Source organism: Oncorhynchus masou, chromosome 21, assembly GCF_036934945.1.
Source record: "Oncorhynchus masou masou isolate Uvic2021 chromosome 21, UVic_Omas_1.1, whole genome shotgun sequence".
Classification (NCBI taxonomy): Eukaryota; Metazoa; Chordata; class Actinopteri; order Salmoniformes; family Salmonidae; genus Oncorhynchus; species Oncorhynchus masou.
In genome coordinates, this window is record NC_088232.1 from 8032221 (window position 1) to 8176399 (window position 144179).

Consider the following 144179-nt stretch of genomic DNA (forward strand, 5'->3'; position numbering starts at 1 on the left):
CATCGACTGGTCTGTGGGCACTATCAAGCAGTGGGGTCCTACGTGCCAAGCTACTTGTATTTTCCCGAATTCCCCGAGTTCTACTCCCGAGTCTTTAGAATCCATCGACCTGACCCGAGTTCCCGAGTGTTACCATGACCTCAAACTGGTGTTTAGCAAACAGAGGGCCACCATGCTACCACCCCATAGACCTTATGATTGCCCCATCGACCTGTTTCCGGGCACTTGCCCCCAGGGGTCGGATCTTTTCCCTATCTCCACCCGAACGAGCTGCTATGGATACCTACATCAAGGACGCTCTGGAAGCAGGCCTCATGCGTCCATCCACCTCCCCGGCGGGAGCAGGGTTTTTCTTTGTGGCCAAGAAAGACGGTGGATTACGTCCCTGCATCGACTACCGGGGACTCAATGCCATAACCGTCCGTAACCGTTACCCGCTACCCCTTATGGCCACAGCCTTCGAGCTGCTCCAGGAAGCAGTTGTTTTCACTAAGCTTGACCTGCGGAACGCATACCATCTTGTGCGGATCAGACCTGGTGACGAGTGGAAGACCGCTTTCAACACGCCTACTGGTCACTATGAATACTTGGTGATGCCCTTCGGCCTGACCAACGCCCCAGCGGTGTTCCAAGCGCTCATAAACGATGTGCTTAGGGATATGCTTAACATATTTGTTTTCGTTTACTTGGATGACATCCTCATCTTTTCGAGCTCCCTTCAAGAACACACAAAGCATGTCAGACAAGTACTCAAACGCCTCATAGACAGCCATCTGTACGTTAAGCCGGAAAAATGTGAATTCCATTCATCCCGAGTACAATTCCTGGGATTTGTAGTGGAACCCGGTCGAGTCCAAATGGACCCCAGGAAGGTAGGGGCGGTAGCGGATTGGCCCACTCCCAAATCCATTAAGGAAGTTCAGCATTTCCTGGGCTTCACAAACTTTTACCGCAAGTTCATCAAGAACTTCAGCTTGGTGGCAGCCCCTCTCTCAGCTTTAACCAAGGGTGGCAATGCAAGGTTTTTGTGGGGAAGAGAAGCTGAGACGGCCTTCCAAGGACTCAAGCAGCGCGTCCTCTGCTCCCATCCTGATACTACCGACTACGGATGAACCGTTTGTGGTGGAGGTAGACGCATCAGAGGTTGGTGTTGGAGCTGTCCTGTCTCAGAGGGGTGAAGACAAGAAGCTTCATCCGTGCGCTTTCTTCTCACACCGGCTTACCCCGGCTGAGAGGAACTACGATGTGGGTGATCGTGAACTCCTAGCGGTTAAGATGGCATTGAAGGAATGGAGACACTGGCTCGAGGGGGCTTCTCACCCGTTTCAAGTGCTTACGGACCACAAAAATCTGGAGTATATCCAGCAGGCGAAGCGGTTGAACTCTAGACAAGCTAGATGGTCTCTCTTCTTCAGTCGATTCCAGTTTATCCTCACCTATCGGCCCGGGTCGAAGAATCTCAAACCGGATGCCCTGTCCCGAGTCTACGCTCCTGCCATTCGAGATGACACGGACATGCCTGTCCTTCCTGCTGCTAAGATCGTCGCTCCGATCTCGTGGCAAGTTGAGGATACCGTGAGACGAGCTCAAGCTATCGAGCCGGACCCGAAAGGAGGTCCTGCCAATCGGTTGTTTGTCCCCAAGGCAGTGAGGACTCAGGTCCTTCTGTGGGGGCACTCCTCTCGCCTCACCTGTCACCCGGGCGTAGGTCGCACCTTGGAGTTCATCCAGCGTAAGTTCTGGTGGCCTACCATAAGAGAAGACGTTGCCACTTTCGTCAATGCCTGCCCCATGTGCTGCCAGGGCAAATCTTCTCACCTCCGCCCTCAAGGACTCCTTCACCCTTTACCTGTTCCCCACAGACCCTGGTCCCATATCTCATTGGACTTTATTACTGGCCTTCCTCCATCCCATGGCAATACTACTATCCTAGTCATAATCGACAGGTTTTCAAAGGCGGCCAGGTTCGTCCCTCTGACTAAGTTACCTTCTGCCAAGGAAACGGCTGAGTTGGTAATTAATCATGTGTTTCGAGTCTTCGGCATTCCTCAAGATATGGTTTCTGACAGAGGTCCCCAGTTCGCCTCAAGGTTTTGGAAGGCCTTCTGCCAACTCATGGGAGCTTCTGCCAGTCTATCTTCAGGGTACCATCCGGAGTCCAACGGCCAAACAGAGAGGATGAATCAAGAGCTGGAAACCACCCTCCGATGTATGACTCGTAACAACCCGTCCACATGGTCGTCCTTTATTGTTTGGGCCGAATACGCGCACAACACCTTGCGCTCCTCCTCCACTGGTATGTCCCCGCACGAGTGTCAGTTTGGCTATGCCCCTCCATTGTTCCCGGACCAGTAGGCAGAAGTCAGAGTGCCTTCAGCCTTGAAGTTCGTCAGACGCTGTCGGCTTATGTGGAGGAAGACCCGTCTTAATCTTATGCGTTCCTCACAGAGGTACCAACAACAAGCCAACAGACGTCGCCGTCCCGGGCCTACCCTGCGCCCCGGCCAGAGAGTCTGGCTCTCCACAAGAGACTTACCACTACGGGTGGAGTCTCGCAAGCTGTCCCAAAGATACATCGGTCCCTTTAAGGTTGCCAGGAGAGTTAACCCAGTTGCCAGGAGAGTTAACCCTTATCGCCTACACTTACCCAGATCCCTTAAGATTAATCCCACGTTTCACATTTCCTTATTAAAACCTGTTGTTTTTTCCTCCCCTTGTCCCGGCAGACAGACCTCCCCCTCCGCCTCGTGTCATTGGAGGCCAGCCGGCTTATACCGTCCATCGGATACTGGATTCCCGCCGGGTGCAGCGGTCCTGGCAGTATCTGGTGGACTGGGAAGGCTACGGTCCCGAGGAGCGCTCCTGGGTTCCTGCCAAAGACATACTGGACCCTGACCTCATTTGTCAGTTCAGGGCCCTCCACCCTGAGAGAGCTGGTAGGAACGTCAGGAGCCGTTCCTAGGGGGGGGATTCTGTCAGGATTTGGCCAGGGTTGTTCCGGTTTTTGGTCACTAGATGCCCCCATTGTGCTTTTTGACCTTTTGCTTTCCCTTGATCCCCATTATTATTTGCACCTGTGCCTCGTTTCCCCTGATTGTATTTAAACCCTTAGTTTCCCTCAGTTCTTTGCTCTGTGTTTGTATGTTAGCACCCAGCCCTAGTATTCTGTGTACTCTTGTTGATCCCGGTGGAGGCTCTTGTGGAATTCTGTTTTTTGTTCTTGTTTATTTATTTTTGAGTATCTTTTGAGGCTTTTTATGCTTTACCTACCACCTTGTGGATTTACCTTTTTGTCTTGGAGGATTACCTTGTGGATTACCTTGTTCTTGTGGAATTCCTTTTGAGGTTGTGGAGTTACATGTTTTCCTGAAGGACTTCACTTTTTACTTTATTAAATACACCGTCTCAAGTACTGCTGTGTCTGCCTCATCTTCTGGGTTCTGCTGACTATTCGTGGCTCAGTTGGTTAAGTGACTGTTACTCACTCCGGAGACCCGGGTCCTGACAGGGGAGGAGGAGCCAGTGCTGATGGGCGGGCTAGACGGCAACCACCAAATACTGTTTGTTTTGTTGTTGTTTTCTGTGTGTGTGTGTGTGTATTGACATGAGATTTATATTATGGATGGACAATGGACCCTAATTTTGGTAAATTGTGTTGTCAACAACAGTGATATTTCAAACGTGACACCGGGATAAGACATCAGATCTTCCATATTCTCCCGTGGTAAACTGGCAGACGCTTCAGTATTGGTTCTAATACAAGGTAACAGGTGCTGTGACCAATTAAAAGGCACAAATACCATAACTACTCTCCTGGGAAGTGGGTATCACTACCTTGGAAAATTGTTAAAATTGGCATATGTTAAAGATGTGAGTGAGGACATCGAAACACTCTGGACACCAGAGGTGCAGAAATAACCACCAATGAAATGGCATCCGTGGTTTCTGATACTCCCGTAAAAAGGGGAATAAAAAAGAAACTGTAGCAAAGCCATAGAGGCGCTAAAAGAAGGGCAAGAGCATTCTACCAATTCACACATTCACACAAACATCCAATCGCGGATAGAATTGAGCAGTATTTACCTGCTGACGGAAAATTCCAATCTAATAAAGAATTCAGAGATGGTATTGTGATTGGGAACAAAGACATTAAAGAAGAATCGAGTGATCGACTACTACTAATGTGTCTGACCACAGGACCAGTAATAACACCCAGGTAATGTTACGTGGCGACAGGTGTGGAACCAATTTTGTGGTTGGAAGAATCTATGCGAAATGCCAGGGGAATGGATTCTTAAAAGGTAACAAAGTTAAAAATGATCAGGCAAAACTACCAGGCCAACAAACACCAGCATTGGGGTTGCCAAGCCTAAAATGACTTTTTAACATTTTTGTTCATGAACATGAAGGGTATTGTAGTGTGGTGGAGGAAAAGAGAGACCAGTCATATATGGGAGTGAATGGTTTGACTGGGCGGCAAGATAAATGCCGCCATGTGGAAGTGTAGTACCGGCTACATAAAGGGTACATACATGTTGGGATGGATAAAAAAAACTAAAAAAGATTAATGAGTGGAGGGAGGACAGTGGACTCCGTGCGAACAGAAATTAACATGTTTTGTCTGTAATTTATACATCTGTTCACCTGGTATTATAATGTCAGACGGAAAGACAGAGGTAGAGTATAGTAGAGATTGTAGGAGGGAAAAAGTGATAGTGAAAGAGAAATGTACTGGGTGATGGGGATTGAGAGGGTTTTCTGAGTTGAAGGAAACATATGTAGATACTAATGCTATTACTACTATTACTACTAATACTATTTCCCAAAGACAAGCTCTGGATATGACGCTGAGCACATGCACTCAACTTCTTTGGTCGACCATGGCGAGGCCTGTTCTGAGTGGAACCTGTCCAGTTAAACTGTATGGTCTTGGCCGCCGTGCTGCAGCTCAATTTCAGGGTCTTGGCAATCTTCTTATAGCCCAGGCCATCTTTATGTAGAGCAACAACAACAAAAAAATGTCAGATCCTCAGCGAGTTCTTTGCCATGAGGTGCCATGTTGAACTTCCAGTGACCAGTCAGTATAAGGGAGTGTGAGAGCGATGACATCAAATATAACACACCTGCTCCCCATTCACACCTGAGACCTTGTAACACTAACGAGTCACATGACACCGGGGAGGGAAAATGGCTAATTGGGCCCAATTTGGACATTTTCACTTAGGGGTGTACTCACTTTTGTTGCCAGAGGTTTAGACATTAATGGCTGTGTGTTGAGTTATTTTGAGGGGACAGCAAATTTACACTGTTATACAAGCTGTACACTCACTACTTTACATTGTAGCAAAGTGTCATTTCTTCAGTGTTGTCACATGAAAAGATATACTCAAATATTTACAAAAATGTGAGGGGTGTACTCACTTTTGTGATATACTGTAGTGCCAGGCAAACATTTGGACACCTACTCATTCAAGGGTTTTTCTTAGTTTTTACTATTTCCCACATTGTAAAATAATAGTAAAAACATCAAAGCTATGAAATAACACATATGGAATCATGAGGTAACCAAAAAAGTGTGAAACAAATCAAAATATGTTTTATACACATACAGAGACAGAGGGGCGCTGTTTCGCTCGCTCAGATGCTTTCTCCGATGAGAAACATTCAGCCTCTTATGAATTTAAGGAAAATTATGAAACACTGAAAGAAAAATATATTATTTATATGTATTTTTTTTCTTTGTAATTTGTTGGGGGGTTATACCCGAATACACGACACGGAATATTGCTAGTGATCTCCAGGAACAACCACACAAACGAACGAGACAGGAAATGGAATTATGCAAAACATAAGGAAACGAACACTAAAGTGACAGTTTAAATGTATGTGGGATTAAGTGACGGTGGCTATCGTTAGTGGCTAATATTCAGACCCAGCTTGGCATGGGTCTCCAAATTTCAGCTCTGCAAATTATGAAGCCATAGCTCTACAATTGAAATGTTGAATAAAGACACAGCTATATATACACTTTACTGTGGAAAAGAGGCCGAAGTACCTGTCAAAGAATTTAAAGTGTGGCGGAGGTGTGCCTACATATACGCCGTATTTTGACCTTGATTTAATTCACCCACACAATTCCAACATCTTTACACGCGATGAAATTATGAATAAGGTCGAGCAACCTATAGGTTCCGAGTGGAACAACATCTACTATCTTTTTTTCAATAGAAATCATTTTAAAAATCCATGCACTGTAGTTTACAAATCGATAAGAGCTAGGTACATGAGTAAGCCATTTGGATAAGGAGATTGTAAATATATATATTTTTTTATATATACACGATATCGTTCAAATGTTTGGGAACACTTAGAAATGTCCTTGTTTTTGAAAGAAAAGCACATATTTTGTCCATTAAAATAACATCAAATTGATCCGAAATACAGTGTCGACATTGTTAATGTTGTAAATGACTATTGTAGCTGGAAACGGCAGATTTTTTATGGATTATCTACATAGGCGTACAGAGGCCCAGTATCAGCAACCATCACTCCTGTATTCCAATGGCACGTTGTGTTAGCTAATCCAATGGGTTTGGCGACAGATATGTAGTGAGGGCCAGCCAATGAGAGCATACAGGTCGCAGTGGTGGGTAGTATATTGGGCTTTGGTGATAAAACGGATGGCACTGTGATAGACTATATCCAGTTTGCTGATTAGAGTGTTGGGGGCTATTTTGTAAATGACATCGCTGAAGTTAAGGATCGGTAGGATATTCAGTTTTACAAGGGTATGTTTGGCGGCATGAGTGAAGGAGGCTTTGTTGCGAAATAGGAAGGCAATTCTATATTTAATTTTGGATTGGAGATGTTTAATGTGAGTCTGGAAGGAGAGTTTACAGTCTAACCAGACACCTAGTTATTTGTAGTTGTCCACATATTCTAGGTCAGAACCGTCCAGAGTAGTGATGCTAGTTGGGCGGGAGGGTGCAGGCAGCAATCAGTTGAAAAGCATGCACTTGGTTTTACTAGCATTTAAAAGCAGTTGGAGGCCATGGAAGAGTGTTGTATGCCGTTGAAGCTCGTTTGGAGGTTTGTTAGTACAGTGTCCAAAGAAGGGCCAGAAGTATACAGAATGGTGTTGTCTGCGTGGAGGTGGATCAGAGGTGGATCAGAGAATCATACAGAGAAGAGAGTCGGCCCGAGAATTGAACCCACGACATATTTTTCAGAGGAGTATGATTTCAAAGAAGGAAAAACATTATTTGAACAGGTTATATAAAGGGTATATCAACTTCAAATGACAAGAAATAGAAAAATAGTTCAAATTAACATGTAAAATAACATTTTGAACTTTTACTTCGGAACAATAGTTAGTGTTGTGAAATGTGACATTGAAATATGGGTGAGTATTAAGATTATACACCTCACCTCTTATACAGGTTGTTTCATTCTTCCTTCCTTTCTGTTATGCCCTGACCTGAGACAGCCTTTTTATCTCTATTTTGGTTTGGTCAGGGTGTGATTTGGGTGGTTATTCTATGTTCTTTTTTCTATGTTTCGTGTTTCTATGTTTTGGCCGGGTATGGTTCTCAATCAGGGACAGCTGTCTATCGTTGTCTCTGATTGGGAATCATACTTAGGCAGCCTTTTCCCACCTGTGTTTCATGAGTAGTTGTTTTGTCTTTACCAGACAGAACTGTTTTGTTTTGCGCCACTTTGTTAGTTTGTTTCAGTGTTCAGTTCAAATAAATATCATGAACACGTACCACGCTGCGCTTTGGTCCTCTTCTTCAGACGAGCGTTACATTTTCCCACTTCATCTTCAGTGCATTCTCGCCAAAGCTCCACTGAAGAACCTGCCAGCAGAGGTCTCTGTTATGCCATAATTACTCTTCTATATGAACGTACTCTGTAAGGTATCAGAATAATGTTTCTTTGGAATTTCCAAACACAAACAGGGAAGAAACCATCTGTTTCTTCTGATAACTATCACAGTTGACCAATTGGTGGCAGCATTGGGCTTGCAGTGTTTCACAATCTCAAAGCAGAGGTAAACATGTACACTGAACAACAGTGATTTGATACAAGGCAGCATAGCCTATGCTGAAACTGGTGCATAAGGCTACACCGGGGTTAGGCAACCCTGGTCCTGGAGTGCCGCAGGCCGCGTCATGATTTTGATTTAACCAACCTGGAAGACCAGGTGTTTTGGATTTAGGCAATCACTGAACTGATTAATTAGCTCAGTTGGTCTGGTGTGGCGTGTAGTTGGGAACAAAATCCTGCAGTACATGCAAACCCCTGGAACAGGATTGCCTACCCTTGAGCTCAGTGGCGATTTTAGCATGTCAATCTTTTTTTTTTAGATGCATGCCAGCGAAGTCACTACGCAATTCTTAACAATACATTAAATGCACTATAACTGTGACAAATGGTGCCCACAAACATTTAGGGTCTACATAAAGCTGTCCCAACAGGGAGCTTATGGCTGATTTGCTTAAATATGGTTTCTACTGACTCCTTGTGGATTTGTGTAACTGGATAAGAACCACATTCTCAATCAATAATAATGATTGTCGACATGAGTTTGGACTTTTGAACCATACACAAACATTATTGCATTTATATTCAGTAAATTCACAATGTTTGTTATTTTATAATTAGCACTTAACTCGAAGCATAAGCAAGTGCAAGCAAATGAGCTGCGATGAGGTAGACCTATCCGTTCAACAATTTCGAAATGGACAGCGACAGAAATTCAAATAGATGTTAGTTCAGATAAATTCAGCAAGATGTTGAGGCCTTAACTTTACTCTTTAAGTCACCACAGAGAGAGAGAAAGACCCAGACTCAGCGGTTAGCCTATCATTCAATGTATTTTATTAGGCCTTTGTTGTTGTCACGTTCGTATGAATCGGACCAAGGCGCAGCATGGTATGCGTACATTCTTTATTAATATAAGAATGAACACTTAACAAAACGCTATACAAAAGAGTGCTGACAGGCAACGACACATAGACAAGAACCCACAAAAGGGAAAATGGCTACCTAAATATGATCCCCAATCAGAGACAACGATAAACAGCTGCCTCTGATTGGGAACCATATCAGGCCACCATAAACATACAAATTACCTAGACCTACAAAACCCCGAGCTAATTATAACACACAAAGTAAGAAAAACAATTAAATTCCTCATTCTAAAACTGCCTAAAACTATTAATAAGATGCTTATGTGATAGACCTATACAGTATAAGCAATATAACAATGCAGATGTACAAACTATGGCAATGGCATATATATAATCCATTAAGAGGCAAGGAGTAATTTTGATTTAGACATGAGCGAGCTGAGACAAATGTAACCTATATGCCGCCTATTTGTTCAGCACTTTTGAAATTGAGAGAGACATAATTCAGAACATGGGCCGCTCTTACAGTATTCTCTCTGTACACCAAGTCAGAATCGTAGGATAAAGAACGGGGGCACATACGCAGACAATGAAACCTCTTAGAATATTAGATCATTACATTTCTCTAAAACAGGCTATAGGCTACATGTGCACCACCACGTGGAGCTGTTCTTGAGCTGTTCATGTCTATTAATGTTCTGTATTATGTCATGTTTCATGTTTTTTGTGGACCTCAGGAAGAGTAGCTGCTGCTTTAGCAACAGCTAATGGGGATCCTAATAAAATACCAAAAACACCAAGGCCAAGTCAGAACAGTAGGATAAGTTTGAAGAGGGAAAGGGACCACATTCTTAGGGTGAGACACATAGGCTATTAACTGCTTACTATACAACATACACTTAGTATTAATTTCGTAGCTACAGTAACATATCTCCCTGGCATATTATATCACTTATGCAGCAGCATACTAGACATATTTATGGACTCACCATTATTGTGTTGTGCTCACTTGGACAGAAAGTTGGCGCAACGGTCCTTCTTGTGGGCAAACTTCTCATTTACTTTGTTATCAAAGCCTGGCATTCTGGCATTAACCTTTACTGGCCCCTGGAGTTGTGTGTGATGTCAGAGTGGTGATGATGATTTTGAGAAGAGAGACCGTCTCAGACAAGGCCTCCTGCAGGTTGTTCTCATAGAGTTAATACCATAAAGAAAATGCTGTCTTTCCAGTGTCCAGCTCATGATGCTGGTAGAGAGTGGACAGCTCTGTTTTCGGCTTCTCCTGGTTGCCCACAGGCCATAGCTTGGTGACACGCTGGAGTTCTGCGGTTGGAAAGGAATGTACATACTGGAGGGGAATTGAGCTGTCCACCAACTTTAGTTTGCTTGCAAATGTTTTGAATTTTCACCTTGAAGTTGTTGACTGCTCCGGCGATTCCTGCTGCATCAGTGGTTCTTTTCTGCATTATGTTGTACAAAACATCCACCTCTGGCATGACCAAGGAAAAGAACTTGAGCAGTTGCAGAAATGCTTCCTTCCAAACCACCCATTGTTGAATTTGCGACTTCCGACTTGTTGTGTAATATATTTATGTCCAATGGCTGATGAGCACCGAGACATTTTATCTCTAATTTCTCTTCATATGACAAGGATTGAAAAGGATTTGCCAGTAGATTGTCAACTTGATTCATGATAATGACTGCTAACTTGCTAGCTAAGATTTTGAAGTATGATGTTGAGTCCAATCAGTTCAATCAAAGCTATTATAGATATAACGTGATTTTATATCAATCTATCTGCGGCCAATGACCTTGAGCCTTCTTGGATGGGCACTTCTAATGTAACTCTACGGCAGAACTCATGGGGCTAAAATTTTAGAGCTCTACCCATATGACTTGGTGGTGACGTAGTGTCCCCATGAGTGACAGAACACTGAGCCAATCACGGCGCAACACTCCATATTTTCTGCTGGCTTGCCCCATCACAGAAAGCACTAAGCTAGGCTGAAACACCTGCATTTTGGAGCTGCCTTGCTTGAAAATGCAAAAATGTAGCCATTTCCGTATGCACCTTTTATTAACATTGTTTGCAAACTGATATGTGACACGTATTAATGCCAAAATAACAAGCAAAAAAAATGTTTTTTTGTTTAGTTATTTCTTTAAACCTAAAATTGTGGGGCTTTGCAGGTGTGGATCCCTTGCTCGCACTACATACATTTAATTCAACCCCTGAAAACCCTCCCACTTGCTGGCCAACAGATTTTCTCTGGGATTTTACATTCAATAGTGTTTCCACTGCATCTATCTAAAGCCATGCCTATACATTTGGTGTACCTTTAATTAGAATTTTCTCAACAGACTCATTAGAATATATGGAGAGAACGGTTCAGAATATTAGGGCTCAAAGAAAGAAAGCCATGTAAATACATGCATGCTTGTCTCATTTTCAGCACCAATTGGTAGATTTAAAAGATACTCTGATCAGTATATTATTTAGGGTTAGGAAAGTATTAATGAATAATACATTTAAAAAACAGAATTTGGAGAGCCTTTACGCACTAAATGTATTGGTGTATCAAAAATACAGTGGTTGGATTCCTCCTGAAAGTTGCCATATTCAATTGTTCAGGTGAGAAAAGTGTACAATGGGGTTGAACAGAAGTCTTATAAATCTACCCTAATAATCCTCACTATTCATGGACTGTGATGACAACGGTCCAGTCCAGTCGTTCTGAACTGTGCACCAGGCTCCAGGTTTAAACTGCTATGCATGGACTGCGCTCCATGATGATTAAAATAGGCTACATGACCCAACTTATTAAACATCTTAGAATATGTTATATGAGCCGTAGCCGTGTGTCGGTAAAATCACTGGGGAAGCAAAGCCCCCTCAAAAAAAGCCATATTACCAAATGTTTCTGGACATCTGCTTGTCAAACATCTCATTCCAAAATCATGGGCATTAATATGGCGTTGGTCCCCCCTTTGCTGCTATAACAGCCTCCACTCTTCTGGGAAGACTTTCCTCCAGTGGTACTTAAGTAACTTAAGTTAAGTACTTAAGTAAAAATACTTGAAAGTACTACCTAAGTAGTTTTTTAGAGTATCTGTATTTTACTTTACTATTTATATTTTTGATAACTTTTACTTTTACTTCACTACATTCCTGAAGAAAATATTGTAATTTTTACTCCATACATTTTCCCTGGCAACCAAAAGTACTCGATACATGTTGAATGCTTAGAAGGACAGGGAAATTGTCAAATTCATGCACTTTCAAGAGAACACATTGTCATCCCTACTGCGTCTAGCCTGGCGGACTCACTAAACACAAATGCATCTTTTGTTAATAATCTGTTGGAGTGTGACCAGCTGTCAGAGCAGCTCACAGATCACTGCATCTGTACAGAGCCCATCTGTAACTAGCTCATCCAATGACCTCATCCCCATACTGTTATTTATTTAATTTATTTTGCTCCTTTGCACCCCAGTATCTCTACTTGCACATTCATCTTCTGCACATCTATCACTCCAGTGTTTAATTGCTATATTGTAATTATTTCGCCACTATGGCCTGTTTATTGCCTTACCTCCCTTATCCTACGTCATTTGCGCACACTATATATAGACTTTTTCTATTCTATTATTGACTGTATGTTTGTTTATTCCATGCGTAACTCTGTGTTGTTGTTTGTGTCACACTGCTTTGCTTTACTTAGGCCGGGTCGCAGATGTTAAATGAGAACTTGTTCTCTACTAGCCTACCTGGTTAATAAATTTAAAAATAAATAAAATGGTGTCCTCTGCTTTGCTTAAGATAAGACATTTAAAATTATTTATACTTTTACTTTTGATACTTAAGTATATTTCAGCAATTACATTTGCTTTTGATACTTAAGATTATTTAAAAACAAATACACTTAGACTTTTACTCAAGTAGCATTTTACTGGCTGACTTTTACTTGAGTAACTTTCTATTAAGGTATCAATACTTTTACTCAAGTATGACTTTGGGTAGTTTTCCCACCACTGGGGGAGTCAGTAGGCAGTCGCCTCCACTGTCGGCTGTAGGGTTGAACAAGCCCTGTACGTACAAAGTATTTCCAAAAAGGCAATTTTTTCCCCATATGAAGAAACGGGAGGAGCCTGGTCTTTCATTAGTCCTTCCTCTTTTGCAAAATGTATACCAATCATCGTTCCTTTGATTTTTTTCAACTGGCCAATCACCAGCATTTCACAAAGGAGGCGGGACCATTTCCAAGGATTCGTCCGCAGTGACCTCCGCACCATCCTTCCTCCCCTTTAATTTGCATTGGCCGACTGGAAATCTATCCTGCGAGTCGCATCACGACGAGTTTCGCATTGCTCCAGGCGGCCTCATCTTCTCCGGCTATTTTATTTGTATATCTAAATTAGAAAATGGCGTTGCTAACACCACTCCTCGCATTCCTCTACCACTTGCCGCAGGTGTACAAGTGGCTGCTAAAGCCATACTATGTCGCGTCTCTGTTCATGTCAATCGGGTTTCTCATGATCCGTAAGACGCCAGGCATCTGCGAACATCTTTCGACACAACGAGAGGATGGCAATCCCTGCGATTTTGACTGGGTCAGTATTGGATGGTGTAACAAATTGGGATTGAAAAATATAGAGATACGTTAGATTGACAACGAGCTAGTTAACGTAGCCATCCTATGCTAAATGTGATGACAGAGTGGGGTGTTCCGTTAGCTATCTGACGCTAGCTACATAAATGGCCATTGCAATCCGATGGGAGTTGGCCTGGGTTCGACATTGAAAAGTGATATAGACTGTAACCCGAACCGAGATCGGAAAGTAGCAGGCAGGTGATGAGACAGAACCGCGCAAAGGGTGAATATACTGGGGAGTTAGCAGGTGCGAACCTCCTCTGATACTAGGCTACTAGGGCCTTGATTTTTTTTTTCGGGCAGAAAGTGCCATTGCCACCATGAGTGCATGCACCAAAACCACCCCAAAAACAACAGGATGACACCGGCAATGCTGGAGTTAGTGGCAGGCCTTGTTTAGCCTCCTAGCTAGTACTGGAGCCGCAGGTAGCCTAGTGGTTACAGCGTTGGGCCAGTAACCGGAAGGTTGCTGGATCGAATCCCGAGCTCACAAGGTGGATGCATTCAGACTGCATTCACCCTTTGCGCGGTTCTGTCTCATCTCCTGCCTGCTACTTACCTTTTATAAACTGTATGTTTACTCTGTTATCATGTTCCACAGAGAGAAGTGGAGATTCTTATGTTCCTCAGTGCCATCGTCATGATGAAAAACAGAAGAGCTAGTAAGTATCAGCCCTGAACCAGGTTAATCATTAGCAGAGTTGTACCCACCTGTGTTTAACCATTAGAAAACTGCCCCCTCTCCCATCACTAGCCACATAGGGTTTTAGAGTTTATTAGTCACATGCACAGGGTCACATTCAGCAGCCTGATGGTCTGGGGGTAGATGCTATTGGTCGTCAGTTTTTTTGCCATGATGGAAGTGGGGAGAACAGAGTGTGGCTTGGGTGGCTGAGGTCATAAACCCTGCATATTTCTACAATTTATCTTCTTAAAATCTGATTTTAACCTTAACCACGTTGCCAACCTTATGCCTATCCCTAAACTTAAATGAAGAACAAAAAAAAGCTAATTTTAATGTTTATGATATAGACAATTTTGAAGCTGTTGTATCTATTGGAAACAGCTCCTCAGTTGGAGCTATGGGTCTCCTTCAGCAGGCAGACATTTTTGTTTTACATGATGGTTACCATTTCAGTAAAACAAGAAGTACCCACACACATTGCTAGCGAAGTTTCACCTTTGTATCCACAAGGATAACATTTCAGACCAACTTTGTCTGAACAACTCTTTTAGTGTAAAGCTAACGTTTTTTCGTTTGTTCTGGGTTACTGCTGTATATTGATGTTATTGTTGTAGGTATTCAACCAATCTGCTATGGCAAATGTCTTGTCCACACAGCCCTATTTAAATGAATAGTTTAGTGTTGTAAACGGACTGTTTTAATAGATCGTTCATAGGAAGAAATGTCTGTTGACCTTGTGATGTTTACGTTACGTTAGCCCTGTTGTTGGCACTCCCTTGGTCTTTCATCTGCCTGTCTCTCCCTCCTCCCTAAAGTGAATCCCTCACTTGTTAGGCCTCAACTACAAACTGTCCCTCTGTCTCAGACTCCAAATAGTTTCTACACTAATCACTTTTTTTTCACATCACTCCTTTATCACTCTATGGTTTTACAAAACTGTTTGTTCTAGTCTTCTATTCCCATCTGTTCTCTCTCAATGTTATTGCTCTTTGTCAATGTTATCATCTTTGTTTCCTCTTCCCCACGTGCACTATTGTCCTCAACCTTCAAATTGTCCGTATTCTATGCAATAGAATTGCATAGAACTGTTGTTTTACTCGATTTAACCCCACCTCTCCATCTCTCGTTGTCTCAGTAACGGTGGAACAGCATGTGGGGAACATCATTCTGTTCAGTAAGGTGGCCAACGTTATCCTCTTCTTCAGACTGGACATCCGCATGGGCCTGCTCTACCTCACCCTCTGCATCGGTCAGTACACACACTTGTACTACACAAGGTGTGCATACATACACACTTTGTTTATACATACACACACATACAGTTGAAGTCTGAAGTTTAACATACCCTTAGGTTGGAGTCATTAAAACTCGTTTTTCTACCACTCCACAAATTTCTTGTTAACAAACTATAGTTTTGGCAAGTCGACTTTGTTCATGACACAAGTAATTTTTCCAACAATTGGTTACAGACAGATTATTTCACTTATAATTCACTGTATCACAATTCCAGTGTGTCAGATGTTTACATACATTAAGTTGACTGTACCTTTAAACAGCTTGGAAAATTCCAGGAAATTATGTCATGGTTTTAGAAGCTTCTGATAGGCTAATTGACATCATCTGAGTCAATTGGAGGTGTAGCTGATGTATTTCAAGGCCTACCTTCAAACTCAGTGCCTCTTTGCTTGACATCATAGGAAAATCAAAAGAAATCAGCCAAGACCTCAGAAAAAAAATTGTTGACCTCCACAAGTCTGGTTCATCCTTGGGAGCAATTTCCAAACATGTGAAGGTACCACGTTTATCTGTACAAACAATAGTATGCAAGTATAAACACCATGGGACCATGCAGCTGTCATACCGCTCAGGAAGGAGACACGTTCTGTCTCCTAGAGATTAAAGTATAAATCAATCCCGGGAACAACAGCAAAGGACCTTCTGAAGATGCTGGAGGAAACGGGTACAAAGTATTTGTAAGTCGCTCTGGATAAGAGCGTCTGCTAAATGACTTAAATGTAAATGTATCTGTATCCACAGTAAAACGAGTCCTATAGCAACATAACCTGAAAGGCTGCTCAGCTAGGAAGAATCCACTGCTCCAAAACCACCATAAAAAAACAGACTACGGTTTGCAACTGCACATGGGGACAAAGATTGTACTTTTTTTGTCCTCTTGTCTGATGAAGCAAAAATATAACTGTTTGGCCATAATGACCATTATGTTTAGAGGAAAAAGGGGGAGGCTTCCAAGCCAAAGAATACCATCCCAACTGTGAATGAAGCACAGGGGTGGCAGCATCATGTTGTGGGGGTGCTTTGCTGCAGGAGGGACTGGTGGACTTCACAAAATAGATGGCATCATGAGGAATGGAAATTATGTGGACTTATTGAAGCAACATCTCAAGACATCAAGTTAAAGCTTGGTTACATAATGGGTCTTCCAAATAGACAATGGCCCCAAGCATACTTCCAAAGTTGTGGCAAAATGGCTTAAGGGCAACAAAGTCAAGGTATTGGAGTGGCCATCACAAAGCCCTGACCTCAATCCTATAGAACATTTGTGGGCAGAACTGAAAAGCAAGGAGGCCTATAAACCTGACTCCGTTACACCAGCTCTGTCAGGAGGAATGGGCCAAAATTCACCCAATTTATTGTGGGAAGCTTGTGGAAGGCTAGCCAAAATGTTTGACCCAAGTTAATGAAACAATTTAAAGGCAATGCTACCAAATACTAATTGAGTGTATGTGAACTTCTGACCCCCTGGGAATGTGATGAAAGAAATAAAAGCTGAAATAATTAATTCTCTCTACTATTATTCTGACATTTCACATTCTTAAAATAACGTGGTGATCCTAACTGACCTAAGACAGGGATTTTTTTACAAGGATTAAATTGTCAGGAATTGTGAAACTGAGTTTAAATGAATTTGGCGAAGGTGTATGTAAACTTCCGACTTCAACTGTACATACATGGATACACACACACACACACACTCCTCTACTGTTGTGGTAATTAATTAAACCGGTAAATGCCTGGTTAGATAACATGACCTATAACCTGATGACCCCTCATTCGGCCCTCTGATTGGCTCGTTACCCATCCTTCTGCTCACTGACTGGCTGATTTTGTGTTCCAGTGTTCCTGATGACCTGTAAGCCTCCTCTCTACATGGGCCCAGAGTACATCAAGTACTTCAGTGACAAGACCATAGACGTGAGTACCATAGAGTACCTCTTAAGGCTCTACTGTAACGGACCATATTACCATTGCCATAGTAATGATGTGTTATAGAGAGAAAATAGCACAGATGGGTGTATCACAAATCATACTTTCACATGATCGCAGAAGATGACACCAGTTAGATTGTTATTGACATTTCAGTTGAAAGTGTGTTTTTATCATGTCATTTCAAAATGGACACACGGAGCACATTTTCTATCGATTGAAATGTAACGTTTAGTGAAATCGATGGCTGACTTGTGGCCCCGGGGTTTGCAGGACGAGTTGGAGAGGGACAATAGAGTGACGTGGATCGTCGAGTTCTTCGCGAACTGGTCCCCAGAGTGTCAGTCCTTTGCCGCCGTCTACGCAGACCTCTCCCTCAAGTAAGACGACAACTAATCTTCACTCTACACGACAAAAGCTGCCATTTTAATGCATTGCGTCATAAATCCTTGGCTTCAATCTACTATCCTCTCCTGAATTGTGTCACAACAGACCATCTCATATGTCCCTATTAGGCCAGACAAAATTGATTCACTGTTTAATGGATCCCCCCCCTCAGAAAAGTGAGGCGAGCGAGCAGAATAAAATAATTAAATGACATTAAGTGGTTATAAGCAATAACAATACTTTGCCACCGTGTCCTAGGCACTTTGTGCAGGCTCTAGGCTTCAAGAGTTAGATTATTCCATGGGAAAACCTACACTATTGTTTTTCTTTCAAATAATGCAGATAGTGTCATAACCATGAGAAATGAAACGCGATGGGAGGTATTGCTTGTGACAGTTTCATTATTCCTGATTTAAAAAAAAAAGTGCAATCCAATCTTGTAATTTAATGTGATGAATAGGGTAATAGAGTGGACTATTTAAAAAAATGTTGACATGTAATAATGAGTTCATTACCTGAATGCATCTCTATAGCCTATAGGCGCTAACAAAATATCCATACTAATATGAGTAGGCCTTGTAGAAAGAGGGTCTGCCTAATGAACGTAGCATTGGAAACAAATACATAAGTCCAGCCATAGACTATAGCCTATCATCATCAAAATGGAAAAAATGTCATTTATAACATGCCCAATTAGATGCATCTAAATCTATGTCGATCAAGCTTGGTCAAATTTGAGCCCAGTAACTTCGCTCACCGCATCCTCCTTCGACTGTCTCGTCTGGCGGCCACGAAAACCCCCGACACGATGTGTGTGCGTGCCACTGGCGAGATACTTTGCTCAGCGTCCTAGCTGTTCCTCGGTGGCGCGTCATCGCTTCAAACGTATTCCGTCTCGGTTGGCCTACTACTACTGGTGGTACCCGGATAAAATATAAGTTATGAATTGCATGTCAACATACAGCCGAGTTCAATGACGTTTCGTCTATTAAATCGCTACGAAATAGATGTGAAAGTGGTGCGTTAACCATGAATTTAACCAACTGTTTGTTTATAATGAGGGACGTCCCACGTTTTAACCTGGACACATGAATTGGATGAATTGGCACTGGCTTCAGCCATGACGGAATGAGAGAGAAATGAAACATCTGCACGTCGCCTGCAGGTGCCAGCGTGTGCGTTTCACTGTCCAACCCGAGGCTCGAACATAATCTGAACGTTTGTTCTCTTGCGCATCAACTTGGGAGAACAAACAAAGCTCCCACATGTCAGTGGTAATGGTGGTAATGCTATTGCTGTGTTTGTTGGGAAATTGATGGGTTTTCTCTCATGGTTACAGGTATAACTGTGCTGGGCTCAAGTTTGGGAAGGTGGACATCGGGCGGTATGGAGACGTGTCTAAGAAGTAGGTCCCTTTTCTCATTCGCCCTCTTTCCTCCTCCTCTGCGGGTAGATTATATTTTTTTTAGTGAAGTAGCGTTCTGATTGGACGGCTATGATTTGAAACACTGTTTTTCTTAATAGCTTCCCTTCCTCCATCCCTCTTATCCAGGTACAAGGTGAGTACCTCTCCCCTCTCCAAGCAGCTGCCCTCGCTGGTGCTGTTCCAGGGGGGCAAGGAGGTGATGAGACGCCCCCAGGTGGACAAGAAGTGTAGGGCCGTGTCCTGGAGCTTCACTGAGGTGAGACGAGTGGCTTCAGAGCAGAACACACACACACCAGGGTCTCCGTTAGCTGATAATGGCAGTGTTTTAGCCAATAAAAAAAAAAAAAAGGTAAATGAATAGAAAAGCAGATTAATAAAATTGTCACCAGAGGGAAAAATCCCATTGCGAAATAATTATTTTTAGCCTATTCATTGATGGAAATACCAGTAGACTGGGCATACTTCTAAGTTAATTTGCATAACTTGGTGTACAGTATATTCATTGTGTATTTTATCACATGCGTATAGGATGCAGAGCCTTTGAGTTGAAAAATCTGTCGGACACGGCGAGAGCTGCTGCCACAGCATCTCAAACAGCGAATGCATAAATGGGCAATGGAAGGTCGTGCTTTTAAGTGCGTCGCACACCACTTTGCAATAAGCTGGAGGCAGTATGCATTTTTTTGAAAACGTATGCTTAATCGAAACCTGAACACTTTAATGCATATTGAGGCATGTCTGACCTTGCTTCAAAAGTAGCCTAGTCAAAGTCAGACCATATTTGTGGAGGCAATTATTTTATATCAACATTCTTTCATTGACCAGTAGCCAAAGGCAAAATCCTGGTCGTGTTAGCAACCCAAAGCTAGTTGTTGGATATTAGATCCCCCTCCCCCCTTTCTACATTTTTCCATCTCCGTCACATGAAACGGTGCGGTGCCCTTTTGACGACTGTGTTTTCCCCTCTAATTGCATTGTGGAACAAGCATTTGTGTGGAAATGCCTCGTGTGCATCGCTGCGCTTCAAATGTAAAGAAATATAATAGTTGATCAACGTTTTGTGCCAAACGTTCTGATCAGTTGCATCGGACTCATTGCTTAAACTTAGCCTAGGCTTACTGGTTGTATGAATTTGGGATCTTACTGTCCCCGAGTCTGTTTTGGAATAGGTTAATTCTTTCTCGACAAGGTGATTTTTAATAGAATAGGTCAACTTTTCTGCTATGCGGGACAGTAGCTTGACGTAGGCTAGTGATTCTGCTGTTCGTTACCCGTCTCTCTGTCGTTCTAACATCCTCAGTGCCCATCAGAATTCGGGTAAGAAGGACCTCTCGTGGCGTCTTCAACTTGCATGTTCTGTTAATATGAACGACCATATTCAAAATGTGATTTCTGTCTTTTCTGAGCGCCGCGTGTGGACGGTGAAGCACCCAATGGATATACGTCCCGTCAATTTCTCAAATGTCCTGTAAATGGAAATAATGCTGCCGGTTTAAATGTCCGGGAACTCTGACATGCACACGCTCTCTTTCTCTCTCGCTCTCAACAGGAGAACATCATCCGGGAGTTCAACCTGAACGAGCTCTACCAGAAGTCCAAGAAACTCAACAAATCCAAGGGAGAACGGGGCGACAAGATCAACGAATCCCAGTTCCCACCCGTGCCCGAAGAGGAGGAGCCCGAGGTCGACGCCCAGGAGGAGGAGACGGAGACCAAGAAGGACAAATAGAATTGTCGGGGTTCGCGGCCTCTGAAGAACGGCGTGGCGTCTCAATGGGACTAGGTGGCGTTATGCTGATGCCGGAGGGGGTGTGCTGTTTGATCGAGGGAACAAACATGATTGTTATGAGTCCTTTTTATTGTTTTGCTATATACTGTATGCAACAAGATTTGAGTTGCAAAATAATTGTATTATGATGATTAACTCAATATTAACTCATTTAAATCTACACTGTACGGTTCGATTTTTTACGTCTCTCCATCGCACTTATGACAGTTATGTTGATCTTTCCACCAGTTCCCTGGAGGACCTCTATGCTCATCATTGGGTGCGTCCCAAATGGCATTCTATTATCTAATACAGTGCAATACTACAAAGTAGTGCACTAATATAGGGAAAAGGGTGTACTTTATGACTTAAACAATTTTAGTGCATTTGATTTGGGCTTAATCTTGGCAAACTACAACGATACACTCCGTTCATAGTGTTTCACTCGATTTAGAACTTTGTCCCATTTGGGATATGAGAGTGAATTTACACTCTGTCCAGGCCATGCTTGGTGTGGCCAAATTGCGTGCACCCATTGAACGGAAGTTACTTTGGCTTTTGTTCGGAAGTGGCAACCGATTCCCTTTTGTAGTGCACTAGTCAAGTAGTGATATGGTGCCATTGATCTGGCAATGTTTCATATTGGACCAACGCGCCAGGCATTGGCTCAAATGTCTCCTTCATTAGCAAATTGCTGTCAAAGGCTCTTTGCTGCATGTCTACTCTATTGGCTAAGCCATGGTCAAACATTTCACGCCATCTACCTACCTCCAACTGGGTCCATAATGATAAGGTAGGGGGTGTGTGTGTATATATGAACCACGGCCTCTGTCCCAAAATGCTGTCTTTGAGAGGGAATTTAGAAAAAGATATTAGCAAGTGTTTTTGTTTGTTTTTTTCCTTCCATAAGTGGTTTGTGAGTTATTTTGTCACCTCATCATAGTTTTCAGTTCAAGATGATGCTGAAGGGAAAGATGAGGATGGAGAGCGTTTGGCTATTAATGCTAATTCCATGTGAGAACTGGACCAGTGTTTTTTTGTTGTCCTGGCAATAGGTAGAATTACATTTTTACTTTCAAAAGATCCCATTTCAGGGCTGGCTTCTGTCTAAACACTTTTTTTTAACTCAGTTGTCATTTTGTGAATTGTTGACTAAACACATTTTTACACCAGTGCAGAGAGAATTGTGTAAATTGAGGTGAAGTAGCAGAACATTTGACCCGTTTGACATTCCCTTGGTTACTGTAGAATCCTGCTGTCTCCACGTTGCGTTCAGAATGTGTCGATTGATTCTGTGTAAGTGTGAATCTGCCTCCTGCTTGATATGGAAACCCCTAGGGGCGTCTGACTTTTTTTTAATGCAATAAAAGTACATTATTAAATTCAGTCTAATTTACATTTTAAATCGCGCAACAGTAATATAATCACATAAGCGTCTTTGTAACATGAACGTTATGGTGCCACCGGGTGGCTTAAATCACAACCTGCATTTTGGCACCACCTGATACATTGTGGTAGTGACGGCATTTAAGAGTTACGGAGAGACATGAAGCTTTGAGCTCCATCAGTGGCGGTTTCCTCTCAACCCCACACTCAATCTCTGCCCCCACTATATATTGTGTGGAAGAAATGTTGTGAGGTGCATGAAAATCTACTGTAACTGACCGATTTAAGTAACCTTACATTATCTATTCATAACCGCTGTGGAAACCTGCGGTCCAGCTCAAAGTTCTACTCTGAATGTGTCGTAAGTAGCCTGTGTTCTGCATTACCAGACAAACTTCAACTACAAGCAGAACAAAGCACACTGCCTTTGGATTTAAATACTTTATTATCAATGCTCAAACACACACTCACAGACGCACACGCCCACACACAGCTATATAGTACATATCTTTTCATTTATTTTTATTTCAAAACTCCCGGGCTCGTACTTGTCTAAACATCGTCTGCAAGGGCATTGGCTGTTCCTGATGGCAGTCAAACGTCTTTACCTTATTGGGCGACGTGCTCATTTAGTCATTCTACGCTCCTGACTGGTCAAACAAATTGTCGGTTTATAGCAATGCCCTGTAAATTGTCCTAAAAATCTTGCAAAGGAAAGTAAAAAATAAATATAAAAAGGATGTTACTGACTTTTTTTTCAGCTGTTCATCTCATTGGTTTAACCGTTAACGAATAAAAGAGTAGGCTGAAATGAATCTCTTGCTCTCTACGGATTGGTCACGGCAAAGCATGTGACCCTCGCTAGTTTCCAGATAGGTCAGCTAGTGGCAACCGGAGACGTCATTATCTCGATCAATAAAACGAAACATTGGTTGTGTGTGTTTTGGCTCCCTATTCCTTATAGGTCCTGGTCAAAAGTGGTGCACTATATAGTGAATAGGGTGCCATTTCAGACAAATTATTACAAAGCTCAGAAGGTACAACGATAACTTGTCTCTGAAATATGCCCCACGAGAAGTCGAGTGGTTTACTGTGTATCAAAGGACTTTAAAATGCTACATCGCCTTTTATCATATACATTGGTTCCCATTAGCTGAACCATATAACATTGTCCAGCTACTCTCTTTGGCTGAAGACTCAAAACTCAGCCTCAGATTGGCTGGTGCAGCCATCAATACAACTGAGCCGCGCTCGAGCGCTAATTCGGGAACTAGGAAACTGACATTTTCGACTTGCTAACTGGTTAAACGCGGCACTTGTTAGCCAGTTAGAAATGTCCAAGTTGTCCAAATGTCCAACAGTTTTCCCCTGTTTTGGTTACAATTCTGAAATTAACAAAAACCAGAAAAACCCTATCAGGCCATTCAAAAAAATCTTGATCTTATCAACATATATATATATATATATATATGAGAAATTCATATAAAATAACATTTTGAAATTAAATATGTAAAATAAAAAACACTTCTCGCCTTGATTTTCAAGGCCATTGCTCCAAGGTTTGTTTAGAAAAGGCCGCTCCATCTTTAAAAGTACAGACCCAGCGATATATATATTTTTTAACCATTCCATTGGTCCTTAAGTGAAATCTCCACCCACCCGGGGCACTGAGCCGGGCAAAACAAACTCCACCAATGACCCTGCCGTCTACTACAGTTTAGCATCTCCATTTCGGATTGGTCGAGAGAGAATGGCAGCGAGATCACTAGCCAATCACAGTGGTCAATAGTGGCCAGAGCGTGCCGCTGTAACCTTTAAATGCCACTGATTGGAGGAAATCACCATAAATTCCAAACCATATAATTCTGTACAGATAATTAATCATTACACATTTATGAATGAAAGTACATTTCTTTTCTTTAAAAAAAGGACTGGACAGGCAGCCCAATTAAGATATATTTTGCTCAATCAGATCCTTTTACATCAGCTCTTTTTCAGAGCTGATCTGATTGGTAAAAAAAAGAAGATCAGAATCCAGCTGCCTGTGTAAACGCAGCCATATTGATCTTCCTTGTTTTATCCAATAAAAGGCAAACCTAGTCATAACTGTCACTCAATCATTCCCACAGAGTTCAACCCGCCCAGAAATTGGTGGATTGTCAAAGAGTCCCGCCTCTTAAGGGGTATAATTGGATCCCTTGGCCCATACGCCCACCATGTCATAATGGTGCATTGTGTTCTTGAATGTGACTGGTTAAACAACTTCCTCCTGATTAGTTCTGTAGTTCCTTGACTGGAGGTCTCTGAACGAGAGAGGAAGTCCGGAGTCCATCGCATTTGGAAGAAGAGCAACTTTTAAAACGTCTGTTCATTAAAAGCTTTCCTCTCTCCTGAAGGGTCCGAGAGGCAGAAATATCATCAGTCCATCTCTGACCCCTCCAACGCCTGACACCATTAGTCGGAGTGGCCGCCCGTCAAACTCAGACTGAAATCTCATAGGTGGTCCCGCCGACGCCCGTCACCTTCTTCACCCCGCCCCCCAGCTTGTGGGCGGGGCTCTGGGTGTTTCCAGGGCTGGGATAGGCCTGTCCGGGGCGAGTGGACATGCTGATTGGGTGAGAGGGGGAGGAAGGGGTGGAGCCTGAGGAGGAAAGGGAGGACCTGGGCTGCCCGTTCGTCCGGCTGAGCAACTTCATCTGAATCTCGTCCCTGGATAGAGAGAACGAGAGATGGGAGGGAAAGAAGGATTAGTTAAGACGTTGGAGAGAAAGAGCACACACTCGTAGTGTGTGTACTAAATGGCACCCTATCCCCTATATAGTGTACTACTTTTCACCAGGGCCCCCCAAAAAAGCCCCTATTCACTATAGGGAATAGTGTGCCATTGTGGAAGCATTCATAATCAATCAATAGGATATGTCCACATCATGCAGGGGTGACCAAGGGCTGGTACATTACAGGTATCGTCCACTGTAATCCTATAGTCAAACAGAGGGACTTCATGCTGGACAACGGTAACACACACACGGAGGAAGATGAAACACATCCACAACTACATCGATAACACAACCACGATCAACGGAGGACAAAATGCACTTTGAGACGAAAGAAAACATGGACTGCCTGCATCCCTCGGTTCCCTAAATGCTGCGCCTTCGGACCAGAAACTGGTCAACGGTAGTACACCATATAGGGAATAGCAAGTCATTGCATAATATGTCATGTATTGTGACACAGCAACATGTTTCATGGCAGAGACCTGGACAGTCTTTACACCCGTCACATAACAAAGGGAACCAGGACAGGTGATGGGGAGAGGCAGTAAGGGACAGACAACGACTAAATGGAACAACTGCAGTAGCTGGAAACAGACCGTTTCCAAGACAAAACGGGCGCGTACCAAATGGCAACATATTCCCTAGAGTGCACTACTTCTCACCAGAGCCGCGGTCAAAAGTAGTGCACTCCATAGGCAATAAGGTGCCATTTGGAACTGAAAAAGAAAGAAAAGAAAACAGAAGCAGTGAAGAGAAGAAGCACCGACTCTACAGACGAGTGGAAAACAGACAACAGGGGGGGGGAGGTAAAGGAACTCACAGGAGCCTGGGAGGAGGAGGAAGAAGAGGAGGAAGAGAAGGAGGAGAAGAAGGAGGCAGCGGGCTGCAGTCAGTCAGTGAAGAGCAGAGCCGTTACTCACTTAGGTGCCTGGATCCCGCCCCCCCCTCCCCCTCCCCCTCCGGCCGACGCCTTGCGCACCATCCGGTACTGCATCTCCGCCGCCGCCGCCGAAGAGTACGACAGAGACTTCCCCAGCGGCGGGGGGTGGGGGGAGCGCGGGGGGTGTGTGGAGGGGGCCAGGGGGGTGTCCGTGGACCGGGTGCGGTACGGGTAGTGGTGGGGGGCGGCCGAGTCGGACAGGAGCGGGGGCCGGGAGAAGCGGGGGGGTCTGGAGCTGTGGCTGCTGTGGTGGTGGTGGTGTGGGTGGGGGGGTTGGGGGGCCGAGGAGGAGGGAGGGGGCTGAGAGTGGTGGGAGTGGGAGTGCGATTCCTGGAGGAGTCGCTCCCTCTCAGGGGGAGGAGGGGGGGAGGAGGAGGTGCGGAGATAGTGAGCGCGGTGTGGGGAGGAAAGGAGGGCTACGGAAGAGGCGGAGGGCTGGTGGAGCTCTGCGTCTCTCTGCTGGCTGAGTTGGGCCGACAGGTAGGGGGAGGAGTAGCCCAGGACGGGGGGCGGGGCGGGGGTACGGTGGCGCCCAGGCGACATGTCGGGTGCGGCTGACTCAAAGTCGGGGCTCTCGGAGGGCGTGAGCAGACTGTCATACGATAGGCTGCCATTGCGCGGAGGAGGCGTCTGATTGGCCAGGCTCTTATAGCTCGTGGAGGTCGTAGCCTCGGAGATGTGGGCCGCATTGTGGGCGGAGCCAGAACGCACGCTGGAAGAACGGGAAGCCCCTCCCCCTCCACCGGAAGATAGAACCGTTGGGTCTGAAAAGGAGGGGTAGGAACGTCCCCCGAGGGAGTAACCGGGGATACCGCCACCCCCTGACCCTGGTGCCCCCCCTACTGACCCCCCTCCTCCGGGTCTGTCTCCACCTCCTCCCAATCCTCCTCCCAATCCTCCTCCCCCTCTCTCCCCTGGGGCCTCTCTCCCATCCAGGCTGGGTTCAGAGCGGAAGCCAGGCTGCTGGCTGGACTGGAGCAGAGAAGACGACTCCTTTAGACTGTCCCCTCGACTCATCTGGTGGGGAGAGAGAGAGAGAGACACAGAGAAAGAAAGAGAGACACAGAGAAAGAAAGAGAGACACAGAGAGAGAGAGACAGAGAAAGAGAGACAGAAAGAGAGAGAGAAAGAGAGAGACAGAAAGAGAGAGACAGAGAGAGAGATACACAGAGAGAGAGACACAGAGATAGACACACAGAGAGAGACACAGAGAGAGACACACAGAGAGAGAGAGAGAGAGAGAAAGAGACACACAGCGAGAGAGACACACAGCGAGAGAGACACACAGCGAGAGAGACACACAGCGAGAGAGAGAGAGAGAGAGAGAGAGAGAGAGAGAGAGAGAGAGAGAGAAAGAAAGAGACAGAGAGAGAGACAGAGAGAGACACGGAGTGAGAGAGAGACACAGGGAGTGAGAGAGAGAAAGACAGAGTGAGGTGGAGGGAGAGATGAAGAGAAAGAAGAGAGCCAGAGAGGAGGAGGAAGGGGGGGGGAGAGGGAGAGAAGATAAAGCCGTGTTAACTCTTTTCTTGTCATTGAATCCCACACTGGAAAGTGGAATGAGAATTGGATGTCCAAATGTACAGACAGCACTAGGCCACTACCAATAAAACCACAGTGGGAAAAACCAGGTTGAACAAGGGAACAACTCTTTCAGACCAGATGCACAGGCTTCACTATTCACTACACACAAGGGGTCTGCAAGGGGGAAGAATATAGGGACCTAGAGCTTTTAGAATGCCCACGTGGCTTCTGTTACAGTATGTTGTCTTTACAAAACACAGGACAGAAAATTGAACACACACACACAGTACATGTAGCCAGATGGCTGTGGGATGGGGGTTGGGGGGGGGGCGACATGTCTGCCCAGTGAAACAACAAGCTTGTGTCTCAAATGGCACCCTAGTCCACATTTAGTGCACTACTTTTGATCAGGGCTCTGGGGGGGGGGGGGGGGGGGGGGCATTTGTGACTCAGCCCTAAGAGCGAATTAAATGGAATGTGGTTGGGGCCCCGGCTAACAGATAACGCAATCAGAGTTAACAGAGCAAAACAACTATCTCCTCTCCCTGCTCCTGATAAAGAGCTCCTGACACATGGGGGCTGTTTCCCAAATGGCACCCTACCCCCTACATAGTACACTATTTATGACCAGAGCCAATCGGGGACCTGGTCAAAAAGTAGTGCACTTTATAAGGCAGGGATGGTGTTTGCAATTGCAGGTGGGTATGCGCACCTATACAACCCCCAAAACATTATCGTAGCCCCCCTTGGCAGCAGCTAAGCTTGCGCAATTCTACCACAGGTGGTTGGTGGCATCCTTCATTCGGGAGGACGGGCTCATGTTAATGGCCGGAGCGGGAAATCAGTGGAACGGTATCCAATAGATCAAACACATGGTTTGTGATTCCATTGGCTCCGTTCCAGACAGTATTATGAGCTGTCCTCCCCTCAGCAGCCTCCACTGAATTCTACACATTTTGCAATGGGGCGTAGAGGAATGTTTGCAGTTTTTAATATGATATCGAATTCGACCATGATAACAAGTTTAGATAGCTGGCCGCTATACAAACTTAGCAATCTAAAAAAAAAATAAAAAAAAATGACTGACTATCAGTAACTGACACAACAAGAGAAAAACTGCTGATGCACGACCAAATTACGATACTGCACCTTGTGTATTCTACTATTCTAACTCTCAACAGTAAGTTGAGACCCAAACTGAGTTCCACCCCCCAAAAAATAAATAAATATTTGTTTTGCTGGTCCCTTCAAAAGGCCTGCTGCGGCCAGTTGCCCATCCCTGTTATAGGGGATCGGGTGTCATTTGGGATGTAGGCATGGTTGTTGTTGTACTGAGCCGAAAGGAGGCTTGTGAGGCTCTGCCTGTTCGACTGTGCACCTTGATGCCCTCTTGTGGAGAAAACGTCAAAAAGCAGCTGGGCCATTGACAGTCCACTGTGTGATACGGCCGGTTGTGACACAGCCCGGGATCGAACCAGGGTCTGTAGTGACGCCTCCAGCACTGAGATGCAGTGCCTTAAACCGCTGCGCCACCCGGGATTCCAGAATTGATGTAAGTGAATTATGGTCAGATTGTGTGACGTATAGAAAACACACCATACATGGGAAATAGGCCAAATACAATATGTTACAATGTGGAGGACCTGAGCCCTAGGACCATGCCTCAGGACTACCTGGCATGATGACTCAGGACTGACTACCTGGCATGATGACTCAGGACTACCTGGCATGATGACTCAGGACTGACTACCTGGCATGATGACTCAGGACTGACTACCTGGCATGATGACTCAGGACTGACTACCTGGCATGATGACTCAGGACTACCTGGCATGATGACTCAGGACTACCTGGCATGATGACTCAGGACTACCTGGCATGATGACTCAGGACTACCTGGCATGATGACTCAGGACTACCAGGCATGATGACTCAGGACTACCAGGCATGATGACTCAGGACTACCAGGCATGATGACTCAGGACTACCAGGCATGATGACTCAGGACTACCTGGCCTGATGACTCAGGACTACCAGGCATGATGACTCAGGACTACCAGGCATGATGACTCAGGACTACCTGGCATGATGACTCAGGACTACCAGGCATGATGACTCAGGACTACCAGGCATGATGACTCAGGACTACCTGGCATGATGACTCAGGACTACCAGGCATGATGACTCAGGACTACCTGGCATGATGACTCAGGACTACCAGGCATGATGACTCAGGACTACCTGGCATGATGACTCAGGACTACCAGGCATGATGACTCAGGACTACCAGGCATGATGACTCAGGACTACCTGGCATGATGACTCAGGACTACCAGGCATGATGACTCAGGACTACCAGGCATGATGACTCAGGACTACCTGGCATGATGACTCAGGACTACCAGGCATGATGACTCAGGACTACCTGGCATGATGACTCAGGACTACCAGGCATGATGACTCAGGACTACCTGGCATGATGACTCAGGACTACCAGGCATGATGACTCAGGACTACCAGGCATGATGACTCAGGACTACCAGGCATGATGACTCAGGACTACCAGGCATGATGACTCCTTGCTGTCCCCAGTTCACCTGGCAGTGCTGCTGCTCCAGTTTCAACTGGTCTGCCTGCGGTATGGAATCCTGACCTGTTCACCGGACGTGCTACCTGTTCCAGACCTGCTGTTTTCAACTCTCTAGAGACAGCAGGAGCGGTGGAGATACTCTCAATGATCGGCTATGAAAAGCCAACTAACATTTACTCCTGAGGTGCTGACTTGTTGCACCCTCGACAGCTACTGTGATTATTATTACTTGACCATGCTGGTCATTTATGAACATTTGAACATCTTGGCCACGTTCTGTTACAATCTCCACCCAGTACAGCCAGAAGAGGACTGGCCACCTCTCATAGCCTGGTTCCTCTCTAGGTTTCTTCCTTGGTTCTGGCCTTTATAGGGAGTTTTTCCTAGCCACCGTGCCTCTCCACCTGCATTGCTTGCTGTTTGGGGGGTTTTAGGCTGGGTTTATGTACAGCACTTTGAGATATCAGCTGACGTAAGAAGGGCTTTATAAATCAATTTGATTTGATACCACAAAATCTTTCTACAAGGAGAAATTGCTTGGGGAGAATCTCTTCTGCACCGGCGTGGGGAAAGCTACAGGCTAAAAGATGACACACAAGGTTGGGTAACAAGACATAAGAAAAGACACTCAAACTAAAGAAAAAAAGAAATAAAAAAATACTCCTGCATTCACTTACTGATACTGTTCAACTGAAAGCCACTGAGTAACCAATCAAAAGGCGGGAAAAGAAGCCACAAGTAAAAACAGAGACGCATGAACAAATCAGAACAAATCAAAACGATTAAAGACAGACAGGCACGCAGCAAATGAGAACCCTGATATGTGAAATATTAAGCAGAGTCAGAGAGAACAGTGTGTGTGTGTGTGTGTGTTACCGGAGTAGAGAGAACAGTGTGTGTGTGTGTGTTACCAGAGTAGAGAGAACAGTGTGTGTGTGTGTGTTAGTTTGACATGGATCATACCTCACACAGCACGCACATACTCTTTCAGACGCACACACACACACTCTCACACAGAGACACACACACACGTAATCACACAGAGACACACACACACTCACACAGAGACACACACACACACACACGTAATCACACAGAGACACACACACACGTAATCACACAGCGACACACACACACTCACACAGAGACACACACACACTCACACGTAATCACACAGAGACACACACACACTCTCACACGTAATCACACAGAGACACACACACACACACACACACACACACACACACACACACACACACACACACACACACACACACACACACTCTCACACGTAATCACACAGACACACACACACACACACACTCTTACACGTAATCACACAGAGACACACACACACTCTCACACGTAATCACACAGAGACACACACACACACTCTCACACGTAATCACACAGCGACACACACACTCTCACATGTCACACACTCTCACACGTAATCACACAGACGCACACACACGTAATCACAGACGCACACACATGTAATCACAGACGCACACACACTCTCACACAGAGACACACAAGCTAGCTGGTTGGCATTAAGACAGTGGGTGTTTTGTTACCTGGTTGGCGTAGGCATGAGTGAGGGCAGTGTGGTTCTTTCCCGGGCTGCTATAGGTCGGCCTGTACTTATACATGGTGGGTGTGGGCGGGGCTTTGCTCAGAAGACTACTCTCTGTGGAGAGAGGGAGAGGAAAAGAGTGAGAGCCTTAAATAAATTCACTTGGGGTACGTCATTGTTATCGTACGTAAACTTAGCTGGCAAAAATTAAATGTAAGTTGATGATAGCACACCGTCATTCACAGCAACAATCTGGGCCGTGTTCATTAGGCCCCAAACGGAAGAAGACAAACGGAAACAGAGAGGGACAACCTGAACTTGTCCCAACCCGAAAACGCTTGTTTACCTTCTCTGTTGCGAAACGTTTTCCTACACTGAGTAGTAATGAACACAACTCTGGTGAACTGAGCGTGTGTTTGTGTACGTACCCTCTGTGTGTTGTTCCTGGTGGCCTCTGGACAGGCCGGGGTACCTGAGCTCTGGTTTGGGGGGAGGAGGAGGCTCCGCATCACACGACTGACTCTCCATCATCTCCAGACTGCTTTTAGACTGAGTGAGATAGAGGGAGAGAGAGGGGGAGAGAGAGAGGGGGAGGGTGGGAGAGAGAGACGGAGAGAGAGAGGGGGAGGGTGGGAGAGAGAGACGGAGAGAGAGAGGGGGAGGGTGGGAGAAAGAGAGAGAGGGAGGGTGGGAGAGAGATGGAGAGAGAGAGAGAGGGAGGGTGGGAGAGAGACGGAGAGAGAGAGAGGGATGGTGGGAGAGAGAGACGGAGAGAGAGGGAGGGTGGGAGAGAGATGGAGAGTGAGAGAGAGGGAGGGTGGGAGAGAGACGGAGAGAGAGAGGGAGGGTGGGTGAGATGGAGAGAGGGAGGGTGGGAGAGAGACGGAGAGAGAGAGAGGGAGGGTGGGAGAGATGGAGAGAGAGAGGGAGACAGAGAGAGGGAGGGTGGGAGAGATGGAGAGAGAGAGAGAGGGTGGGAGAGAGATGGAGAGAGAGAGAGTGGGAGAGAGATGGAGAGAGAGAGGGTGGGAGAGAGAGATTGGGAGAGAGAGACAGAGAGAGAGAGGGTGGAAGAGTGGGAGAGAGAGATGGTGGAAGAGAGACATAGAGAGATGGTGGGAGGGAGGGTGGGAGAGAGGGAGGGTGGGAGAGAGATGGAGAGAGAGAGGGTGGGAGAGAGAGGTGGGAGAGAGATGGAGAGAGAGAGAGGGTGGGAGAGAGATGGAGAAAGAGAGAGGGTGGGAGAGAGATGGAGAGAGAGAGAGGGTGGGAGAGAGATGGAGAGAGAGAGGGTGGGAGAGAGATGGAGAGAGAGAGAGGGTGGGAGAGAGATGGAGAGAGAGAGAGGGTGGGAGAGAAATGGAGAGAGAGAGGGTGGGAGAGAGACATGGAGAGAGAGGGTGGGAGAGAGATGGAGAGAGAGAGAGGGTGGGAGAGAGATGGAGAGAGAGAGATGGTGGGAGAGAGATGGAGAGAGAGAGAGGGTGGGAGAGAGATGGAGAGAGAGAGAGGGTGGGAGAGAGATGGAGAGAGAGAGAGGGTGGGAGAGAGATGGAGAGAGAGAGAGGGTGGGAGAGAGATGGAGAGAGAGAGGTTGGGAGAGAGATGGAGAGAGAGAGGTTGGGAGAGAGATGGAGAGAGAGAGGTTGGGAGAGAGATGGAGAGAGAGAGGTTGGGAGAGAGATGGAGAGAGAGACATGGAGGGAGAGAGATGGAGATAGAGAGAGGGTGGGAGAGAGATGGAGAGAGAGAGAGGGTGGGAGAGAGATGGAGAGAGGGAGAGAGGGAGGGTGGGAGAGAGGGAGAGAGGGAGGGTGGGAGAGAGGGAGGGTGAGAGAGAGAGGGAGAGCGAGAGACGGAGAGAGAGACATTTAATAGAATAAATGTCAAAGACTATAGAGACCAGTGCCGTGGCAACTGGAGAGCATTAACCATTCTCAATGCTGAGAGCAAGGATGAGCAATGTGTGTGTGTGTGTGTGTGCGTGCGCGCGTATGGGTCTTTGTGCGTCATACCCGGTGGAGGTCTCCATGGATACCGTTGTCGAGGACCTTAGCGGCCAGCTGGGTGTCAGTGAGCTGTGGCCGGAGGAACGGAGGCTGGACAACCACACCGTGAGGCTTCTTCTTCCTCCCCAGGTACCTGATGAAGACCACATCGGATCGTATTATTAAAAGGACAAGGAGGAAGAGGAGGAGAGTGAGAAGAGGGTCCCCGATGGAGAGGGACAGGAGGGAGAAAGGGCAGTAAAGAGAAGGAACGGACGAGGGAGAGCAAAGAAGCACCTGAGGATGAAGAGGACCCATAGAGATAGACAGAGGCCTCATTTTTGTATTTGTGCCAATATGGCGCCTGTGACAGCATCTCCATTTAAAAGTATGTCACTTCTCTTATTTTGTGTGTGAAAAAATATGAAAAAAAAGCGGAAAGAAAATATTGGTGATTTTTCGCCACCTGCAATGTCAGAGTCCTGAACCAACTCGTGTCATTCAGTTAGGGTGGCCACTAGACGGCAGTGTTCTAGCTTAAACCCATATCCAACCAAAGGCAACCCAACTTGAAAAAGACAATGCTCTGGTCATTGGCTGATTGCTCCCGACCCATAGGAAATCCCACCCAGTTGACCACTTTAAAAAGTCGGAAGCCCTCAATGGAGATGTCCACCTAGAGTCCTCTATCCAGCTCTATGAGGAACCCAGTCTCGGGTGTCAATCAAACCCCTAATAGCATGCAGGGATGACTGCAGCTCAACACACTGTTTGAACGGATAGTAATACAACCAGATGTACACTATTAGCATACTGTAAATCCATAGACAACGATGATACAAGAGGGAGAGAGACCTGGGGGCTTGGGAGCTGCAGAGCACGTGAGAAACGTTCTTCCAACAGCCATTAGTGAAAGGGTTCACTCCTCCCCTAAACTTCCCCGTCACCTGGGGGGGGGAGAGAGAGAGAGAGAGAGACAGGGGGGAGAGAGAAAGAGACAGGGGGGAGAGAGAAAGAGACAGGAGGGAGAGATAGAAAGAGACAGGGGGAGAGAGAAAGAGACAGGAGGGAGAGAGAAAGAGACAAGGGGGATAGAGAAAGAGACAGGAGGGAGAGAGAGAAAGAGACAGGAGGGAGAGAGAAAGAGACAGGAGGGAGAGAGAAAGAGACAAGGGGGATATAGAAAGAGACAGGGGGAGAGATAGAAAGAGACGGGGGAGAGATAGAAAGAGACAGGGGAAGAGATAGAAAGAGACAGGGGAAGAGATAGAAAGAGACAGGGGAAGAGAAAGAGACATGAGGGAGAGAGAAAAGAGACAGGAGGGAGAGAGAGAAAGAGACAGGAGGGAGAGAGAGAAAGAGACAGGAGGGAGAGAGAGAAAGAGACAGGAGGGAGAGAGAGAAAGAGACCGGAGGGAGAGAGAGAAAGAGACAAGAGGGAGAGATAGAAAGAGACAGGGGGGAGAGATAGAAAGAGACAGGGGGGAGAGAGAGAGGGGGAAAGACGGAGAAAGGAGAGAGAAAGAGACAGGAGAGAGAGAGAGAAAGACAGGAGAGAGAGAGAGACAGGAGAGAGATAGAAAGAGACAGGAGGGAGAGATAGGAGGGAGAGAGAGAAAGAAGAGACAGGAGGGAGAGAGAAAGAGACAAGGGGGATATAGAAAGAGACAGGGGGGAGAGATAGAAAGAGACGGGGGAGAGATAGAAAGAGACAGGGGAAGAGATAGAAAGAGACAGGGGAAGAGATAGAAAGAGACAGGGGAAGAGAAAGAGACATGAGGGAGAGAGAGAAAGAGACAGGAGGGAGAGAGAGAAAGAGACAGGAGGGAGAGAGAGAAAGAGACAGGAGGGAGAGAGAGAAAGAGACCGGAGGGAGAGAGAGAAAGAGACAAGAGGGAGAGATAGAAAGAGACAGGGGGGAGAGAGAGAGGGGGAAAGACGGAGAAAGGAGAGAGAAAGAGACAGGAGAGAGAGAGAGAAAGACAGGAGAGAGAGAGAGAGAGAGAGAGACAGGAGAGAGATAGAAAGAGACAGGAGGGAGAGATAGGAGGGAGAGAGAGAAAGAAGAGACAGGAGGGAGAGAGAGAAAGAGACAGGAGAGAGAGAGAAAGCGACAGGAGAGAGAGAGAAAGAGACAGGAGGGAGAGAGAGAGGGGGAAAGACGGAGAAAGGCGAGAGAAAGAGACAGGAGAGAGAGAGAGAAAGAGACAGGAGAGAGAGAGAGAGCGAGAGACAGGAGAGAGAGAGAGAGACAGGAGAGAGAGAGAGAGAGACAGGAGAGAGAGAGAGAGAGACAGGAGAGAGAGAGAGACAGGAGAGAGAGAGAGAGAGAGAGACAGGAGAGAGAGAGACAGGAGAGAGAGATAGGAGGGAGAGAGAGAAAGAGACAGGAGGGAGAGAAAGAAAGAGACAAGGGGGAGAGAGAAAGAGACAGGAGGGAGAGAGAAAGAGACAAGAGGGAGAGAGAAAGAGACAAGAGGGAGAGATAGAAAGAGACAAGAGGGAGAGATAGAAAGAGACAAGAGGGAGAGATAGAAAGAGACAGGGGGAGAGAGAGAGGGGGAAAGACGGAGAAAGGAGAGAGAAAGAGACAGGAGAGAGAGAAAGACAGAAGAGAGAGAGAGACAGGAGAGAGAGAGGGGGAAAGACGGAGAAAGGAGAGAGAAAGAGACAGGAGAGAGAGAGAAAGAGACAGGAGAGAGAAAGAGAGAGAGACAGGAGAGAGAGAGAGAGAGACAGGAGAGAGAGAGAGAGAGAGAGACAGGAGAGAGAGAGAGAAAGAGACAGGAGAGAGAGAGAAAGAGACGGGAGAGAGAGGGAGAAAGAGACGGGAGAGAGAGAGAGAAAGAGACGGGAGAGAGAGAGAAAGAGACGGGAGAGAAAGAGACAGGAGGGAGAGAGAAAGAGACAGGAGGGAGAGAGAAAGAGACAGGAGGGAGAGAGAAAGAGACAGGAGGGAGAGAGAAAGAGACAGGAGGGAGAGAGAAAGAGAGGAGGGAGAGAGAAAGAGAGGAGGGAGAGAGAAAGAGACAGGAGGGAGAGAGAAAGAGACAGGAGGGAGAGAGAGAGGGGGAAAGACGGAGAAAGGAGAGAGAAAGCGACAGGGGGAGAAAGAGACAGGAGGGAGGGAGAGAGAAAGAGACAGGAGGGAGAGAGAGGGGGAAAGATGGAGAAAGGAGAGAGAAAGAGACAGGGAGAGAAAGAGACAGGAGGGAGAGAGAGAAAGAGGGAGAGAGAAAGAGACAGGAGGGAGAGACAGGAGAGAGAGAAAAGGAGATAAAAAAAGAGAAAGATGACAGAAGATTTAAAAAAAAAAATAGGTTATTCATTTTCCTCAAGACATCATCCATTCATCAACACGACATATTTAAAGTGTAAACATCAAACATGGAGTGTTGAGCGCCAACAATAAAAATGGGGGATAAATAGAGGGAGGGGTGAGGGAGAGGAGGACAGAGGATTATTCTCTCTCCTCGATGAGATGATGACCCGTACATCTGCATTCAGGGGAGGGATGAAGGGAGACAGGGATGGAGGGAGGGGTAGCGGGGGGAGGTCACATTTTGGAGGATTATCGTGGGGCCGTTGTTGAGATGAAATGTTTTGGGCCTTTAGGAACAACGTCAACACAAACGCACACCAACGGTTCAGTTCTCAGACAGCAACAAAAGGGGTGCGCGACAGGAAACAAAACTGCGTCAGATAACAAGGTGTGACTGTTCGGGACGGGCTGGGTGGCGGAGTGCTGGATCTGACACAAACAGGGGGTCTTACGTATCTCTTCAAGGACAAGGGGCATGAATAAGGCAAGCGCCCGTTGTGTCCTGTGTACATGACAAATCAACTTTGATTTGGTGTTGATCTCGGTCTTTGTTTTCCAAGGGGATGAGCATATCTCTCACTATTTCTGTGATGACAGCTAATCTCTGCAATTGCAGGGTCAATTCTAGTCCAGGGGGCTGCCAGATTTGGGTCCAGCCTCTTGGCAACTAAGACACTTTGAAAAGGGACAGTTATACCTGGTGTGTGTGTGTGTGTCATACTTGTTCGTTGGTGGTTCTCCCCTGGTGTGTGCGTCATATTTGTTCGTTGGTGGTTCTCCCCCGGTGTGTGTGTGTGTGTGGGGTACCTGTTTGTTGGTGGTTCTCCCCCGGTGTATGTGTGTGTGTGTGTGTGTGTGTGTGTGTGTGGTACCTGTTCGTTGGTGGTTCTCCCCCGGTGTGTGTGTGTGGTACCTGTTCGTTGGTGGTTCTCCCCCGGTGTGTGTGTGTGTGGTACCTGTTCGTTGGTGGTTCTCCCCCGGTGTGTGTGTGTGGTACCTGTTCGTTGGTGGTTCTCCCCCGGTGTGTGTGTGTGGTACCTGTTCGTTGGTGGTTCTCCCCCGGTGTGTGTGTGTGGTACCTGTTCGTTGGTGGTTCTCCCCCGGTGTTGTAAAGTGGCTGTTCCACTGGATGTCAGAAGGTGAATTCACCAATTTGTAAGTCGCTCTGGATAAGAGCGTCTGCTAAATGACTTAAATGTAAAATGTAAATGTGTGTGTGTGTGTGGTACCTGTTCGTTGGTGGTTCTCCCCCGGTGTGTGTGTGTGGTACCTGTTTGTTGGTGGTTCTCCCCCGGTGTGTGTGTGTGGTACCTGTTTGTTGGTGGTTCTCCCCCGGTGTGTGTGTGTGTGTGTGTGTGTGGTACCTGTTCGTTTGTGGTTCTCCCCCGGTGTGTGTGTGTGTGTGGTACCTGTTCGTTGGTGGTTCTCCCCCGGTGTGTGTGTGTGTGTGTGTGTGTGGTACCTGTTCGTTGGTGGTTCTCCCCCGGTGTGTGTGTGTGTGTGTGTGTGGTACCTGTTCGTTGGTGGTTCTCCCCCGGTGTGTGTGTGTGTGGTACCTGTTTGTTGGTGGTTCTCCCCCGGTGTGTGTGTGTGGTACCTGTTCGTTGGTGGTTCTCCCCCGGGCCACCAGTACCATGTGGAAGCCAGTGAGACCAGCCACCGGGATGAAGAAGAGACCAGCCACACACATCACTGCCATACTGAGAGACCAGGGGTTAAGGAGGCAACAGAGACGCCTGAACCGAGACACCAAACAACACACTCACCGGGCGCGTCGCAAATGGCAACCTATTCCTTACATAGTGCACTACGTTTTGACCAGCTCTCATTCTGGGCGCAGGCATAGACTTCCCAGAAAGAAAAAAAGAGTGTTTAAAATGAAATACTCGGGAGACGCACGCCGTCCGACAGACGGAAACCCAGGAATCTACCGCCCCAAAAACACACACACAAACCAAACCACACATCCAACCGCACACACTCTCACAACAAAACACACACACACACTAACCCTCACCCCCAACGCCCAGACTCGTGGCTTGTCGGACATCCCAACACCTATGTACAGGATACGTGACGGCAGAGTGGGCCGTGTCCAGCTGCTGTGTGTGGTAGAGGACGTAGAGCAGGCCGAAGCCAAACACTCCCATGATGTGGACCGTCAGGGACAGCAGGAACAGGAAGAAGTGGCGGTAGTTCCTCCGGCCGATACAGTTGTTCACCCACGGGCAGTGGTGGTCGAAGTCCTGGAGGAAGGGAGAGAGAGAGGGGGGGGGGGGGCAGGAGCAAAAAGGGTGAGTTAGAGCCATTTGCACAACGTTAAAAGGGACAGTGCGAGATTTGGTCTGTTATATGTGAAACACTGACAGTAGAAGTCAGTCTCCACTGTTTGTGCCCAGTACGCGTGTTGCACTTTTACTTGGATAGGACGAGAGCTTTGCGCAAGAGCGTCCAACTCTTTGTTTCTCGGGCGCCCCCCTCCCCCTGCAAGGGTGGTCGCCTCTCTGGTCTCATAGGAGAGTGGAGGCTATTGTATTGACCTTAGATAACAGTGGGTTGAATCCCTGGTGGCGGGGCTGTGGGCTCATTCCACCACAGGTTTGTTCAAAGGCATCTCTTAAGAGCTGGGCTCTCCTAGAGAACTACCTTCCAGTAGCTTTTCACGCCACTTGTAAACTAACCTGATTTAGCCTCTCAACCAGGTACTTATTCAAATCAGGTGTGCTAGATTAGGGTTGCAGTGAAAAGCTACAGGAGGATAGCTCTCCCGGGAACAGGGTTGGAGAGCCCTGCTTTAGAGGATACGTGATGTTGACCCCGTCCAGCTGCATGTTGATGTGAGATGGTGTGTGTGTGTGTGTACCTCCACACAGTTGTCACACACGGAGCAGTGTGAGCAGCGGGGCGGTCTGTAGAAGCGGCAGGTGGAACACCATTTCATCCTGACCTGGATGCCCCGGATCTCCACCGTCTTATAGAGCGGAGCGCGGAAATCATCCTCCTTGTCCTCGTCCTCATCCGCTGGAGAAACACAAACACTGTTAATAAACGAGCTTGAACACACACCCTTACTTAGATCAGCATGAACACACACCCTTACATAGATCAGCATGAACACACACCCTTACTTAGATCAGCATGAACACACACATTTACATAGGTCAGCATGAACACACACCCTTACATAGATCAGCATGAACACACACCCTTACTTAGATCAGCATGAACACACACCCTTACATAGATCAGCATGAACACACACACTTACATAGATCAGCATGAACACACACCCTTACATAGATCAGCATGAACACACACCCTTACATAGATCAGCATGAACACACACCCTTACATAGATCAGCATGAACACACACCCTTACTTAGATCAGCATGAACACACACACTTACATAGGTCAGCATGAACACACACCCTTACATAGATCAGCATGAACACACACCCTTACTTAGATCAGCATGAACACACACCCTTACATCAGCATGAACACACACACTTACATAGATCAGCATGAACACACACCCTTACATAGATCAGCATGAACACACACCCTTACATAGATCAGCATGAACACACACCCTTACATAGATCAGCATGAACACACACACTTACTTAGATCAGCATGAACACACACCCTTACATAGATCAGCATGAACACACACCCTTACATAGATCAGCATGAACACACACACTTATAGATCAGCATGAACACACACCCTTACATAGATCAGCATGAACACACACCCTTACATAGATCAGCATGAACACACACACTTACATAGATCAGCATGAACACACACCCTTACATAGATCAGCATGAACACACACCCTTAATTAGATCAGCATGAACACACACCCTTAATTAGATCAGCATGAACACACACCCTTACTAGATTAGCATGAACACACACCCTTACATAGATCAGCATGAACACACACCCTTACATAGATCAGCATGAACACACACCCTTAATTAGATCAGCATGAACACACACCCTTACTAGATCAGCACGAACATCCCCCCTTACTAGATCAGCAAGAACATCCCCCCTTACTAGATCAGCATGAACACCCCCCCCCTTACTAGATCAGCATGAACACACCCCCTTACTAGATCACCATGAACATCCCCCTTACTAGATCAGCAAGAACATCCCCCCTTACTAGATCAGCATGAACACCCCCCTTACTAGATCAGCATGAACACACCCCCTTACTAGATCACCATGAACAACCCCCCCTTACTAGATCAGCATGAACACACACCCTTACATAGATCAGCATGAACACACACACTTACATAGATCAGCATGAACACACACCCTTACATAGATCAGCATGAACACACACCCTTACATAGATCAGCATGAACACACACCCTTACATAGATCAGCATGAACACACACCCTTACATAGATCAGCATGAACACACACACTTACATAGATCAGCATGAACACACACCCTTACATAGATCAGCATGAACACACACCCTTACATAGATCAGCATGAACACACACACTTACATAGATCAGCATGAACACACACCCTTACATAGATCAGCATGAACACACACCCTTAATTAGATCAGCATGAACACACACCCTTACTAGATTAGCATGAACACACACCCTTACATAGATCAGCATGAACACACACCCTTACATAGATCAGCATGAACACACACCCTTAATTAGATCAGCATGAACACACACCCTTACTAGATCAGCACGAACATCCCCCCTTACTAGATCAGCAAGAACATCCCCCCTTACTAGATCAGCATGAACACCCCCCCCCTTACTAGATCAGCATGAACACACCCCCCTTACAAGATCAGCATGAACAACCCCCCCTTACTAGATCAGCATGAAACCCCCCCCTTACTAGATCAGCATGAACACCCCCCTTACTAGATCAGCATTAACACCCCCCCGTACTAGATCAACATGAAAACCCCCCTTACTAGATCAACATGAACAACCCCCTCTTACTAGATCAGCATGAACACCCCCACTTACTAGATCAGCATGAACACCCCCACTTACTAGATCAACATGAACACCCCCTCCTTACTAGATAAGCATGAACAACCCCCCTTACTAGATCAGCATGAACAACCCCCCTACTAGATCAGCATGAACACACCCACTTACAAGATCAGCATGAACAACCCCCCCTTACTAGATCAGCATGAACACACCCATTTACTAGATCAGCATGAACACCACCCTACTAGATCAGCATGAACACCTCCCCCTACTAGATCAGCATGAACACCTCCCCCTTACGACATCAGCACGAACATCCCCCCCCTTAACAGATCAGCATGAACATCCCCCCCCTTACTAGATCAGGATGAACACCCCCCCTTACTAGATCAGCATGAACACACCCACTTACTAGATCAGCATGAACACCCCCCCTACTAGATCAGCATGAACACCTCCCCGTTACGACATCAGCACGAACATCCCCCCTTACAAGATCAGCATGAACACCCCCCTTACTAGATCAGCATGAACACCCCCACTTACTAGATCAGCATGAACACCCCATCTACTAGATCAGCATGAACACACCCCCTTACTAGATCAGCATGAACACCCCCTTACTAGATCAGCATGAACACCCCCCTACTAGATCAGCATGAACACCCCCCACTAGATCAGCATGAACACCCCCTACTAGATCAGCATGAACACCCCCTACTAGATCAGCATGAACACCCCCTACTAGATCAGCACGAACACCCCCTACTAGATCAGCATGAACACCCCCTACTAGATCAGCATGAACACCCCCTACTAGATCAGCATGAACACCCTCCCCCCTTACGACATCAGCACAAACATCCCCCCTTACTACATCAGCACGAACATTCCCCCTTACTAGATCAGCACAAACATCCCCCCTTACTAGATCAGCACAAACATCCCCCTTACTAGATCAGCATGAACACCCCCCCTTACGACATCAGCACGAACATCCCCCCTTACTACATCAGCACGAACATCCCCCCTTACTAGATCAGCATGAACACCCCCCTACTAGATCAGCATGAACACCCCCCCTACTAGATCAGCACGAACACCCCCTACTAGATCAGCACGAACACCCCACCATACTAGATCAGCATGAACACCCCCCTACTAGATCAGCATGAACACCCCCCCTTACTAGATCAGCATGAATACCCCCCTACTAGATCAGCCTGAATACCCCCTACTAGATCAGCACGAACACCCCCCTACTAGATCAGCACGAACACCCCCTTACTAGATCAGCACGAACATCCCCCCTTACTAGATCAGCACGAACAGTCCCCCTTACTAGATCAGAATGAACATCCCCCCTTACTAGATCAGCATGAACACCCACACTTACTAGATCAGCATGAACACCCCCCCTACTAGATCAGCATGAACACCTCCCCCTTACGACATCAGCACGAACATCCCCCCTTACTACATCAGCATGAACACCCCCCCCCCCTTACTACATCAGCATGAACACCCCCTTACTAGATCAGCATGAACACCCCCCCCCCTTACTAGATCAGCATGAACAACCCCCCACTTACTAGATCAGCATGAACACCTCCCCCTTACTAGATCAGCATGAACAACCCCCCTTACTAGATCAGCATGAACAACCCCCCTTACTAGATCAGCATGAACACCCCCCTTACTACATCAGCATGAACACCCCCCTTACTACATCAGCATGAACACCCCCCTTACTACATCAGCATGAACACCCCCCCTTACTAGATCAGCATGAACACCCCCCTTACTAGATCAGCATGAACAACCCCCCTTACTAGATCAGCATGAACACCTCCCCCTTACTAGATCAGCATGAACAACCCCCCTTACTAGATCAGCATGAACAACCCCCCTTACTAGATCAGCATGAACACCCCCCCTTACTAGATCAGCATGAACACCCCCCCTTACTAGATCAACATGAACACCCCCTCCTTACTAGATCAGCATGAACACCCCCCCCCTTACTAGATCAGCATGAACACCCCCCTTACTAGATCAGCATTAACACCCCCCTTACTAGATCAACATGAACACCCCCCTTACCAGATAAGCATGAACACCCCCTTACTAGATCAACATGAACACCCCCCTTACTAGATCAACATGAACACCCCCCTTACTAGATCAGCATGAACAACCCCCCTTACTAGATCAGCATGAACACCTCCCCCTTACGACATCAGCACGAACATCCCCCCCTTAACAGATCAGCATGAACACCCCCCTTACTAGATCAGGATGAACACCCCCCCTTACTAGATCAGCATGAACACACCCACTTACTAGATCAGCATGAACACCCCCTACTAGATCAGCATGAACACCTCCCCCTTACGACATCAGCACGAACATCCCCCCTTACAAGATCAGCATGAACACCCCCACCTTACTAGATCAGCATGAACACCCCCACTTACTAGATCAGCATGAACACCCCATCTACTAGATCAGCATGAACACACCCCCTTACTAGATCAGCATGAACACCCCCTACTAGATCAGCATGAACACCCCCCACTAGATCAGCATGAACACCCCCCTACTAGATCAGCATGAACACCCCCTACTAGATCAGCATGAACACCCCCTACTAGATCAGCACGAACACCCCCCTACTAGATCAGCATGAACACCCCCTACTAGATCAGCATGAACACCCCCTACTAGATCAGCATGAACACCCTCCCCCTTACGACATCAGCACGAACATCCCCCCTTACTACATCAGCACGAACATTCCCCCTTACTAGATCAGCACAAACATCCCCCTTACTAGATCAGCACAAACATCCCCCCTTACTAGATCAGCATGAACACCCCCCCCTTACGACATCAGCACGAACATCCCCCCCCTTACTACATCAGCACGAACATCCCCCCTTACTAGATCAGCATGAACACCCCCCTACTAGATCAGCATGAACACCCCCCTACTAGATCAGCACGAACACCCCCCTACTAGATCAGCATGAACACCCCCTACTAGATCAGCACGAACACCCCACCATACTAGATCAGCATGAACACCCCCCTACTAGATCAGCATGAACACCCCCCCTTACTAGATCAGCATGAATACCCCCCTACTAGATCAGCCTGAATACCCCCTACTAGATCAGCACGAACACCCCCTACTAGATCAGCACGAACACCCCCCTTACTAGATCAGCACGAACATCCCCCCTTACTAGATCAGCACGAACAGTCCCCCTTACTAGATCAGAATGAACATCCCCCTTACTAGATCAGCATGAACACCCACACTTACTAGATCAGCATGAACACCCCCTACTAGATCAGCATGAACACCTCCCCCTTACGACATCAGCACGAACATCCCCCCTTACTACATCAGCATGAACACCCCCCCCCTTACTACATCAGCATGAACACCCCCCTTACTAGATCAGCATGAACACCCCCCTTACTAGATCAGCATGAACAACCCCCCTTACTAGATCAGCATGAACACCTCCCCCTTACTAGATCAGCATGAACAACCCCCCTTACTAGATCAGCATGAACACCCCCCTTACTACATCAGCATGAACACCCCCCTTACTACATCAGCATGAACACCCCCTTACTACATCAGCATGAACACCCCCCTTACTAGATCAGCATGAACACCCCCCTTACTAGATCAGCATGAACAACCCCCCTTACTAGATCAGCATGAACACCTCCCCTTACTAGATCAGCATGAACAACCCCCCTTACTAGATCAGCATGAACAACCCCCCTTACTAGATCAGCATGAACACCCCCCTTACTAGATCAGCATGAACACCCCCCTTACTAGATCAACATGAACACCCCCTCCTTACTAGATCAGCATGAACACCCCCCCTTACTAGATCAGCATGAACACCCCCCTTACTAGATCAGCATTAACACCCCCCTTACTAGATCAACATGAACACCCCCCTTACCAGATAAGCATGAACACCCCCTTACTAGATCAACATGAACACCCCCCTTACTAGATCAACATGAACACCCCCCTTACTAGATCAGCATGAACAACCCCCCTTACTAGATCAGCATGAACAACCCCCTTACTAGATCAGCATGAACACCCCCCTTACTAGATCAGCATGAACACCTCCCCCTTACTAGATCAGCATGAACCCCCCCCCCTTACTAGATCAGTATGAACAACCCCCCTTACTAGATCAGCATGAACACCCCCCCTTACTAGATCAGCATGAACACCCCCCTTACTAGATCAATATGAACACCCCCTCCTTACTAGATCAGTATGAACACCTCCCCCTTACGACATCAGCACGAACATTCCCCCTTACTACATCAGCATGAACATCCCCCCCCTTACCAGATCAGCATGAACACCCCCCTTACTAGATCAGCATGAACACCCCCCTTACTAGATCAGCATGAACACACCCACTTACTAGATCAGCATGAACACCCCCTACTAGATCAGCATGAACACCTCCCCCTACTAGATCAGCATGAACACCTCCCCCTTACGACATCAGCACGAACATCCCCCCTTACTACATCAGCATGAACATCCTCCCCTTACCAGATCAGCATGAACACCCCCCCCCCCTTAATAGATCAGCATGAACATCCCCCACTTACTAGATCAGCATGAACACCCCCCTTACTAGATCAGCATGAACACACCCACTTACTAGATCAGCATGAACACCCCCCCCTACTAGACCAGCATGAACACCTCCCCCTACTAGATCAGCATGAACACCTCCCCCTTACGACATCAGCACGAACATCCCCCTTACTACATCAGCATGAACATCCCCCCTTACCAGAACAGCATGAACACACCCCCCTTACTAGATCAGCATGAACACCCCCCTTACTAGATCAGCATGAACACCCCCTTACTAGATCAGCATGAACACACCCACTTACTAGATCAGCATGAACACCCCCTACTAGATCAGCATGAACACCTCCCCCTTACGACATCAGCACGAACATCCCCCCTTACTACATCAGCATGAACATCCCCCCTTACCAGATCAGCATGAACACCCCCTTGCTAGATCATTATGAACACACCCACTTACTAGATCAGCATGAACACCCCCCTACTAGATCAGCATGAACACCTCCCCCTTACGACATCAGCACGAACATCCCCCCTTACTACATCAGCATGAACATCCCCCCTTACTACATCAGCATGAACATCCCCCCTACTAGATCAGCACGAACACCCCCCCTTACTAGATCAGCATGAACACCCCCCTACTAGATCAGCATGAACACCCCCCCCCCTTACGACATCAGCACGAACATCCCCCCTTACTACATCAGCACGAACATCCCCCCTTACTAGATCAGCACAAACATCCCCCTTACTAGATCAGCACAAACATCCCCCTTACTAGATCAGCATGAACACCCCCCCTACGACATCAGCACGAACATCCCCCCTTACTACATCAGCACGAACATCCCCCCTTACTAGATCAGCATGAACACCCCCTACTAGATCAGCATGAACACCCCCCCCCACTAGATCAGCATGAACACCCCCCTACTAGATCAGCATGAACACCCCCCTACTAGATCAGCACGAACACCCCCTACTAGATCAGCACGAACACCCCCCCCATACTAGATCAGCATGAACACCCCCCCTACTAGATCAGCATGAACACCCCCTACTAGATCAGCATGAACACCCCCTACTAGATCAGCACGAACACCCCCTACTAGATCAGCACGAACACCCCCTACTAGATCAGCACGAACACCCCCTTACTAGATCAGCATGAACACCCCCTACAAGATCAGCATGAACACCCCCCTTACGACATCAGCACGAACATCCCCCCTTACTACATCAGCACGAACATCCCCCTTACTAGATCAGCACAAACATCCCCCTTACTAGATCAGCACAAACATCCCCCCTTACTAGATCAGCATGAACACCCCCCTTACGACATCAGCACGAACATCCCCCCTTACTACATCAGCACGAACATCCCCCCTTACTACATCAGCACGAACATCCCCCCTTACTAGATCAGCATGAACACCCCCTACTAGGTCAGCATGAACACCCCCTACTAGATCAGCATGAACACCCCCTACTAGATCAGCATGAACACCCCCCTACTAGATCAGCACGAACACCCCCTACTAGATCAGCATGAATACCCCCCTACTAGATCAGCATGAATACCCCCCTACTAGATCAGCACGAACACCCCCTACTAGATCAGCACGAACACCCCCTACTAGATCAGCACGAACACCCCCTTACTAGATCAGCACGAACACCCCCTTACTAGATCAGCACGAACAGTCCCCCTTACTAGATCAGAATGAACATCCCCCTTACTAGATCAGCATGAACACCCACACTTACTAGATCAGCATGAACACCCCCCTACTAGATCAGCATGAACACCTCCCCCTTACGACATCAGCACGAACATCCCCCCTTACTACATCAGCATGAACACCCCCCCTTACTACATCAGCATGAACACCCCCTTACTAGATCAGCATGAACACCCCCCTTACTAGATCAGCATGAACAACCCCCCACTTACTAGATCAGCATGAACACCTCCCCCTTACTAGATCAGCATGAACAACCCCCCTTACTAGATCAGCATGAACAACCCCCCTTACTAGATCAGCATGAACACCCCCCTTACTACATCAGCATGAACACCCCCCTTACTACATCAGCATGAACACCCCCCTTACTACATCAGCATGAACACCCCCTTACTAGATCAGCATGAACACCCCCCCTTACTAGATCAGCATGAACAACCCCCCTTACTAGATCAGCATGAACACCTCCCCCTTACTAGATCAGCATGAACAACCCCCCTTACTAGATCAGCATGAACAACCCCCCTTACTAGATCAGCATGAACACCCCCCTCACTAGATCAGCATGAACACCCCCCCTTACTAGATCAACATGAACACCCCCTCCTTACTAGATCAGCATGAACACCCCCCTTACTAGATCAGCATGAACACCCCCCTTACTAGATCAGCATTAACACCCCCCTTACTAGATCAACATGAACACCCCCCTTACCAGATAAGCATGAACACCCCCTTACTAGATCAACATGAACACCCCCTTACTAGATCAACATGAACACCCCCCTTACTAGATCAGCATGAACAACCCCCCTTACTAGATCAGCATGAACAACCCCCTTACTAGATCAGCATGAACACCTCCCCTTACGACATCAGCACGAACATCCCCCCTTAACAGATCAGCATGAACACCCCCCTTACTAGATCAGGATGAACACCCCCCTTACTAGATCAGCATGAACACACCCACTTACTAGATCAGCATGAACACCCCCTACTAGATCAGCATGAACACCTCCCCCTTACGACATCAGCACGAACATCCCCCCTTACAAGATCAGCATGAACACCCCCCTTACTAGATCAGCATGAACACCCCCACTTACTAGATCAGCATGAACACCCCATCTACTAGATCAGCATGAACACACCCCCTTACTAGATCAGCATGAACACCCCCTACTAGATCAGCATGAACACCCCCCACTAGATCAGCATGAACACCCCCTACTAGATCAGCATGAACACCCCCTACTAGATCAGCATGAACACCCCCTACTAGATCAGCACGAACACCCCCTACTAGATCAGCATGAACACCCCCTACTAGATCAGCATGAACACCCCCTACTAGATCAGCACGAACACCCCCTACTAGATCAGCATGAACACCCCCTACTAGATCAGCATGAACACCCCCTACTAGATCAGCATGAACACCCTCCCCCCTTACGACATCAGCACGAACATCCCCCCTTACTACATCAGCACGAACATTCCCCCTTACTAGATCAGCACAAACATCCCCCCTTACTAGATCAGCACAAACATCCCCCTTACTAGATCAGCATGAACACCCCCCCCTTACGACATCAGCACGAACATCCCCCCTTACTACATCAGCACGAACATCCCCCCCTTACTAGATCAGCATGAACACCCCCCTACTAGATCAGCATGAACACCCCCTACTAGATCAGCACGAACACCCCCCTACTAGATCAGCATGAACACCCCCCTACTAGATCAGCACGAACACCCCACCATACTAGATCAGCATGAACACCCCCCTACTAGATCAGCATGAACACCCCCCCTTACTAGATCAGCATGAATACCCCCCTACTAGATCAGCCTGAATACCCCCTACTAGATCAGCACGAACACCCCCTACTAGATCAGCACGAACACCCCCCTTACTAGATCAGCACGAACATCCCCCTTACTAGATCAGCACGAACAGTCCCCCTTACTAGATCAGAATGAACATCCCCCTTACTAGATCAGCATGAACACCCACACTTACTAGATCAGCATGAACACCCCCCTACTAGATCAGCATGAACACCTCCCCCTTACGACATCAGCACGAACATCCCCCCTTACTACATCAGCATGAACACCCCCCCTTACTACATCAGCATGAACACCCCCCTTACTAGATCAGCATGAACACCCCCCTTACTAGATCAGCATGAACAACCCCCCTTACTAGATCAGCATGAACACCTCCCCCTTACTAGATCAGCATGAACACCCCCCTTACTAGATCAGCATGAACACACCCACTTACTAGATCAGCATGAACACCCCCTACTAGACCAGCATGAACACCTCCCCCTACTAGATCAGCATGAACACCTCCCCCTTACGACATCAGCACGAACATCCCCCCTTACTACATCAGCATGAACATCCCCCCTTACCAGAACAGCATGAACACACCCCCTTACTAGATCAGCATGAACACCCCCCTTACTAGATCAGCATGAACACCACCCCCTACTAGATCAGCATGAACACACCCACTTACTAGATCAGCATGAACACCCCCCCTACTAGATCAGCATGAACACCTCCCCCTTACGACATCAGCACGAACATCCCCCCTTACTACATCAGCATGAACATCCCCCCTTACCAGATCAGCATGAACACCCCCTTGCTAGATCATTATGAACACACCCACTTACTAGATCAGCATGAACACCCCCCTACTAGATCAGCATGAACACCTCCCCCTTACGACATCAGCACGAACATCCCCCCTTACTACATCAGCATGAACATCCCCCCTTACTACATCAGCATGAACATCCCCCCTACTAGATCAGCACGAACACCCCCCTTACTAGATCAGCATGAACACCCCCTACTAGATCAGCATGAACACCCCCCCTTACGACATCAGCACGAACATCCCCCCCTACTACATCAGCACGAACATCCCCCCTTACTAGATCAGCACAAACATCCCCCCTTACTAGATCAGCACAAACATCCCCCTTACTAGATCAGCATGAACACCCCCCCCCTTACGACATCAGCACGAACATCCCCCCTTACTACATCAGCACGAACATCCCCCCTTACTAGATCAGCATGAACACCCCCTACTAGATCAGCATGAACACCCCCCCCCACTAGATCAGCATGAACACCCCCTACTAGATCAGCATGAACACCCCCCTACTAGATCAGCACGAACACCCCCTACTAGATCAGCACGAACACCCCCCCCCATACTAGATCAGCATGAACACCCCCCCCTACTAGATCAGCATGAACACCCCCTACTAGATCAGCATGAACACCCCCTACTAGATCAGCACGAACACCCCCTACTAGATCAGCACGAACACCCCCCTACTAGATCAGCACGAACACCCCCTTACTAGATCAGCATGAACACCCCCTACAAGATCAGCATGAACACCCCCCCTTACGACATCAGCACGAACATCCCCCCCCTTACTACATCAGCACGAACATCCCCCCTTACTAGATCAGCACAAACATCCCCCCTTACTAGATCAGCACAAACATCCCCCTTACTAGATCAGCATGAACACCCCCCTTACGACATCAGCACGAACATCCCCCCTTACTACATCAGCACGAACATCCCCCTTACTACATCAGCACGAACATCCCCCCTTACTAGATCAGCATGAACACCCCCTACTAGGTCAGCATGAACACCCCCCTACTAGATCAGCATGAACACCCCCTACTAGATCAGCATGAACACCCCCCCTACTAGATCAGCACGAACACCCCCCTACTAGATCAGCATGAATACCCCCCTACTAGATCAGCATGAATACCCCCCTACTAGATCAGCACGAACACCCCCCTACTAGATCAGCACGAACACCCCCCTACTAGATCAGCACGAACACCCCCTTACTAGATCAGCACGAACACCCCCCTTACTAGATCAGCACGAACAGTCCCCCTTACTAGATCAGAATGAACATCCCCCTTACTAGATCAGCATGAACACCCACACTTACTAGATCAGCATGAACACCCCCTACTAGATCAGCATGAACACCTCCCCCTTACGACATCAGCACGAACATCCCCCTTACTACATCAGCATGAACACCCCCCTTACTACATCAGCATGAACACCCCCTTACTAGATCAGCATGAACACCCCCCCTTACTAGATCAGCATGAACAACCCCCCACTTACTAGATCAGCATGAACACCTCCCCCTTACTAGATCAGCATGAACAACCCCCCTTACTAGATCAGCATGAACAACCCCCCTTACTAGATCAGCATGAACACCCCCCTTACTACATCAGCATGAACACCCCCTTACTACATCAGCATGAACACCCCCCTTACTACATCAGCATGAACACCCCCCTTACTAGATCAGCATGAACACCCCCCTTACTAGATCAGCATGAACAACCCCCCTTACTAGATCAGCATGAACACCTCCCCCTTACTAGATCAGCATGAACAACCCCCCTTACTAGATCAGCATGAACAACCCCCCTTACTAGATCAGCATGAACACCCCCCTCACTAGATCAGCATGAACACCCCCCTTACTAGATCAACATGAACACCCCCTCCTTACTAGATCAGCATGAACACCCCCCCTTACTAGATCAGCATGAACACCCCCCTTACTAGATCAGCATTAACACCCCCCTTACTAGATCAACATGAACACCCCCCTTACCAGATAAGCATGAACACCCCCTTACTAGATCAACATGAACACCCCCCTTACTAGATCAACATGAACACCCCCCTTACTAGATCAGCATGAACAACCCCCCTTACTAGATCAGCATGAACAACCCCCTTACTAGATCAGCATGAACACCTCCCCCTTACGACATCAGCACGAACATCCCCCCTTAACAGATCAGCATGAACACCCCCCTTACTAGATCAGGATGAACACCCCCTTACTAGATCAGCATGAACACACCCACTTACTAGATCAGCATGAACACCCCCTACTAGATCAGCATGAACACCTCCCCCTTACGACATCAGCACGAACATCCCCCCTTACAAGATCAGCATGAACACCCCCCTTACTAGATCAGCATGAACACCCCCCACTTACTAGATCAGCATGAACACCCCATCTACTAGATCAGCATGAACACACCCCCTTACTAGATCAGCATGAACACCCCCTACTAGATCAGCATGAACACCCCCCACTAGATCAGCATGAACACCCCCCTACTAGATCAGCATGAACACCCCCTACTAGATCAGCATGAACACCCCCTACTAGATCAGCACGAACACCCCCCTACTAGATCAGCATGAACACCCCCCTACTAGATCAGCATGAACACCCCCTACTAGATCAGCACGAACACCCCCTACTAGATCAGCATGAACACCCCCTACTAGATCAGCATGAACACCCCCTACTAGATCAGCATGAACACCCTCCCCCCTTACGACATCAGCACGAACATCCCCCCTTACTACATCAGCACGAACATTCCCCCTTACTAGATCAGCACAAACATCCCCCCTTACTAGATCAGCACAAACATCCCCCCTTACTAGATCAGCATGAACACCCCCCCCTTACGACATCAGCACGAACATCCCCCCTTACTACATCAGCACGAACATCCCCCCTTACTAGATCAGCATGAACACCCCCCCCTACTAGATCAGCATGAACACCCCCCTACTAGATCAGCACGAACACCCCCTACTAGATCAGCATGAACACCCCCCTACTAGATCAGCACGAACACCCCACCATACTAGATCAGCATGAACACCCCCCCTACTAGATCAGCATGAACACCCCCCTTACTAGATCAGCATGAATACCCCCCTACTAGATCAGCCTGAATACCCCCTACTAGATCAGCACGAACACCCCCCTACTAGATCAGCACGAACACCCCCTTACTAGATCAGCACGAACATCCCCCCTTACTAGATCAGCACGAACAGTCCCCCTTACTAGATCAGAATGAACATCCCCCTTACTAGATCAGCATGAACACCCACACTTACTAGATCAGCATGAACACCCCCTACTAGATCAGCATGAACACCTCCCCCTTACGACATCAGCACGAACATCCCCCTTACTACATCAGCATGAACACCCCCCCCTTACTACATCAGCATGAACACCCCCTTACTAGATCAGCATGAACACCCCCCCTTACTAGATCAGCATGAACAACCCCCCTTACTAGATCAGCATGAACACCTCCCCCTTACTAGATCAGCATGAACAACCCCCCTTACTAGATCAGCATGAACACCCCCCTTACTACATCAGCATGAACACCCCCTTACTACATCAGCATGAACACCCCCCTTACTACATCAGCATGAACACCCCCCTTACTAGATCAGCATGAACACCCCCCCCCTTACTAGATCAGCATGAACAACCCCCCTTACTAGATCAGCATGAACACCTCCCCCTTACTAGATCAGCATGAACAACCCCCCTTACTAGATCAGCATGAACAACCCCCCTTACTAGATCAGCATGAACACCCCCCTTACTAGATCAGCATGAACACCCCCCTTACTAGATCAACATGAACACCCCCTCCTTACTAGATCAGCATGAACACCCCCCTTACTAGATCAGCATGAACACCCCCCTTACTAGATCAGCATTAACACCCCCCTTACTAGATCAACATGAACACCCCCCTTACCAGATAAGCATGAACACCCCCTTACTAGATCAACATGAACACCCCCCTTACTAGATCAACATGAACACCCCCCTTACTAGATCAGCATGAACAACCCCCCTTACTAGATCAGCATGAACAACCCCCCTTACTAGATCAGCATGAACACCCCCCTTACTAGATCAGCATGAACACCTCCCCCTTACTAGATCAGCATGAACCCCCCCCCCTTACTAGATCAGTATGAACAACCCCCCTTACTAGATCAGCATGAACACGCCCCCTTACTAGATCAGCATGAACACCCCCCCTTACTAGATCAATATGAACACCCCCTCCTTACTAGATCAGCATGAACACACCCACTTACTAGATCAGCATGAACACCCCCCTACTAGATCAGCATGAACACCTCCCCCTACTAGATCAGTATGAACACCTCCCCCTTACGACATCAGCACGAACATCCCCCCTTACTACATCAGCATGAACATCCCCCCCCTTACCAGATCAGCATGAACACCCCCCTTACTAGATCAGCATGAACACCCCCTTACTAGATCAGCATGAACACACCCACTTACTAGATCAGCATGAACACCCCCTACTAGATCAGCATGAACACCTCCCCCTACTAGATCAGCATGAACACCTCCCCCTTACGACATCAGCACGAACATCCCCCCTTACTACATCAGCATGAACATCCTCCCCTTACCAGATCAGCATGAACACCCCCCCTTAATAGATCAGCATGAACATCCCCCACTTACTAGATCAGCATGAACACCCCCCCTTACTAGATCAGCATGAACACACCCACTTACTAGATCAGCATGAACACCCCCCCCTACTAGACCAGCATGAACACCTCCCCCTACTAGATCAGCATGAACACCTCCCCCTTACGACATCAGCACGAACATCCCCCTTACTACATCAGCATGAACATCCCCCCTTACCAGAACAGCATGAACACACCCCCCTTACTAGATCAGCATGAACACCCCCCTTACTAGATCAGCATGAACACCCCCCCTTACTAGATCAGCATGAACACACCCACTTACTAGATCAGCATGAACACCCCCCCTACTAGATCAGCATGAACACCTCCCCCTTACGACATCAGCACGAACATCCCCCCTTACTACATCAGCATGAACATCCCCCCTTACCAGATCAGCATGAACACCCCCTTGCTAGATCATTATGAACACACCCACTTACTAGATCAGCATGAACACCCCCTACTAGATCAGCATGAACACCTCCCCCTTACGACATCAGCACGAACATCCCCCTTACTACATCAGCATGAACATCCCCCTTACTACATCAGCATGAACATCCCCCCTACTAGATCAGCACGAACACCCCCTTACTAGATCAGCATGAACACCCCCTACTAGATCAGCATGAACACCCCCCCCTTACGACATCAGCACGAACATCCCCCCCCTTACTACATCAGCACGAACATCCCCCCTTACTAGATCAGCACAAACATCCCCCCTTACTAGATCAGCACAAACATCCCCCTTACTAGATCAGCATGAACACCCCCCCTTACGACATCAGCACGAACATCCCCCCCTTACTACATCAGCACGAACATCCCCCCTTACTAGATCAGCATGAACACCCCCCTACTAGATCAGCATGAACACCCCCCCACTAGATCAGCATGAACACCCCCTACTAGATCAGCATGAACACCCCCCTACTAGATCAGCACGAACACCCCCTACTAGATCAGCACGAACACCCCCCCATACTAGATCAGCATGAACACCCCCCTACTAGATCAGCATGAACACCCCCTACTAGATCAGCATGAACACCCCCTACTAGATCAGCACGAACACCCCCTACTAGATCAGCACGAACACCCCCCTACTAGATCAGCACGAACACCCCCCTTACTAGATCAGCATGAACACCCCCTACAAGATCAGCATGAACACCCCCCCCTTACGACATCAGCACGAACATCCCCCCTTACTACATCAGCACGAACATCCCCCCTTACTAGATCAGCACAAACATCCCCCCTTACTAGATCAGCACAAACATCCCCCCTTACTAGATCAGCATGAACACCCCCCCTTACGACATCAGCACGAACATCCCCCCTTACTACATCAGCACGAACATCCCCCTTACTACATCAGCACGAACATCCCCCCTTACTAGATCAGCATGAACACCCCCTACTAGGTCAGCATGAACACCCCCTACTAGATCAGCATGAACACCCCCTACTAGATCAGCATGAACACCCCCCCCCTACTAGATCAGCACGAACACCCCCTACTAGATCAGCATGAATACCCCCCTACTAGATCAGCATGAATACCCCCCTACTAGATCAGCACGAACACCCCCTACTAGATCAGCACGAACACCCCCTACTAGATCAGCACGAACACCCCCTTACTAGATCAGCACGAACACCCCCTTACTAGATCAGCACGAACATCCCCCTTACTAGATCAGCACGAACATTCCCCCTTACTAGATCAGCATGAACATCCCCCCTTACTAGATCAGCATGAACACCCCCACTTACTAGATCAGCATGAACACCCCCTACTAGATCAGCATGAACACCTCCCCCTTACGACATCAGCACGAACATCCCCCCTTACTACATCAGCATGAACACCCCCCTTACTACATCAGCATGAACACCCCCTTACTAGATCAGCATGAACACATCCCCTCACTAGATCAGCATGAACACCCCCCCTTACTCGATCAGCATGAACATCCCCCCTTACTCGATTAGCATGAACATCCCCCCTACTAGATCAGCATGAACACCCCCCTTACTAGATCAGCATGAACACCCACCTACTAGATCAGCATGAACACCCCCCTACTAGATCAGCATGAACACCCCCTACTAGATCAGCATGAACACCCCCCTACTAGATCAGCATGAACACCCCCCTTACTAGATCAGCATGAACACCCACCTACTAGATCAGCATGAACACCCCCTACTAGATCAGCATGAACACCCCCTACTAGATCAGCATGAACACCCCCCTACTAGATCAGCATGAACACCCCCCCCTACTAGATCAGCATGAACACCCCCCTTACTAGATCAGCATGAACACCCCCCCCTTACTAGATCAGCATGAACACCCCCCTTACTAGATCAGCATGAACACCCCCCTTACTAGATCAGCTTGAACACACACCCTTACTAGATCAGCATGAACACACACCCTTACTAGATCAGCATGAACACACCCCCTTACTAGATCAGCATGAACACCCCCCTTACTCGATCAGCATGAACACCCCCTACTAGATCAGCATGAACAACCCCCCTTACTAGATCAGCTTGAACACACACCCTTACTAGATCAGCATGAACACCCCCTACTAGATCAGCATGAACACCCCCCTTACTAGATCAGCATGAACACCCCCTACTAGACCAGCATGAACACCTCCCCCTACTAGATCAGCATGAACACCTCCCCCTTACGACATCAGCACGAACATCCCCCCTTACTACATCAGCATGAACATCCCCCCTTACCAGAACAGCATGAACACACCCCCTTACTAGATCAGCATGAACACCCCCCTTACTAGATCAGCATGAACACCCCCCTTACTAGATCAGCATGAACACACCCACTTACTAGATCAGCATGAACACCCCCTACTAGATCAGCATGAACACCTCCCCCTTACGACATCAGCACGAACATCCCCCCTTACTACATCAGCATGAACATCCCCCCTTACCAGATCAGCATGAACACCCCCCTTGCTAGATCATTATGAACACACCCACTTACTAGATCAGCATGAACACCCCCTACTAGATCAGCATGAACACCTCCCCCTTACGACATCAGCACGAACATCCCCCCTTACTACATCAGCATGAACATCCCCCTTACTACATCAGCATGAACATCCCCCCTACTAGATCAGCACGAACACCCCCCTTACTAGATCAGCATGAACACCCCCTACTAGATCAGCATGAACACCCCCCCTTACGACATCAGCACGAACATCCCCCCCCTTACTACATCAGCACGAACATCCCCCCTTACTAGATCAGCACAAACATCCCCCCTTACTAGATCAGCACAAACATCCCCCTTACTAGATCAGCATGAACACCCCCCCTTACGACATCAGCACGAACATCCCCCCTTACTACATCAGCACGAACATCCCCCCCCCCCCCTTACTAGATCAGCATGAACACCCCCTACTAGATCAGCATGAACACCCCCCCCACTAGATCAGCATGAACACCCCCCTACTAGATCAGCATGAACACCCCCCTACTAGATCAGCACGAACACCCCCTACTAGATCAGCACGAACACCCCCCCCATACTAGATCAGCATGAACACCCCCCCTACTAGATCAGCATGAACACCCCCTACTAGATCAGCACGAACACCCCCCTACTAGATCAGCACGAACACCCCCCTACTAGATCAGCACGAACACCCCCCTTACTAGATCAGCATGAACACCCCCTACAAGATCAGCATGAACACCCCCCCTTACGACATCAGCACGAACATCCCCCCTTACTACATCAGCACGAACATCCCCCTTCTAGATCAGCACAAACATCCCCCTTACTAGATCAGCACAAACATCCCCCCTTACTAGATCAGCATGAACACCCCCCCCCTTACGACATCAGCACGAACATCCCCCCTTACTACATCAGCACGAACATCCCCCCTTACTACATCAGCACGAACATCCCCCTTACTAGATCAGCATGAACACCCCCCCTTACTAGATCAGCATGAACACCCCCCTTACTAGATCAGCATGAACACCCCCTTACTAGATCAGCTTGAACACACACCCTTACGAGATCAGCATGAACACACACCCTTACTAGATCAGCATGAACACACCCCCTTACTAGATCAGCATGAACACCCCCCCTTACTCGATCAGCATGAACACCCCCTACTAGATCAGCATGAACAACCCCCCTTACTAGATCAGCTTGAACACACACCCTTACTAGATCAGCATGAACACCCCCTACTAGATCAGCATGAACACCCCCTTACTAGATCAGCATGAACACCCCCTACTAGATCAGCATGAACACCCCCTACTAGATCAGCATGAACACCCCCCTACTAGATCAGCATGAACACCCCCCCTTACTAGATCAGCTTGAACACACACCCTTACTAGATCAGCATGAACACCCCCTACTAGATCAGCATGAACACCCCCTACTAGATCAGCATGAACACCCCCCACTAGATCAGCATGAACACCCCTCCCCTACTAGATCAGCATGAACACCCCCCTACTAGATCAGCATGAACACCCCCCTACTAGATCAGCATGAACACCCCCCTTACTAGATCAGCATGAACACCCCCCTTACTAGATCAGCTTGAACACACACCCTTACTAGATCAGCATGAACACACACCCTTACTAGATCAGCATGAACACACACCCTTACTAGATCAGCATGAACACACCCCCTTACTAGATCAGCATGAACACCCCCCTTACTCGATCAGCATGAACACCCCCTACTAGATCAGCATGAACACCCCCCCCTACTAGATCAGCATGAACACCCCCTACTAGATCAGCATGAACACCCCCCCCCCTTACTAGATCAGCTTGAACACACACCCTTACTAGATCAGCATGAACACCCCCTACTAGATCAGCATGAACACCCCCTACTAGATCAGCATGAACACCCCTCCCCTACTAGATCAGCATGAACACCCCCCTACTAGATCAGCATGAACACCCCCCTACTAGATCAGCATGAACACCCCCCCTACTAGATCAGCATGAACACCCCCCCCTACTAGATCAGCATGAACAAACACCCTTACTAGATCAGCATGAACACACACCCTTACTAGATTAGCATGAACACACACCCTTACTAGATTAGCATGAACACACACCCTTACTAGATCAGCATGAACACCCCCCCCCCTACTAGATCAGCATGAACCCCCCCCTTTCCCTACTAGATCAGCATGAACGCCCCCCCCCCCCTTACTAGATCAGCATGAACACCCCCCCTTACTAGATTAGCATGAACACCCCCCTTACTAGATTAGCATGAACAACCCCCCCCTCCCTTACTAGATCAGCACGAACACACACATATAAATACACAGCATAGGCAGTAGACAGTCATATAGGGAGTTTGCAGGGAGCATGAGATGTTGTTTTTCATCTGTGCAACACACACACACCTCTGGGGAAGATGCCCGGGTCCATGAAGGTGGCCATGCAGAAGTTGGCCAGGACGAACAGGAAGGTGACACCGTTGTAGATCGGCACGACAACAGAGAACTGCTCCGACAGCCATGGACACCTGAAAGAGAGAGGGAGGGAGAAAAAGAGAGAGAATTAAGTTAGATCAATTGTCTTTATTAATAACGAGAAGCACAGCAGAGCCCCGTTGCCTCTGAACACCTCAGTAAAGGAAGGAATATCACGGCAGTGTTGTTGACAGTCAGCTCAATCTTTGAATTTGAGAGTGGTTACATTTGTCCAGCCCCATCTTTCAGATTTATAGCAAACCAAGTGGAAGGGCTGCCATTTTGTAGTGTTTTTTTAAATTAATTTTATTAAAATATTTTAATAAAGGAGTGGGCCTTTAGAACAGTGTTTTTGACAGGGAGGGCAGTGGCACTACAGGAGCAAAACTGTCAACAGTGTCTGTTTAGGAAGAGCTTGTCTCATTGCCATGGGAATGGGGTGACCCACATATGACATCGGGCCAACACCCTGAAACACAGGGAGATAGTTCATGCTCGGTTCAGCCAAGACTGCGCATTTGTCTAGTAAATAAAGCACTTTCTGATTGAACCGAGTTGAGCAAATTCTGAGGAAGATGGATTGAAAAGAAAGAGAGAGAAAGAGAGAGAGAGAGAATGAAAGCTCTTTATTAAGGGTGACATATCAGATGCTGGCATATTTTCCCTCTATTTCAGCATGGTGGTGGTTGTTGGTTGTTGTTCTGGAGCAGAGATATGACCTGACAGGCCGCTCCAGACACACTGACAGGAGACGACCTACACCTGCCTGACGAGCTCCACACACACCCTTGATCTGTCCTGTCTATTCTACTCTGCACTACTACTGTCACACACTCAACTGTGTGTGGTATGAAAGAAGAGAAAGAAGAGAGAGAGAGTGCCGAGGAGCATGTTGAGTAGGGAGAGAGCTGAGTAGCATGTTGAGTAGAGAGCTGGGGAGCATGTTGAGTAGGGAGAGTGAGAGAAAGAGCTGAGGAGCATGTTGAGTAGAGAGAGAGCTGAGGAGCATGATGAGTAGAGAGCGAGAGAGAACTGAGGAGCATGTTGAGTAGGGAGAGAGCCAGGGAGAATGTTGAGTAGGGAGAGAGAGAGAGAGAGAGAGAGCTGAGGAGAATGGTGAGCAGGGAGAAAGCAGAGGAGCATGTTGATTAGGGAGAGAGCTGAGGAGCATGTTGAGTAGGGAGAGAGCTGAGAAGCATGATGAGTAGAGAGCGAGAGAGAGCTGAGGAGCAAGTTGAGTAGGGAGGGAGCCGAGGAGCATGTTGAGTAGGGAGAGAGCCAAGGAGCATGTTGAGTAGGGAGAGAGAGAGAGAGAGCTGAGGAGCATGTTGAGTAGGGAGAGAGAGAGCTGAAGAGCATGTTGAGTAGGGAGAGAGCTGAGGAGCATGTTGAGTAGGGAGAGAGCTGAGGAGCGTGTTGAGTAGGGAGAGAGTTGAGGAGCATGTTGAGTAGGGAGAGAGCTGAGGAGCATGTTGAGTAGGGAGAGAGCTGAGGAGCATGTTGAGTAGGGAGAGAGCCGAGGAGCATGTTGAGTAGGGAGAGAGAGAGAGAGAGCTGAGGGGCATGTTGAGTAGGGAGAGAGAGAGAGAGAGCTGAGGAGCATGTTGAGTAGGGAGAGAGCTGAGGGGCATGTTGAGTAGGGAGAGAGCCGAGGAGCATGTTGAGTAGGGAGAGAATTGAGGAGCATGTTGAGTAGAGAGGGCTGAGGAGCATGTTGAGTAGGGAGAGAGCTGAGGAGCATGTTGGGTAGAGATAGAGAAAGAGAGAGAGCTGAGGAGCATGTTGAGTCGAGAGAGCTGAGGAACATGTTGAGAAGAGAGAGCTGAAGAGCATGTTGAGTAGGGAGAGAGCTGAGGAGCATGCTGAGTAGGGAGAGAGAGAGAGAGCTGAGGGGCATGTTGAGTAGGGAGAGAGAGAGCTGAGGGGCATGTTGAGTAGGGAGAGAGCTGAGGGGCATGCTGAGTAGGGAGAGAGAGAGAGAGAGCTGAGGGGCATGTTGAGTAGGGAGAGAGAGAGAGAGAGCTGAGGGGCATGTTGAGTAGGGAGAGAGCTGAGGGGCATGTTGAGTAGGGAGAGAGCTGAGGGGCATGTTGAGTAGGGAGAGAGCCGAGGAGCATGTTGAGTAGGGAGAGAGCCGAGGAGCATGTTGAGTAGGGAGAGAATTGAGGAGCATGTTGAGTAGAGAGGGCTGAGGAGCATGTTGAGTAGGGAGAGAGCTGAGGAGCATGTTGGGTAGAGAGAGAGAAAGAGAGAGAGCTGAGGAGCATGTTGAGTCGAGAGAGCTGAGGAACATGTTGAGAAGAGAGAGCTGAAGAGCATGTTGAGTACGGAGAGAGCTGAGGAGCATGTTGAGTAGAGAGAGAGCTGAGGAGCATGTTGAGTAGGGAGAGAGAGAGAGAAAAGAGAGAGAGGGGGGCTGAGGAGCATGTTGAGTAGGCAGAGAGCTGAGGAGCATGTTGAGTAGGGAGAGAGAGCTGAGGAGCATGTTGAGTAGAGAGAGAGAAAGAGAGAGAGCTGAAGAACATGTTGAGGAGAGAGAGCTGAGGAGCATGTTGAGTAGTGAGAGAGCTGAGGAGCATGTTGAGTAGGGAGAGAGCTGAGGAGCATGTTGAGTAGAGAGAGAGCTGAGGCACATGTTGAGTAGGGAGAGAGAGAGCTGAGGCGCATGTTGAGTAGGGAGAGAGAGAGAGCTGAGGAACATGTTGAGTAGATAGAGAGAGCTGAGGAGCATGTTGAGTAGAGAGGGAACTGAGGAGCATGTTGAGTCGAGAGAGCTGAGGAACATGTTGACAAGAGAGAGCTGAGGAGCATGTTGAGTAAAGAGAGAGCTGAGGAGCATGTTGAGTAAGGAGAGAGCTGAGGAGCATGTTGAGTAGGGAGAGAGAGAGAGAGAGAGAGCTGAGGAGCATGTTGAGTAGAGAGTGAGAGAGCTGAGGAGCATGTTGAGTAGAGAGAGCGAGAGAGAGCTGAGGAGCATGCTGATTAGGGAGAGAGCCGAGGAGCATGTTGAGTGGAGAGAGAGAGAGCCGAGGAGCATGTTGAGTAGAGAGAGAGCTGAGGAACATGTTGAGTAGAGAGAGAGAGAAAGATGAAGAGCATGTTGAGTAGAGAGAGAGCTGTGGAGCATGTTGAGTAGAGAGAGAGTTGAGGAGCATGTTGAGTAGAGAGAGAGAGAGAGAGAGCTGAGGAGCATGTTGAGTAGAGAGAGAGAGAGCTGAGGAGAATGTTGAGTAGAGAGAGGGCTGAGGAGCATGTTGAATAGAGAGAGAGCTGAGGAGCATGTTGAATAGAGAGAGGAGTGTGTGTGAGTGTCAGGAGCATGTGTGTCTTTACGTCTAACGTTGCTCTGCTCTATCCCATTGCCAGGGGTTAACTGACTGTGCACTACTCAATAACTGTCACACTACAGGCAGGCGGTAGGTAGGGGACTGGTGTGTCCGAATTGATGTGCATGTGAGTGTGTCTTTCTTGAAAGCCAGAGAACTCACCAAGTGAGGGTGTGTGTGGTGATAAGTGTTTATGTAACGGTGTGGGTGTGTTTGAGAAGACGGTCTTGTGTGTGTGTGACTTGTGTAGGACATGTTCACGCCATGCATTTTGGGAGGGGGGGGGGGGGGGCGGCGGTATGTTCGTACTCACGTGAAGCAGAAGAAGAGTGTGGTGGATCCCACCAGGAAGGCCGTCGCCGCCGACACGGGCACGTAGCGGGACGGGCGAAGTGGCCGGGACGGGGAGGCGGTATGGGGGGGCGAGGGGAGGCCACCCGCACCCCCACTCTTACTGCTGCCCGGCATCACACAGGGGGAGAGGGGAGGGGGGCTATAATGCCTTTGATTACTCAGGGAGGGGGAGGGGTAGAGGGGAGGGGGGGACAGTGGAATTACCCCACCCAGGGAGGGTGGGGATGAGGGGGTAGGGAGGATTTGTTCGGGGTGTGTGGATGGAGGGATTATAGATAAAGAGGGAGGGAGATTAAGAGAAAGAGCACATAGAGAGAGAGAGGGAGAGACAGAGGGATTGAAGTGGTTAGAGAGGGAGGTAGAGGAGTCCCCATCTCAATCGGACCAGGACGAGAGAAGACCAGCGTTTCTGCATGTTCACCGGAAAGAGGGGGGTGAAAAGAAAGAAGGGGTAGATTGGCCCCTCCCTAAACCACGTGTTCAATAAAACAACTCTGTCCCATTGCTTGAAGTGTTTGATGTATATTCAACTTGACCGTTGGCCTCGTCTAAGAGGAGGTGGTAAGATAAGACAGAAGCTATTTGAAAGGAGGGGGTAAGACAGAGATAGAGGGGGGGGGGTATTTGATTGAGATGCACTTTGCCAGCCGCTAGAGGCTTAAAGAGCCTCCACGATAAGGCCTTTGTTGTGCTGTCCTCCGGACAACACACAGGTCAACATAAAGGTCAACATGAAAGGTAAACAGAGCCACTACTTAAAGACGTGCTCTTGTAAGATTGAGGCGTTGCCGCTCTACGCGTGAACTACTGGCTTATATAGGGGGGAGGGGGGGGCGACAACAACAACTTCTGCTCAATCGTGTGTCAATCTCAAGGCTGATACTTTTGAATTGCTTGGTTTTCCCTTTCGTCTTTAAACTGGTTCCTTACAGTGGATTTGGGTCAACGCCTTGACATTTTAAAGGGGAATTTCAAGAAATGTGCGAGAGGTAAATAACTTCATTGAAGGCTTAGTGATTTTACGATACAAAAATAAATAGTGCAACAAATAGAAAAGAAGAAAAAGCTGTGATATGGCTTGATTGTTTGGGTGTGGAATATAAAAACCTTGGATGCTCCCTTTTCAAATGAAAACAAGTAGGATGTCCTAGTAAAGCATAATGCGTATGATTTGGTGAAAGCGGGTTTAACTTACATTTCTTCTGAATTCATTTACAATCCTACTCTCATCTAGTCGCCTAGACTCAGAAACGGTTTCAAAAACACACCTCAACTTTCGGGCGTCAAAATGTCAGTTAGGTACATGGGATGAGGCAGATCGCCTTGGTTGTCCTGCTATACATTCCCTGTTCAATGAAAGCCCGCAGCAATAACTTAATATTTCAAAGATCTCTGGTCCAGTTCAATGACATTGACCCAATAACCTTCTCCCCTTCCAGACTAAGATGACAGGTTGTTTTGGTCTGTAGCTTGGACGGTCTGTCGACTGTTCAGTCTGTACACTACTCGGTCTGTGATGCAGATTCGACTGAGTATGGATTTGGTTCTGACACAGACATTTTAAAAGGGTTTGAAGCGATTGAGGAGGTAGAGACTGACTGCAAGGTTTTTGATTTGTCGCAGGTAAAAGACATAAAAAGATCGCAACTTAAGTTGATTTTCTGCCTCGATAGAAAGGTAGGCTATCACTGTAGCTGGTCTATTGTGTAAACAGGTAGTTGATATGCATAATGAGGGAGAGAGAAAAACCAAGGGAGAGAGAAAGGCAGAGCAAAATGGCCTTTGATTATGGCCAAGTGGGATTCTTGTCTCTGGTTATTTTGCTCACTGGTCGGCTCAATCGTCATATGAGATAGGAAAAACAAAACATCAAAACGAGAGCAAAAAAAAAATCAGCGAAGACGAATATCAAAAACTCAGCTAGTCAGCTAGTTTCCTTACTAATTAAATGGCTGTCCCTTCAGTCCAAACAGCGTCTTAAAAAACGCCAATGTGCACGTAGACGGACTCTCAGACTTTGTTCTTCCTGGTCGGGGCATCCCTGAGCCAATGGGAGACAAGCAGGAAGTCTCAGCGGTCGATCCCACATATCCAAAACACCCTTAAAAGGTCCTCCTGAAAAAATGGTTGAAAAAAAAAAGGATCAAAAAAATAAAAAATAGCAATGTGAAGTTGAACCCAGAGAGGAAGGATGAGGGCCTGAAGATTAGAAGCTGGAAGCTGTATTCCCTAGTGGGGGGGCTGATGAGCTCCTCCCCAGTGTCTGTAGACTCAAGGCCCAGCTGTGTTAGCTAGCCAAGGAGAGAAAGATGAGGCGGGCTTGTTAGTTACATAAGCCTCCGTCTCACGGAGCGAGGCAGCCAGCCAGCCATTCCCCCAGGGCCATTCCTCTACTTCCGTCCCCCAGCGGAGTGCAACGAGAGGGGGGGGGGGGCACCCTCCCACCACGACCCCTGAGAACCAACTGAGTCTCGGAGCGCGAGTCTGAGTGACTGTGAGACGTTTATGTGACTCTCTAGGGCTACTTCTAGAGGACTGTGTGTGATTCTGTGTGTGTCTGTGTTAGTCTCTGTCTATCCGTCTCTGTTCGTGTCCGTCTCTACGTCTGTGTGAGTGTGTGTCTGTGCGAGTGTGTGTGGGTGTGTGTGAGAAGGGGGAGGGTGGCTGTTAGGAGAGCAGTGTGATAATCTGTAATAAAGAGAACTTAAATCCAACAGGTTTTCCAACGGGCACGGTCGCTCTCTCCACCCCTGCTGTGGTGTCACTTGTGATCTTCGTCTCTTTAGCCAGATGTGTGTGTGTGGCAGGGCCTCTAGATGTCTGCTGGGATACAGCTCCTAGAAGGAGGGAGGAGGGGGGTGGGGGGGGGAGAGAACGAGGGAGGGTAGAGAGAGACAGATGGGATAGAGGGAAAGAAAAGGGGAGGGTGGGAATAAGAAGGGGGAGGAAAAGTGTGGGAGAGAGATACACGTGTTTAGCTCCATCGTGAACCACGGACAATTCTATGGACGGGGCTTCATCGTAAAACAAAACAGCATTTAATGTCGAGCACCAACTAGTCCCGCAGGAATGCTTCGGTTGTTCGCCTAGCTTCTGCTGTGTAAGTTATGTGCTGCTGTCACTGTGTGCTTGCGCGCGAGTGAGTCCGTCAACCTCGAGTGTGTCCGTGAGCAATATATTTATTATTTCTTTCTCTCGGGCCAGCAATCATTCTGGTTCCTAAAAACTAATCCATAAAAACAAGGTGTGTGATTGGGTCTGGCAGATATTCCGTTAGCCCTCCAGGGATTCATCTGAAAGAGTGTGAGAACAAAAATAGATAGATTAAAAAAAATATTGAAAAAATGTCCTGTCCCACGTCTCAAAACAGCTTTTGACAAGGTGTTGAGAGGTGACAGTTTTCATGTTCCGCCAACTCAATGGGAGTTGAGCCCTTATAACCAGGGACCTGCGTGCCATTCAGACACAACCCACGTTAGAGAGGGCGTGAACCGTGAACGTACGAGTGAGACTGCGTGAATGTGAGTGACTGTGATTCTGGGCCCACGAAGGACGCCAAGGTTGGAAGAAAATGAGAGCGCGCTCTTCGAGACAGAGGGTACAACCTGAAATTGCACAATAACAACGCTCATTTTGCCGTTTCTCCAGAAGGCCCTACCCTCCTCTGTTGAAATACCTTCTCCAGAACCCCTGTTACACCACATTAGGTGAGAAGACGGGGACAAGACACAGCACCAGATATCAAGCGCCATTCGGGGGGGGGGGGGGGGGGTGCATTTATACTGGCTTAGCACTACCCCCCCCCCCCCCACAATCTCAAAGTGCTTTGAACTGTTTTGGGTTGAATTGTCCGTTCCTCAAACCAATTAGGTGCTCCCAATCTCCCCTTCGACAGTTGAAGTAGTAAACTCAACACCGGTCACTTGGTGACATCCTTCCCAAGGGGGGGGATGGAGGTGGGGGTCGTATTCATTAGGCGCCAGACAGAAGAAAACAGACTAAGAGGGAGGGAAGGACTAGCTCAACTAGTCCAATAAAAACATTTCCATTGCGCAACTGTTTCTCCAATGTGCCGCCTCTTAGGTCTGTAATTAGGGTGATGCACTTCTAAAACAGGCAGACTAATAGGGGACATGCTTATAGATATCAGGCTCGGCTATGCAGAGACAGAAAGTGACAGTGACAGTCAGACTGATGACCTGAATCATTCAAACACTAAACACACTAATAATGTAACATGACCGCCCAGGTTCTTCTAAGTGTATGTCCCAAACGGCACCTCCGTTTCCTTTATAGCGCACTACCTTTCACCTGGGCCACATCATTTTTATTTTAACTATAGGGCCCTGGTCAAAGGTAGTGTACTGTAAAGGAACTAGGGTGTAGTTTGGGACACAGCCCAAGTAAGGCTATTCCTGAGCCAGAACGGCGATACGAGCCCCATCTCCTGTTTCTGTAGTGGGAGGCAGCTTGGGGTGTAAAGTACACCCCTTAGACAGGATGCTAGTCTGTCGTAAGGCCTCACCCCCGATCTGCCTCCTTGGATAGTAAAGCCTAACTGTTAATTCTGGACTTAAAAGAGCCTATGACAATCATCTATGACCGATACCTCTCCCTCCGGAATCTCCATCTCCATCTTAAGGAGGAGGGAAAGACAGGAGTGACAATAATTCTGTATTTATTTATGTTTTAAATCGCTAGTATGTCTGTAACATATACTCTTCTCCTCTGCCTTGTGCTAAATTCCAATCGAATTTGTAAAACATATAGACCTCGGCTCTGCTTTGGGGCTACGTCCCAATTGAACTCATTAACCTCCTAGTATCCTCATCTCCTTTCCTTCATCATCATATAGGCAGACCAGGAGTTATCCGACTAGACCAAGGAAAAACCACGGCGCTAGCTAGTTATAGCCATATAAATAAGGCCCAGTGTTTTCCCTAGTCAGTTCACATGGTCGGGAACACCTCTGGCCTTACTGGTAAGAGAGAGAGAAGACTGGCTTGTATCACTCGGACCAATGGTTATCGGAGTGAAAACAGGGCTATCCTAGGAGTATTGGGACACAGCATGGATACTGATAAAGGCGGTGTTCCAGATGGCATCCTGCTCCCTAGAAAGTCCACTACCCTACGGGCCCAGGTCAAAAGTAGCGCACTACATAGGGAGCCATTTGGGACACAAAATAGGTGGTTAGCCTGTAGCAGTAGCATCTTGCCAGGAAAAAAGACCGTCTCTGCCTACACTGTCATAGTACTGAGATCTAAGGAAAGATTACACAAAGCGGGAAAGATGGGCGCACACACACACACAGAGAGAGTGAGTGAATGTAACATGAGTGTGGATGATTGCCTAATCAGTGGAGTAGGTCTTACTGCCGTGGGGAGAAACCGGAGCACAGACACACAATATGATTCATTGCAGTGCTATGCCCTGCCCGCGTTCACCTCATTTCTGGGGTTGTCGTGGAGAACCTGTCATGTGTGACCAACAATATGAATTCTTCCCCTCTACAGCGTAAAAGGTATGTAATCATCTGACAAGGACTAGTGGGTACCAGGTGCTGAGAAATGACTAGATACTCTAACGTGACCACAGATGGACTGAGATTATGATATATACAGAACCAGTCAAAAGTTTGGACTCACCTACTCATTCCAGGGCTTTTCTTTATTTGTACTATTTTCTACATTGTAGAATAATAGAGAAGACATCAAAACTATGAACTAACACATAGGGAATCACGTAGTAACCAAATATATTTTAAATTCTTCAAAGTAGCCACCCTTTGCCTTGATGACGGCTTTGCACACTCTTGGCATTCTCTCAACCAGATACAGAAGGTAGTCAACTGGAATGCATTTCAATGAACAGGTGAGCCTTGTTAAAAAAGTTCATTTGTGGAATTTCTTTCCTTCTTAATGCGTTTCAGCCAATCACTTGTGTTGTGACAAGGTAGGGGCTGGTAACTCTAATGAACTTATCCTCTGCAACAGCTCAAATAAGCAAAGAGAAATGACAGTCCATCACTACTTTAAGACATGAAGGTCAGTCACTCTGGAAAATATCAAGAACTTTGAAAGTTCCTTCAAGTGCAGTCGCAAAAACCATCAAGTGCTGTGATGAAACTGTCTCTCATGAGGACCACCACAGGAAAGGAAGACCCAGAGTTACCTCTGCTGCAGAGGATAAGTTCATTAGAATTACCAGCCTCAAAACTTGCAGCCCAAATAAATGCTTCACAGAGTTCAAGTAACATCCCCATCTTATTAACATCAACTGTTCAGAGGAGACTCATGAATCAGGCCTTCATGGTCGAATTGCTGCAAAGAAACCACTACTAAAGGACACCAATAAGAAGAGAGACTTGGAGAGACTTGGACTTGGGCCAAGAAACACGAGCAATGGACCAGTGGAAACCTGTCCTTTGGTCTGATGAGTCCAAATATATTTGGTTCCAACTGCCGTGTCATTGTGAGACGCAGAGTAGGTGAACGGGTGATCTCCGCATGTGTGGTTCCCACCGTGAAGCATGGAGGAAGTGGTGTGATGGTGCTTTGCTGGTGACACTGTCAGTGATTTATTTAGAATTCAAGGCACACTTAACCAGCATGGCTACAACAGTGTTATGCAGCGATATGCCGTCCCATCTGGTTTGCACTTAGTGGGTCTATCATTTGTTTTTCAACAGGACAATGACCAAAAACACACCTTCAGGCTGTGTAAGGGCAATTTGACCAAGGAGAGTGATGGAGTGCTGCATCAGATGACCTGGGCTCCACAATGAACCGACTTCAACCCAATTGAGATGGTTTGGGATGAGTTGAACTGCAGAGCGAAGGAAAAGCAGCCAACAAATGCTCAGCATATGTGGGAACTCCTTCAAGACTGTTGGAAAAGCATTCCTCATGAAGCTGGTTGAGAGAATGCCAAGAGTGTGCAAAGTTGTCATCAATACAAAAGGGTGGCCACTGAAGAATTTAACATATTTTTATTTGCGAAACACTTTTTTGGTTACTACATGATTCCATATGTGTTATTTCATAGTGTGACGTCTTCACTATTATTCAACAATGTAGAAAAGTCAAGATAAAGAAAAACTCTTGAATGAGTAGGTGTCCAAACTTGACTGATATATATATATATTTATATTACACACACATACATACACTCAGCAAAAAACGGAATGTCCTCTCACTGTCAACTGCATTTATTTTCAGCAAACTTAACATGTGTAAATATTTGTATGAACATAAGATTCAACAACTGAGAAGTAAACTGAACAAGTTCCACTGACATGTGACTAACAGAAATTGAATAATGTGTTCCTGAACAAAGGGGGATCAACATCAAAAGTAACAGTCAGTATCTGGTGTGGCCACCAGCTGCATTAAGTACTGCAGTGCATCTCCTCCTCATGGACAGCACCAGATTTGCCAGTTCTTGCTGTGAGATGTTACCCCACTCTTCCACCAAGGCACCTGCAAGTTCCCTCACATTTCTGGGGGAAATGGCCCTAACCCTCACCCTCCGATCCAACAGGTCCCAGAAGTGCTCCATGGGATTGAGATCCGGACTCTTCGCTGGCCATGGCAGAACACTGACATTCCTGTCTTGCAGGAAATCATGCACAGAACGAGCAGTATGGCTGGTGGCATTGTCATGCTGGAGGGTCATGTCAGGATGAGCCTGCAGGAAGTGTACCACATGAAAGAGAAGGATATCTTCCCTGTAACGCACAGCATTGAGATTGCCGGCAATGACAACAAGCTCAGTCCGATGATGCTGTGACACACTGCCCCAGACCATGACGGACCCTCCACCTCCAAATCGATCCCGCTCCAGAGTACGGGCCTCTGTGTAATGCTCATTCCTTCGACGATAAATGCAAATCCGACCATCCCCCCTGGTGAGACAAAACCGCAACTCGCCAGTGAAGACCACTTTTTGCCAGTCCTGTCTGGTCCAGCGACGGTGGGTTTGTGCCCATAGGCGACATTGTTGCCAGTGATGTCTGGTGAGGACCTGCCTTACAACATACCTACAAGCCCTCAGTCCAGCCTCTCTCAGCCTATTGCGGACAGTCTGAGCACTGATGGAGGGATTGTGTGTTCCTGGTGTATCTCGGGCAGTTGTTGTTCCCATCCTGTACCTGTCCCGCTGGTGTGCTGTTCAGATGTACCGATCCTGTGCAGGTGTTGTTACACGTGATCTGCCACTGGGAGGACGATCAGCTGTCTGTCCTGTCTCCCTGTAGCGCTGTCTTAGGCGTCTCACAGTACGGACGTTACAATTTATTGCCCTGGCCACATCTGCAGTCCTCACGCCTCCTTGCAGCCAGTAGAAAGGCCTCTTTAGTGTCCTAAGTTTTCATCACTGTGACCTTAATTGCCTACCGTCTGTAAGCTGTTAGTGTCTTAACTAACATTCCACAGGTGCATGTTCATTAAATGTTTATGGTTCATTGAACAAGCATGGGAAACAGTGTTTAAACCCTTCTCAATGAAGATCTGGGAAGTTATTTGAATTATCTTTGAAAGACAGATTCCTAAAAAGGGGACGTTTCTTTTTTTCTGAGTTTATATACACACACACACACACACACACACACACACACACACACACACACACACACACACACAATGAGATGAGATTGGAGATGTTGGTTAGTGTTGCCCTGCCCTACGCAATACACTCACAAAATGTGAGTTTGCTATTCACAAGAAGCATTGCATTGAACCATGCCTCGAACAAAAGAGATCTCAGAAGAGCTAAGATTAAGAAATGTTGACTTGCATAAAGCTGGAAAGGGTTACAAAAGTATATCTAAAAGCCTTGATGTTCATCAGTCCAAAGTAAGACAAACTGTCTATAAATGGAGAAAGTTCAGCGCTGTTGCTACTCTCCCTAGGCCTGGCTGTCCTGGAAAGATGACTGCAAGAGCACAGCGCAGAATGCTCAATGAGGTTAAGAAGAATCCTAGTGTCAGCTAAAGACTTACAGAAATCTCTGGAACATGCTAACATCTCTGTTGACGAGTCTACAATACGTAAAACTCCAAACAAGAATGGCGTTCATGGGAGGACAAACACAGAAGAAACCACTGCTGCCTATTAAAAACATTGCTGCACGTCTGAAGTTCGCAAAAGGAAGGAACACAACACTATGTGTGGAGAAAAAAATGGCACAGCACACCAACATCAAAACCTCATCCCAAAAGTATGGGAGCATCTTGGTTTGGGTCTGCTTTGCTGCCTCAGGGCCTGGATAGCTTGATCTCAGACGGAAAAATGGATTCCCAAGTTTATCAAGACATTTTGCAGGAGAATGTAAGGCTGTCCGCCAATTGAAGCTCAACAGAAGTTGGGTGATGAAACAGGACAACGACCCACACAATAGTATATCAACAACAGAATGGCTTCAATAGAAGAAAATATGCCTTCTGGAGTGGCCCAGTCAGAGTCCTGACCTGAACCCGATTGAGATGCAGTGGCATGAACTTAAGAGAGCGGTCCACACCAGACATCACAAGAATATTGCTGAACTGAAACAGTTTTGTAAAGAGGAATGGTCCAAAACTCCTCCAGACCGTTGCGCAGGACTGATCCGCAACTACAGAAAATGTTTGGTTGAGGTTATTGCTTCCAAAGGAGGGCCAACGAGTTATTAAATCCAAGGGTTCACATACTTTCCCACCCTGCACTGTGAATATTTACACAGTATGTTCAATAAAGACATGAAAACTTTATTGTGTGGGTGTTATTAGTTTAAACAGACTGTGCTTGTCTACCGTTGTGACCTCAGATCAGATTGTATGACCAATTTAAGCAGAAATCAAGGTCATTCCAAAGGGTTCACATACTTTCTTGCCACTGTATATTTGTAGTCTGGATCTACTACAAAACTTACATTGCAAAAGTAATGTAATAGAACCTTGGCGTACACCTATCGATCTTCACTTATGCTTTTCTACCGTAATCGTGTTAAACCTGTCATCAAACTTCAAGGAATCAAGGATGCATTTTACAAGTATTCTCCTAAACGGGCCTGTGTTCAAGTCTCGAGTGTCTCTCTCTCTCTCTCTGGTGTCCACTGTCCAGGAGAAGTCTTGACTTCTGGACCATTGACCTAGCTGTGGAGGACCTCCCACTGACTCAACCAACAAACTAGCTGCTTCATCTGGAAATGTTTCTCAATTCGTCTTTCCTCACCTTTCTCAAATCACATTGGAGGGGAGAAGGTCCAAGGTACCTCCCCTCAGGCCTTCTCCGCCAATGCGTTTTGAGGAGGCGAGGAGATGCTTTGAAGACACAGACGACAGACGACACAGACGATACCTGAGAGGGAGAGACTGAAACAGAGAGCTAGCCTATTCTGACACAGTCAGATTCCACGAGGATTAGCTCATGATCAACATCATTTCCTCTTATTTTCAGGTGGCTGCTGGGTAAAACAAGCTGATGCCTTCCTTGTAGGGCGTGCTCACCTACATCATCACACTCAGCGGGGAACAATGTAACAGGACGCAACAGTGTAAATGTGTACACAACAGCTGTGCGTCTGTCTCTAGGCTACATGCCCTCATTGCTCAGAGGCTTTGAACTCCCCATCCCTCGGTCTCTACGTTTTCAGCCATCATTATTTGGGAAATGTGTACGTGTGTGCACAACAGCTGTGCGTCTGTCTCTAGGCTACATGCCCTCATTGCTCAGGGACACTGAACTCCCCATCTCTCTGTCTCTACATGTTCAGCCATCATTCCAATTCCAAGGGGAATAATGAAGTACATTGTTTAATTTGTTCAGAAAACACCCCTTGACTGTCACACTACATCTGGTGCTTGAAACAATATACACATCTGACAAACCAAAGTCGTTACAGCTCCTTCTTGCAATAAAATATACTTATGATCTGAGTAGGGCTGTGACACGATGGAATTTTGGATGATGGTAATTGGCCAGCCAAATGACCATAGCCTCCATATTAACCGTTACAATAGCAAATAACAATACAATTCAAAGGTATATTATTTTTGATGCACATCTTCCCCTCTCCTCCTGACTGCATGTGCTGTCATAGGTTATATTTCTGTGTGTTGCTGCACCTTTCCACACGTCCTCATTTGCTTGGAGCAACAAAGCTTCATCACCTTGTTAAGAGTCCACGTTACCGCACAAAAAGTCACGAAAACCCGGCCATCTCGTCATCTGTTCGTAAAATAAATAAATAAATATATATATATATATATATATATATATATATATCCATTTTTTTAAACTTAATTTTTTACGCTGAGACCACCCTGCAACTACGACAACACACTCAGGTTTTCGTTCCCTTATCACTTCTTAGGTGTGAGTGAGATATCCCCACCCTGACCAAAAGAACTTGGCTTCAATTGGTTTCCATGGAGACGTCTGACCAAAGCTGCCCCGGATGCTGTGGAAAGGGGGCCTTGAGACAAAAGTGAACCGATGACAAACAAAACACTGAGGTTAGGTGGAAAGAATGAGTGTATACTGTGGGATACAATACACACAGACCCAATAAACAAGGCAGTTGAGTCCACCCATGAACACAATGACTGTTTCCTCCTTCCCTCATCGGCCGCAGAAGCACCCAGCCGGCCACGACTGTTGGCACATGCTCCTCTCTTTACTCGCAAGGTTTCCATCCAATTGGCAACATATTTCCATGAGAATATTCAAAATAATAATAATCTGAATAAAAACAATATGCGCATTTCCCCACCAGCCGTAGTGCACATAAAAATAACTTTTGCGGTTAAATTCCCATGTACCGCATAAAAAGTACAAGTTAAATGGGTTTCCAATCATATTTCCAACTTCACTGGTGGTTTTGTGACAAAAGAAATTGCGCTATATAGCCAATGTTCCCTCCTCTGGTCTTGATACATGCGCTCTAGTCAATAGCTAGCAGATACAGTGCCGGTATAGTACAGCCTCCACGATGAGATTATTATAGACTAAATAGCAGACTATTTATATTTGTCCATCCGCAGTCAAGCATCAATTATGTCAGCAGAATAAGACAGCAAAAAAATGTAAATGTTTGTTTGGAAAGGAGCACCAAGCTCATCACGTGCGCCACCCTGTAAAGTTCACCATTTCTTTCATCTGTAACCTAATAAACGGCATTCTTCCCAGAGTCCCATTGGGAGGATCTTACAGAATATCACCACGTGGCTCCAAGTTAACCATCATATCGGAAGTTATATCAGTATTTCTGCAAACAGGCATCTCCACCTCCATTTCTTACACAATTCATTTTACAGACACAAAAAGATCCCACCTCGCCTTGCGTATTTTGTTTTTTTGCCGGCATTTGACAAGTTTTACCGACAAACTTGGCTGTTCCCGTCAGGACTGTATAGACATGTTTCATCCAACATGGACTTTACCTCACATAAAAAAGTTGTACGGAAACCTGGTTACCGTAATACATTAAACACCACCACTAACAACTTCTCCTGGACCAGTGGGGGGGGACAGTTGAGGAGAAGTGCCTACATTTGCATTCAAATGGACTGTGTGCGTATCGATGGGGTGGCAGATCGATGGGGTGGCAGAGGTCTGCAGCCCAGAGTGAGTCGTCGCTCCACGGAGCCTGGAATCCGCTGCCAGCGGCACACGAGTACCACTGTTCTCTCCCTGAGTGTATCATTCAGTCCCCATTCATCAGAATGGAGGTGAGGATCGGATGTGTCCCAATACTCTTGAATAGCTTCAGCTCCTCATCGCCTTCTGTTTGATGCATGATGAGTAGAGCTGTTGGTTAGTTACTAGCTTCTATCGCGATACAGTGAAAAACACCCACCCATTACTACAATTACTCTTCTTCACATTTGATTTTAAACCTAAACCCACTGCTAACCTTATGCCTAACCCTGACCTTAAATTAAGACCAAAAATCACATTTGTGGCTGTGGAATCTGACTCAGTGGTTACAGAAGCTAGTTGAAACCCAATACTCTTGAATAGCTTCCTCTCCTCGTCTCCTTTTGTTTGATACATGCACCTTCTATATTCCCTCTCTGAATGATCTTTCCTTCCCTTACAGGGAGGATCTTACTGTGACCTCACGCTCATTTGCATCTTATCCATCCTTCATGCTGCAAGCTTCCCAAGTTTCAAAGGTGGACCCTGCCTGCAGAATCACACGTGCATGCCCTGTGCACGTAAAGGAACAAAACACCATCTAAATAGCTGAAGGGGAGATGACAATCATGTGTTCAGTCCTCAACAGGATCCCCTGTCAAGTGTTACCATACAAGCATGTGCTACTAGGGCTGGGCAACACCCCCACACAAAACGGCAGGTTGGTATCTGGTCTGCCACGGGATAGGCCTGAGTGCAGCATGTTATTTGACATTACGAGGTGGACATCATGCTGCATATGTAGCCAGGGGGACAATAACAGTGAAAGGAGTTAAATCACAAACGCGACTTATTTTGGATTTGGTAAATACTAGCTAGCACACCTCCAAACTGTGTATATGGTTTGACACACACAGGCATTGAGCCTCATGTAATCCCACGATTATATTGGCACACCTGGGGTAGCGAACTATTCCATTCATGTAGTCTGAAAAACCATAAAGGCTGACAAATGGTTGGATAATCTAAAATGGGTAGGTAGGCTATATACAATTCTAGTAAATCTGTGATACCGAAGCTTCGTCAACCGATCGAAAAGGTTTGTTTGTGTTCATTGAAAAAAAAGCGATATGATTTGAAACCCTTTCTCATTCTCGTTGACAAACCCATTCCGTCTATTTTTTGGGGTGTGTATCGCTGCGGTTCCACTCTCTCTCTCTCGTATAGGCCTCAAAACGGATCCCCGAACTCACTCTCCTGTCTAGGTTGAGAAAAGACACCTTCAAACCCGGGGTCGACGCAGCGGCACAGCCCGATGTGCTCCGACGGTCCGGCCTTTTGCTCGAAGCGAGATGACACAAACCACAACTCGTTTGAGGTCGAAGTAATAAATATTCGGTAGCCTCACATCGATGCTGTATGGACGTTGACTCCGATTTTGCCCCGAAAATAATATAGACATGAACGTTACTGTCTACAGTGTTAGGTGAGAGTCGGTTATGGTAACCTTAGCCAACTATTAATTGACTAACGTTACTAGTCTATGACTAACTAAAGACCACTGTTAAAATGTAGTGGTACGGAATGGAGTGGATATTTTGCTAGCCATTTCTGGTGGCTAACTACTAACTCGATAGGAAACTGCTAACTTGGTGGCAACACCTGAGCGTTTGAGCCAGCTAGCTACAGTAACATTAGCTCATAGGTTCCATTATAACAACAGCATTTTGACAAACCTGGCTAACCATTTACCTGTAACGTTAGCTATATGGAGTCACACCGGCTCCGTGAGTGAATAAATCCCAAATCGCGTGAATGTCCTCCGTTGATAGATTAGATTGATAATCGTTTTAATCTCCATACGAAGTTTTGGTGCTGGGTCCTCTGTGTTAGCAATTTGGCTAGATAGCTACATTGTCCTTCTCCATTACCGCACAGTGTACGCCTAAAAGATAAGTATCTAAAGTTGTTCGTTTTCACTGGTCGAGGCCTTCGGTGCATGTGTTGAGAAAACGGCTAGGCGTTTTTTAATCCAAGACACGAACGATATCGGCAGGTAGATTGTACGGAGGTGCCCGAAGCCGATACATATTTTCAGCACCAACCGAGCGCAGAGGTCCACTGTCCATGAACCTCTCTCCCGAGATGATATTGAAATCCCGCCTCCTTCCTTGCTATTGGAAAGTGTGTCTGTCAACCAAGAAGTGGAAGCTAATGGGGAATGTTCTATTGTACATTATAAACTGGGTGGTACGAGAACTGAATGCTGATTGGCTGAAAGCCGTGGTATATTTAAGCAATAACGCACGAGGGGGTGTGCTATATGGCCAATATACCACAGCTAAGGGCTGTTCTTATGGACACAGCCTTTAGCTGTGGTTTATTGGCCATATACCACAACCCCGAGGTGCCTTATTGCTATTATAAACTGGTTACCAATGTAAATAGAGCAGTAAAAATAAATGTTTTGTCATATGAGTCTGCTATACTAAGGCTGTCAGCCAATCAGCATTCGGGGCTCAAACCACCCAGTTTATAACAGACCCTATACCATGGGTATGACAAACCATTTATTTTTACTGCTCTAATTATGTTGGTAACCAGTTTATAATAGCAATAAGGCACCTCAGGTGTTTATGGTATATTGCTAATATACCACGGCTTAGGGCTGTATCCAGGCACTCGTGGCATATTGGCCAAATACCACACCACCTAAAAATATTGCTTAATTAGACAATTTCATTGATCCTTAAATGAAATCTCCACACCTGGGACACCAGGTCATACAAAACCAACTTGCCCACTCATCAGTAGAGATAAAGACCAATACATCATGTCATGTGTTGGTCAATCAATGTCCATACAAGATACTCTTACAAAATAAATAATTGTATTGACTCCCAACACACAAATACAAGTAGGTATTTATTGGGTAAGTGGTTTCAGCCTGACTATTCCTACTGCATGATTGACAGGTAGGCCTTGACTGAAAGGGGGGTGCTGAAAAACCCTCTGACACACTGACATACTAAATACTGTGTGTATTTGTGTGTGTTTACTGTCTCGGCGTGTGTGTGGGCACGTAAACACACACACGCCAGGGGATTAAACCGACAGCAGGAGTTTTGGATAAGCCCACCCAAGCCCTCTCCGCGCACACATATCCCCACAAAGCTCTCTCACACACACACACACAAAGCTGACCAACATCTGCTGTAGCACCACCAGACATAATGATACAAATCTGAATCGCACTAATGAAATCACACACAATGGCATACGTGTGTCCCCTAGGATTTTGTATGCAGTGGTGGCAAGGTTTAGAGTCCCTCCTTTTTGCCTCAGAGACAAAATGTTGCTGTTTTAAAGTAACTACCCAGTGTTTCCAGATTTCTATGAAATATGACCTATCATTACTTACAATATGAGTGAATTAGTTTTCCTTCCAAAAAATAGCAATGAAGTCTGTTAAAAAGCAGCTGTTCTGTGTTGGAATGGTGTGGGTGTATCCCGGCAATTAAAAATATTCCCGCTTGTAAACTGGCTAGCTCATCCTGCTGAGGAGTATTTACCTAGCCCCCAGTGTCCGGTCTGGAGTGTGAAGTCACGAGCTCCGCTAGTCAGCTACTGTGTACAACCTAGCGGTGCCAAAAGCCCTGGTCTACTCTAGAAAGCCAATGTAAATTATAATCGGCATTATGGGGGGGACGGCCGTTTTGGGCTCTAAAATGTGTTTATTATGATGAAGTTCGATCACCACAGTGAATTATTTTAAAGTTCGCACATTTTTTGGGGGAGATAATCAATTAGATAGTGATCCATTCTGACTACTAAATTTGTCATCACACAGGACCATGTGCGACCAATCACGATGGGTAGGCCATGAGGAGACTGGCACCCTCATGTGCGCTCCTTGCACGTGGTATCCGGTATTGACGCCGATGTCATCTAGCAGCATTGGGTTGATTCGCTCAGGCAGGATGAAAACGACTACATCAACCATGATCCTTTGCTAGTTACGGACACTTACGGATCCTTAGCGATTTTTTTCGGGTGGAGTTTAGCACCATTCAGCAATATGGCAAGCTTCAAATTAAAATACTTCCGGCTTCATGCGCCATCTGGAGTTTTCAATAGAAATATGTGGATGATGTCAGCACTATCACGATCTACTGGTTTTAATGTCTATAAGTATTACATCATACTCTATGAAGAAATAGCAAGCATTTTTATGTTTGAGGTGGGGTTTTTGAAGTGTTTTTTTTGTTAAATTTATGCTTTGGCCACAAATACAGGTATAGGACGAGTCAACAACATTGTTTGGGTATGAGTTAACCGAATACGAACTTTTAAAAGTGCAATTTTCCCTTGGCAGTTACTTTCAAACCCAATTTCCTGCAATTCTATACTTTTTTGGTTGTCATGGGGCTGAGAGAAAAAATGTCAGTTTTAAAGCCAATTTCCTGCAATTCTACACATTTTTCAATGGCTTATGTTGTGTTCTTATGCTAGCTGAGTGACTCAAAACAATTGGGACCAATGCCATGACATTTTTTTAAACTTTAGATTCTCCCTGACTGTGTAGTTTTTATTCTGGTGGTTGTTAGTTCTCAAAGATGATCTAATAAAAACCTATTTACAGCTCCATTATCTTTTCTACATAATTTAGATCTGGTATTAGTCATTTAAGTTGATACAGAAAACTTTATACTATCCCATAAATGATAGATATAAAGAAAATACTGCTAAATGAATATAGGGGAAACACTGACATAGGTGGCTGACATGGGGGTGACAAGTGATTTCTAATGGTGTGTATGTGTGTGGTACAACGAGAGGGAGCGAGTGTGTGTGTGAGAGAGAGAGAGAGGGAGTGTGTGTGTGTGTGTGTGTGAAAGAGAGAGAGTGTACTGTAAAACCTTTGGTAGTTGGCACAGAGAGTAAAGACAACAGAGGGGATGGACATGGCAAAGCAATGCTTCCACACGCTGTGGAAGGAAAGATACAACGGTGTGTTAATACCCTGATGAATACACTCGTGCACAGACACACAGGGCAGGTGTAAGGTTACAGTGAAATACTTACTTATGAGCCCCTAACCAACAATGCAGTTTTTTTTTAAATACAGATAAGAATAAGACAACTTTTCTGATTATTCACTACAAACAGTGGCTGACTTAACACCCATCCAAGGCAGAGGTACATGTTATTACAGCTCATGCTGGGAGTGTGTTAGCCCAATAATGGACTAAAGGAACCCTAACGTTACTTCTTATATAGTCCAATGACCTCGTTCTGTTTTGTGGTGAATTGGCTCTAGAAGCCAAAACAGCCACATGCATTAAGAGTGTGTGAGAGTGCACAACAGTGGAGCTGCAATTTATGTTTTTTTTTTTAAGTGGACAGCAATTTCTGGCACATGAGATCTCATGTCGAAATATGCCATCTTTCGGTATCGGTAGTACCGGGCGCTGACCCGGTTCGAACAGTTCCTGGCTTGGGTTCCGCGAGGGCTCGTGGGGATGCTGTTTGCTTTCTTCCAGTTGCTCGCGCCGTGGCGGGGAGCTGACAGGTCGGCGAGGAGGATACAAAGACTGTATGGGGAGGCTCCCACCAATCACCAACCCACTTTGACTCGCGATTCGGCTCGCCCACAAGATTTGACGGCGAGACCGGCCATTTACACTATACTAGTGGCACTCGCCTAGCTATGCTAGCCTCACCCTCCTGTGGTTGCTAACAAGCCAGCTCGGTCGTGCTACGTATCAACAGCCAATGCCAGCCAATCGAATAAGGGTTGGAAGCTATAGTGAGCTTCGATTGGTCACTCGTGTCGCAATATCGTGGAGGATTCGAATCAAGTTCAGCTTTCCTGAACTTTAGTCCGGCCCTGATCAGCTCCCTTGCCCATGCTCGCATCACTCAACGGCCCATTCCACTTCTCTCACTTTCCTTCTATTGAAAGTGAATTGCTTCCAATGTTTCACAGCGCTTCCTATTGTAGTAAATGGCCAGTTAGTGTATTACTCTGGGACTAGGCCTGCTTGAATACATTAGGCTATTGAATTAGTATTTAATATAAAAGAGTGTGTTTTCAAGTACAGCATGTCACAAGAACACAGTGGATATACACTGAGCATATGAAACATGAAGAACACCTTCCTAATATGGCCCTCAGAACAGCCTCAATTCGTCGGGGGGTGCTGGCCCATGTTGACTCCAATGCTCCCCACAGTTGTGTCAAGTTGGCAGGAAGTCCTTTGGGTGGTGGACCATTCATGATGCACACAAGAAACTGTTGAATGTGGAAAAACTCAGCAGTGTTGCAATTCTTGACAAACCGGTGCACCTGGCACCTGCTACCAATACTCTGTTCAAAAGGCACTTCAATTCTTTGTCATGCCCATTCACCCTGTGACTGGCACCCATGTCTCAATTGTCTCCCGGCTTAAAAATCATTATTTAACTTGTCTCCTCCCCTTCATCTACACTGATCGAAGTGGATTTAACAAGCGACATCAATAAGGGATCAAAGCTTTCACCTGGTCAGTGTATTTCATGGGGAAAAAGTAGGCGTTCATAATGTGTTGTATATTCAGTGTAGGTTGCATCCCAAAAGGCACCCTATTCCCTATATAGTGCACTACTTTTGACCAGAGTCCTATGGGAATATCAAATCAAATTGTATTTGTCACATGCACGGAATACAACAGGTGTAGGTAGACCCTACAGTGAAGTGCTTACTTAAAAGCCCTTGGCCAACAATGCAGGTTTAAGGGAAGAAAAGTGTTAAGTAAAAAAAAAAAAAAAAAAATAGGGCCATTTGAGACGCACACAAAGTGTGGCTTTTGATGGTTTAGCCGATATCTCGTTTGCAAGAGGGATTTACATACATTTAGAACTTAGACAATATAGTGCTGGGGGCCATGCCGGGGCCACGTCCGGCCAGGGAAGGGACATTGCTTTAGGCCTACCTGTATAGAAGTCACTGTAGTCAGAACAGGCTACATCCCAAATGGCACCCTATTCCCTAAACAGTGCACTACTTTTGCCATTTTACTACGTAAAGCACTTTGAGCATCTGGAAAAGCGCTATACTTTGCGATACAACCTGTCAATTATTCTCTCCGAAATAACTTTACAGTGCAGTTTATGAGAATAAACATACCAATAAGCATCCTAAATTCATCCTAAATTATTTGATGTTTTGATTTTTAATTGATCATGTCTTGATTAAAGTCATTTGTGTATGTACTGTATATACTGTATGTGCGTGTTTGTACGTCATAGGAGGCTGGTGGGTGGAGCTATAGGAGGACGGGCTCATTGTAGACTGGAATAGTGCGGATTTGTGAAGGTCAGGACTGTGTATGTGTTCTTGCATACCTGTGTGTGTGTTATACTGACCCAGTCCTCTCTCTCTCTCTGTAGGTGTAGTATCCAATGAGGGTCAGTTCTCCCCCCAGCCTCGGGGCAGGAGCCTGGCCCCATGTGTTGCTACCCCCAGGACCTAGTGCCCATGCTCAGAGTCATGGGAGGAGGGCCCAACGCTGACTGTTGGAAGATAACAGGAGCTAAACAATAACTGCCACAACAACAACAGAGATAGCTATAGAACCACGCAACAGGGACAGCTACACATTACTACTGTATATAATGATACAACAGGAACAAGCAGGAACAGCTCTAAGCAGGAACAGCTACACAACAGAAAGGAACAACTACACTATCTAATCACAACACAATCATACAATAGAATAGTAAGTACTTTAAAAAAAAAGAAGTATTCAGCTGACAATTGCGTAACGCATTTTTATGTTCACTAAAACTTAAAACGTCAGCTAAACTGCGACTTCACATCAAGAGCAAATCGCACTTGCTGGTTTACTGGACACAAACTATTGAGCGGGAAACCGACCCACAATCTCATTAATGTAGCCGACTCTTGTCTGCTGTCATGGTGTTCTCCAAATTCACCACCAGGTGGAGTCATTGGGTTATTCTATGAAAATGGTGGCTTTTTGAACAGCCAACTTTCACAAATTGTATAAAAAAATATATACATCAAAACTTTGTCAGATAATAGTTAACCCCTTAACATTATAAATCAACATAAATGACAGCTTAACATATTTTTTATATTTTTACTACATTAGATTAAATAAATGCTGCCTTTTTGTAACTGGTGTTTCCTATATTTTAGATGACAAATCAGGCTTTCTAGAATGCAGTTTCAGTCTTTAATTTGCATACATAATCAAAGACAGAAAAGGTTAAAGATAATAATGTACTTTAAACATGCATGTGTAAAGTTCTATTGTCTGACATTTTTCCATTTATATTTATTTATTGTTTTGTTGTAACATTAGAAATAATTGAGTTTGAGTCATCAAAATTGAAGGATCTTATCCTTAAAATGTTTACTAATGAATGTAGCAACAGTTAGGTAGATACAAAACCCATATTCAAATAAATTGTGCAACTCTGATGCCAGAACACCAATATACCATACAGTAATACCAGTGATGCAACGTAACACCAGTGACACAATGTAACACCAGTGACACAATGTGAAACCAATGACAAACAAGATTATTTCAAACAAATTTGATCAATTTATTGGTAATATTTTTTAATTACAAATCATTTCAGACTTCATAAAAAGGGTTGATTTAATCTGAACAATAAAATTAGGGTTATTGGTCAAAGATTAAGACCAAAAGATGAAGCCTAGACTAAAATGTGTCTTTCATATCACAACATTGTCATGCAAGCATATAAAACATGTCCACTAGAACATTAGAAACACTAAAACTGTTTTCCTAACCACACTGATACGAACATTTTGTACGCAGTAAAACATGTTCATGGAAATTGTCCTGCATTGTTCTTCACTTTTACATGTTATTGTGTCGCGTCCATCTCTTATCATCTCTGAGCCAATCGCCATTGCTTCCAAGCTGCAGATGGCTTCTTCACTAGTAGCCAGTTCACATCTGCCACTTTCACACAGTCAAGTGCTCCTCCAAGTACTTCCAGATATTGTGACACATATGAACTGATATTTTGTTCACTGGCAGCGGCTCTGGCATCAGACAAACAATCTGGTCATCCCCAGTTGGTATCATCTCTTTGGGCTTGGCCTGAAGAACTTGTTGACACCATTCCTGCACATGCACTTTACTTTGACATGATGTTCTTCAACCTCCAGTATAATGCCAGGGTCTTGCATTTGAAACAGTGGCCAGGTAAACAACAGCATGGTTTGCTGTCATACCTTGTCCATAGACTGCATACATGGTAAGGAAACCAACATGTAATTTTGTCATTTGGGTGAACTATCCCTTTAAGTAACTCTGTAGATACAGAGTATATATGTCTTCCTATAGACACATTGTCTTAATTCTGACCTTGCAGTACTGGGTTCAGTGTCTGGAGTGGATGGGGGTGGGGGGTTAACACTGTCGTTCCTGCTCTCAATCTCTCTCTGTGTTTTGCCTGTCTGACCCGCCATTTCCTTCCCGCCTGTCTTTTTTCCCTTTCTGTGAGATCCTTCACTCTCTTTATTTGTTGACTCTCTAAATCCTTTAAGTAAGTCTGGTGTTTTTGTTTAAGGTAGGCTGCTCTGCGGTGTGGGTCAGCATCCCTGCGCTGTCTGTATAGAGTCTAACGCTTTTCAGCAGCACCTCATTTCGCCATTATCTATCAGAAGGAAAGCCATATTATGTGATTACAATATTGAAACAGTAATCAAATGCTAATAAGTCTTTTTTTTAAAGTTTGGAGAAAAAGTTTGTGGTGTTATTGATTGTCACTGGCTTTATCGTCATGTCACTGGTGCTACCGGCAAGGACAGTATCACCAGTGGTACCTGGTGATATCTGAGTATCTGAGACACTCTGGTATCTCAACATTTTGCAGGCTTTTGCCACGAGCCTACAGGTCATTGCAAAATCTCATATGCTGTTCTAGATCTGTGAATAAGAGATGGATGAATTGAGCTAGTAGATTGAGTGTCCGTTTGTAATCATTTTGGTGATGTCACCGTGTTTGTGTTTGTCGGGGTACCAGCCTTTTTAGCTATTCGTTACAGGCTGGTAAAAAATCCGGGATTTTGAAAATGAAACAACACACTTTTTAAAGATCCTATTTTCATTGGAAACATCAAATATATATATTTTTGCACAAACAGACTCGGGTCATAAAAGTAGATGGTCAGAGTTGTAGCCATTACACGTGCCATAGAGCTGAAGAACCTGAAGAACCTTAGAGAAAAAGATTTGATGAGCAAGCTCGACGGTTTTCTAAAGATCACTCATCTCAAGAAGAAGAGTCTGTGTTTATTAAATCTTTACAACTAGAATTAGAACAGTTTTACAGGGATCTGGGTGCCTTTCGCAGATCAAGAGCAAAATGGATTGAAGAGGGGGAAAGAAGCATCAGTTATTTCTTTGCACTTGAAAAGAGAAAAAAAAAATCTATAACAGCATGCAAATGAATGATCTATTATTAAATATTTAGGAATACTTCTATCAAAAAAACACTTAGTCAGACAACATATGAATTCCTCTCCTAACATTAAGAAAACCAATAATATAGTTAATAGTTGGCTACAAAGGGATCTATCTAATCCCTCTACCTGTAAAGATATCAACAAGACATTTCTTGACTTCATCTGGAAAAATAAGTCTCACAAACTTAAAAAGTCAGTCCTCTCACATAAAAGATCTGAAGGAGGTGTGGAAGTGTTGGATTTTGTTGACAGAAATACAATTTTCAAGATCAATTTGTTGAAAAGATGTTTGGTCAATACAGAATCAATTTGGTATTTCATTCCAAACAATGTGTTCAATAAGTTGGAATGTCTTCATTTTTTTTACTGAAATGTAATGATATTCCTGAAAGATTACCTGCGAAATTGGCTAGGTTTCACCAACAAGCTTTAATGTCCTGGAAAATATGTTTCCTGCACAACGTTTCCCCACATAACGCTCTTTTGTGGAATAATTCAGACATACAGTACATTCGGAAAGTATTCAGATCCAGACTTTTTCCACATTTTATTATGTTAGTCTTATTCTAAAATGTATTACAAAAACAATTGTCCTCATAAATCTACACACAATACCCCATAATGACAAAGCAAAAACATTTTTATACATTTTTGTAATTTTACAAAAAAAATGTAACTGAAAAATAACATTTACATAAGTATTCGGACCCTTTACTAAGTACTTTGCTGAAGCACCTTTGACAGCGATTACAGCCTTGAGTCTTCTTGGGTATGAGGCTACAACCTTGGCACACCTGTATTTGGGGAGTTTCTCCCATTCTTCTCTGCAGATCCTCTCGAGATATGTCAGGTTGGACAGGGAGCATCGCTGCACATCTATTTTCAGGTCTCTCCAGAGAAATTGATCGGGTTCAAGTCCAGACCCTGGCATTCAGAGATTCAGAGTCCGCAAGCCACTCCTGCGTTGTCTTGGCTGTGTGCTTAGGGTTATTAACCTGTCACTCCAGTCGGAGGTTCTGAGTGCTCTGGAGCAGGTTTTCATCAAGGATCTCTCTGTACTTTGCTCCATTAATCTTTCCCTTGATCCGGACTAGTCTCCCAGTCCCTGCCGCTGCAAAACATGCCCACAGCATGATGCTGCCACCACCATGCTTTAAAGTAGGGATGGTGCCAAGTTTCTTCCAGACATGACGCTTGGTATTCAGGCCAAAGAGTTCAATCTTGGTTCTCATGGTCTGAGAGTCCTTTAGGTGCCTTTTGGCGAACTCCAAACGGGCTGTCATGTTCCTTTTACTGAGGATTGGCCTCCGTCAGGCCACTCTACCATAAAGGCCTAATTGGTGGAGTGCTAAAAAGATGGTTGTCCTTCTGGAAGGTTCTCCCATCTCCACAGAGGAACTCTGGAGCTCTGTCAGAGTGACCATCAGGTTCTTGGTCATCTCCCTGACCAAGTGCCTTCTCCCCCGATTGCTCAGTTTGGGTGGGCGGCCAGCTCCAGGAAGAGTCTTGGTGGTTCCAAACTTCTTCCATTTAAGAATAATGGAGGCCACTGTGCTCTTGGGGACCTTCAATGCTGCAGACAATTGTTTGTACCCTTCTCCAGATCTGTGCCTCGATACAATCCTGACTCGGAGCTCTACGAACCATTCCTTCGACCTTTTGGCTTGGTTTTTGCTCTGACATGCACTGCCAACGGTGGAACCTTACATAGACAAGTGTGTGCCTTTCCAATTCATGACCAATCAATTGAATTTAAGACAGGTGGACTCCAATCAAGTTGTAGAAACATCTCAAGGGTGATCAATGGAAACAGGATGCATATGAGCTCAATTTCGAGTCTCATAGCAAAGGGTGTGAATACTTATGTAAATAAGTATTTCTGTTTGACTTTATGGGGTATTATAGGGTATTGTGTGTAGATTGTTGAGGAAAAAATATAATTTAATCAATTTTAGAATAAAGCTGTAACGTAGCACTGTAACTGTAAGGAATAAATAATAGTTCTACCTGAGCTGGCATGAGAGGAATATTGACTTTGTTCTTGATGTTTTCGACAACAGGGGTAATATTCTTTCATATTAACAACTTATAACATTGAATGAGTTTCCAACACCTTTCAGAGAGTTTATGTCTGTGATCAAAGCAGTTCCGACACGAATGAAAACTCGTCTTAGCTTTGGTGATGATTACAGAGTTGATCCAGAACTCATTATAGAAGGCGAGGGCTTAACTTGAGAAATCTTGAGGTAACAACAAATGCATAAGACAAATTTTCCGTTCACGGAACCAACTTTCGCCGAGAGTAAAACGTTTCTGAAACATGCTTATTCCTGACATTGTTTGGGGGAAAAAAGTTTGGTTGATGCCTTACGAATATTGTATACCTTACTTATTTAAGGGAGTACACTTTAAGATTCTACATAAGATATATCCATGTATTTATATTTTGTCCAAATGTGTTTATATGAATGATATCTGCCTTTTCTGCGAAAAAAAATAAGAACTTTATATAACTCACTTGTTCTATAAATGTAAACCTGCAATAGAGTTTTGGGAAAATGTTGCAGAATACTTATTTACCTTTTTGAACACGACTCATGTTTTTGACATGAAGGATATAGTATGTTACTATTGCAATGATAACAAGACCGTTGAAATTGTGATTTTTTAAATTTTTTTTATTGTTGCCAAATACTTTATACACAAACAAAAATGCCAGAATTCGATACCAAAATGACAAATATTGTGGGTTGAATTGAATAATCTTGTTAAGACATTATCCATAGAAAAGAGATTTTTTTCTGAATGAATACAATCTTCACTTACATTTTTTAAATATTTAATATTTTCTTGTTTATACTTGTTTTGTTTTGTGAGACATATCAGATGTAGGATGTACGTTGTTGATAATTTTGGTATAATGAATAATAATTAAAAAAAATATATATAAAACATTTAAAAAATTAAAGGGGGGGGGTGTAGCTAATATTCCACTCCTTGACACTCTTGTCATTTGCCAGAGAGAAAAGAAATATTAAAATATTGACATTCTAATAGCAGAAGACAGCAACCGGGCGGTGTTTGTGTGTGTGAATCATCACAGATTAGAGTGCTATGCTTCAGAATCAAATCATGAGATACTGGCATCACTCAGGGCAGTGGGATTAGAATTCCATTTCACACTGAATTGTCAGATGATTTTGATATGCTCATTACGAATGGCTCTGGATGGTCAGAGAATGTGCCATTGTCACTGAGGTTCTGGTGGAAGTTTATGGTGCTTTTTTATACTCTGAAGTAGCTGAAGGTTTTTATGTTCCAAGACAAACAAAAGCACATTTGTTTCCTGGATAACAAAAGTGTACTGTGTCCACCAACACCCCAACACGTCAAAATACAATAAAACAAAGCATGTATTATCTAAAGCAGTTAGCAAATTCTGCAACTTGCATTCATGTCAAAATAACATGCATTTTTATAGAAACATATTAATTTCCATAAGCTTTTATCCGACAATAGGTGAATGTCTGCAGTAAACTCATTGGGGTTTTCAGTTTTAATGTCTATCGTTTTCAGCGTTGCATCTAACGTTTAGCCTACAGTGAAAGCGTTTTAGTGCCATAAAATAATATTTAAAAAAAACATTTGATTGCAGTGACACTTTCGCCTCGTTCACAAGGAAAAAGTTCATCGCATGTGCATACACATCCTTGCATCTAATCTGTTTACAAGCGCAGTGTTACAGGCAAGGAAGTTTTGCGGGCACTTTTTGTGTTTTGGAAGTTCCAGTCACTCCCTAAATCGCCTGTCAACAATGGGATGCTGTGGCAGTTCAGAGGTAATCGGGTTTAGGGATATTTAAGACAAAACGTTTGTTTAGATTTTCCAAACTAGTTGCTAACATTATCTGTTTGGGATTACATACCCATTTAGCTACAAAAACGAACAAGTTGTTGTCGACTGTCTGCAGATCTTTCGCAGCGTTGTCTGTACTGTATGTAGTTAACTATAGTTGTTTACATTTAAACAACAGACTACTTCCGTGTCTAAAACAAAACGCTTTCATGTTAATTTAGGTGAAAGTAAGTTATTTAGTAAAATACTATACAGTATTTCTATGTGTTAGCACTGACTGGGGGGGGGGGAAAGCACGCCAGGTTAAACCAGTGTTGTGCATGCACCAGGCGTTCACAGATGACGAATATGATTGTTTCCAACTTTTATTTGTTAGCAAAAGCAGCGCGAGTGGAAACCATTGGAGGATCGAAGCTGCACGGATATTCCATGGCTCATCATATTCGCATTGTTCTGTATCGGAATGGTGAGTTTGCTGTGGTTTCTTTGTAGATGACCATGGGCGCGTTCGAGTTGATCACTTTCGTCAAGACTTTGACTAATTTTGGTCACCGCCTTTCAAAGTGTGTAGCGTTATTATAGACATTGTTCGATTTGGGACTAAATGTAGACTGCATGACTTTTACAACAACCATGTGATCAAAGGTCACTATCTTTTGACTGCAGTCTCTCCTCACCACAGATTATCCGTTATATTGACCAGATAATCTGGAAAGCAGTCAGGAGGAGGCAAAATCAGGTGGGACCATTCTAGCCAATGAGAGGGCAGATACGCGTGTGACCAGGCACAACTTTTTTCATTAGTTACCGCAGCCACAAAGTGTATCGTAAAAATGAATAAAAACAAACATTTGCATTTTGGTCCAAATTTAAGGTTTAGGGTTAGGCATAATGTTCGCAGTGTGGTTAGGTTTAAAATCACATTTGGAGTAGTTAAATTGTAGAAATAGGCAGGGTTTATGACTTTGTGGCTGTGTTAACTAGTGACGACCAGCATGAATTAATAGTTTGCTCTCAAAATTGCTGGGATATAACGTGTCCTATTTATATCAGTATCAGCGGCAGGTTGCCTAGTGGTTAGAGCGTTGGGCCCGTAACCGAAAGGTTTGAATCCCCGAGCTGACAAGGTAAAAATCTGTTATTTTGCCCCTGAACAAGGCAGTTAACCCATTGTTCCTTGGCTATCATTGTAAAAAGGAGTTTGCCAAGTTATAAAGGTTGAACACCCAAAAAATAACAACCTAATCATGACAAAAATTCTATTAGAGCAAATAAGCAATACATTTTTTAAATGAAATTTGACACTCATTAACCTCGACAAAAACACCACCTGCTGGAGACGACGGACTTTGGGCCCAGTTATCCCTCTCGCTTCGCCTCTTTCCTCTCTGTCTTCACCAACTGCAACTTGAAGTCAGAACCAAAGCATTGTGGGAGACAACCTTCTGTTTTGTTGGAAGCAAAAGGCACTACATGCTATTAAATTGTTGATGTTGCCACTTATCATTGGTTATTACCAATACACGTGGACTATTTTGTGTGGATGACTATGTGTATATTTAGGGTGAATACAATTGAATACGTATTGAAGGCTACACATGGGTCAGTGTTGTCACGACTTCCACCGGAAGTCGGTCCCTCTCCTTGTCCGGGCGGCGTTCGGCGGCCTTCTAGCCATCACCCATCCACTTTTCATTTTCCATTTGGTTTGTCTTTGTTTTACACACCTGGTTTCAATTCCCCAATGACTTGTTCATTATTTAACCCTCTGTTCCCCCATGTTTGTTTGTGAGTGATTGTTTGCATGTAATACGGTCCGTTATTGTGGGCTTGTTTATTTGTGTTGTATTTGAGAATATATTTGAGTAAATATTACGTTGATTACTCATATCTGCTGTCCTACTCCTGACTCCTCTACACCAGCTACACACAGGCTTATTACAATTGTAAGATGTTTCTATAGTCTAATACGTTTCTGTACAGTGAGCGTTTCCTCCTTCATGCGACTTAATCAAATTCTGCTTACTGACAAGCAGCATAAAGGCTGAGAATGAAAGAAACACAAGAAGCATCTACTGATGCTGACCTGCAATCAATTACCATGCAGCAAGAACCTTGGACTCCATTTAGTCACATCTGTTACAAGTCTATGTTGCGCAATCACAAATAATAATGAGGAAGGTACAAGGGCGTGAAGTAATGGCAAACAGAGCATGTCCCATACGCTGCAACAACAAAAAAAATCTGTCGGTGCATATGTACCTGCCCAGAATATACTCATCGACTTCAGTCTACAGACGGCTGCTTTCGCCTTGCCACTCAAACGCGCCCCATGCTTAGTGTGCAACACTTTACACGGGCTTACATTGAGCACATGCAGATCTTATTGATCTCTCTTTTTTTTCAGTAAGCGGACATTATATAGGACTGGCACTGTTAACTGTAATGACATATGATAATATGAAGCACACTGGTCAATCCAACCACATGAGGCATAGTGGTGCATTGTTTGGCACCTATTCTGTTTGATTGCATGTATGGAATAAAATTACACTGTTTATGTTTCGCGAAGGTTATTCGATGGGTCGTTTAGTACATGGCGTTATATACTGATTATTGTAATTACCAGCATAGTTCAGCTCTAACCTGATATTGTTTTGTGCATTGTCATCATGATGATGGTGGTGGTGATGATGATCATGTTGTTATTAATGGAAGCTGCTTCCCCGGTAGGCCTGTATCGCTGGTTTCTCCATTTCCACGGGAGCTGCATCCAGGCTCATCTCTGGCTACGACAGCTACGGTAACACCTGTGGTCAGAAGAACGGGAAGATCGAGGGGGTCGAACTCAGTGGCCGGGATCAGACCGACAACAAGTAAGTCGTGTTGGAAATGTGGATCATCTCGAGATGGATGCTTACCAGTTATTAGCCTATCATGGAATAGCAAAGTAATAACAATGTTTTGGTTGAGATTTCCACTCCCATGACAGGGCATTTCTGTCAGACACTTTACTCTAAATCTTACTATACTCACTTCTTGTTACCTGTGGTCAGAAAAGACTGATGTGGGTCTGAAATGGCACCCTATTCTCTATATAGTGCACTCTTTTTGACCAGAACTGGGGTCAATAATAGTCCACTAGGGAATAGGGTGCCATTTCACATGTAGCCTGAGTGCAACAATGTTTTGCATTAATTCATGTCCATGTTCTTTTTTTGGGGAAGATATTCTAATAAATGATTCATACATTCAGTCCAGTAAGTTTCCATTCTAGCAGTCTCTAGGAACAGTTTCAATGAGACAATGGGCTTTGTTTCTTAAACTGGGCTGGTTGCCCATTGACGTTTTGACTGTGGGGGCAGCAGGGGCGTTTTGGCTACAGAGATTTGACTGTTTGCTAAGCTCCATCCCACATCACATTTTACACAACCTACGTCAAAAAGTCTACTATGAAAATATACTTAGGACAATATGCAGTTTATTGTATTTGCAAGAGGGAACCGTACATTTTGCGACATTCAAGGATGTCACTCAAATGTGCAGATGTTTAGTTCCGTCTTACTTGACTTGGGCCATTAGCAAATACATTCGATCTCCCTCTTTCAGGACGTTATTATACTTCCCTCCATCCTTATTGAGGTCCTGTTCTTTGACCTTTCCCAGGTATGTCTTCTTCCTGGACCCCTGCAACATTGACATCCTGAACAGGAAGATCAAGTCCATGGCCCTCTGTGTGTCCAGGTGTCCAGACAGAGAGCTCAAGACGTACACTGACGTCAAAAAGTTTGCACTGCAAAATGGTGAGAGTTCTTCCTGCTGTAATCCGTACTGTATGCATTTATTCATTGGTAATTGGTGAAAATCAATTGCACAAAGTTTACTTCCTATTTCTCCACTTTTACATAGGATCAGAGCTCTGCTCATACGACATTCCAGTCTCCAAGTATCCAAGCCACGGAGAGAGATCCAAAAAGTGCCCCAAACTCCCCGTACCACCAAGGTACAGTCCTTTTACCAGTGTCAAGTCAACAGCGAGTAAATATAATGACACTAGCGAGACTTATGTTGACGATACCATTTTCCCCATCCTCTCCCCTTGTGCAGTAAGTCTCTCCCGGTGTTCCACCGCTGCACGCCCGTGGACATCTCCTGCTATGCCCAGTTCGCTGAGGCCTTTGTCACCTTCGTCAGTGACAACAGCATGTTGCACAGGGTCATCGCCGGGGTGATGGCCAGCAAGGAGATTATCATGGGCCTCTGTGTGCTGGCTCTAGGTACTGTGCATTCTAAAGTGGCGTTTTATGTTCTAGCTGTCCGTAATAGCCTCCTAAAGCATAATAGTGCATATCCTAAATAACTTCTCTCGCTCCCTGTATACTGCTTGATTTGATTGTGCCTCAGAGGCCTCTGCTCTCCCCCTAGAAAGTTGCCTTTCCTGAGACGGGGTCAGGAAATGATAACAGGAAAATGTCTCCTGGAGATCTGACGGCATCCAGGGCTCCATGCCGAATAAATAAAAAAAAGTAGAAACGTTTAGGAGCACACAAAGATATTCGGAGCACAGTGGAAAATATTTGAGGTAACAAGATGTTTTCTTTGCAGTAATAGTGGAAGCATGACAGTCGTGAATCTGCGCTCAGTGTATGCCCCATGGCACTCCGGCTGCAGTACAGTGAAGTCGCCTAGTCATTGCAACAATTATCATCTGAGTGATTTTCATTCTTGGCACACTGGTGCTCCTAAATAAAAATGCCAGGTCGCACAGCAAAATATTTAAGCGCATAATGCAAGTAAAAAGATTGCACTGTAGAGCGCTGGCATCCAAAATAAGTACTCCCCCCTCCCTTAAATTGACATGAAATATCACAATTATGCCTTATGTTTCAATAAATATTGTAGCAAGAATCATAGCGTTATACAATAATAAATGCATTTTTATGTCATGACAATAGCATCGTTTCATCTCTTTTATTTCTATCCCCTCTGTCTCTAGTCCTCTCCATAATCCTGATGGTGGTGATTCGCTACATCTCTGTCGTGCTGGTCTGGATGCTCACAGCCCTCGTGGTTCTGGGCTCTTTAGGTAAGCTTCCCTCTTACCGACATCTCAGTGATGTCATGAAAGAGACGTCTTTACTAGTGATGGGCATTCCGAGTCTTTTCGGTGAGCCGGATCTTTTGGCCCTGCTCACCTAAAACGAGCCGTTCATTTGGCTCCCAAACATCTCTTCCTTCATTCTGTAGTGCTTAAAAAAGGTATGAAAAACACATTTCTATTGTAAAGCCTAAACGGTCGCCTAGCATTATGTCAGATTGTGAAATGTGAGTTCCAATCAATGTTACCTCACGAAATCAGATTGCTTGCAAAAACACACTGCAAAAATTGAGCATGGACCAGAATGAAGCTTTCTCCTCACTATCTACTGTCCCTGCTGTAAGGAATTCCCATCTCCAGATAATGTTTTTACAACTGATCTCCAGATAATGTTTTTATTACTGATCTCCAGATAATGTTTTATAACTGATCTCCGGATAATGCTTTTATAAATGTTTTTATAACCGATCTCTGGATAATGTTTTCATAAATGTTTTTAGAACTGATCTCCAGATAATGTTTTTAGAACTGATCTCCAAATAATGTTTTTAGAAATGTTTTTAGAACTGATCTCCAGATAATGTTTTTATATCTAATCTCCAGATAATGTTTCTATAACTGATCTCCAGATAATGTTTCTATAACTGATCTCCAGATAATGTTTTTACAACTGATCTCCAGATAATGTTTTTATTACTGATCTCCAGATAATGTTTTATAACTGATATCCGGATAATGTTTTTATAACTGATCTCCAGATAATGTTTTTATTACTGATCTCCAGATAATGTTTTATAACTGATCTCCAGATAATGTTTTGAAACTGATCTCCGGATAATGTTTTTACAACTGATCTCCAGATAATGTTTTTATTACTGATCTCCGGATAATGTTTTTATAAATGTTTTTATAACCGATCTCTGGATAATGTTTTCATAAATGTTTTTAGAACTGATCTCCAGATAATGTTTTTAGAACTGATCTCCAAATAATGTTTTTAGAAATGTTTTTATTACTGATCTCCAGATAATGTTTTTATTACTGATCTCCAGATAATGTTTTATAACTGATCTCCGGATAATGTTTTTATATCTGATCTCCAGATAATGTTTTATAACTGATCTCTGGATAATGTTTTTTTTATCTGATCTCCAGATAATGTTTTATGACTGATCTCCGGATAATGTTTTATAACTGATCTCCAGATAATGTTTTTATATCTGATCTCCAGATAATGTTTTTATATCTAATATCCAAATTGTTGTCGGGAGCTCAAAAAGCAGTTTTAGCAGTATGCAAATCATGAAACCAAATGAAAAGGTGCAATTCAATTTCCGCTGTTCGAAAAGAGCCGGCCGTTCTCGAACGACCCATCACTAGTCTTTACCTGGTTCTTTTCTGATATCCATCCAGAAACCAGTGTACAACCAGAAAACTACATTTTACCCAGTATTAGCCTGAACCCAATGGTAGCCTAATGGTTTCGTCCTTGTGCGTTTCAGGCGGGACCGGGGTTCTGTGGTGGCTCTATGTGGACCACAGGATGAATCTGACTGACCAGACTGGTACCACCCCAACACCCCAACAGCAGTTGGCCACAGGCAACGTCCAGGCTCTGCTGGTCTACGCTGTCATTGCCACCGTCTTCACGGTACGTGTGTGTGCATGCATGCTTGTGTTGCCATGTGTTGTGATTTCTCTGTTTTATATGGTTACCGTGTGTTTATACTGTACTGTGTTTTCAAGTATTTGCTCTTCAAGACCAGATTTGTTTAAGCAACAAGAAAAAGACAGAAATGGCCGGACCCATATTTACATTTTAGACTTTTAGCTTATGCTCTTACAGATTTTTCACCTCAGGGATATTGAACCAGGATATTGAACCAGCGACCTTTCGGTTACTGGCCCAGCACTCATGATTAGGGTTCCGGTGGGAAGTTAAGCACTGGAATTTTGCATAAATTCATCAAAAAAGTTAGCTTATAACAGTGAAACTTTTTTGTGGGATACACATAAGGCAATTCTAAGTCTTGTGGCATATTTTGGTTAAACTATCCCCAGTTCAATAGAATTGCAACCCTCTGCAGCACAGTGTACACATTCCATCACATGTGCAGTGCACTCTGCCATCACATGTACAGCTGATTCTGAAGATCTTGGTCACTAATGAGATGCTATTGAGCCCACACTACTACACTGTCTGAGCCAAGGACTACATGCTTTCTGGTAAGTTTTGATTACAATACTAGGCGGGGTGAATGTATTTTATATGAGATACATGATTTTATTTTAACAAGTAAATAGTAGCCTACAGCAAAGTGTGTTTAAATAATTTCTAACTTGTTAACAATTTCTGCTAGTTAGTGTTTGCAACCATGTGGGTTTTAGGTTGCTTGAGCCTGTTAACATTTCTAGGGCAGGCGTTCCACTAGCGGAACCCCTCGACAACATAGCGGAACCCATACAAAATATATTTATTTAAATATGTAACTTTCACACAATAACAAGTCCAATACAGCAAATAAAAGATAAACATCTTATTAATCTACCCATCGTGTCCGATTTAAAAAAGGCTTTACAGTGAAAGCACAACATATGATTATGTTAGATCATAGCTAAGTCAAAAAAATACACAGCCATTTTTCCAGCCAAAAATAGGAGTCACAAAAAGCAGAAATAGAGATAAAATGAATCACTAACCTTTGATGATCTTCATCAGATGACACTCATAGGACATCATGTTACACAACACATGTATGTTTTGTTCAATAATGTGCATATCTATATCCAAAAATCTCAGTTTACATTGGCGCATTACGTGCAGTAATGTTTTGATTCCAAAACATCCGGTGATTTTGCAGAAATACTCGTAATAAACATTGATAAAAGATACAACTGTTATTCACAGAATTAAAGATAGACTTCTCCTTAATACGACCGCTGTGTCAGATTTTTTTTTTACTTTACGGAAAAAGCATAATCTGAGAACGGCGCTCAGAACCCAATCCAGCCAGAGAAATATCCGCCATTTTTGAGTCAACAGAAGTTAGAAATAACACCATAAATATTCACTTACCTTTGATGATCTTCATCAGAAGGCACTCCCAGGAATCCCAGTTTGACAATAAATGATTGATTTGTTCCATAAAGTCCATCATTTAGCCACCAGTAATCCATCTTAATGTGGCGCAGGCACTTCGCCCAGACAAAAACTCTAAAAGTTCCATTTACAGTCCTTTAGAAACATGTCAAACGATGTATGGAATCAATCTTTAGGATGTTTTTAACATAAAACAACCAGAGAATTCCTATGTCTGAAGAAAAGCACTGGAACGAGAGGTGACTGTCGGGAGCGAGCGTCATGAGACCAAGGCACTATGCCAGACCACTCAAACAGGTCTCATGAGCCCCTCCTTTATAGTAGAATCCTCATTCAAGTTTCTAAAGACAGTTGACATCTAGTGGAAGCCGTAGGAAGTGCAACTTGACTCCATAGACACTGTATTTGGTAGGCCAAGCTTTGAAAAACTACAAACCTCAGATGTCCCACTTCCTGGTTGGATTTTTCTCAGGTTTTCGCCTGCCATATGAGTTCTGTTATACTCACATACATTATTCAAACAGTTGTAGAAACGTCAGAGTGTTTCCTATCCAATACCATTAATAATATGCATATATTAGCATCTGGGACAGAGTAGGAGGCAGTTCACCCTGGGCACGCTATTCATCCAAAAGTGAAAATGCTGCCCCCTATCCCAAAAGAGTTTTAACAGAGGAGTGTTAATTCACCTGTTCCATACATGTTTAATTTTAAAACAATTATCTTACAAAGGAGTTGTTTAATCGAACTGCTTAACTATTTATCTGTACATGGAATTGTATTTGTTGTTTTTTTAGTCATTTTTCTCTCATCTTTACAGGAAAATGCCACAGACACTATCGGATGTGTGGAGACATTTCACAGCAGCTAATGTAGAAGGGAAAGCTGTGTACATTTGCAAATACTGTGCCCAATCATATGTGAAGAATGCAACAAAGATGCAGAATCATCTGGCCAAGTGCATAAAGTTCCCACAGCACTCACAACAAGCAACCTCTGACAGAAGACCCTCTACTTCTATTCGAGGTGAAAATTAGGTATCAGATACCTTATTGATAGCAACAGCTCATGGTCCTCCTGGAATCAGAAGTGTTTTTGACTCAATGGTGGAACATAGTCAGAGAAATACTGATGAATTTCTCGCTCAAGCTGTGTATGCAACTGGTTCACCTCTGATGCTCATAAGCAATGTGTATTGGAAGAGATTTCTGAATGTTCTTTGCCCAGCATACACCCCTCCAACCAGACATGCTTTATCTACTCATTTCCTGGATGCAGAGTTCAACAGAGTTCAAGTGAAGGTAAAGCAAATCATAGAGAAAGCAGCCTGTATTGCAATCATCTCTGATGGGTGGTTGAATGTTTGTGGGCAAGGAATAATTAACTACATCATCTCCACCCCTCAACCAGTATTCTACAAAAGCACAGACACAATGGACAACAGACACACCAGTCTCTACATTGCAGATGAGCTGAAGGCAGTCATCAATGACCTTGGACCACAGAAGGAATGTGCACTGGTCACAGACAATGCTGCGAACATGAAGGCTGCTTGGTCTAAAGTGGAGTCCTACCCTCACATCACACCCATTGGCTGTGCTACTCATGCATTGAATCTGCTCCTCAAGGACATCATGGCACTGAAAGCAATGGATACACTCTACAAGAGAGCCAAGGAAATGGTTAGGTATGTGAAGGGTCATCAAGTTATAGCAGTAATCTACCTCACCAAGCAAAGTGAGAAGAATAAGAGCACCACATTGAAGCTGCCCAGCAACACCCGTTGGGGTGGTGTTGTCATCATGTTTGACAGTCTCCTGGAGGGGAAGGAGTCTCTCCAAGAAATGGCCATATCACAGTCTGCCGATATGGACAGCACCATCAAGAGGATCCTCCTGGATGATGTATTTTGGGAGAGAGTGGTATAAGCAGCCTGAAACTCCTGAAACCTATAGCAGTAGCCATTGCTCGGTTTGAGGGAGACAAAGCCATCCAGTCTGATGTTCAGACTCTGCTTGCAGATGTAAGATAATAAATACGTACTGCCCTGCCCACTTCACTGTTGCTCCAAGCAGAGGAAACTGCCGTTCTGAAATATATCAAAAAGTGTGAAGACTTCTGCCTGAAGCCCATACACTCTGCAGGGTACATGTTGGACGCCAAGTAAGCTGGCAAGAGTTCCCGTCTGGTGCAGAGATCAACAAGGCCTATGGTGTCATCACTATTGTGTCTCGTCACCTTGGCCTGGATGAGGGCAAGGTTCTTGGCAGTCTGGTGAAGTACACTTCCAAGTAAGGGCTTTGGGATGGAGATGGAATATGGCAGTCATGCCAACATAACTTATCAGCCACCTGGTGGAAGGGACTTTGTGGATCTGAGGCTCTTTCCCCTGTTACCTCCATCATCCTCCAAATCCTACCAACATCAGCCGCCTCAGAGCGCAACTGGTCCTTGTTTGGGAACACGCACACCAAAGCACGCAACAGGCTGACCAATACAAGGGTTGAAAAATTGGTGGCCATCCGGGCAAATTTGAGGCTATTTGAGCCTGACAATGAGCCATCCTCAACAAGGTTGGTAAGTGACAGTGAAGATGAGGCCTCAGAGTCTGATGTTCAAGAGGTGGACATTGAGGGAGAAGACATGGAAGCCTGAGAGGAAGACAACCAAACCTTTAGTTTCTAGACTATCATTTTACAGATGTATGTTGAAAATGTTTTTGGAGATGTGATGGATAATTGTGGATCATTCAATATTCACTTTATTTGTTGTTCAGTGAAATCATCCCATGTGAAGAGTCAACTCATTTATTTAAAGGTCCATTCTTAACTAAATTGTTTTTTAAAATTTCTATTGGAAGGATTTAATCATTTGCAACTATGTCTACTTATGATAAGGTAAAATGTTTATGTTTCTGTCTCCATATGATGTGGTAAATATATCCAATGTAAAAAACCATCTACATTTAAAAGGTATTAATATTAATGTAATATTTCCGTTAATTCCCACGGAAAGTTTCCACCTCTGAATATTCCCCAAAATGCGCAACCCTAACAGCGCCCCTGTTTACGTTAGTCTTTATTTAAAAAAAATTGATTAAAAAAATGGGCCCTTGTCAATCTACACACAATACCCCATAAAGACAAAGCAAAAACAGGATTTTAGAAAATATCACATTTACACAGTGCTTAATTTGTAAATCGTGAGGTGCCTGAACAAAAAGTGAGCGCAAGAGGGGGGTGCAATACTTTTATAATAAAGCATTGCGTGCATATATCATCAGATTTGCTTAGTGGCATGGAGCAGTAGCGTAGAAGCACTTATAGAAAGAAGGTGCACACATTAGGAAAATGTTTAGTAGCCTAGGGTCCGGGAAATATCTGCCTTTTATAAATGCATTTTATGCAATTCTACGTCATTTTACATGACTGGAGACTTTGGTACAATCCTTTTTAATACCACACAAATAATTGAAATGGCAGGCTACTTTGACATTGAAAAAAATGGGAGAATCTGAGATCAATAGAAACGACCTTATTGAATCCATTATTAGCCTAGGTGTGTGGAGACATGTTGTAGGCTACAATAAGAGGAGGAAACTATAGTCCTAAAAATGCTTTCCAATTTCACTGACTCACCCAATGATGCGCAGCTCACTTGCTGGTGATGGCAGATGCGCTCGTGCCAAATGTCTCTCACTCAATATTTGGAAGTTGACCAAAATATGTTGGTAGCCATCAGCAAACTATTCTCTTTTCAGCAACAGCCATTTCCTTCCAAACCTGGGTTTTCTCGATTGTATTTGAAATACTGCGAAAGGCCTGTTTTGTCTGCATGCTGTTTTTTCACTGACAGATTTGCTGTGCGTCCCCGACTGTAGGCTATTCCTAGTTACAATCCACAGCTAGACTGTTAAGAAAACGATTGATCCTATGTGGCTAAATTATAGGCTGTTTCATGGTGTAGTAGGCTATTCTGAATGATTTCCTTTATTTCTGACAGACAGCAGTAATTCTCTGTAACTTTGGCTAATTTATTTCAATTTATCAAGGGTGCTGGAAATGAATGACGAAGTGCAATTCTGGAGAGATGAGAGTTGCAGGCTCTAGTCTATCAGAACAAATAGAGAGGGAGATATCATAAAATGTTAATTTCATTCTAGTTTTGTGAGGGATACTCACACAGCCACGCTTTGGTCTCAAACAGGTTACAATGTTGGTCAAACTATAAATCCGGACCGGCCCAACCCGAATCAACTCTTAGAATATTAGGCCCGAGCTGAAAATCTACTTTTTTAAGTTACGTTTTTTTTGTGGGGGCAGAAGAATAAACAAATAAGCAACTCAAATTAACTTTGATCGCTTTTATTATAATTTTTACATTGCAAAAAGTGAAAATAGTTTTTCATGCCTCGAGATGTACATGATCTGGCTAAATAGGTTCTGGAACAAAACAGTCCAAAATCGAGAGATCCAGCTCAAATTAAGCACTGCATTTACATAAGTATTCAGACCCTTTACTGAGTACTTTGTTTAAGCACCTTTGGCAGCAAATACAGCCTTGAGTACAACCTTGGCACACCTGTATTTGAGGAGTTTCTCCCATTCTTCTCTACAGATCCTCTCAAGATCTGTCAGGTTGGATGGGGAGCATCGCTGCACAGCTATTTTCAGGTCTCTCCAGAGATGTTTGATCAGGTTCAAGTCCGGGCGCTGGCTGGGCCACTCAAGGACATTCAGAGACTTGTCCTGAAGCCACTCCTGGGTTTTCTTGACTGTGTGCTTTAGGGTCGTTAAGGTTCTGAGTGCTCTGGAGCAAGTTTTCAAGAAGGATCTCTCTGTACTTTGCTCCGTTCATCTTTCCCTCAATCCTGACTAGTCTCCCAGTCCATGCCACTGAAAAACATCCCCACAGCATGATGCTGCCACCACCATGCTTCACCATAGAGATGGTGCCAGGTTTCCTCCAGACGTGACACTTGGTATTCAGGCCAAAGAGTTCAATCTTGGTTTCATCAAACCAGAGAATCTTGTTTCTCATGGTCTGAGAGTCTTTATGTGCCTTTTGGCGAACTTCAAACAAGCTTTTATGTGCCTTACACTGAGGAGTGGCTTCCGTCTGGCCACTACCATAAAGGCCTGATTGGTGGAGTGCTGCAGAGATGGTTGTCCTCCTGGAAGGTTCTCCCTTCTCCACAGAGGAACTCTGGAGCTCTGTCAGAGTGACAATCGGGTTCTTGGTGACCTCCTTGACCAAGGCCCTTCTCCCCGATTGCTCAGTTTGGCCGGGTGGCCAGCTGTAGGAAGAGTCTTGGTGGTTCCAAACTTTTTCAATTTAAGAATGATGGAAGCCACTGTGTTCTTGGGGACCTTCAATGCTGCAGAAATGTTTTGGTACCCTTCCACAGTTCTGTGCCTCAACACAATCCTGTCTTGGAGTTCCACAGACAATTTTCTTGACCTCATGGCTTGGTTTTTGCACTGTCAAGTGTGGGACCTTATACAGGCAGGTGTGTGCCTTTCCAAATAATCTCCAATCAAGTTGTAAACAGGAAACAGGATGCACCTGAGCTCAACTTCTAATCTCATAGCAAAGGGTCTGAATACTTATGTAAATAAGGTGTTTCTGTTTTTTTTTAAATACATATATACATTTGCAAACATTTCTAAAAACGTGTTTTCACTTTGTCACCATGGGGTATTGTGTGTAGATTGATGAGGATTTTTTTTTATTTGATTCATTTTAGAATAGGGCTGTAACGTAACAAAATCTGGAAAGAGTGAAGGGGTCTGAATACTTTCAGAATACTTCATATCCTGTATCCCATTTTCAGGTGATCCTGCTGCTGCTGCTGTTCTTCATGAGGAAGCGCGTGGCACTGACCATCACCCTGTTCCATGTAGCGGGCAAGGTGTTCACTCACCTGCCCCTGCTGGCCCTGCAGCCCTTCTGGACCTTCCTCAGCCTCATGCTCTTCTGGGTCTCCTGGCTCGGTGTGTTCCTCTTCCTCGGAACCACAGGTCAGAATGGAATACAACTTTGTCACGTTGTGAAACAGACATTTTTGTTAATGTCTTTATTTTCCCCTTTCAACAAGATATTTACATCTAAATAAACCTTTTTGTCGAGGATACCATATTTTTTTTTTACAGATTTGTTCCAATTGTTTTATGCCCCAAAAAATAATAAGGTAGTGAGTGGACTTGTGTCACAATGGAAAGTTTGGATACTGTACGTATGGACTGTTTGGTTCATTTCATCCTGCTAGTGATGTGATGATTAATCATAGAGATCATATTAAATTACTAAGTGGGTTGTGTCATAAACCCACAAAGTTCCATAATGGGGTGAAAATGGCAGCCATCTTGGTCAGGGAGAAATCCAAAACCAGTTGAATTAGAATAAATGACAGTAGAGACACGAGATGCATTTCCTGTCTTTACTTACGCAGGAAAATACAAGTAAGGTATGTGATGCATCAGAAATCGTGTAATGGAATTATAGTCATTATCAAATATTGTCATATAAATACAGTTTATATGTGTTTTACACACATTGTCTGTATAAATAGCCTCTGAAATATATGTAAACGGACCATAAATGTCTCAGATTTAGTTTTCTTAGAAAGATGTGAGTGCTATTATATGAGTACATTTACATGCACACTAATAATTCAATATTAAAATGATTATGGCAGAGTATGGAAATAATCATGTAAACACCTTACTCTACTTATCTTATTTGGCGTGAGGTCAAAATTGAAGTAAGCATACGTTGATTAAAACACCTGGTTTTCTGAGCATTCTTTCAAATTATTAGGACACGTAAACAGCTTAATCAGCATTCCAGCTGTGTATTTGATGTGCGTATGTGCCAGAACTGGTAGCGCAAGCCTCCCTCTTATGCGCGAGTGAAGTGAGTTCGGAAAAACTGAAAATATGCATTTTAGTTTTCACATACAAATACATACACATACAGTTTTCACATACAAATGTTATATGTCCGAACTCAGAATCAAATAGGCTTGGCAAAAACAACATGGTCACTGGTGGAACGTTTATTTTCATTGGCGATTTTCTGCAATTATTTAAGTCCCATCAGATAGCCTGATTTCAGATGTGTCCATGTAAACAGGATAATTAGGGAAATCATTATTCTTGCGAAGCATGTAAACGTTTTAAACAAAATATTATATACTGAACAAAAATATAAACGCAACAGGTAAGTTGTTGTTCCCATGCTTCATGAGCTGAAATAAAGAGCCCAGAAATGTTCCATATGCAAAAAAAAGCTTATTTCTCAAAAATGTTGTGCGCAATTTTTTTTTACATCCATGTTAGTGAGCATTTCTCCTTTGCCAAGATAATCCATCCACCTGACAGTTGTGGCATATCAAGAAGCTGATTAAATAGCGTGATCATTACACAGGTACACCTTGTACTGGGGACAATAAAAGGCCACTCTAAAACGTGCAGTTTTGTCACACAACACAATGCCACAGATGTCTCAAGTTTTGATGGAGCGTGCAATTGACATGCTGACTGCAGGAATGTCCACCAGAGCTGTTGCCAGAGAATTGAATGTTCATTTCTCTACCATAACCCGCCTACAACGTCGTTTTAGAGAATTTGGCAGTACATCCAACTGGCTTCACAACCGCAGACCACGTGTAACCACGCCAGCCCATCAACTGATTTGAGCCAGTGTCGGACTGTGGATTGACTGCATTGTTTGAATGGAATGTTGGCACATTGTCAGTTAATTAGAAACATTTATGGAAACATTCCTCTACTGACCTACACACATGCAGTGCAGATAAATTCTTCACATTCATTATTTTACACACTATCTTATGACAGCACTGGCAAACCATGGTTGACCAACATGGGTGACCTTAGGACCATCACAAGAAGGTTCATGTCCATTCTCGTATTCTAATTCCTGCTTCTATGTGATTAACACACTCATGTGACATTTTGGAACTGAAAGCGCATGGCTAGAGTGGCATGACTCGACGCCCACTCTTATTTAGATTCTTGGGTCGGTCTGGTGCTGTGGGTGGCAGCTCGGGCGCACAGTCAAAGAAAAGGTCTCTGAAATCTACCCAATACATCATGTTATCCCTCATCAACAACAACACCAGAGCAACCTCCAATGCAACAAAGCGTCATGTTTTTGTAGAATCTGTCTGCCTACTATCTTCCTTTGTCTGCCATTCCTGGATGTTATTCAGATTAGAGTTCGATAAACTAGATAAACTTAAAAAATAGTGTCCAACAAACTCATCCGAGCTGCAGTGTTTGTTGTTGCAAAATGGTGCCATCTTGCTGTATTATATTTGAATGAAAATATTTTCCCCAAAAAATCTTCCAGGAACACAATCATGATCCTTGAATGCCTTGCAGATCAGAGGAGATCAGCCTGCCCCTAATCTTGGCTGTAGGGAACCCTGTAAAGAACGAGAAGATTGACCCCTAACCGTAGCTGTGTGCCCCTACAGGCACCCCTGTGCAGAGCAACCTCGAACCCTGTCTGTGTGTAACCCCTACAGGTAGCCCAGTGCAGAGTGAGGAGACAGGGCTGGTGGAGTTTCGTATGTCAGGTCCACTCCAGTACATGGTGTGGTACCACGCTGTGGGCCTCATCTGGATCAGTCAGTTCATCCTGGCCTGCCAGCAGATGACCGTGGCCGGAGCTGTGGTCACCTACTACTTCACAAGGTCGGGAGAGAGTGTTGTGATGAAATGCTGTTGTGATGAAATGCTATGTGATGAAATGCTATGTGATGAAATGTAATAAAAGTAATGGCATGCTTGTGATGTGTTCACTTGGAAATATCCCGTATCAGACCTGGGTACAGGTTTCTGGGTTTCTTCTGTCAAATACGTTAGCTGCACTTCATTGAGCTTGCCTGGTGCATTTGAACCAATGGAATTGTCCCAAAAGTGCAAAGCACACCCATCTTAGCTACAGTACAGCGCCTGCTTTATTGGTCCATTAGTACGGACAACACTATTTAATCCCAAGTCAGTCCTGTATCAGTTAATTGGACTATTTTACAACTCTTCTTCTTTTCCTCTATCCTGTGGTGGACATCAGGAATAAATCTCAGCTGCCCATGACCCCCATCGTGTCGTCTATGCTGCGTCTGACCCGCTACCATCTGGGCACCGTGGCCAAAGGCTCCTTCATCATCACCCTGGTGGAGATCCCTCGCCTCATCCTCACCTACATCCACAACCAGCTGAAAGGAAAAGTACGTACTTTATCTCATTCAGCTATATCAAATGTGTATTTGTCACATGCGCCGAATACAACAGGTTTATGTCACTGACATCCACAATCAGTTCAAAGGCAGAGTATGTAGGGTGTTCACGCACTGCTCTAGAATGTTGAGGAAAAATGGGGCAATTCAAGAGAGTGCTACGCAATTCATTTCAAAATGTAGGTTTTTTTTGTGCCCTTTGTCATTATAAATCTCATATAATGAATAATTCAATTGTTCTCTACAACATTATAACCTTAATAATATACTTGTACTTTTTAAAATTTGATTTAACCTTTATATTGACAGGGAAGTCATACTGAGACTAGGATCTCTTCCAAAGATGAGACCTGCATAAATACATCAAACACATACAATATACAACATTACAAAACATTTGAAGAAAAACAGACTCATTTATCAACATAAGAGGTGTCCTCCGGTCATTACTCTGAACTGACCAAGGGGAACATCTCATTCCAGAAAGCTCTGGAAGTGGTTCCACATAAAGGGCGCAAAAAAACAACCTAAAAGCAGCTTTACCCAACTCTGTGGAGACCAAAGGGGCCTCCAGGGTTATCCAAGCCCGAGACCGGGTTTTGGTCATTTGTAAATCTAAATTGAATTCATGATGATAGATACATAGGAAGTTTCTACATGAGTGCTTTGTAGATAAACACAAGCAAATGCTGCTCTCTCCTTACATGCAAAGAGACCCAACCCACTTTTTGATACAAAACACAATGGTGAGTTCTATAACCATGACCAGTAATAAACCTAAGAGCACAATGGTGAGTTCAATAACCATTTTCTGAAACAATTCTATACTGAATGGACATATTTGTATAAACCTTGAATGAACTATTCATTTTATGGGTGAACACTCTTGAAAAAGGACGGGTGGCTGCAACCCCCCCCCCCCTTTTGAAGGTCCTCGGATACATTTTTTGGAACTCAGTCGAGGTCTCAACTTACTGTTCCGAGTTAGAATAGTAGAATACACAAGGTGCAGTTTAGAAATTTAGTCGTGCATCAGCAGTTTCTCTCTTGTTATGTCAGTCACTTAAAGAGGAAGTGACAGCTTTTTAGCAACATGAAATCTTATAAAAATCTGTTCATATACACCCCCAGGAAGAATTTGATATCTTTTGTTTACATTTTCTGACAAGGGAACACTTTAGATATGGTTATTGAAATACTTTCACACTTTCCTAGAATGTTTGGGAAGGACGTAGGGTAAGGTATTTGTGAAAATTCTATTGTGGTAAAGCGACCGTGCATTTGGGCAATTTAATAGACAGGGCATAAAACCTACCAAACCGTGTCAATCTTGTTCAGGACCGGACTCTACACCGGACTCTACACAGACCGATGCACCATAGCCAATCAGAGCTACAATAGGTCTATATGGAAATAAGCTATTTGCCTCACCGGCCTGCCATTATTCAATTTGAACTGAACTGTGTGTTTACAAGCAGTAAGTAACAACAGCACGACATTAGAAATCATTCGCCAAAAGCAAAAAAGATACATTTTAATGGCTTTCTGCAAATATGTATATATAGAGGTCCTTTTACATTGAGAAGGGTGCAACTGCAGCCCGCAATTTGGGGTGCTCCTGCATGTGGGCATCCCTGCATCTGCAGGAACCCCTCTTTATACTTCTGTTGGTCAATTTTTTATTGACTCCAATACATAGGCGGGAGGCAGGGGCACTTCAGTAGAGTAAATGGTGGTAATGCACCATAATGTTGGATGCCAACATCCGATAAACCCCACAGAAGAAGAACAGGCAGGGGTGACAACAGTAGTTAGCTATAGCTAGTACACACCGGTAACGGTAGTTAGCTATAGCTAATACACACCTGTAGTGTCCTTCACCCCCGCCTGTCGGGTACTGTTTTCCCACAGTTCTGTAAACGACAGCAAGGGCAGGTGTTCGGCAGGCGGGAGTGAAGGACACTGTGTGCTAGCTTAGCCAGCTTGTCCTAAGGAGGACTCTGGTACACAGCAGGCGGGGGCGTCACCGTGTGCAAGCCAGCTAACTACAGTAGTAAGCTAGCACACAGTGTCACCCCAGCCTCCCGCCTGCTGTGCTAGCGGTGACGACCAGTAGACCGTGTCCTTCGCCCCTGCCTGTTGGGCACTGTTTTCGCGCAATTCTGTTAATGATGTTGAAGGCAGGTTTAGGTTTAGCAGGTGGGAACCAAGGACACTGTCTACCGACTTCGGTACACAGCAGGCGGGGGCGAAAAAACTCAATACTCATAATACACATTTTGACAACCGAATGGGAATGGCCTGCTCGCCCATTTGATCGATGCCAAATACATTTAATAGACAACTAAGAGATATGCATGCTAACTGTGCATACTTTGTTCAAGTTCAGCATAGCTAGCTTGCTAGCTAGCAAAGTGACACCCGTATCACTAGCTGAAGCCACCAAAAAACGATATGACAGGGGAAAAGGCGGCCACTCACCAACTCGTGCCATGACATGACATCCTCCCAGCAGCTAGCTAGCTAGCTAGCGAATGTTAGGCTCCTTGTTTTTAGCTTGCTAAATAAATAGATACTCGAGCCTATTAGGAACGTTATGACTGACTTGAGATCATTGCCCTTGCCATTGCCCTTGTTTGTATTGATGTTCCCTGCATTAGTTTTGTCAGTTTTTGTCCAAAATATTGAGTCATTGAAACTGAAAGTGCATCCTGAATGGGTGGAGGCAGCAAGCAATCAACCAGGGCAGCTGTGATTTACAACCTAATATTTTTGTTACTAGCAATAAATGTATTGGTGAATTATATTAATCATGCATTGAACTGCATTCATCTGTTTTGCCAACAATGCTATATTCTGCGTCATAGAATTTGGAGTCAAATAGAATCTATTTTTTAAAACCTCTTATTGTCTGTTTGTTTCATATATGCAAAGTAGTTAAAACGCTGTCAGTTCCACTTTAATTAGCCCATGTCTTCTAACATTTTTTTGATTGCTAAGTTGGTTTAGCAGCTAGCTATCTAAAATTGATCTGCACCCCATGGCAAAATGTGTAGAATTGCAGGAAACTTGCTTTAAAATAGCAACATTTTCTCTACACCCCATGTCAAAATGGTGTTAAACATGATTTTTGAATGACTAGCCCATGTCTGTACCCCACACATACAATTATTTGTAAGGTCCCTCAGTCGAGCAGTGACTTTCAAGCACAGATTCAACAACAAAGACTACATTTAGGGATGTTTTCCAATGCCCCACAAAGGGCACCAAAAGCAGACATTGACTATCCCTTTGAGTATGGTGAAGTTATTATTACACTGTGGATGGTGTATCAATACACCCAGTCACTATAAAGTTGACAGAGAGGAAGGAAACCACTCGGGGATTTCACCAATGGCGATATTTAAACCAGTTAGAGTTAAATGGCTGTGATAGGAGAAAACTGAGGATGGATTAACAACATTGTAGTTACTCCACAATACTAACCTAAATGACAGAGTGAAAAGAAGGAAGCCTGTACGCAATACTAATATTGTTTGTAATAAGGTACTAAAGTAATTGAACTTTTTGTCCTGAATACAAAGCATTATGTTTGCGGCAAATCTAAGACAACAGAGTACTACTGTAATGGGTGAGTGCTGGTGGCAGGGAAGTCAGGCACAGGAGAGTGAACTTGGTATAAACGGAGCAGTTTAATAAGTATTCAAAAACCAGAAAACCAAAATATACTAAATAAAATAAGAGGGTGCAAAACCTGTCGCACACCAGAACATAACTACACACATACATACAACAAACAATCACCGACAAGGACATGAGGGGAAACCGAGGGTTAAATACACAACATGTAATTGATGGGATTGAAATCAGGTGTGATGTAAGACTAGACAAAATCAATGGAAAATGAAAAATGGATCAGCGATGGCTAGAAAGTCGGTGACGTTGACCTCCGAACACTGCCCAAACAAGGAGAGGGACCAACTTCGGTGGAAATCGTGACAACCACTCATATTTTCAAGCATGGTGGTGGCTGCATCATGTTATGGGTATGCTTGTCATCGGCAAGGAATAGTGATTTTTTTTGTGGGAGATAAAAATAAAAGAAATAGAGCTAAGCACAGGCAAAGAGGAAAACCTGGTTCAGTCTGCTTTCCAACAGACACTGGTAGACAAATCCACCTTTCAACAGGACAATAACTTAAAACGCAAGGCCAAATATACACTGGAGTTACTTACCAAGACGACATTGAATGTTCCTAAGTGGCCTAGTTACAGTTTTGGCTTAAATTGGCTTGACAATCTATGGCAAGACTTGAAAATGGCTGTCTAGCAATGATCAACAGCTAACTTGAAAGAGCTTGAAGATATTTTTCAAGAATAATGGCAGGTTTTCAATAAGAATAAGGTTTTCAAAGCTCTTTGGGACTTACCCATAATGACTAACAGCTGTAATTCGCTGCCAAAGATGATTCTAACACATATTGACTCAGGTGGTTGAACAGTTATCTAATAAAAAAAATACAGTGGTTCCTCAATTAATTGTTTTGAGATTATGCGCAGGACTTAATTTGTGGTTTAGTATGTTATCCTGCGTCACTGCTTCATTGCTCCAGACCACCACAAGGGGGAGTTAGAGCACTGATTATGCTTTTGGAAGCTGTACATTTAAAAATATATATATATTCCATGATATTATTAAGATATATGTGTTGGCTGAATTATAAGCAGCAAGTGATGTTTGCTCAATAATCAAGTTGATGGCGCAGTCATATAGCCTCGGCACCTACATAAAGCTGAGTGACTCACTCATTCATGGCTTTGGATCAAAAATAAATAAGTACCCACATAGTCTAGAAGTGAAAAATAGAAGTGGTTATAAAAGTCACAACTCTACACAATTGTTCGCTAGTTTTGGTCTCACATAAACACGGTCTGTGAAGAGTGTTTAACTAAAATAAGCAATTTTGTTCAAAAAAAACAAAAAAAACACCAGGGATATAAAGACCTATGACTTTAGACCTATGAACACTTAAAAAGCGGGAGTCGGGGTTCGTGCTTTGTGTATGTTATTGGTTATCCTGACCTGGATGCCATGTATAATAGTCTCTAAAAGGACAAATGTTATCACCGTTTCTTGCATCCTTTCAGAGAGAGAATTTAAACAGCGACCTGTTTAAATTATATCATTATATATCAAAAATATTCAATTTTATTTGAAATGGCAAGCCAGACACAATTAAAATGACTAATTGTCTCACCCCATGTTCAAGAATGGCCTTTTCCCCCTTTATGAAGTTTCCAACCACTCCACTTTCAGTTATTTGAAAATGAAATCATCTCCAAAATATAGTTGTTTTTTAAACAAGGACTTAGAAAATGAGATTATGAACTCTGTAAACAACGTTTCCAGTACGAGAATGAGAATGGTAAATGACTGTAATTAATACATTCATTCAATACAAAAGAAGCCACCCATCCACCCATTATGGGCTATTAGCAGGACAATAGACTATGGCCAAGAAAGAGGGTAGGGGGGGAATTGTATAGTCAATTTCTCAAGCCAAAACATCTTCATGGTCTCCACCAGTTCATCTTTGCTTTGTAGAGTTATGGATGAATGTTTTCAGTTGATGCCAAAACAAGTTAGATCGGGTTTAAATCAGGAGACCTACATGTGGAGATGAAAAAAATAATATTTTTGGGATATACTGTACGCCTACAGTAGGTGTTGTAGGTCTTTTATTTAACCTTTTTTTACTACATAAAGGTATGCTTACTCTGCTGGTGCCTTGACCCAGTTTTTGCCCTCATTTGCAATGCAAACCCGGGTGGCAGTGTGTTTTGGTCTGAGTAGACCCTTTTCCGGGCTTACAAACGCTTTTCATCAAGCCAGCTTATTTCTATGGTGCTACCCGTTCCAGGGTTGGGACTGTATCCACCAGAGGACTTGAAAATGAGTCGGTGCTGAGAGGATCACCAAAACTAAAGGTATTTTGGTTTCAGTACATTTAAAAAAATGTTTTATGTGTTTAGCCTATCAATGTGTAGACATGCAGTCGTGGCCAACAGTTTTGAGAATGACACAAATATAAATTTTCACAAAGTCTGCTGCCTCAGTTTGTATGATGGCAATTTGCATATACTCCAGAATGTTATGAAGAGTGATCAGATGATCAGATGAATTGCAATTAATTGCAAAGTCCCTCTTTGTCATGCAAATGAACTGAATCCCCCAAAAACATTTCCGCTGCATTTCAGCCTGCCGTAAGATTTCACCTGAATCAACCAGTTATCAGATCATCAAGAACTTCAAGGAGAGCGGTTCAATTGAGCAGTTCAATTGTTGTGAAGAAGGCTTCAGGGCGCCCAAGAAGTTGATTCAGCTGCGGGATCGGGGTACCACCAGTACAGAGCTTACTCAGGAATGGCAGCAGGCAGGTGTGAGTGCATCTGCACGCACAGTGAGGTGAAGACTTTTGAAGGATGGCTTGGTGTCAAGAAGGGCAGCAAAGAAGCCACTTCTCTCCAGGAAAAACATCAGGGTCAGACTGATATTCTGCAAAAAGTACAGGGATTGGACTGCTGAGGACTAGGGTAAAGTAATTTTCTCTGATGAATCCCCTTTCCGATTGTTTGGGGCATCGGGAAAAAAGCTTGTCCGGAGAAGACAAGGTGAGCACTACCATCAGACCTGTGTCATGCCAACAGTAACGTATCCCGAGACCATTCATGTGTGGGTTGCTTCTCAGCCAAGGGAGTGGGCTCACTCACAATTTTGCCTAAGAACACAGCCATGAATAAAGAATGGTACCAACACATCCTCCAAGAGCAACTTCTCCCAACCATCCAGGAACAGTTTGGTGACGAACAATGCCTTTTCCAGCATAATGGAGCACTTTGCCATAAGGCAAAAGTGATAACTAAGCGGCTCGTGGAACAAAACATCGATATTTTGGGTCCATGGCCAGGAAACTCCCCAAACCTTAATCCCATTGAGAACTTGTGTTCAATCCTCAAGAAGCAGGTGGACAAACAAAACCCCACAAATTCTGACAAACTCCAAGCATTGATTATGCAAGAATGGGCTGCCATCAGTCAGGATGTGGCCCAGAAGTTAATTGACAGCATGCCAGGGCGGATTGCAGAGGTCTTGAAAAAGAAGAGTCAACACTGCAAATATTGACTCTTTGCATCAACTTGTAATTGTCAATAAAAGCCTTTGACACTTATGAAATGCTTGTAATTATACTTCAGTATTCTATAGTAACATCTGACAAAAATATCTAAAGATAATTGATAATTGTGTACTAAAAACATCCATGTGTTTTTGCAGAGCATGCAACCATGCCGACAACCTCAAATGACTGCCTCGCCTGGTTCACCAACTACTTCTCAGATAGAGTTCAGTGTGTCAAATCGGAGGACGTTTTGTCCGGACCTCTGCCAGTCTCTATGGGGGTGCCACAGGGTTCAATTCTTGGGCCGACTCTTTTCTCTCTATACATCAATGATGTTGCTCTTGCTGCTGGTGATTCTCTGATCCATCTCTACGCAAATGACACTATTCTGTATACATCTGGCCCTTCTTTGGACATTGTGTTAACAAAACTCCAAACGAGCTTCAATGCCATACAACACTCCTTCCATGGCCTCCAACTGCTCTTAAATGCAAGTAAAACTAAATGCATGCTTTTCAACCGATCGCTGCCCGCTCCCGCCTGCCCGACTAGCATCACTACTCTGGACGGTTCTGACTTAGAATATGTGGACAACTACAAATACCTAGGTGTCTGGTTAGACTGTAAACTCTCCGACCAGACTCACATGAAGCATCTCCAATCCAAAATTAAATCTAGAATTGGCTTCCTATTTCAAAACAAAGCCTCCTTCCCTCATGATGCTAAACATACCCTTGTAAAACTGACTATCCTACCGATCCTTGACTTCGGTGATGTCATTTACAAAATAGCCAAAAACACTCTACTCAGCAAATTAGATGTAGTCTATCACAGTGCCATCCTTTTTGTTGCCAAACCCTCATATACTACCTACCACTGCGACCTGTATGCTCTCGTTGGCTGGCCCTCGCTTCATATTTGTCGCCAAACCCACTGGATCCAGGTCATCTATAAGTCTTTGCTAGGGAAAGCCCCGCCTTATCTCAGCTCACTGGTCACCATAGCAACACCCACCCGTAGCACGCGCTCCAGCAGGTATATTTCACTGGTCATCCCCAAAGCCAACTCCTCCCTTGGCCGCCTTTTTTCCAGTTCTCTGCTGCTAATGACTGGAATGAATGGCAAAAATCACTGAAGCTGGAGACTTATATCTCCCTCACTAACTTTAAGCATCAGCTGTCAGAGCAGCTTAACGATCACAGCACTTCTACACAGCCCATCTGTAAATTAGCCCACCCAACTAGCTCATTCCCCAAATTGTTATTTATTCTTGCTCTTTTTGCACCCCACTATCTGTACTTGCACATCATCATCTGCACATCTATCACGCCAGTGTTAATGCTAAATTAGAATTATTTTGCCACTATGGCCTATTTATTGCCTTACCTCCATAATCTTACTACATTTGCACACACCGTATGTAGAGTTTTCTATTGTGTTATTGACTGTACGTTTGTTTATCCCACGTGTAACTTTGTTGTTTTTGTCGCAGTGCTTTGCTTTATCTTGGCCAGGTCGCAGTTGTAAATGAGAACTTGTTCTCAACTGGCCTACCTGGTTAAATAAAGGTGAAATAAAATAAAATTAATAAAACATCTGTGGAGAAATGGCTGGACAACAGGCCTCACCAAAACAAAACGCATGGTTCCACAGAATAGCAACTGGGATGGACCCCGAGGCGAATGTAGCTTCTTCATCAACATGTTTATGCTTTCGTTAATAAAATAATGATAAAAATACTCTTTCAAAATGCAGATGTTTATTTTGTTATGGATCCATAACAAATTACTATGGGAATAAATATCACTGAATGACAGAAATATTGGAACAAAGTAGGCTTTGATCCATGCCTGGGCCTGCAGGACACAGAGTTCTTTGTTTGGTCAGACTAACCATTGGGTCGAAACTACAGAACAGTACAAAACAAGAGAACACATTATTCATCCACAGCTACATCGAAGTCTGTGGAGGGCTGAGTACATCCTTTATTGTATTCACTTATACAGTATCAACATGATATTAACTTATAGAGCTAATAAGAGACTAAAATAACTGTGGGTAAATACAGTGCCTTCAGAAAGTATTCATATCCCATGACTTGTTCCACATTTTGCTGTGTTACAGCCTGATTTCAAAATTGATTCAGTTGATTGTTTTTATTACCCATCTACACACTTACACAATAATGACAAAGTGAAACATGTTTATTTGAAAATATATTGAAATTGAAATACAGAAATATCAAATTTACGTAAGTATTCATACCCCTGAGTCAATACTTTGTAGAAACACTTTTGGCGGTGATTACAGCTTTGAGTCATCTTGGGTAGGTCTCTATCAGCTTTGCACATCTGGATTTGGGGATTTTCTCCCATTCTTCCTTGCAGATTTTCTCAATCTCTGTTAAGTTTAATTGGGGAGCGGTGGTGAACAGCAATCTTCAAGTCTTTCCACAGATTTTCAATGTGTTTCAAGCCTGAGCTGTGGCTGGGCAACTTAAGGACTTTCACATTCTTGTTCTGAAGCCATTCCAGCATTGCTTTGGCTGTAGGCTTGGGGTCATTGTCCTGTTGGAACATAAATCTTCACCCCAGTCTAAGGTTGTTTGCACTCTGAAGAAGGTTCTCATCAAAGGAATTGCCTATATTTGGCTCCATTCATTGTTCCCTCTGTCCTTACCAGTCTCTGCCGCTGAAAAGCATCCCCATAGCATGATACTGCCACCACCATGCCTCACGGTAGGGATGGTGTTAGATGGGTGATGAGTTGTGCTGGTTTTCTTCAGACATTGTGCTTTGCAGTCACGCCAAAGAGTTACATCAGACCACAGAATCTTTTGCTTTATGCTCTGTCTTTCATTTGCCTTTTTGCAAACTCCAGGCGTGCTATCATGTGCCTTTTTCTTGGGTGGTTTTCGTCTGGACGTTCTCCCATCAAGCCCATATTGGTGAAGGGCTGTAGAGACTGTTGTTCTCCCATCTCAGCTAAGGACTCTGTAGTTCTGTCAGAGTGGTCATTGGATTCTAGGTCACCTCCCTGACTAAGGTCCTTCTTGCCTGGTTGCTCAGTTTGGTTGGACGGTAGCTCCAGGCAGAGTCTGGGTAGTTCCATGTTCCCCCACCCCCCCCCCCCCAATGATGGAGACAACTGTGCTCTTGGAAACTTATCAACACTCTAGAAATTGTTTTATACCCTTCCCAGATATATGCCTCATCACAATTCTATCTCGGGAGATCTACGGACAGTTCCTTAGACTTCATGGTTTACTGTAGTTTCTGCTCTGACATTGCCCTGTCAACTGTGGGACCTTTATATAGACAGTAGTGTTTCTTTATAAATCATGTACAAACTATTGAATTGGCCACAGGTGTACTCCAATCAAGTTGTTTTGTGACATCTCAGGGATGATCAAAGGATATTGGATGTGTCTGAGCTCAATTTGTAGTGTCATTGCAAAGGGGTGTGAATACTTATGTAAATGAGATATTCCTGTTTTCACTTTGCATTATGGGGAATTGTGTGTTGATGGGTGAACAAAATAATATATTTAATCCATTTGAATTCAGGCTGTAACACAACAAATTGCGGAGTAAGTCAAGGGGTATGAATATTTTCTGAAGGTGCACTGTAGGTAGATATGAATAATCAAAGCAACATAACTTGTATTACTTATTTAAGTTAATGCCAGTTGAGTTTTCATTTTCAGTAAGCACAAGCATTTATTATCCATTGTCACGCCCTGGTCTATATTTATTATGTTATCTTCATGTATTGGGTCAGGCCAGGGTGTGACATGGGTTTATTTGTAGTGTGTTTCATCTTGGGGTTGGCTGGGGTGTATAGATTAGTCTATGGCTGCCTGAGGTGGTTCTCAATCAGAGTCAGGTGATTATCGTTGTCTCTGATTGGGAACCATATTTAGGTAGCCTGGGTTTCACTGTGTGTTTGTGGGTGATTGTTCCTGTCTCTGTGTTTGTTGCACCAGTCAGGGCTGTTTCGGTTTTCGACGTTTGTTGTTTTGTATTGTTCGTGTTCTTCTTCATTAAAGATGTATCGAACGAACCACGTTGCATTTTGGTCCGATCCTTGTTCCACCTCTTCGTCAGAGGAGGAGTTGGAAGAAAGCCGTTACAGAATCACCCACCACAAACGGACCAAGCAACGTGTCAACGGGCAGGAGCCACAGGAGAAGCAACAAAGGCAGCAACAGCGATCACAGGACTTCTGGAATTGGGAGGAGAAATTGTTCGGAGAAGGACCCTGGAATCAGCCTGGAGAATATCGCCGCCCCAAAGAAGAACTGGAGGCGGTGAGAGCTGAGAGGCGCTGGTATGAGGAGGCAGCGCGGCGACGCGGATGGAAGCCCGAGAGTCAGCCCCAAAAATTTCTTTGGGGGGGGCTCAGGGAGAGTGTGGCAGAGTCAGGAGTCAGACCTGAGCCCACTCTCCCTGTTTATCGTGAAGGAGTTAATGGGGAAATTGGAGGAGAGAGAAATGAGGGAGTTGCTGTGTTGGTGCTTTTTGCATGGAATTCGCCCGACGGAACGTGTCAGGGATTTGATGGCACCTGGGTCAGCGCTCCATACTCGTCCTGAGGTGCGTGTTAGTCGGCTGGTGAAGTTGGTGCCAGCGTTACGCACCAGGCCTCCTGTGCACATCCCTAGCCTTGCACGTCCTGTGCCAACACTGCTCTCAAGATCTCCAGTACGCCTTCACGGTCTAGCCCATCCTGTGCCACCTCCACACACCAGCCCTCCGGTGGCAGCTCCCCGCACCAGGCTTCCTGTGCGTGTCCTCGGCCCAGTAAACATCAGTGCCAGCACCACGCATCAGGCCTACAGTGCGCCTCGCCTCTCCTGCGCTGCCGGAGCCTCCCGCCTGTTTAGCGCTGCCAGAGCCTTCCGCCTCTACAGCGTTGCCGGAGTCTCCTGCCCGTTTAGCGCAGACAGAGCTGCCAGTCTGCATGGAGCAGCCAGAGCTGCCAGTCTGCATGGAGCAGCCAGAGATGCCAGTCTGCATGGAGCAGCCAGAGCTGCCAGTCTGCATGGAGCAGCCAGAGCTGCCAGTCTGCATGGAGCAGCCAGAGCTGTCAGTCTGCATGGAGCAGCCAGTCTGCAAGGAGCTGCCAGTCTGCAAGGAGCTGCCATAGCTGTCAATCTGCATGGAGCAGCCAGAGCCACCAGTCAGCATGGAGCAGCCAGAGCCGTCCGTCAGCATGAAGCAGCCAGAGCCGTCAGTCTGCCAGGATCCGCCAGTCAGCCAGACTCTTCCAGATCTGCCAGTCAGCCAGACTCTTCCAGATCTGCCAGTCAGCCAGACCCTTCCAGATCTGCCAGTCAGCCAGACCCTTCCAGATCTGCCAGTCAGCCAGACCCTTCCAGATCTGCCAGTCAGCCAGACTCTTCCAGATCTGCCAGTCAGCCAGGATCTTCCAGATCTGCCAGTCAGCCAGACTCTTCCAGATCTGCCAGTCAGCCAGACTCTTTCAGATCTGCCAGTCAACCAGACTCTTTCAGATCTGCCAGTCAACCAGACTCTTCCAGATCTGCCAGTCAACCAGACTCTTCCAGATCTGCTAGTCAACCAGACTCTTCCAGATCCGCCAGTCAGCCAGGATCTGCCAGAACTGCCAGCCAGCCAGGATCTGCCGGATTCAACTACCTGGCTGGGCTTCCTCTCAGTGCTGGGCTTCCTCTGTCCCGAGCTGCCCCTCTGTCCCGAGCTGCCCTTCTGTCCCGAGCTGTTCCTCTGTCCCGAGCTGCCCCTCTGTCCAGTGGGGTTCTGGTGTGAGGACTACTAGGCCATGGTTGGTGGCGAGGGTGGACAATCCTAGGAAGTGAGGAGGGGGGACTAAGACATTCAGAGTGTGTTCCACGTCCCGAGCCGGAGCCGCCACCATGGACAGACGCCCACCCGGACCCCCCCTATTGTTTTTGTTGTGCGTCCGGGAGTCCGCACCTTAGGGGGGCGGGGTTCTGTCACGCCCTGGTCTATATTTATTATGTTATCTTCATGTATTGGGTCAGGCCAGGGTGTGACATGGGTTTATTTGTAGTGTGTTTCGTCTTGGGGTTGTCTGGGGTGTATAGATTAGTCTATGGCTGCCTGAGGCGGTTCTCAATCAGAGTCAGGTGATTATCGTTGTCTCTGATTGGGAACCATATTTAGGTAGCCTGGGTTTCACTGTGTGTTTGTGGGTGATTGTTCCTGTCTCTGTGTTTGTTGCACCAGTCAGGGCTGTTTCGGTTTTCGACGTTTGTTGTTTTGTATTGTTCATGTTCTTCTTCATTAAAGATGTATCAAACTAACCACGTTGCATTTTGGTCCGATCCTTGTTCCACCTCTTCGTCAGAGGAGGAGTTGGAAGAAAGCCAATACATCCATATTAAGATGTACAGAACCGTTTTCATTTCATGATGAAATTTCAGAGGAAACCTGTGAACGTCCTAATCATGTGACATGTCAATCTAACTAAATACACTCATTTTGATGATTTGTAAATTGTCTGTTGCAGAACAACAGTTCCCTCATTGTTTAACCAGTCTGTGTGATTGACATGAGAGATGATGAGTGGGGCTGAGTTTTTGCGATCAGTATTATTACAGGATTCAAAGAATGGAAAGAGTGTCTCTGTGCAGACCGTGGAAGAATAGATATGAGACCTGTCCTCCACATCATAAAAGGAGACCTGACCCTCCAAATAGTCCACAAACAAACCCACCTTCTGGGGCTTCTCTCTCAGGGAGAGAAGGCAGTCCAGAGTCCATTCTCAGGGCTCAGTGTGATTTTACCCTTCCCGTCAATGGGCTCTCTGGCCACACCTACATCCCAGTCAGTCTTCCCCTTAACCGTCACCTCATAGTAAAATCTCCCAGAGGAGAAGCCATCCTTTCCGAGGGTCATGGCATAACGATCAAACCTTTTTGGATTGTCCGGAAGATTCTGTGGTGTTTCCATGTCTTACTTGTTTCCCGTCTTCAGACAGGATCAGACTGGGATGTGCTGTATCAGGGTCCAGAGACGTAAGTGTGATTTCAGGCAGCTTCTCCATCTCTTTATTCAGCGTCCAGCTAAGACAATAGCTCTCCTCGCGGTCCCCACACACATATCACTGAGAACACTGAGCTCAGTGATTTACTGCTCCAGCTCTTTAGAGCCCTTCAGCCTGCCTCTCTACTGCTTTCTGCTTCTCCTCAATCACCTCAACACACTCAGCCTGGCTTTTCTCAATGGATTTCACCAGAGTACTGAAGAACTGCACACACTCTGCTATCTCTCTCTCTGCATCACTCTTCCTCTGTATGGACAGTGTCATAGGTCTTGTGGTCTGTTTCAGTGTAGAACTGACACACACACGCCTGGTCATTACGACAGAACACCTCCAGGGGTCTGTCATGCTTCTTACAGATCCTGTCGTCCAGGTTCTCCACAGGGTCGATCAGCTTGTGTCTCTTGAACGCTGGGGCTATCTGATGATGCTCCAGGCGAGTCTCACAGTAAGAGGCCAGACACACCAGGCAGGACTTCAGGGCACCGAGGTTCATCACAGTGCACACGTCACAGGGCTTTTTTTCCAACGTTTGGGAGGGGACTCATCTTTACCCCCGTCTCTCATCCTTTTAAAATTCTCTACAACCTCTCTGAAGGTCGTGTCGACACGAAGCTCAAGTCGTCTGTGGAGAATTGCTCCTGTCGGACATCGACACAGGTCCTTGCCGTTCCGGTACTTTGTGACAAAGACCATGCAGAAGTTGTGTCCACATGAAGTGGAGACTGGCTCAGTGAACACATCCAGACAGATAGAGCACAGGAACTGCTCTTCAGACAGGAGATTGCTAGAGGAAGCCATATCTAGAGAGAGAGAGAGAGAGCAAACACTCTCTGAAATACTTAACTTCTTGAAACTCCCCATCCCGGATCCGGGATCGTGACTAAAGCCTCAGGCTCATTAGCATAACGCAACGTTAACGATTTCTGAAAATCGCAAATAAAATTAAAATAATGCGTTTGCTCTCAAGCTTAGCCTTTTCTTAACAACACTGTCATCTCAGATTTTCAAAATATGCTTTTGAACCATAGAAATTGACTAATTTGTGTAAGAGTATGCAAAGCTAGCATAGCATTTTGTGTAGCATGTAGCACGCAACATTTTCACAAAAGCCAGATAACCAAATAAATAAAATCATTAACTTTGAAGAGCTTCGGATGTTTTCAATGAGGAGACTCTCAGTTACATAGCAAATGTGCAGTTTTTCAAAAAAATATTATTTGTGTAGGACAAATCGCTCCGTTTTGTTCACGTTTGGCTATGAAAAAACCCTGTATACAGTTATAGCCTGAAGCTCATTAGCATAATGTAACGTTAACGATTTCTGAAAATCGCAAATAAAATGAAAATAATGCATCTGACATCAAACTTAGCCTTTTCTTAACAACACTGTCATCTCAGATTTTCAAAATATGCTTTTGAACCATAGAAATTGACTAATTTGTGTAAGAGTATGCAAAGCTAGCAATGCATTTTGAATAACATGTAGCACGCAACATTTTCACAAAAACCAGATAACCAAATAAATAAAATCATTTACCTTTGAAGAGCTTCTGATGTTTTCAATGAGGAGACTCTCAGTTACACACCAAATGCGCAGTGTTTCCTGAAAGCGTCTGTGTGTAGGAGAAATCGTTCCGTTTTCTACATTGCGCCTGGCTACTGAAACGAACCGAAAATGCAGTCACCTACAACGTAAAACTTTTTCCGGATTAACTACATAATATCGACCGAAACATGGCAAACGTTGTTTGGAATCAGTCCTCAAGGTGTTTTTTCACATATCTCTTCATTGACATGCAGTTCGTGGAAGCTTGCTTTACTCTCTGTATTGTTTGGAAAAATACTGGCAGGTGACTTTTGCGCACCAATTTCGGCGCAGGACACCGGGCAGACACGTGGTAAATGTGGTCTCTTATGGTCAATCTTCCAATGATCTGCCTACAAAACGTCACAATGCTGCAGACACCTTGGGGAAACGACAGAAAGGGCAGACTCATTCCTCTTGCGTTCACAGCCATATAAGGAGATCATGACAAACAGAGCCTCAAAAATCCTTGTCATTTCCTGGATGCCATCTCATCTTGGTTTTGCCTGAAGCTCACGTTAAAGGGCACGCACAGAGAAGATCTTTGTATTTCTGGACACGTCAGAGTGTTTTCTTTCGAACAGTAGCAATTATATGCATAGTCGAGCATCTTTATGTGACAAAATATCTTGTTTAAAACGGGAACGTTTTTCATCCAAAAATGAAATTGCGCCCCTAGAGTTCCAACAGGTTAAGATCAAAATACTAAAAGACTCCAGCTCCAGATTATAATCAATCAATAATGCATTATATATATATATATATATTTTTTTTTTACAGAGCATTATTTATTTCCTCTAATGACAGTAGAAATTAATCAATGTTCTAAATATAGTTAAACATAGCTACGGTAGATGAAGAAAACAGGAGATGACCATAAACTGTTATCAGGTAACATTTCTTCAACAATCCTTGTAAATCTCTACTGACCTGTGTCTGTGTAAAGGAGTGTGGGCATGTTCTCCGATTTTTATTTTCTGGACTATAGTATCAAAAAAACTACCGGAGAGTCAGCATCGTGAAGATACTTTTCTGAAGAGTTTGAGGGTTTTTACTCGTGTGCACAACATACAGTAGTAGGTGTATCCCACCCAGTGGTGTTCTGTGCTCTGGAAGAGAATTAACCCTTCACATGGCTTATCTCTGTCTTCATTCGATACATTCTTTTACCATTTCAAAATCAAACAAGGTTGAACAGTTTAAACAGGAGTGTTCAATTTCTTTTTTACTGATTTAGGTTGAAAAAGTGTGAATCAGAAATGTTTAAACATAAAGACCTATTGCAGGTGTAAGGAAGGTTTTCAGACAAAAATTCCACACGTGGATGAAAAAAATAGTGGCAGTCTTGGCAGATTTGACAATTAATTAAGAATCAAGACATATCCCAGATTATGTTGTTAAACATTCTCGCTTTCACTTATACCAATTACCAGTTTGTCAAGTCAGACAACTAAAACTGAATGCGATTTCTGTTGGTAGGAAAATGCCTGTGCTCGCTGTATGCTGAAAGCCTGCATCTGCTGCTTGTGGTGCCTGAAGAAGTGTCTAACATACCTGAATCAAGTAAGTGTCCTATCAGACTGATTGTCATCGAAGATGTTGATTATTCACACTCTTGCACACATTATATCATTGACAACAGTCTCTTTTACAAGGGAGACTCATTCCAAGATGACACATTGTTATTGACGATACTCCTGTCCTCTGTCTGTTTTCACCACAGAACGCGTACACGGCCACAGCGATCAACAGCACCAGTTTCTGTACATCGGCGTGCGATGCCTTTGTCATCCTGGTAGAGAATGCCCTCAGAGTGGCCACCATCAACACCGTGGGGGACTTTGTCCTCTTCCTGGGAAAGGTAACGGCCACATAGCAACGCCATTTTAGGATATTTCAAGCATAATAATACTATTCGATCTATCACCCTCTCTTTTCACCCTTTCCCACCCCCACTTTTCTCCATCTTTCCCTGTGTGTGTGTGTGTGTGTCCAGGTACTGATCGTCTCCTGCACAGCATTCGTCGGTGTACTGTCACTCAACTACCAGCGTGACTACACGGTGTGGGTGCTGCCCCTGCTCATCGTCTGCCTGTTCTCCTGGCTGGTGGCCCACTGCTTCCTGTCTGTCTTTGAGATTGTGGTGGACGTGCTCTTCCTCTGCTTTGCCGTGGACACCAAGCACAACGACGGCAGCCCCGGCCGAGAGTTCTACATGGACAAAGCCCTCATGGTGAGGGGAAGGGAGGCGAGGCTGGGTGGGAGATTATGGCTGGGTCTCCGATTCTCCACCAGTCATGGATTAAAAGCAATGGATTGGTGTATCACAGATAACAATGAAAATAAATGTATTTAAAAAATGTATCTTGCCAGTCGTGGCATGGCAAGATCTGGTGGGACCATTCTAGCCAATGTGTGGGCAGATACGCGTGTGAACAGGCACAACTGCGACAGGCACACCAGGCACAGCTTGCTGGGATTTCACGTGTCCTACTTATGTCAGTACAACTGAAACAACCTAAGCATTACGAGACTTCTATTCGATCAGATAAGCCTCATGTAGTAATTAAACCATACCATTTTTTGCTAAACAAATTTGACCCTCATTGACCTCCATACAAAAACCTTTTTAAAAACACCATCTGCTGGAGAAGACACATCTTGGGCCCAGTTATCCCTCTCACGTCGCCTTTTCCTCTCTGCTGCAATCGCAGGCTAGAGGGAGTTTCCACCATTATTCAATTCTTTGGTAGAATGGTGGAGAATCGGGACGTAGCCTTATATATATCTGTTCCATTATCCACGCTAACATTCCAATGTATCAGATAACACATTCTCACTGGTATGCTAGTGTGGGTAATGGAATGTAGCCATTGTTTTTGCAGAGTGCCACTTTTGAATCCATTTCTATATCCTGAATAGTGTTTATGTACGTATTGCACCAAACTCGCCTTGTTACCTCAACACCCGACACACACATTCACCCTCGCTCTTCTTTCTCCTCAGGAGTTTGTAGAGAACAGTAAAAAAATGGCGGGAAGAGACCGGACCGAGGCAGGTGGAGACGGTCGTGAGATGAAGCCCATGGTGAGTTAACAAAACTTTTCCGACAGAGAACACATTCATTTACCTCCATAATCTAGAGTCATACACCCAAAATGACGATGCTGATGAAGACAATAGTAAAGATTAACACTCCATTTGTTTGTTGTTGTAGACTCGTGGAGGAGGGACTTTTGCTTGACCAAACCAAACCAGAAGACGGAAACCAAAAGGCATTCTAAACGTTTCCAGGATATCACTCCAGTCCCAGGGACGACAATACTTTTGATAACCTGTTTATTAATTTATGGCACTCTATACATGAAAGCTTCAGGTTTTTTTTAAAGCACAATGTCTTTTTGTAGCACTTCCGTCAATAATATTGTTAGTGTAGTTTTGCGGTATTGTACAGGCTGTGGAGTTGGTGTTTTTTAGTTTAGCTTCTTGTGTGTGTAGAAGTATTGTGTGAGAGATTATTCAAATGCAGCATGTCATCACTGTTGTTGTTGCTTTTAACTACTAATATTGTACAATGCAAGTGTTTGTATATCAATGTCTTTTTACATTGTGGTAATGAGGATCATGGTCGCTACTTACGCTGCACTGGTACATCTAATTCGATTGTGACAAATAACTAGCATAACAGATGATCAACAGGCACTTTTCTCTGTGGAAAACTCCAACCCCAATGTCTTTTGACCCTGTTGAAAGATTTCCTTGATGGAATAGAAGAAAAAACTAATTCTGCGTTTAGAATTATTTTTTTTTTTAACAGGATCAGTGAAAAGCCAGCTCCCAATGGAGCATTTTACTGTTGTAACTCAAATATGAAATAGCCAGTGCTATGTACTATAAGGATGTTCATATTGGTTATTAGTATTTTGAAATGCAGGTCCAACAAGTACTGAGGTGTCTTATGTCAAAGGCAATGCATTACCATAATGGAAAATCCCTATATTGTGGCAACGTTGAGTCATTACTCCTGATTTGAGTTTGGAATACTGTATCCATAGAAAAAGCGATTCCCTATGACTGTATCTCTATTCGTTTTATCCCAGAATATTTTGGATTACATTTTGATACAGAGAAATAAAACAACAAAAAGAAGCAGTGTCCACTTGTGTTTGTGAGAGCTGTGGGCAAGAGAGAATCAGTTCCAGTAGGGACATGGGTTTGTGTCTGGATGTCATTAAGATATCCACTCAGGAAGAAACAAAACAAAATACCCAATAATAAATACAATATAAAAACTCAGCAAAAAAATAAATGTCCTCTCACTGTCAATTGTGTTTATTTTCAGCAAACTTGTGTAATGTGTGTAATGTATAAATATTTGTATGAACATAAGATTCAACAACTGAAACATAAACTGAACATGAACATGTTCCACTGACCAGGTCCTGCCGTGTAGTTCTGGGCTGATCCCTCACCTTCCTCATGATCATTGATGCACCACGAGGTGAGACCTTGCATGGAGCCCCAGACCGAGGGTGATTGACCGTCATCTTGAACTTCTTCCATTTTCTAATAATTGCGCCAACAGTTGTTGCCTTCTCACCAAGCTGCTTGGCTATTGTCCTGTAGCCCATCCCAACCTTGTGCAGGTCTACAATTGTATCCCTGGAGTCTGTTTGATTGAGTGTGTGGACAGGTGTATTTTATACAGGTAACGAGTTCAAACAGGTGCAGTTAATACAGGTAATGAGTCGAGAACAGTAGGGCTTCTTAAAGAAAAACTAACAGGTTTGTGAGAGCCAGAATTCTTACTGGTTGGTAGGTGATCAAATACTTTTGTCATGTAATAAAATGCAAATTAATTACTTAAAAATCATACAATGTGATTTTCTGGATTTTTGTTTTAGATTCCGTCTCTCACAGTTGAAGTGTACCTATGATAAAAAATTACAGACCTCTACATGCTTTGTAAGTAGGAAAACCTGCAAAATCGGCAGTGTATCAAATACTTGTTCTCCCCACTGTATGTATATATACACAGTACCAGTCAAATGTTTGGACACACCTACTCATTCAAGGGTTTTTCTTTATTTGTACTATTTTCTACATTGTAGAATACATTTTCATGTCTTCACTATTATTGTAGAATAATAGTAAAGACATCAAATATTGTAGAATAATAGTAAAGACATCAAATATTTTAGAAAAAACTCACGGCCTTCCTCAAGACAATGTATACGAAACGCTTCAGTCTGGTTTTAGACACCATCATAGTGTGGCCAATGTGAAATGGCTAGCAAGTTAGCGGTGGTGCGCGCTAATAGTGTTTCAGTCGGTGACATCACTCGCTCTGAGACCTAGAAGTAGTTGTTCCCCTTGCTCTGCAAGGGCCGTGGCTCTTGTGGCGCGATGGGTAACGATGCTTCGTGAGTGACTGTGGTTGATGTGTGCAGAGGGTCCCTGGTTTGAGCCCAGGTTGGGGCGAGGAGAGGGATGGAAGCCATACTGTTACAATAGCACTGAGATTGCACTTGTGAAGGTGGTAAATGACCTTTTAAGGGCGTCAGACCGAGGCTCTGCATCTGTCCTTGTGCTCCTAGACTTTAGTGCTGCTTTTGATAACATCGATCACCATAATCTTTTGAAAAGATTGGAAACCCAAATTGGTCTACACGGACAAGTTCTGGCCTGGTTTAGATTTGATCTGTCTGTTAAAGATACTGTATGTTTGTCTCTGTAGATGGTTTGTCCTCTGACAAATCAACTGTAAATTTCAGTGTTCCTCAAGGCTCCGTTTTAGGACTACTATTGTTTTCCCTATATATTCTACCTTTTGTTGATGTCATTCGGAAACATAATGTTAACTTTTACTGCTATGCGGATGACACACAGCTGTACATTTCAATGAAACATGGTGAAGCCCCAAAATTGCCCTCCCTGGAGCCTGTGTTTCAGATGTAAGGAAGTGGATGGTGGCAAATGTTCTACTTTTAAACTTGGACAAAACAGAGATGCTAGTTCTAGGTCCCAAGAAACAAAGATACCTTCTGTTGGATCTGACAATTCATCTTGATGGTTGTACAGTTGTCTCAAATAAAACTGTGACGGACCTCAGCGTTACTCTGGACCCTGATCTCTCTTTTGATGAACATTTCAAAACTGTTTCAAGGACAGCTATTTTCCATCTACGTAACATTGCAAAAATCTTTAACTTTCTGTACAAAATTGATGCTAACCTACAAAGCATTAAATGGGCTTGCTCCTACCTATCTTTCCAATTTGGTCCTGCCGAAAAACCTTGAAATCAGCCCTTGCCTTAACAGGATTCCAGTGTAGAGAGGCTAGCACTGGAGTAATATGATCCATTTTTTTGGTTCTAGTCAAGATTCTAGCAGCCGTGTTTAGCACTAACTGAAGTTTATTTAGTGCTTTATCTGGGTAGCCGGAAAGTAGAGCATTGCAGTAATTTAACCTAGAAGAGACAAAAGCATGGATTCATTTTTCTGCTACACGAACGCTACGGTCACAAGGCGCAGGCCTCCTTATTGTCCCTAGAATTTCTAAGCAAACAGCTGGAGGCAGGGCATTCTCCTTTAGAGCTCCATTCTTATGGAATGGTCTGCCTATCTACAGTGCCTTGCGAAAGTATTCGGCCCCCTTGAACTTTGCGACCTTTTGCCACATTTCAGGCTTCAAACATAATGATATAAAACTGTATTTTTTTGTGAAGAATCAACAACAAGTGGGACACAATCATGAAGTGGAACGACATTTATTGGATATTTCAAACTTTTTTAACAAATCAAAAACTGAAAAATTGGGTTTCACTGGAGCAACGAACCGCCCTTGCTGTCTCTGCCTGGCTCTCCACTGGGTTTCTCTGCCTCAAACTGACATTTACTCCTTAGGTGCTGCCCTGGTGCACCCTCTACAACCACTGTGATTATTATTATTTGCCCCTGCTGGTCATCTATGAACATTTGAACAGCTTGGCCATGTTCTGTTATAATTTCCACCCAGCCCAGACAGGAGAGGACTGGCCACCCCTCATAGCCTTGCTCCTCTCTAGGTTTCTTCCTAGGTTCTGGCCTTTCTGGGGAATTTTTCATAGCCACCGTGTTTCTACACCTGCATTGCTTGCTGTTTGGGGTTTTAGGCTGGGTATAAGGGTACAGGGCGAGACCCAGATGCAGACACAGGAGGCAGATGGTTAGAGTCTTAGTTGTTTATTTAATCCCAAAGGAGTAGGCAAGAGAATGATCGCAGACAGGCAAAAGGTCAAACCCGGATTCTGAGTCCATGAAGTACAGAGTGACAGACAGGCTCGATGTCAGGGCAGGCAGAAGGGTCAGGCAGGTACGGAGTCCAGAAAAAACAGCAAGGGTCAAAACCGGGAAGAACAGACAACAGGAGCATGGGAAAAACACGCTTGTTGACTTGAAAACATACAAGACAAACTGTCACAGAGAGACAGGAAGCACAGGGATAAATACACTGGGGAAAATAAGCGACACCTGGAGGAGGTGGAGACAATCCCAAGAACAGGTGAAACAGAACAGGGCGTGACACTGGGTTTCTGTACAGCACTTTGTGACAACAACTGATGTAAGAAGGGCTTCATAAATACATTTGGTTGATTTGATTGAAAACTATGAAATAACACATGGAATGATGTAGTAACCAAAAAGTGTTAAAAACCAATCAAAATATATTTTACATTCTTCAAAATGGCGACCCTTTGCCTTGATGACAGCTTTGCACACTCTTGGCATTCTCTCAACAAGCTTCACCTGGAATGCTTTTCCATCAGTCTTGAAGGAGTTCCCACATATGATGAGCAGACTACTTCTCCTTCACTCTGCGGTCCAACTCATCCCAAACCATCTCAATTGGATTAAGGTTGGGTGATTGGAGGCCAGGTCATCAGATAGCCCTTACACAGCCTGGATGTGTGATGGGTCATTGTCCTGTTGGAAAACAAATGATAGTCCCACTAAGCCCAAACCAGATGGGATGGCATATCGCTGCAGAATGCTGTGGTAGCCATGCAGGTTAAGTATACCTTGAATTCTAAATAAATCACTGACAGTGTCACAAGCAAAGCACCCCCACACCATCACACCTCCTCCTTCATGCTTCACGGTGGGAACCACACATGCGGAGATCATCTGTTCAAATACTCTGCGTCTCTCACAAAGACACGGCGGTTGGAACCAAAAATCGCAAATTTGGACTCATCAGACCAAAGGACAGATTTCCACCGGTCTAATGTCCATTGCATGTTTCTTGGCACATTCAAGTCTAGTCTCTTCTTGTTATTGGTGTCCTTCAGTAGTAGTTTCTTTGCAGCAATTCGACCATGAAGGCCTGATTTACGCAGTCTCCTCTGAACAGTTGATGTTGAGATGTGTCTGTGAAGCATTTATTTTGGGCTGCAATTTCTGAGGCTGGTAACTCGAATGAACGTATCCTCTGCAGCAGAGGTAACTCTGGGTCTTCCTTTCCGGTTGCTGTCCTTATGAGAGACAGTTTCGTCATAGCACTTAATGGTTTTTGCGATTGCACTTGAAGAAAGTTCCGTATTGACTGACCTTCATGTCTTAAAGTAATGATGGACTTTTGTTTCTCTTTGCTTATTTGAGCTGTTCTTGCCATAATATGGACTTGGTCTTTTACCAAATAGGGCTATATTTTGTATACCACCCCAACCTTGTCACAGCACACACACACACAACACAGCATTAAGAAGGAAATTCATTTCACAAATGAACTTTTAACAATGCACACCTGTTAATTGAAATGCATTCCAGGTGACTACCCCCATGAAGCTGGTTAAGAGAATGCCAAGAGTGTGCAAAGCTGTCATCAAGGCAAAGGGTGGCTACTTTGAATAATCTCAAATATAAAATCTATTTTGATTTGTTTAACACTTTTTGGGTTACTACATGATTCCATATGTGTTATTTTATAGTTTTGATGTCTTCACTGTTATTCTACATTGTAGAACATAGTTAAAATAAAGAAAAATCCTGGAATGAGTATGTGTGTCCAACTTTTGACTGTTACTGTATACCCAACAATAAAATAATATATTTAATGAAATTCTAATTGTGATGTTATTGTGATGTATTAACTTGGAAATAGCCCCCTATCAGACCAGGGTTCAAATTATTTGTTTTTCTGTCAAATGCATTAGCTGCACTTGATTGATCTCAACTGATGTAAAGAAAGAAATGGCATAGTCCCAAAAGTGCCATCCTCACCAATCTGGCACTCCAAACAGTCTATTTTACTCAAAATATTTGAAAGAAAATACATTGGAACCCAGCTCTGTCCTGTATGAGTTTGAATATTCCTATCTCTTGTTTTCCTCTACCCTCTGGTGGACATCAGCAACAAATCCCTGATGCCCATGACCCCCGTCCTGTCGTATTCCACCCCTTTGTTATGATCTAAATAAGTCTAAGTCTAAACAAGTCTAAATAAGCTCAGGAGAAAAAATGTGCTTAACAAGTCACATAGTAACTTGCATGGACTCACTCTGTGTGCAATAACAGTGTTTAACATGAAGCTGGCTCTAACCAGAATAGAAAGATGAGTGGGAGGCCCCGGTGCACAACTGAGCAAGAGGACAAGTACATTAGAGTGTCTAGTTTGAGAAACAGACGCCTCACAAGTCCTCAACTGGCAGCTTCATTAAATAGTACCCGCATTACACCAGTCTCAACGTCAACAGTGAATAGGTGACTCTGGGATGCTGGCCTTCTAGGCAGAGTTGCAAAGAAAAAGCCATATTTTAGACTGGCCAATAAAAAGAAAAGATTAAGATGGGCAAAAGAACACAGATACTGGACAGAGGAATTCTGCCTAGAAGGCCAGCATCCAAGAATCGCCTCTTCAGCGTTGACGTTGAGACTGGTGTTTTGCTGGTACTATATTTAATAAAAGTGCCAGTTGAGGACTTGTGAGATGACTGTTTCTCGAACTAGACACTTTAATGTACTTGTCCTCCTGCTCAGTTGTGCACCGATGCCTCCTCTTTCTATTCTGGTTAGGGCCAGTTTGCGCTATTCTATGAATGGAGTAGTATACAGCGTTGTATGAGATCTTTAGTTTCTTGGCAATTTCTCGCATGGAATAGATTTCATTTCTCAGAACAAGAATAGACTGAAAATTTTCAGAAGAACGTTTTTTGTTTCTAGCCATTTTGAGCCTGTAAACGAACCCACAAATGCTGACTCTCCAGATACTCAACTAATCTAAAGAAGGCCAGTTGTATTGCTTCTTTAATCAGAACAACCGTTATCAGCTGTGCTAACATAATTGCAAAAGAGTTTTTTAATGGTCAATTAGCCTTTTAAAATTATAAACTTGGATTAGCTAACACAACGTGCCATTGGAATATATGAGTGACGGTTGTTGATAATGGACCTCGGTAAGCCTATGTAGACATTTCATTAAAAATCTGCCATTTCCAGCTACAATAGTCATTTACAACATTAACAATGTCTACACTGTATTTCTGATCTATTTGATGTTATTTTAATGGACAAAAAAATAGCTTTCTTTAAAAAACAAGGAAGTGTCTAAGTGACCCCAAACATTTGAATGGTAGCATATTGTAACGGCTCTCCTCTTCCTCTTCTGAGGAGGAGTAGCAAGGATCGGACCAATACGCAGCGTGGTAAGTGTCCATGATACTTTAATAAGAACTGAACACGACTAAATACGAAAATAACCAAGTGAATAGAAACGAAAACCGAAACAGTCCTCAATGGTGACACAAACAACAAAACAGGAAACAATCACCCACCAAACACAGGTGGGAAAAGGCTACCTAAGATTCTCAATCAGAGACAACTAACGACACCTGCCTCTGATTGAGAACCATACCATACCAGGCCAAACACAAAACACAACATAGAAAAACGAACATAGACAACCCTCCCAACTCACGCCCTGACCATACTAAAACAAAGACATAACAAAAGAACTAAGGTCAGAACGTGACACATATATTAAAAAATGTTTACTTTGTTTTTATCGGGTACTGTGTGTAAAAATATATATTTTGAGTTTGTGCTGTAACACAACAACATCTGGAATAAGTCAAGGGGTATGAGTACTTTCTGAAGGCACTGTACCATCAGCTCAAAAGAAAAGTATGTATTTTATCATGTTCAGTCACTTTCCTAAACCAACAACCAGCTTATAGGCACATTATTTCCCTTATCACACACTGTCTTAGATCCACAGCCAGCTCCAAGGAAAAGTATGCCCTTTATCGAAGTGCAGTACCGTGGAACCAGCTCAAAGGCTGAGTACGTCCTTTACCACATTCACTTATGCAGTATCAACAACCAGCTTAAAGTCCTTTTTCACAATAAACTACATCCACAACCAGATCAAAGGAAAAGTAAGTCCTTTAACACATTCACGTATACAGTATCAACAACAAGCTTAAATATGCACAATAAAGAAATCACTCTGCCGTTTCCTGGTTGCTAAAATTCTAATAGTTCGCCTAATTTCAGTTTTTGACCAGAAAAAAAGCAAGTATAGTGTTGAGAATCATTACACCATATAAACCGCTGTGAAATATCTTTTCCACATCCCAAAATATTGTATTTTCAGCTGTTTGAAGGTGGTGTACAAAACCTGAAAGTAAAAGATGCCAAAATGAAATGTAATAATGGGAAGCATAGAAATAATGCACATACAACAGATTTACCTCTTTTTATACTTGCTTTGAATGAGAATGACAGATCTATAACTCACATTTCTATGTGAATTTGGTCGGGTCGCCCAAAAAGTTACATATTGCAGCTTTAAAGAAAGATTAAGTCCTTTGTTTAATCAGTATTTGTGATTGACAGGAGAGATGACGAGAGGGGCTGCGTTTTTACCACTATCATCACTACAGGGACTGAAGAATGGGTAGATTTTCTCTGTAAAGATGCAGCAAGTGAAAGAGTAGATATGAGACCTGGCCTCCACATTATAAAAAGAGACCACACCCTCCTCATAATCCACAAACACCCCCACCTTCTGGGGCTTCTCGCTCAGGGAGAGACGGACTTGCGGTGAGGCACAGGCTGTGTACTCATTCCCATCCCTTAGCATCATAGTCCAAACTCCATGTTCAGGGCTCAGTGTGATATTCCCCTTCCTGTCAATGGACTCTCTGGCAACTCCTAAATCCCACCTAGTCTTACCCTTAACCACCACCTCATAGTAAAATCTCCCTGAGGAGAAGCCATCCTTTCCAAGGAGAATGGTAAAACGATCAAACCTTTTTGGATTGTCCGGAAGATTCAGTTCCGTGTCTCCAGTTCTCACTTGTTTCCCATTGTCAGACAGGATGAGAAAGAGATTTGCTGTATCAGGGTCCAGAGTCACATCTACTGCATACTGCTGAATCCTCTTCAGTTTGACCTCAGGCAGCTTCTCCATCTCTTTATTCAATGTCTCCTCCAGCTGAGACACAGCTCTCCTCACAGTCCTGTGAACACTGATCTCAGACCAGTCCTTGGTGGGTGGAGGGGTGCACACCACGGATGTGAAGCTCTGGAGAAGTTGGAGGTGGTCCTCAGTGTGTGAGAGCTGCTTCAGCTCAGTGCTTCTCCTCTTTAGCTCAGTGATTTCCTGCTCAAGTTCTTTAATGAGCCCTTCAGCCTGCCTCTCTACTGCTTTCTGCTTCTCCTCAACCTCCTCAATGAGCTGAGCTTGGCCTTTCTCAATGGATCGTACCAGAGCAGTTAAGACCTTTATGCTGTCTGCTATCTCCCTCTTTGCATCTCTTTTGCTGAGATGTACTGAGAGTATAATCTCTTTAACTTTCTGCAGTAGCTCCTGAATAATCCTCTGCACTTCTGCCTCAGTTTTCCCCAGCTGAGCCTTCCTCTCTCCACACTCGTCCTCTATAGGAACAGTGTCATGAGTCTTGTGGTCTGTTTCAGTGCAGAACTGACACACACACGTCTGGTCAGTCCTACAGAACAGCTCCAGGAGTCTGTCGTGCTTCTTACAGATCCTGTCTTCCAGGTTCTCCACAGGGTCGATCAGCTTGTGTCTCTTAAATGCTGGGGATATTTGATGAGGCTCCAGGTGAGTCTTACAATAAGATGCCAGACACACCTGGCATGACTTCAGGGCCTTGCGCTTCGTCCCAGTGCAGATGTCACAGTGCACTTTTCCAGGTTTGGCAGGGGACTCATCTTTACCTGTGTCTCTCAACAATTTATAATTCTCTATAATCTCTCTGAAGGTTGTGTTGACACAAAGCTTAGTTTGCCTGGAGAATTTCTCCTGACACAGTGGACATTGACACAGGTCGTTGCTATCCCAGTACTTTGTTATACAGGCCATGCAGAAGTTGTGTCCACACGAAGTGGAGACTGGCTCAGTGAACACATCCAAACAGATAGAGCACAGCAACTGCTCTTCAGACAGGAGACTGCTGGAGGAAGCCATATCTAGAAAGAGAAGGAGGAACTATAAATTATTTCCTGGAATGAGTCAGCTCTTGATAGTTTCAGTGCCATCAACATGGCATTAAGGGATACAAACCAATCCTGTTTAACCACACAACATACATTATGTATTAATACATTTACAAAATATAGCTTAACATAGGTACTGTAGAAAATAAAACAGTTAGAATATAATAAGTTACACAATAGAATTTATCTTCACCTGCCCTGGTAAATCTCTACTCACTTGTGTGTGAGAGAGAGTGTGGGTTCTCTCTGATCTTTCTGACTGTAGTATCAAAAAAGCCCTGGAGACAGCTTAGCTGTCTAATAAAGAATTCTGAGGAGTTTGAGAGCGTTTGAGATAATTTGCTCTTTTGCTGTTCATACGTCTATCCACTTAAGTTTCACTTTAGCAACTTGACATCAACATGCTCCTCCCCACCCAGTGCTGCTCTGCACTCTGTAACAGAATTAACCCTTCACCTTGCTGATCTCTCTCTTCTATCTTGATACATTGTTTAACCATCTAAAATCAAACCAGGTTGAACATCTTTAAACAGGAATGATCAAGGTAAAACAAGTGTGAATCAGAAATGTTAAACAAGGAATTATTGCCGATGTATGGAACGTTTTCCAAAGACGTAAAAAAAGAAAGAATTAAGTTCATGGGGATGAACAAATAAACACAGTCTAGGTGTCACGCCCTGGTCTTAGTATTTTGCGTTTTCTTTATTATTTTGGTCAGGCCAGGGTGTGACATGGGTATTTATGTGGTGCGTTTTATCTAGGGGTTTTTTGTAGGTTATGGGATTGTGGTTAGTGGGGTTGTCTAGAAAGGTCTATGGTTGCCTGGAGTGGTTCTCAATCAGAGGCAGGTGTTTATCGTTGTCTCTGATTGGGAACCATATTTAGGCAGCCATATTCTTTGAGTGTTTCGTGGGTGATTGTTCCTGTCTCTGTGTTTGTTTGCACCAGATAGGCTGTTTAGGTTTTTTCACGTTTATTGTTTTTGTATACTGTTCGTGTTTTCATCTTTACTAAAGATGTATACAAATAACCACGCTGCATTTTGGTCCGATCCCTGCTACACCTCCTCTTCAGAGGAAGAGGAGAAAGAAAACCGTTACAGAATCACCCACCACAACAGGACCAAGCGGCGTGGTGACAGGCAGCGGCAGCAGGAGCAGCGAAATCCAGATTTCTGGACATGGGAGGAGATATTGGATGGTAAAGGACCCTGGGCTCAGCCTGGAGAATATCGCTGCCCCAAAGAAGAGCTGGAGGCGAAGAAGGCTGAGAGGTGCTGGTATGAGGAGGCAGCACAGCGACGCGGTAGGAAACCCGAGAGTCAGCCCCAAAAATGTCTTGGGAGGGGGCACACAGGAAGTGTGGCGAAGCCAGGTAGGAGACCTGCGCCAACTTCCTGTGCTTACCGGGGGGCTAGAGAGTCCGGGCAGGCACCGTGTTATGCTGTGGAGCGCACGGTGTCCCCAGTGCGGGTGCATAGCCCGGTGCGGTACATACCAGCTCCGCGTATCGGCCAGGCTAGAGTGGGCATCGAGCCAAGTGCCATGAAGCCGGCTCTACGCATCTGGTCTCCAGTGCGTCTCCTTGGGCCGGCTTACATGGCACCAGCTTTGCGCATGGTGTCCCTGGTTCGCCTGCATAGCCCAGTGCGGGCTATTCCACCTCGCCGCACTGGCAGGGCGACCGGGAGCATTCAACCAGGTAAGGTTGGGCAGGCTCGGTGCTCAAGAGCTCCAGTGCGCCTGCACGGTCCGGTCTATCCAGTACCACCTCCACGCACCAGCCCTCCGGTGGCAGCTCCCCGCACCAGGCTTCCCGTGCGTGTCCTCGGCCAAGTACCACCAGTGCCAGCACCTCGCATCAGGCCTACAGTGCGCTTCGCCTGTCCAGCGCTGCCAGAGCCTTCCTCCTGTCCAGCGCTGCCGGAGTCTCCCGCTTTTCCCGCGCTGCCAGAGCTTTTCTCCTCTCCAGCGCTGCCGGAGTCTCCCACCTGTCCAGCGCTGCCGGAGTCTTCCGCCTGTCCAGCGCTGCCAGAGCCTTCCTCCTCTCCAGCGCTGTCGGAGTCTCCCGCTTTTCCAGCGCTGCCAGAGCTTTTCTCCTCTCCAGCGTTGCCGGAGTCTCCCGCCTGTCCAGCGCTGCCGGAGTCTCCCGCCTGTCCAGCTCTGCCGGAGTCTCCCGCCTGTCCAGCGCTGCCGGAGTCTCCCGCCTGTCCAGCGCTGCCGGAGTCTCCCGCCTGTCCAGCGCTGCCGGAGTCTCCCGCCTGTCCAGCGCTGCCGGAGTCTCCCGCCTGTCCAGCGCTGCCGGAGTCTCCCGCCTGTCCAGCGCTGCAGGAGTCTCCCGCCTGTCCAGCGCTGCAGGAGTCTCCCGCCTGTCCAGCGCTGCAGGAGTCTCCCGCCTGTCCAGCACTGCCGGAGTCTCCAGTCTGCCCAGCGCCGCCTGAGCTACCCGTCTGCCCAGCGCCGCCTGAGCTACCCGTCTGCCCAGCGCCGCCTGAGCTACCCGTCTGCCCAGCGCCGCCTGAGCTACCCGTCTGCCCAGCGCCGCCTGAGCTACCCGTCTGCCCAGCGCCGCCTGAGCTACCCGTCTGCCCAGCGCCGCCTGAGCTACCCGTCTGCCCAGCGCAGCCTGAGCTACCCGTCTGCCCAGCGCAGCCTGAGCTACCCGTCTGCCCAGCGCCATTAGAGTTGCCCGTCTGCCCAGCGCCGCCCGTCTGCCCGGCGCCGCCAGTCTGCAAGGAGCCGCCAGTCTGCAAGGAGCCGCCAGTGCCGCCAGTCTGCCATGAGCCGCCAGTCTGCAAGGAGCCGCCAGTGCAGCCAGTCTGCCATGAGCCGTCAGTCTGCCATGAGCCACCAGTGCCGCCAGTCAGCCAGGAGCCGCCAGTCAGCCCTGGGGGGAGGGGGGGGGGGGTTCTGTCACGCCCTGGTCTTAGTATTTTGTGTTTTCTTTATTATTTTGGTCAGGCCAGGGTGTGACATGGGTATTTATGTGGTGTTTTGTCTAGGTTTTTTTTTGTAGGTTATGGGATTGTGGTTAGTGGGGTTGTCTAGAAAGGTCTATGGTTGCCTGGAGTGGTTCTCAATCAGAGGCAGGTGTTTATCGTTGTCTCTGATTGGGAACCATATTTAGGCAGCCATATTCTTTGAGTGTTTCGTGGGTGATTGTTCCTGTCTCTGTGTTTGTTTGCACCAGATAGGCTGTTTAGGTTTTTTCACGTTTATTGTTTTTGTATACTGTTCGTGTTTTCATCTTTATTAAAGATGTATACAAATAACCACGCTGTATTTTGGTCCGATCCCTGCTACACCTCCTCTTCAGAGGAAGAGAAAGAAAACCGTTACACTAGGTAGATTTGAACTTGCCCGATGACTCACACAGAATTCTTCCTCTGCTCTATTGATAAAAACAAAGTTCATGGGTGTGGCGTTTGGCCATGGCAATGGATCTGGGCAGCCAGGCAAGATTTGACCATTAGCAACAAGAAGTATCCCAGAAAAGGCATTTAATTATACTCACTTTCGGTCATACCGACCACCAGTTTGTCAAGTCAAATCAAATCACATTTTATAGGTCACATACACGTGTTTAGCAGATGTTATTGCGGGTGTAGCAAAATGCTTGTGTTTCTAACGCCATGCTTGTGTTTCTAGCTCTAACCGTGCAGTAATATCTAAAAAATAATGATCTAGCAATTTCACAATGATACACACAAATCTAAAGTGAAGAAATGGAATTAAGAATATAAAAATATTTGGATGAGCAATATCGGAGCAGCATTGACTAAAATACATTAGTATAGAATAGAATGCAGTATATACAGTGGGGCACAAAAGTATTTAGTCAGCCACCAATTGTGCAAGTTCTCCAACTTAAAAAGATGAGAGGCCTGTAATTTTCATCATAGGTACACTTCAACTATGACAGACAAAATTAGAAAAGAAATCCAGAAAATCACATTGTAGGATTTTTTAATGAATTTATTTGAAAATTATGGTGGAAAATAAGTATTTGGTCATTAACAAAAGTTTATCTCAATACTTTGTTATATAGCCTTTGTTGGCAATGTGTTGGCAATGACAGAGGTCAAACGTTTTCTGTAAGTCTTAACAAGGTTTTCACACACTGTTGCTGGTATTTTGGCCCATTCCTCCATGCAGGTCTCCTCTAGAGTAGTGATGTTTTGGGGTTGTTGCTGGGCAACACGGACTTTCAACTCCCTCCAAAGATTTTCTATGGGGTTGAGATCTGGAGACTGGCTAGGCCACTCCAGGACCTTGAAATGCTTCTTACGAAGCCACTCCTTCATTGCCCGGGCGGTGTGTTTGGGATCATTGTCATGCTGAAAGACCCAGCCACGTTTCATCTTCAATGCCCTTGGAAGGAGGTTTTCACTCAAAATCTCACGATACATGGCCCCATTCATTTTTTCCTTTACACGGAGCAGTCGTCCTGGTCCCTTTGCAGAAAAACAGCCCCAAAGAAGCCTGATGTGTCCACCCCCATGCTTCACAGTAGGTATAGTGTCTTGGGATGCAACTCAGCATTCTTTGTCCTCCAAACACGATGAGTAGAGTTATTTTGGTTTCATCTGACCATATGACATTCTCCCTATCTTCTTCTGGATCATCCAAATGCTCTCTAGCAAAATTCAGACGGGCCTGGACATGTACTGGCTTAAGCAGGGGGACACGTTTGGCACTGCAGGATTTGAGTCCCTGGCGGCGTAGTGTGTTACTGATGGTAGGCTTTGTTACTTTGGTCCCAGCTCTCTGCAGGTCATTCACTAAGTCCCACCGTGTGGTTCTGGGATTTTTGCTCACCGTTCTTGTGATCATTTTGACCCCACGGTGTGAGATCTTACGTGGAGCCCCAGATCAAGGGAGATTATCAGTGGTCTTGTATGTCTTCCATTTCCTAATAATTGCTCCCACAGTTGATATCTTCAAACCAATTTCTTCAAACAGCCCTTTGGTCTTGGCTATAGTGGAGTTTGGAGTGTGACTGTTTGAGGTTGTGGACAGGTGTCTTTTACACAGATAACGAGTTCAAACAGGTGCCATTAATACAGGTAACGAGTGAAGGACAGAGGAGCCTCTTAAAGATGAAGTTACAGGTCTGTGAGAGCCAGAAATCTTGCTTGTTTGTAGGTGACCAAATACTTATTTT

The 144179-nt window shown here is 45.0% G+C and overlaps 4 protein-coding genes and 1 pseudogene across 6 annotated transcripts in view; 2 read left to right on the forward strand and 3 right to left on the reverse strand.

The window, feature by feature from the left end:
• Positions 1 to 13170: 13170 nt before the first annotated feature.
• On the forward strand, positions 13171 to 22441 carry LOC135507764 (thioredoxin-related transmembrane protein 2-B). Its single transcript, XM_064927394.1, has 8 exons — positions 13171 to 13523; positions 14166 to 14226; positions 15385 to 15498; positions 17386 to 17462; positions 17748 to 17854; positions 19201 to 19266; positions 19414 to 19543; positions 20837 to 22441. Exons 1-8 carry the CDS (start codon positions 13335 to 13337, stop codon positions 21014 to 21016), a joined length of 924 nt encoding a protein of 307 aa, XP_064783466.1. The 5' UTR covers positions 13171 to 13334; the 3' UTR covers positions 21017 to 22441.
• Positions 22442 to 22867: 426 nt separating this feature from the next.
• Positions 22868 to 80043, reverse strand: LOC135507763 (palmitoyltransferase ZDHHC5-A-like). Its single transcript, XM_064927393.1, has 12 exons — positions 79626 to 80043; positions 65216 to 68093; positions 61508 to 61629; positions 40022 to 40179; positions 39232 to 39404; positions 38756 to 38858; positions 34692 to 34783; positions 33864 to 33990; positions 32277 to 32397; positions 31850 to 31962; positions 26139 to 27175; positions 22868 to 25150 (listed from the first exon to the last, which is right to left on the reverse strand). Exons 2-12 carry the CDS (start codon positions 65368 to 65370, stop codon positions 24922 to 24924), a joined length of 2430 nt encoding a protein of 809 aa, XP_064783465.1. The 5' UTR covers positions 65371 to 68093; positions 79626 to 80043; the 3' UTR covers positions 22868 to 24921.
• Positions 80044 to 91995: 11952 nt separating this feature from the next.
• LOC135507765 (choline transporter-like protein 1) lies at positions 91996 to 129666 on the forward strand. Its single transcript, XM_064927395.1, has 16 exons — positions 91996 to 92224; positions 92618 to 92707; positions 94975 to 95117; positions 95908 to 96044; positions 96151 to 96244; positions 96349 to 96518; positions 97238 to 97327; positions 98842 to 98990; positions 106273 to 106459; positions 108991 to 109159; positions 109539 to 109695; positions 126997 to 127080; positions 127241 to 127378; positions 127514 to 127750; positions 128524 to 128604; positions 128735 to 129666. Exons 1-16 carry the CDS (start codon positions 92081 to 92083, stop codon positions 128759 to 128761), a joined length of 2097 nt encoding a protein of 698 aa, XP_064783467.1. The 5' UTR covers positions 91996 to 92080; the 3' UTR covers positions 128762 to 129666.
• Positions 124168 to 124730, reverse strand: LOC135507549 (E3 ubiquitin/ISG15 ligase TRIM25-like; annotated as a pseudogene).
• Positions 129667 to 136199: 6533 nt separating the features above from the next.
• Positions 136200 to 144179, reverse strand: part of LOC135507766 (E3 ubiquitin-protein ligase TRIM39-like) — an 8268-nt gene continuing 288 nt past the window's right edge. The window contains exons 1-2 of one of the 3 annotated variants that reach the window (XM_064927396.1): positions 139234 to 139390; positions 136200 to 138989 (exon numbers count right to left, since the gene is read on the reverse strand). In XM_064927396.1, coding sequence (XP_064783468.1) covers positions 137371 to 138987 — 1617 coding nt within the window. In that variant the 5' untranslated portion in view covers positions 138988 to 138989; positions 139234 to 139390 and the 3' untranslated portion in view covers positions 136200 to 137370. Of the gene's footprint in view, positions 138990 to 139209; positions 139391 to 144179 lie in introns of those variants that run through there. The other 2 variants (XM_064927397.1, XM_064927398.1) reach the window with 2 other exon arrangements.

Excerpts from the sequence above, each read along its gene's own strand:
- LOC135507764 (XM_064927394.1), top strand. The coding sequence starts at position 13,335 with ATGGCGTTGCTAACACCACTCCTCGCATTCCTCTACCACTTGCCGCAG. Across the intron at positions 13,524-14,165 it reads ATCCCTGCGATTTTGACTGG|AGAGAAGTGGAGATTCTTAT; the intron begins GTCAGTATTGGA and ends CATGTTCCACAG. Across the intron at positions 19,267-19,413 it reads TATGGAGACGTGTCTAAGAA|GTACAAGGTGAGTACCTCTC; the intron begins GTAGGTCCCTTT and ends CCTCTTATCCAG.
- LOC135507763 (XM_064927393.1), bottom strand. The coding sequence starts at position 65,370 with ATGCCGGGCAGCAGTAAGAGTGGGGGTGCGGGTGGCCTCCCCTCGCCC. Across the intron at positions 31,963-32,276 it reads CCAGGAACAACACACAGAGG|AGAGTAGTCTTCTGAGCAAA; the intron begins GTACGTACACAA and ends CTCTCTCCACAG. Across the intron at positions 27,176-31,849 it reads CTCATGCCTACGCCAACCAG|ATGAGTCGAGGGGACAGTCT; the intron begins GTAACAAAACAC and ends TCTCCCCACCAG.
- LOC135507765 (XM_064927395.1), top strand. The coding sequence starts at position 92,081 with ATGTGCATACACATCCTTGCATCTAATCTGTTTACAAGCGCAGTGTTA. Across the intron at positions 109,160-109,538 it reads GTCACCTACTACTTCACAAG|GAATAAATCTCAGCTGCCCA; the intron begins GTCGGGAGAGAG and ends GGTGGACATCAG. Across the intron at positions 109,696-126,996 it reads ACAACCAGCTGAAAGGAAAA|GAAAATGCCTGTGCTCGCTG; the intron begins GTACGTACTTTA and ends TTCTGTTGGTAG.